Below are 122,659 nucleotides of genomic sequence, written 5' to 3'. Positions count from 1 at the left end.
AAAATGTTCTAACTTTTTATATCTAAAGGATTAGAAAAATTTTAAAAACAAGATTCCACGTAAATATTTAATTCTGTTACTAAAAATTCTAAGAAATACATAAGCATAGTTTATTTTTATAGTAATTTTAAGTTCAAATTTGGACGAAATTACATATTAAAAAACCTGGAATAACTATTTTAGTTATTTTGTTGTGATTGTATAATATTATTATTTGTGGGTACTTGAAACTTCTAATGTATTCTATTATATATCTATGATAGTACCACGGTTTGTTGTTGATGTATAACGCGTTACCTAATGGATATTGTGATATGATTAATTTGAACATTATTAATAATACTATAGATAAGTATACCTATAATATGTATGTCTAATATCTAGACTGACAAACCGTCTCCGTTCAGAATCGTTTTTCTTTACAGCGTGTTTGTTTTCTTAAAGCGTTTCTGCTATGTTGGTACTTGAGTTGCAGGTCTGTGCGTATTGGTCTCGAGATATATTATTGTGCATATAACATAGGTCATAGGTTAGGTTAGTATTCCTCTACTATGTGTTATAATATACCTAATAGTTATAATTTTATGTACTTATTTAGAGCCACAGAATAAATGCAATTTCATCTACTCTGTGATAGTGCTTTGTGACATACTGACATGTGTCACAATGTCACATGATGTTGGTTGAGGCTTTTTTACTAATTATAAGTATTAACGTATGAGTGTGTGAGGACAGTAAGGTGGGTTGTAGTGTGTCCAATTCTGATACCTACTAATGATTGCACGTTTTCGATTGAAAGGAGTATTAAAAAAATATATTTTTGAGTTTATTAGAAGTTACCGTTGGGTTCGAGGGGTTTTGACAAATTGAGTTGATTTGTTTTATGAATGTCGTTCGTGGGAATGTTATTTATTATTGGATTTGGAATAGTTTTTGTTGTATGAATAAATTTCATGATAATTAATTGGTATATTATTTGTCATATATATGATTATTTAGCAGTCTTATCGCTTTATTATTGTTAAGTATTATTTTGGTATTTTTTGCAAATAAGCAGTATTATGTAACGAGGGACGGTTGGGGTGACTGGATGAGTGACTATTCTCTGTGTTGAATAGTTAGGTATAATAAAAAAATAAGTCCGTACCTACGTAATGGATTTATAAAAAAAACAAATATACTTTATTTATAAATTGTTAAACACAAAATATGTTAATAATATTATGATTGTATAATTAAATACACTCATAGTATACATTTATATTTTATACTCGGTATTATCATTTATCAAAGAATAAAATGATTCAATGATTATTAGAATATTATAATGAATGTATTATTGTCATAACTCAGAAGCCATAAAGGTTATTCATAATTTATATAGACCGGACACTATTTAACTGGCGAGTAGGCGACAGAGTTACCAGTTACGACTTACGACTGACAACTCACGGCTATTATAATTTATAGCATAAGCCATAATTATAGCTATAATAGTATAGAACAATTTTATTATATATATATAGCAATAGATAATATCTATAGCCGTGGACAAAGTACAGACACGTTCCTAGATCCTACATTCCTACATTACGGCATTATGCATTGATGCATTATGCATTTATGATGCGCTCAGCGCTGAGCGCAGTACAAACACTGAACAATACTACAATAGTTTACACTTTACAATACCAATTTTAAAATATCGTACAATCAAACAAGTTTAATGGTTTTCTCGTCGCCTCGACAAGTCAGTACCATTGGTAGCAATGTAGAGACATCGTGTTACGGAAACAACCACAGAATAAATAATAATACAGTCATACAGATAAAGTAAAAACGGAATGCTCATATTTCACTGTTCGCCGTTTAGTAAAAGTGTTTAGTGCAGGCATTCGAGCACATTTTGGTCTAATCTATTCCCTTACTATATAGTGACTGCAGTGTTGTTGAAGTACAACATAATATTATTATAAACAATAATGCAATATGATTGTAACCGGTTTTGGTTCGAGTCCGCGCAATACGTCACGCGCTTACCCACATTATCAATAATTCACGATACGTAATATCATTGTGTATATCTATATACTCAATGGTAATATTTACGTCACGCGCCTACGAAAGATCTGAATATCTGACCGTCAAAACTGTACGACCATGCCATATTGCTTATACCTACCGTGCGGCGTGATGAACTACTATTGCAGTTTTTAGCTGTATGTCGATGAGGTACTCGGCAGAGGGCTGAGTCAGCCGGTCTCACGAGTCACAGACCACAGTCAACGTTCGAACGACGAACATTGTCATTTGTCAACAGTTCAGAACCCTGCAGTATTATAATATTTATAGTGTGGTACTGTGGTGCACTACATAGTACCGCGTCCGTTGTGCGCATTATAAAGAAGGAGAACGCCAGTGCGTTTTTGTCGTTATTTTATTTTTACAAATTGTGTTATGTATGTTTGTTATTGGTGTTGTCGCTTCTTCTAAGGTAGGTATTGCCATTACATATTTAGATAATACATCGCTCACAGCCAGTGGCGTGACCACTAACCAGGGGGTTTTTGGGCGTTTAACCCCCTCCCCCCCATTTCAAAATCCTGGCTACGCCACTGATCACAGCAGTTTCTTAAAAACTGTTGTGGTTGAACACGTGTGGAACGGTATTGAAGACCGTTGTGCAGAACCGTCGTGGATGAATATTATAATATTTTATAGGTAGCGGTCAACTGAATAAACTATCAAATAATAAAGTATAGGTGACTCTGTGTTTGAACATCAGCTGCAGAAAAGGAAATTCGGATAAATTTGAAAATTATTTCCAACTTGCACATTTAAATAATAATATATTATTATAATATACGGTTAATGTCGGGAAATATCTCATTAATCATTATTAATAACAATCGGTTGTTTTTATTTGTTTTCTATATAGTATGGTGTTATATAACTTGTGTCTAATAGTTGCGGCGTTTGCCGCAGTCATACATTCTGAAGATTGTATTTTCAATCTGAAACACAACGGAAAAGATATTCAATTTGATTTGAATCGGTAAACATAATACATAATATTATTATTATTAACATAATGTACAAGGTGATTCTTTTATTACTTAGTTTACACTTTTTGTCCCTAAAAATTTTGAATGTTGAAAATAGTTTTTTACAGAATTTTGTCTCAGCAAAATATTTTTTGATATAAATATAAATTTTTGAATGTTATACCTAAGTTTATGACATAAATCTTAAATTATAATAGACACCAATATGGCAATATATAATATCTTATATTTGAGATTCTGAGCGAAGCTATGAATTTATTGATTTTACAATAATGTGTTTTTTTAACATTTTTGTGTTTGGCATCACCTTTTAGGACAGTGAAAATGCTTAGATTTTCTTCAACAATATCTTTTCTGATAGGAAAGTGAATCTAGTTGGTACTTTGGGGGGTGTAAAAAAGTAAAAATTTCCCAGTGGTTTTAGTCACAGTGGCGTAAACTGGGGGTTGCACTTGCGACCCATGAAAATATCATAGGGTCGCAAAAGTATTTTTTTGCGACTCCAAAAAATCACGATTTCAGTTTTCGAAAAATTGATATATCAATATAATAAATCAACTAATTTATATTTTGAGAACCAATGTTTAACTTTGTTTTGAAGCACTGTAATTATTTTAATATTATATAATCTCCACATTTATTTATAGTTTTGTTATTAACCATTTTCTATTATTATACCAATATGGATATTTATATTTTATTGTGATCAGCGGGCTCGAGTATCAACTCTCAATGGCAGCTGATAGTGAAAACGTGTTTCATAGTTTAAAATTATTATTTGTTTGTTTTATACATGCGTTTATTTTTGATACTTGTATTTATTTCTTATCCGCGAACGATTCAATTTTAAAAGTATATTGGTATTTGGTATATATTTTTTGTATTATTTTGGAATTAATTGTTGTAGGTACCTGCTTATAAGAAAAATACTAATACACATTCTGAGAAAAATGTTAGCTTATCTGAAGAAAACCTCCATTCCCCGGGAAAAAGATTAAAAATGGTACCTAAATATAGTGAATAATTAATTTCATAGCATATATTTGTTAGTCATATACAATTTATTGAAATTATATTTATATTAATTTAATATCATTAAATATTTTATAAATAAATTTTATATTTTATAAAAAGATTGAAAATTTAATAGAAAGCTCCTAGTATATTATAGTTTCAAAGGCAGATGAAAAAAATTAAAAATCCAGTCACAATTTTTTTTTATAAGCATTTAGGGCCAGTATTACAATCATCGGTATGCTTCGATTACGCTTAACCGACTGATAACAGATTTTATTACCGGCCGGTTAGGAGTCGGTTAAATTTAACGGGAGATGGTAATACTGGCCCTTAAAGTTCAAATATTTACAAAATACATAAAAATGACGAAAATTAGCAAATTATTTTTAGTAAAATTTATTAAAATTAGGACCTACCGGCTACCACGAATTAGTGGCGCCGAAGTTTTTAAAATGTGGTCGGGCAATTTTAAAACTTCCCGGCCTCAATATCTTAATTATTTAATATAGACGTACCCTGATATACATTTATTCATAATCACGGTTTAAATATACTCATGCTCATAATAAAGTTATGAACTAATTAAAATATAGCCGGCCGGCCACATTTTTCAAAAAAGTGGTAGGGCCACGGCCCGACGTCAGCACTTCGGCGCCACTGCCACGAATATTATAACGTGTGGTACCTATACCAGTGCTTTTCAGACTAGCGGCCGTGAAATATTTGGATGTACAAAATACCTATTTATTTTATTTTAACGACTTTACGTGATACTGGCATGACGTGTTGTCTCCGTCTTACAAGTGCATAACATACTAAATTTTATACTCTGCAGAACTCGTGCAGCTCCTTTAATTTAAAAATTAGAGGGAATTAACCTCATATAAAACTTAAGGTAAGATTATTATCTATGCAACCTCGTGGGCCTTTTTTTATATTTTAATTTTAAATCGAGTATATGACTATTTTAATATGTACGAACAATTAACAATTTTAAAATACTCATAAATCGCTTTAAAAATTAAATATAACGAGGTTGAACAAATAATAATCTTACCTTTAGATTTTATGATAGGTCAATTCACTCTAATTTTGAGACTAACAGAGCTCCACATGTTCTGCTAAGCGTACAATTCGCAATGTTATGCACTTATAATACAGAAACAACACATGCGGGCAGAGCTGCATTTAGGGGGGGGGGGGCCTGGGTACAACTGCCCCGGGCGCCAGTATTTTAGGGGCGCCAAAATGTTGTAGCCAGAAATATGTTTACTTGTGAATTATTAAAATTGTATAATTTTAATTATTTTAATAACAGTATTATGTATAAAGTTTATTAGTATTATGCTGTTTGGCATTTTTTTAATTAATATTAATTTGCATAGTTTTATATAATTTTATTCATGAAATACCTACAACCTACTTAAATATGTTGAAAAAAAACAATTTATATGATGAATTATAAGCAAGGTTTAGGTGACATAAATTCATATGTATCTTTGCGGAGAGAGAATCAAGCAATTACTAAAAAATATTTTTTAAAAAAGCACACATTGTAAAACAAATATTCTTTTCTGTGCTCAAAATCTAAGAGGTTAATGAGGATCTAGCTCCCATATTTTCCGTGGGTAGGCCCCTTAGGGGGAAGCAAATTTTTTTTACCGGAGCTTAGGGGTGCCAATTTTTTTTTGCACCGGGGCGCAAATTGTCTAAATGCGGCACTGCATGCGGGTATCACGTCCTCTTAAAGGCTTACGAAAAAAAACCACAATTATTTTCGATTATAAAAATTAATTAAATGTTGGGATTTTTTAATAATAATTATCATTACATCGAAGAAGTTAATCTCAATTTAGATTTTATGGACTATATAAAGATTATATCATAAGAAATAAATGTATGATGTAAAATCAAATTAAATGTAGGTATGCCATTGTATATTTGTAACTATTATTTTAACGATTTTGATAGTATAAAAAATTCTACACTATCATAGATCCACCGTATGCTTAGTTAGTTAAGGGTAAATCATTTGGGTAAACATATCATTGAGTATTGAATATTATTATATACCTACTATACTCAATGATAATATTAATAAGACTATAATCTTTATTACCTACACTATTTACACCTGCACCAATAAGAGTATATATGACTAAGGGCCTGTTTTACAATCATAGTTTAAACCTCGGTTAAGCCTAACCCACTGATTTTACCAGCCGAATTCGGTGGTTTAACCTTAGTTCAACAATTGTAATACGGGCACTAAACAGTAATCAGTTAACAGATTCTTTATTCATTCGATCACTTAGTACCCATCTCAGTTTGATTAGTTTTTCCAAACTGAATATTACTGAAATTTTTGAAGCCCGTTGTGGTAAAAAGTGCGTTATAAATTATAATTGATAATATTTTAAATGTAGTGAATTTAGAATAAATAAAGGCAAAATGTTTTGTTGTAACTACTAAACATCAGTAACATAATACAGTTATGTTACATAAGATAACATAATGTTGAATACAATTAATAGAAATTTAATAAATTTAACGAGGAATTTAATCTTGACAATGATATTGGGAAATATTTATACGATACCGGTCCACATTATGTCGGAAATTTTTTTTTATTTAATGATAAATATAAGATAGCAGTAAATAAATTAAAAAATATGGTACTGGCTATGATTTTTGATTTTAGTATTTTAGTAATGATTTAATATAATATGATGTACCTATCTAATATTGAAAATATTTTTTCATAAGTTGCAAAAAAAAATAATTGGGAAACAAGTACCTCCTCGCGGTGTAATGCTAATGGACTCTAAAAAGTAAAATATAAAAAATTTGTACTTAAACATATTGATACACAAACGTGGTATTATTTACAAATATGATGTATCCAAACATTGTATTCATTTTTGGTGTCTGAAAACATTTCTACCTAAACTTATGTACCCAATCGTTCTCCCGATTGCCATGTACAAATATTTTTTTGTACCCAAACGTGTTAAGGCCATTAGTTTTATGAATTATCAGTATGAAACTGTTGAAAAATTGCCATAGAGGTGCTATATTTAATTGATTTGACATTGACATTATATTTTATGTTTTAATTTTTATTCTTACTTTTCTATTTGTTTTCAAAGCTTACATACCTAGACTGGTATTGAAATCTTTTGAATATGATGTGGTGTTGGATACACATCATTTTTATTATAGTGTTATTTTTTCACAGTGTTTTTTTCTGGGCCCTGGGGTTATTTATTTGGGGATTCATATATTTTTATGTTGTTTTGTAACAACTTCTATCTGGGTAGCTAAAAATTGAAAAAATTTTTTTTTGAGATAAAGAGTGTTAACAGTAGTTAAAAGAATATTACTCTGTTGCCTGTATTCATATTTCATATATTTTAATACTTCATTCAATGATATCTGAATATTTGATTTTTTTTTTCTAAGTTTGGAAGAACTTAAAAAAGTGAATTTCAACAAGTCGAATGATATTTACTTAAATATAAAGTTATGTAAAAGCAATGAACATATATCAACTTGCGATGGAATTAAGTCCAAAGTATGCTTAGTTAAATCCAAAAACACTAAAGCAGATATTGGATCCAAAATTAGAGGTACCTATTCAAATAAGTTTTTAGTCATTGAAGGAAATTGTTGTCTGTTGATGGAATATAATTTATTATAATATAATCAAAATCTGAGTATCAAAATATGTTTATAAGCGTGAATTTTTATTTTCAGAAGTGAAATTAGACGTTAAAGATCAACTGGTTTTGTCTTTGGAAGGAAATACTATTTGTGAAAAAAATCAAAAATACTCGACAGATCTAACGTTTACTTGCAATAAACATGTAAGCTCTAGGATTTAAATAAATATATTATTTTATATTACTATATCCTAAAGTTATATCACATAAATAACATAATACATGGACTATGAAAATGTGTAATATGTTGGGTTTTATATATTTATATTATTATATATTCTTGAAATTTAAATCTCAGTTAACACATTGACGGACAGTGAGGATTATAAATATTTATAAAAAGCATGCCTAAATTAATCAATTTTATAAAAGAAATAATTAAGAATTTTTTTAAATTAAAATATTGCTTTATTTTATCAGCGATCAATGTCACTTTATGATGTATATGGACAGTAGACTTGGTATCTCATATGATACCATTGAAAAAATCACTGCTGTAGCAGTAGCGTCTATTTCTGGTTGGTTTTCGAGCACTGCTATAGCAGTGCTATTACATATGAATTCAAAAGTGTCCCCTGGCATCACCAAATAAAAATACTGCTACTCTTCATGATTGTCCGTCAATGTGTTAACTAATGTAGGTCCCGGTTACCTATCCATCTAACTCATACGTAGGGTTACATTTCATATATCTGACTTTGAGTACCTAATTAAAAAGTTCAACAATATCCATTAAGTTAAGTATCAAACTATTTTACATCACCCTTAACTTAAAATATAGTATTTACACAACTTTTTGTTCAAAATAAAAATAAATTCTGAATTATGTGTACCTAATTGTTTACAAAACATATTTTTATTAATAATATTTCATTTTTAGTAGTTTAAAGTTTGGGATTTCATAAAGTGATTTCTATACTGGTTTCCGGTTTAGGACTTTGGAAAAGTCCCACTATCTAAATACTCCAGCCGATGAAAAAAAATTGACAGACAAAACTGGTGGAATTTGGTTTAACAGATTTTAATTTTGACAACGGATTATGATTGAGATTTCCATCGAGGCAATTATTAATTTCTCAATTAGATTTTGAGCGGAGAAGGAAGCTATTGGTTTTACAATGGTGTTTATTTTTTCTTTTTCTTTTTCTTTTTTTATATTCTGTATACAACATTTCTACCAGAAGGAGTGCTTCGATTTCAATATATAGTAGCTTATCTTTTAGCAAATTGGATCAAGATAGTACTTTAGAGAGGTCATTTTTCGATTTACTCAATAGTTGTTTAATGCCACGGAAAAAACCACAGAAAAATTACGAAAAAACGCTAAAAATGAGATTTTAATTTCCAACGCTTTGTTTATCACCATAGAAACGAATAAAAAATTATAATATTATAATATTAATTCAACTTAAATGATAAAATAAATAATAACAACATAAAATATCCAGACTGACAAACCGTCTCGCTCAGAATTGTTTTTCTTATACAATGATATTGTATCATTGAATTCAAGTCTAATACAATCCATTATACAATGACCCACTTGTAATCTACTGTACGGCAGAGCGACATCCACTTACCTGCTTTTTTAATATTGTTATTGTCATAATATACATTAATGTGTTAATATTTTTTTATTTTTTTTTTTGAAAACTGCCTGATGGCTTTTTTATTATAACGATCAATGATCTTTAACAATACATTTCAGAGGTATACATAAATATAAGATACTAATGAATAATATTTTGTAGATATATATAAACAAAAACATGTTTGGGTTATCACTCCCAATGGAGAGGCCCGGTCTTAGTCTAACATTTTATACTAAGTCATATGGTCTTCGGCGTTTGAGACGCCTTATGTCTTGAGAGTTGTAAAGTAGTTGAATTGCTGCTGGATTGGTGTGTTGATCTAGCCTTATCTCGTGTTTTCGGGCAAACTTTGTAATCTCGTCCTGGACGGAGGGCATCATCAAGTCTCGGTGCATAGTGTCATTTCTATCGTACCGGTATGCTGCGACAATAGTACGGAGAGCAATGTTTTGACAGCGTTGAATAATCTCAATATTGGACCTACTGGCACAACCCCACAGTTGTATTCCATAGGTCCATATTGGTTTAATTATCGCTACGTACAAGAGACTAGTTTGCTTGTAAGGTCTAGTTCAGAATGTGTTAATATAAATACAAAAATCTCATATTTTTATTCATGGATATCACAGCTGAAAAAAATAGATATTCAAAATCGCCTCGATGGAATCCTAGTATAATTGGCAATCAATGAGAAAATCAGCTTTAAAAATTGAAATCTGTCAAACCAAATTCCTTTAGTTTTGTCTGGCTTTCTTGTCTAAAAACCACTTTTTTTCATCGACTGCAGCCCCCTCAAGATTTAATTTATGATATGGAATTTAAATATACTTATTCATAAATCCCCTCTAACAACTGTCCAACTATAACTGTATAACTGTGTATTTATCGTATCATATTATATAGTTGAATCTTGAATCATTAAAAACGGTATTCCATAATCCCAGGTTAACTTGGTGAATTATGAGAATTTTATGTTCACATACTCGTAACTCACTTAAAAATTAAAATATTGTAAAAAACCAATGAGAGATCATAGATAATGTTGTTACTTAAAAGTTAGATAATAGGTCAATTCAATTTAATATCAAAACTGACAGCAACCTATTGAAACTAGCGAACAAAAATTTGCTATGTTGTATGTGTGTAAGACGGAGACAACACAAGCGGTGCGATGTCCTCTTAATTTATCCATTTAGCTGAAGCCATAATAAATCATATTATATTGTAATTATTAAATGTTTGACATTTGATATTCAAATTTAATTTCAGATGAATGAAAATAAAATGGATTTTAAGCTAAATGTAAATCGTTGCAAGTATGTTATAGAATTGACGTCTGAAGTTGGTTGCCCAGTAGATGATTTGGATATAAGAAATGTTTGTAAAGTTGCAATACCTCATATCAATTTTAAGTAAATATTTTATTTCAAACATAAGAAACCATTTATAACTTTCAAATAAATAATTTAATAATATTTTTTTAAATATTTGCATGACTGTTCAGTTTCTACTGTAATAAGTAAAACAATAATATTATTAATATAATAAAAATGTATGAAACAAATATAATAAAATATACTATTTACCTACCTAACAAATATTTTTACTAGATATTGCACAAACCAAAATATTAAAGTTATCTATTAAATGTTATATAAAACAAATGTGAAAATTGTTTTAGTAGAAAAGTGAAACATTTCTACATATCAAAATATTATTATTAAGTTAAGAGTTGAATTTTAAAACCTCATAAGAAAATCTATAAAATAATATTAAATAGATCTTAAACATTATATTTTTCATTGTTTTAAATGGGTAGGTAAATATTTATTTTTTTAGTATACATTTAAATTAAAAAAATTAATTTACATTATATTTAACATTTTCACAGCTACACTATTTATGGTCTACAGCCTGTGAATGCTACATATATTTTTTTTTTAAATTTAAATGTTGAGATTTATATGATCTAAATATTGAAGTTTAAAATTATGTGAACCGATTACCGGTAAATGACAATATTATAATAGTAAAGGAATGTAATAGTATGTACTGAAAGGGTTGATCAACTTACACTTGATTTCTTTGATTTCATAATTTTTGTAATATGTAAAAATTGAGTTAATTGCTTTTTTTGAATTTTGATTTATTGAAATTATTAATTATAATGACAAATTTTTTTCACAATTAAAATTTCACATTTAAAATTCAAATTTTAGTTTTCATACTAATGACAGTTGAGATAATAGGTAGTTTAATGATAACATATTAATGTTATTTAAATTATTGGTGCAGATAATAAAACCAGGGCTTTGCACCGGAATCATTTTTTCGGGTGTTAAAAGAAATTTTGGGTTATTGAATTCGGGTGTTACGGGTTAATATACTTTTCTGGTTACGGTTAAATGAAAATTTATTCGGGTTAATTATGGTTAATTTGGGTGTTAAAAAAAAACCCATGTTGTATATCAATTAACATGAGATTTTCAATGCAAATTTGATATAGTAATCTGATTTTATATTTAAAGTAAACATAATGAAAAAATTAAAAAATTAAAATTAAATATTAATACTTATTAGTTATTAGTTTATTACTTATTACTTAGTACTTACTCAGACCTTTTTCTACAGAAGAAAGTTCTGGCTTATTAAATATTATTTTAATTTTTAACTAAACATATTTTCGTTATATTTATTTTTGATTAAGAATGTTTGACAACACAATTACTGTTGTCTATTATTGAATATTGTGAAATAAAATAAAACAATTATCTAGCATCAAGGTCTTTTTAATTTTTAATTAATTATTGTTAGTTACAAAAAAAAAATTGAGTTATGCGTTACACACTTACACTACTATCTTCTTAAATTCTTAGTCGCGTTAGTTGCAAAAAATACATACAAATTGATATGCCACTTAATTTTCAATAATTCGGGTTTCCGGTAAGCCCAAATGGAAATTCGGGTTTCGGGTTATTTCGGGTGTTTTTTTGGGTGTTAATTTTTTCAATGGGTTTTGTATATACGGGTTTTTGGTTATGCTATTTATTTGGGTTAATTCGGGTTTCGGATTACGTTCGGGTGCAAAGCCCTGAATAAAACAGTAGTTGAAAATGAATATACAAATGTACAAATTGTTATTCTCTATTTGATCATTGATTTCATGTACATACAGGTGCGGACTGGTTGAGATGCTGGGATGCTACAGCATCCCTAGCCCTAAAATATATTTGCCTAATACAGTAATATATATTATATATTTAAAGTCTCTAAGCACCTAATGAACATCGGATTGTTAGTAAATGTGATCTAATATTGTACAATTTTGAATGAAAGTTTGTTGTAATTTGGTACTTATTTACTTCTAATAACGTATATTCAATATTTAATATTTTTTTAGACATTAGTATTGCTATTGTTGATTCCTATTATATGACAGTTTTCACCATTTATAAACAAAATAAAAATTGTTTTTATGTAAGATAATATATATATATATTAGCCGACCCGTCACAGCTTCGCTCGTGATTGGTTGTTTATTTGGCCTTCGGACAATGATATGTATAATTTTAATTCAAATGTTATCGTTTAATGTTATCAGCAAGTAAATATACAAAATGGTTAATGAATACATATTGAAATGTTTCTAGCGGTATTAACGATAAATATATTTTTATTAAAAATAGCCAGTCCCGTGCACTTTGTTGCCCGTCAAATGTACCAACTCTATATGACTCAAATATATATATATATATTATATATATAAAATTTGTTTTTTAAGATTTAATTTGAATCCTCTACGACGTTTAACCATTAACTATTTGGTTGAAAATCAAAATCGTCAATTTGAGCTCAATATCTGTGGCCGTCTCACCGACAACAACAAATGTGGTGGTAATATCACAACAATATGTGATATAACTGATATCAGAAATCCTAAAGTGTATGCCGTTGGAAGATATGCAAACGATCAACTTCTGTATGATACAGATAGTAAAAGCTTAAAATTGATCCAACACGAAAAAGCTACTAAAAAAAAAAGTTTGTATAACAAAATAAATTGTTATGAAATTTAATATTTTTAATCAAAAATATTTGATATAATAGAAGGTAGGAGAATTGAATTCATTTTTAAGTGTGATGAAAATATAGCACCTGAAAAAACAAAACCAACATTTTTAAACGAAGAAAATTACCAAGATAAAACAATTTCCCCAAATATTGCATATTTTGAAGTAGCTACATCAACTGTTTGTATACCAAGAATGATATCATGCGAAGTAAGAATATTTTTAATTTTTAATTACTTCTGAGTTCTTTTATTGTTTACTGTGTACCGATTTGATTTTACTAGCCTTATATTTTTTGAATTTTTATATAATATATTATAATCGCATATTTCTAATAAAGTAGAATACAATTATAAATATAGTCAACATTTACATGCACATTTTAAATCAAAATTATAAACAATATTGAACATTATATAATTAGTTAAAATGAATAAGTCTGTTTTACACAAGTTGAGTGTTGTAAAAACAGAAAATCACTAATTTAAATAATTAATTACTAAGTTGGTTGTATATTGGCATATTCATTTGATTGTATTGAGTATTAATTAAAATATTACCCCAATATTTTCAAAAGTATAAATTATTACATTATTGCTATGCATTTTATAGGTAATTACAAAATATACGGCTCGTTTCAATTTAAAACCTTTACACAAACGAGTAGACAATTGGAAAATTATTAATAAAAACAATCGTGGAATTTTTTACTTAAATATTTGTGGTTATTTAAACGAATATGATGGACAAATTTCAACTTCATGTACAGGTTATTAAATGTGTAATAAATGCAAACTACCTATCTATGATGTATTAAAATATTTTTAAGAAATAAATGTATTTAAAAATATAAAATTTTTTTTATAGTGGATGGTAAAACTTCAGCTTGTTATGTGGATGGTTCAGGTAAAGGAATTTCTATTGGGTCAACCCAAATTGGTCCTTACTATGATGGAAATTCAATAATATTGAATTATAGAGGTAAAATAGTTAATTATTTTATAAAAATCTGAGCTTATAAAAATAAAATTATAGGTTGTTAAAAATATCATTACAATAAAAAAATTCTAAATAGAGGTGTTAATTTAAACTATAAAAATCACAAAATTTGACACAATTAGTGTGGTTAGGTATAAAATCGTTATCCTATGTTATATCGACGCCCCAGATCAAAACTGCAACAACCCAAATAATTGGTTTGTTGGGTATAATGTGTTTTCTATATTGTTTCTCTATGTAACGTAATGTAAATTATAATTTTGAAAATGCTCTCTCGTGGTCAATAATTTAACTATATTTTATTGTGTTCTTGAACTGAAATCGTTACAAGATCGTCTATAAGATGGTGTACATAACTTGAATTTGTTATAACTCGAGTTGTTGCAGTTTTGAACTGGGGCGTCGATATTATGTATAATATTTAAAATGTTGACAGACGGAGATAAGTGTAGCAATTCTTTGAAGTGGTCAACGGTTATTAATTTAACTTGTTCTGGTGAGACAAAACTCATACATGAAACAACAAATTTCACTTTATGTACCCATGTATTTAATTGGAAAACACCTAAAGCATGTGAAATATTGGTAATTATACATTTAAAAAATGTATACTTATGATTTAAATATTTTATTATTTTATTTTAAAGTTTGAGAGAAAAGATCAGTGTATGGTTACACACCCATGGTATTCTCAAACCGTGTACAATATTAGCAATTTAAAAGATCAAACGTTTGAAAAGAACATTGAAGATAATGCATCATTTCGGTTTAGTATTTGTGGCCCATTGCAAAAACCATGTAATGGTATTTTAGATTCAGCAGCATGCTGGTCAGCTGGTGGAACTGAAATGAACATTGGGCTATTTACTGAACAGATAGTGTTTGATAATGGTTCCATCTATATGTCCATGCATGGAGAAAAATGTGTTAATAACGGACAGGGACCTAATAGTTACACTATTATTCGATTCGTGTGTGATTACTCAGATTCAAAATGGATTGAATACAAAAAGGTTAGTATTGCTCACAATTAAGATTTATTTATTTGTAAACTTGTGCAATTTATTCATTAATTTGCTATAAATACAATATTGAATATATTTATATATACAATATACCCTAAGTCTAACGAGGTTAGTAGGTACATTTCATTTTAAATAGCATAGGAAATACAGTAAAGCCCTGTTATGACGTTATCTCGTCCAAAACAATAATCTAAACACTATCAAAAAATCAAAAAATGTTAAATAATGTCTAATGTTGTTGGTATATTTTATTTTAATGATACGCATGATTAAATTTAGAAACAGTGGATGGGTGGATGGACCTTCCAGAATTCCAAACCTTGGGAAAGAAAACAATATCCTACACATCCTCCTCACAGCTGTGGATTCAATCTCTACCCTACCTAATCATTGTCTCTCATACTATAGAATAAATTTAAATTAACTTTTTTCTTCTCTTGATCTCATCTTTTTCTATATTAATGTTTTTTTCTCCAATAATGTCATAATAAAATCTATCCTTAATTTTTCACTTCAGACCCACCTAAACATTTATTTTATAAGCTTAACTTCTTTTCTTTCATGTAATTATTATAATTGTTTTTGTTTTTGTTTTATATTGTTGATAGTATAGATACAATAATTCCTATGTAAAATTTCATAAATAATTTAAAGTTAAAAAAAAAAATAAACGGGTAAGTGGATGTCTCTACTGTACAAAAGGTTACAAGTGGGTCAGTGTATAATAGATTGTATTAAATTTGAATTCAATGATATCATATCATAGTATACGAAAAACAGTTCTGAACGGAGACAATGTTAGTCAGGATATTTTATTATAGCTTGTAAGTTGAATTAATATTATAAACTACAACAAAATAACTAAAATCGTTATTTTTAATTTTATTTTTATTTGTTGATGAAATCCTTCTGGTAGAAATTTTGTATACAGGATACAAAAAAAATTAAACACCATTGTAATTAAAAACTAATTTAAAAATAGATTACATTTTTACATAATATAGTTAAATCTAGGTAACTCAAATTTTTTTTCTTGCTCCTTGAAGTGTGTCTTATGTTGTGTTTGAGGTCTATAACTATAAAAATACACAAGTAAATTTTATTTTATTGCTCTTGAGATTCAAGTTATCTAGACTCGAATGTATGTAAAACTACTTTAAATTTAAAAGGGAGTGTCTTCAGAAAATAAAAGTTTTACTTTTACAATCAAGCTGACAATTTATAAGAAGTATACCTAGGTGATATACCTACAGAAACTGTTTTTAATATTTACTATGTAAAAGTGGTATATAGTTTAATATTGATTGTATTAAATAGAGCCAAATAGAAATTGTATTTTGTTATAAAATAATACTTTACTTATTATTTATTAGGACTTTGAAGAATGTACTTTTCAGTTCACCATATATACAAAATATGCATGTACACAGCCGTTAAAAATTAATTGTACCGTTGATGATCAATTGGGAAATATTTTTGATTTAAGTAAATTAACTAAATCAAACAGTAATTATGAAATTATTACTAACCAAAAGAAAACAATTATTTTAAATGTTTGTCATTCTGTTATTAATAATGATATTAATGGTGTAAACTGTCAATTCAATAGTGGAGTCTGTTTAGTCGACCATAATAATTTATTATATTCTAACCGGTAAGAGTGATTTAATACTATAATATGTATGTATATGTACTTAATAAACTAATAGAATTATTCAGTATGTTAAATGTTAATTAATTGAAAAGTTGGTAGTTCTAATTCTAAATACAATGCAGGTATTGTAGTACAGATTTCTTTATGTAATGTGATATAATATGAATAATAAAGCCTCCTATTTACCATAGTCATAAAAAAAAAAGACACTAAAATATTGATTTTGATTTTCTAAAAAAACCTTTTTTTAAATTACTTATTTATGATATAGATGAAAAAACAATTTTGTTATCAGGGGAATTTTGGTTGAATGAATGCAAATTATTTTTTCAAAATACAGAATAATTTTGTAAAATTCTATGGTTTTCACACTTTGATAACCAAGCTAATCCAGTGAGTAATACAATTCTTTGAAATTGTACTTAGATCATATATGATCCAAGAAATAGTATGTAATATTTATATTATTTTTTAATATTGTTCAATATATCCATGATAAACTGTTATGCACATGTCTATTTTCTATGACTCATGATCTTTGTAACAAAATTTATGTGTCACCGAAATATCTCATTTTTTAATTATAGCTTTTTCATCACAAACTCTTGGGCCTATAGAATTAACTTGTGCTTCGCAGTTCATGGTGGATGTATTGAACAATATAAAAAAAACCTATTAAGAAATATTACATACAATTTGAAAGAGTAGTGTGTTTTTTATTACTTAGTGGATTAGCATTAGTTATCAGTGTGAAACCATACAATTATATAATGTCATACTATACTTTTAAAAGTATAATTTGCATTCATTTCAATCAAAACCCCACAGATTTCAAAATTTGTTTTTTTTTTATCTATATTATAAATAAATAACTACAAAATAAATATTTTCAAATTTTAAAAATTCAATAAAAAAAATTAGAGATTTATAATTTTTTTTTTAGACAGTTAGTCTATTAGTCAAATATTACGTTAAAAAACTGCACTACAATAGATATCTGAATTACACTTTGAACTAGAGTTACTGACTTTCAAATTAATTAACATACTGTAAATGTATTTATATTATGTTTTGTAAATACTATTTTAGATATAAAAATCTTGGGGATGTAAAGGAAAGCCTTCAAAAAAAGGGAAATAAAATAATATTAGAAATGGTCAATGGCTTTTATAATAATCACAAAGTTTCTTCAGTCATTGAATTTATATGTTCAAATAAAAGTAATGTAAGTATTGTTAATATGAATGTATATTACATTCTAAGCAAAATATAATATGATCCATTCATGCATGATATTTATATGATATTGAAAAAATGAAATTAATCATTTAATAATTATTCATTTAATTTAGGAATTATTTATAAATTATTATTCTGACATAAATTTCAATTATTTTTTTATGTAGGGTCCAGTAATAACTGCCGAAGAAAATCATACATTTATATTCCAATGGTTCACACCATTGGTGTGTCCTATTCATCAACATATTAAAAAAAGAGAAATAATCAACAATTATATTACATTAAAGCCAATTGACATACAAATTTATGGATTAAACTATACCATATATATTTGTCCCAAAAACAATAATGATGTTAATTATAATTCAGGTAAATCGTGGAACATGATTAGCAATTTATAGCATATTTTTGAATGATTATGAATTATGATTATATTTTACAGAAATTTGTTTAAATAAATCTTCACATGGACGAACAATAATTTTGTCTGTCAATAAACAGAACAATATATATCCTCTGCAGAACAAATTGTATTTTGATCATAAAACTAATACAGTTTGTGGTGAAAATACGAATACAACAGTTCAAATAAGGTTTATGTTTTATTGTGGATATAAGTTACAAATACCTAAAGTTACAAAAAATAATTGTACAACTAATGTTCTCAGTATCAATCCAGAGATGTGTGATGAAAAAGTTTGTATTTTTATTTATTTATAACGAGTAAAAAATTAATTTAAAAAATATATAAATTACAATATTATTATAATTTTAAAGTAATAACTAATAAGTATCTAATTCATATTTACAAGATAATAAAAAATGTATAACAAATGTTCTATTAATGTATTATAGTTGGAATGCAATGCGGGTTCGTATGATTTAACACCGATTAAAGGAACTCATATAGTTAATATTAATGAAAGAAAGTATTATATTAACATATGTATACCCGGAGCAAAAGGTATTGGAGGAATAATGGAACTCAATAATATAACTTATGTAAGTAAGAAAAAAATCCAAGTTAAGTAAATATTACCTAAATATATTTGTAAAATTTATATTTATATGTTATATGTTTATATTATATATTTTACTTTTTAGTATGGCAAATTGAATTATATGTAATTATGTTATTTTAAATTCTGAATAAGCTAGTCCAAAATCAACATACATTTTAACAGTTTTGGTTGTGTAAATTGTTTTTTAAATTGTTTGGTTTTGGTTGGAATGACTTTTAAGTTGTGTTTCAATTTTATTAAGACGTCTCAGTATCTTATTTTGATGTGTTGTCTCGTACTCTCGTGCTCCATTTTACAAACTTGCAACATACCTTGCACATTTGCATTTATTTAAAACTAATTTTATGTTGTTAGCCTTATTAGAATGAATTAACCTTTTATCAAACTTTAAGGAACATTATTATTATTATTATATATAATTTTTTAAACTAAACATTAACTTTATAATAAATTAAAGCGAGGATACTTAGTCTGACTTAGGATCACTGTGATTACACTCAGGATAGTCTATTTTTTGTATTATTATTATGATTATTATGATTTAATTGTAACTGTTAATTGTAGTGTTGGAAAGCCTGACAAATTATCATGTTAGACCCTAGACGCTGGTTAGGATATATACTATCAATGTATAACTGTCTTGACAAGCATTGTTTTTACCATCCTCATGGCAAGACAACAAGACAAGAATAATGAAATAACGTTAATGTCGAAAGTTGAAATTGATGTTTAATTAATTATTCTAGCCGAATTTGAGTGTTTAACAAAAATATGTGTATATTAGATTTTTAAATTTTTAAAAGTTTTTATGAGCACCTGTAAAATATTACAATTTAAGAGTATTCATAACACAGTTAAAAATTAAATAGGCATTGTAGAAAACCAACATACATACACAGGTCACCTTACCTTATATTTAAGTTTTAAAATAGATACATTTTTTCTAATATTAAAGCTAACAACAGTTGTTCAATAAATTATTTGCTTCCGTATTGCATATTGTTTATATTTTTTAGAATATTGGTTATCAATTAACACCATTTAAAACAAATGAGGAGGAAACTGTTGAAATGTCTTTTACGTATGGAGATAGTTGTTTTGATTCAAGATTAAAATTACCAAACACAAAGTATTCTACTACAATGAAATTTATATGCGATATTACTGAAAATGAAGTATAAAAACAAATTCATAATACCTGACTCATTAATGACATATTTAACATTATCATTGACTAATATAAACTATTTTTACTTACAATTATACAGGGAAAACCAATATTTAAGGATTCTAAAAGCAATTGCACATTACATTTTGAATGGAAAACTAGTCTTGTATGCAGCAGAAAATTGGTTGAATTCGATAGGGATAAGTGTGCTGCAACTGTTAAAATATCTAGTCAAAATGTTATAAACAATGTAACTAAAGATTTAAAAAATATTTTGAGTGTTAATAATGTAAGTTTAAATCTCATTTATATAAGAAGGGGTCAGATTTTAATGAACTAATAAAATTAAAAAATGCTGATAAAAAATTAATTTGTAATCTAAAATCTCAAAAAATTTACTTTTATTAAATTTTTACCCCTAAGATATTTAGGGGTAAAATCTATCTAATTGCATCCTCTGAAACAAAAGAAATTAAAAAAAATACAAATCTGGACTCTGGTTTTAGGAATCGTCAATTATTTTAAGCGAATTTATGTATTAAGAGAATGTCATTGCACTATTTGTTTATCTCTCACACTTACCCAAATGTGACAAATCAAATTTTTATTTGGCCAAACCATCCTTCACTAGTTTAGGGATTAGAGTGCGTTGACCTATTATCAAACTGAACATTAAGAACATAATCTGTGGGTAATTATTTTGTATGTATTAGTTACACATTTTTTATGTACGTTGGATTTTTTTACGATATTTCAATTTTTTATTACATTTTTATAGATGCTCAATCACGCTTAAAAATTTTAATTTAAAAAAAGTAAATGTACGAACACGGATAATGTTCTGCTAAAGTTTGATGATAGTTCAATAAATTCACCATTCTTATTTGCTTCTATTGAATGCAAATTTGGTATGGTGCTCATCGGCCTTAAAGAGAAAATAAATAGGTGCTGCAATGTTTATGTTTAATTGAATGAATGTTGTATTTTTAGTTAATTGATGATTCAACAAAAACAAACTACCAAATAGACTTCTGCAATGGATCTGTCAGTTTAAATGGATCGACATTTTTTGGAAATATGAAACTTGGATATGATATATTTAAGAAACAATTAATTGCTAATTTTCAAAATACAAATGATAAATGTAAATAGAATTATGTTAAGAACTACCTTTTCAATGAAAATGGAAATATATATTTAATATATTAAAATGTTTGTTTTAGATTTCACAAATGTAGAAATTATTGTTGCATGCACCAAATCAACAGAAAAATTATTAACATTTCAAATTATTCCAACAAATGTTAGTTTACCATGTCCAATATTTTCTAATACTGTCGTCTCAGATGGTTGTATAAACTTACTAAAAGCATGCATAAAGTATCCAGAGTATACCCCTAATATCCCATTGAATAGTTTTTCTCTTAAAGATGCCGATATTTATAAAATGTATAGGGATTTTAATTACCTCAAATTTAAGTTTGGATACTTAGAATTTCTAAGACTTATTGTTTAATTGGTAATTTTATTTCTAATAAATTAAAATAAAAGTGGACCTTTTTTTTTTAGAATGGAGTAAGAATCTCTACATATTCTAAAGTTGTGTGTTGTATGGTGGATTTCAATGATCACACATATGGAGAAATGTGTAAGACATATCAATTAATTTCTATATCAACTACAAAAGCAGTTGAAAATCAGCTGTCTATGGGTTCTGAGAATAACAAATCAATTGAAACTAATATAGAATTTACTAAAATAGAAGAAACGTACTTATTGGTAACAGAACAAATTGAAGAATCTGTGACACTTGTTGAAAACTATAATACAACTTTACAACAGTTCTATGGTAATATCAACATTGACACATTTTTCATGGTAAATAACTGTTAAATAAATTGTTTAGGTAAAGATGTGATTTCTGATAATTTTACCGATGTATCAATAGTTAAGAAAAAAGAAGTTTCTGGTACTTCATTTTATACAGGTAATACCTATTGGCTCTTTTATAGATAAAGTTTATTATTATTATTTTTCAATACCTAATAAATTATCCAAATTCTAATAAAAAAAAACAAAACAAAACAATTATGGTATGTATATACTTATTTTAGGTCCATAATCTTCTTGGACATCAATTTCCGACAGGTAACCCTGAATATTTTAGCTGAATAAATATAAACTTATTAAAATAAACCACCTAACGTTTTTCATATTAATTTAAATATTATGTTAAATGTCCTTAGTACCGACTTAATTGGTGGGTATTAAAATTCAATATTTTGTGGAGGTAATATTTCCATTTTTTATGAACTGTGTGTGAATATTAAAAAATAGAGTTTACCTCAATCAAACTTACTATCTATCACTATTTACTTTAGAATTTGAATACTAAAAGTATATTCATTATTTATTCAAAACACAAATTATGCAAATATAATCAATTATCAGTAATAATAACATGTATAACATAGTATTCTATATACTTTTTTTTTTTAGTTTTAGTACTAATGGTCTTAGTATTATTACCATTAATATGGATTTACCGATGGAAGTTACTGAAGGAAATAAGGACAATTTCTTACACTCTGCCATTTGTAAGTCATTAAGCCATCTAGCATTGAATATAATTGCAAGTTTTGACGAATCAATTTAATTTATTTGATGTTTATATTCTATAATTAATATTTTACACAGTTAATTTTTATTTTTTAGGCCAGGCGGAGACGAAGAAGTTATAATCGTAATTTAATGTAAGTTTTAATTCTAAATTTATTTTATTCTTTATAAGTGATTTATTGTTAAAAAATTGTTCCTTAATATTTATGAAAAGTTTCTCTTGTAAATTTTGTCTGTTTTAAAATTTAGTATAAAATTAAAAATTTCTTTTGTACTTAGTTTATAGTATTTCTTATTGTACCTATTTATTCAATGACAATTTGATTGTAAACTCATGCTTTTAAATTATAGTAGTGAAATTATTAGTTTAGCTAAGCACCCCGCCTCATCATTTCCGCCTATGCCAATATATGACATTATTGAATATTCTATAAAACATTCATAATTTATAAAAATAAAACAGATACTTAGATCTAACAGAAGTAAAATCCATCACTAAAGGTATTATACAAAACAATTTTTTTTCAGCTCACGAAAAATGAATATTTTTTTATTATTTAAATAATATCTATACATATAAAATCCAAATACCACTTATTACTTAGTCACTGATCGCTGTAACTCAAAAACTTCGCAATATACGAACTCGAAATTTTGAATAGAGGTTCTTCTCATATTTTCACCGTGCAATAAGAAAGGATTTCTGAAATTCTCATTTTAAAGAGGTGCCCAAACCAGGGATATTGAGGTTCACAATGGAAATTGGAAATTTTATTTTTATTTTTTAATAGTTGTTATTGGTTACAGTTTACAGTAGAAATTAGTATTTATTTATTATTGGTTATTCGGGCAGATCAGGTAAAAGCTTGCATCAAATCAAATTATTGAACATCACCTACCAGGGTGGCTGAGTTGCACTTACAGCAGCAAGTTACACCCAAAAAAAGTTGAACAATCATAATTTTTTTAAGAGTTGTTATTTTTTATAGCCAACGAAGTGCATGGGTTCAGCTAGTATTAAAATATAATGCTGCCATGTAGTGTACAATTATATGAAGGTGCCATTACCTCTCATACATTTAAAAAAAATTGTAGGATAGGCCCATAGGTGTGACTAGACTTCATCCTTAGCAGCAGCAGCCTAGCCAATGACTAGTGCTAACCGAGAAAAGCCCCATACATATTGCAAATGTTGTGCGTAGTACGTATATAAGGAATATATTATTATACTATAAATCCTATGATAATTGAATAACAACGAATACGGTCGGTATATTATATATTATTGTTAAATTATTTTATTCTATAAAGATATTATATAATAATTACAAAATTATTAGGTCTTTCAATTAAAAATACTGTTATATAATATAATAAATAATAATAGTTTTTTAAGTTTCTTCCTTAAAAGTTACAAATACTGTCTTATTTATTCATTCATAAATGTTATATAAAAAAATAAAAGTTTTATTACAAACAATTGGTTTATACTAGACAACAACAAGGCGCGCCAACAGTTAAAAACAAACTGGAATTTCATCACTAAACAGCTTAAATTATAGTAAATATAAAAAAATTGGTCCATAATGAAATGTAGGTGGTTTTTGTTATTCGAATATAATATAAGAATGGAAAAAATATATATATATATTTATATAATAATAATAATTAATAGTGATCACAATTTGTTACGCCTAGTAATACTATAAAATATATAATAGGAATGAGGGATGATGATTCAATATATAAGTAAATATATCATTAAAGATTAGCTGCTACCGCTTTATAAATTATTATTTATTTTTTTTTTATGATTATTACTACGACGTTTGTTTATCTGTAGACTTAGTACGCTTTCGACGTCTTTTCTTTCCAGACGGATTGGACTGTTTTTTCTCTATTGATATATCTTCTTCTTCAGCAGCCTCTTCAATTGGTATTTCTGGTACTTCAGACTCAGGAGTACTCAACTCGAGAGATACAATTTTTTCTTTAGTCGTCTCCACCTTAATGTATACAAAAATAGTCGACACACATTAACAAACCACTATTATTGCCACTATTATGTCTAAGAAACAACAACATTATCTATTAGCTATATAATATTATTGCACAATACACTATCAATATTCGTGATTTTCTTTTTGGATGATTACACTACTTACATGCAAAAATACTGTGTGGAATAAAAAAATATTGACTTTATAAAAAGAGGTGTTATTATTTTGACTAGTTTGACTCTTGTCTATAATGTCAACCATGCAGCATGCGATATAAGGTATGTACTATGTAATATACAAATGTATAAGACAGTAAATAAGAATTCAATTGTGTAGGTACAGAGACAGAAAATTGGTGCGAAATTCAGAAACGAGGTGGGTACAAGGTACTTGATTGTGTACGGTATTTAGGTACCTCTTTCTCAATGACTTTTTCAATAATTTCGACAGTCCTGACTTTCAGCTGACCGGAAATGTGGTCAACATACTGCTCTGTCCGTAGAGAAACACTCTCGCCGACGACTGTCTCGCGTTCCGACACCTTGGTCTGGACAGGGGACTCGCGCAGGCGCAGGCGAGGAAAGTCCTCGCTGGTCGGCCGCAAGCACTAATTATAGCCGCCACCAAAGGCCAATTAGTTTTGATATTAATATTATGTATGTTTATTAGAGTTTATTATTATGTATACATATTAAAATACATGCTAAATAGTAAATAGTAACAGTTGTTTATTTGAATAAAAATAAATAAAAAACATTATGAATTAATACAAATTATTGAAAAAAAAAATAACAAGCTATTTAATTTTTTAAGTTAAAAAATAAAAAAACAGCAGTTAATAATTATGCCATAAACAAATGGGTTATAAATTGTCATCATTGTGCCAAAAATGATCAAGTATAAATATATGTATATATTTTTAATTTAAATTTTATATAACATCTTAATTTTGTTATTTTTTTCACTTGGTCACTTTTTGGTCACATTGTCAACTATGTTGTGATTTAAACATGCAAAAATTGACTAAGTGAAATAATATAATAAATTTCAAATTTCCAAAAAGAAAAACATAATAATTTTTACTTGATTACTTTTGCATGATTTAGACATTATATTATATTATAATATAAATTAAAAATAATAACATAATGAATCTCCTTTTGATCGGGTATCATGAAGCTCAATGTTAGACAAAATTAAAAAGCAACGAGATGAGTTATAATGTCTTATCATTATATTATGTTCTATTTTTTTTTAAATTTAATTACCTCCAGTGCTTTGTTTTCTATACATTCTTTTGATTGAGTGTCTGGCATTTCGTCACTATCAGCATCACCGCCATTTGTTGATTTATTTTCGCTTATCTCACTCAGTTCTTTTATTACTATTTGTGCTTGTAAAGCGTCCTTATATAATACAAATAATATTTAAAAATAGTAAATATTTAGTGATTTAAGCATATAATATAATATATTACTTGTTCCAAAGACTTTAATCGGGCTTGTCGCCATGCAGCTTTTTTTTCAGCATTAAGAGAACGTTGTTCAGAAGGAGAAAGCTCTTTATTGTTTTCATTAGATACAATCCCCTTTAAAAATACAAATAGGTATATTATAATTGTATTTAAATCTATAAGACTCATTTATAAAAAATCTTTATTAACTGTACCTCTTGATTTAGTCTTTCTTTCATACGCTTCTCAGCTTTAGCTGTTCGTACACACTTGTTAGTATTGACATTTATTGGCATCTCAATACTTCTAAAATATAAATCATAGTAAATTTCCTTCAATAATAAATAATATTTAATTAGCATACTGTGTGTTTTCAAAAATCAAAGCACCACCATCGTTATCATCTTCATCATCGTCATCATCACCTTCTTCAATAAATTGTTCATGTTGATTTAACCTTTGCTTCATTAATGTACCCATTTTTTGCTCTATAAATTATTTATAAAATGTTTAGATCAACAAATTAAAAACAATCGTATGATAATAATTAGAAGTAGGTCGAATTCAAACCGAAAAATATGTTCAACATCAAACCGAACCAATACCATACTGAATTAAATTATGAATTAAACTTTTTATGCTCTTCCCAAAAGAACAATCACTTTTTGCGTATTATGAATGAACCAATTTTTTTTTTTTTTGGCGTTTAAAAATGTCTTTGGAGTTTCAAACATTTGTTGGAGTTCAGTTAGGTTAGATTTTTCTAACATCAATTATTTCGACCCGCCTCTATTAATAAATGTATTCTTAGACGTAATTAAATACCTTCTTCTTGTTTCATTTTTTCTACTTCGTCCTGGCTTAAGAAACTAAATACTCTTTCTATAACACAATATCATAAAGCAATAAGGCATAAATTACATTGTTATTCATTTGATCAAAGTTGAATTTACTAACCAGGTTTTGGACTAGGATTGTGGTGTTCTTCCATAGCTTTTTCAAAAAACTTTTTTTTATCACTAACTGAAGCTTTGAGACCAGCATTTTGCTAAAAATATCACATGTTATAAACATTATATTGTAATATAAATTAGTCTCATACTAACTAAATTTATTATTTATGTATATTAAACTATGTTAAAAATACAGAGCTTTCATAAAATAATTCTAAAAGCTATAATTACTATTAAAAAGTATAAGATACAGATAAATAATTTCTACACAGTATAAAGAAGATCGTACCTCACAGGGATTAACTGCATTGTAATATGTCAAAAGTGATGGGGTATCATTATATATTTCCAACCAGTGAGGAGTGGACGGATGTGTGGAATAATTTACGGGAGGTGGTTCTAGGGACTGTGTAGTGTCCAAGGATGAGCTACTTTCAACATCTGTGAAGTCTGGAACATAAAACTGGTCGGCTGGCAACGTATTCACTTTGGTAACATAAGGCATCATTTCTACTTGAATAGGTTTTGGTCGTTCCACAACGACTGTTCGCAAAGGAGGATGAGGGTTATCATAAGGAACATCCTGGAAATGTATATGTTTTGGTGGACGGAAAGAGGATTTTGAAGGGGGTGGTTTTTTGGGAAGAGAAGGTTTTGAAGGGGATATGTTAGGCCGTTTCTGAATAACTACCTGTTAATGTTCATGCAAAAAATAATAGCAATGTTAATGTATTTTGGCTGCATTATTTTTTAAATCAGTAGTGTAAATAATTTATTTTAATAATTCGCTTTACAATTTAACACCTATTTATACCACTTGACTTTTTATTTTCAAATTACATACATGCAGAGTAGTAATTAGTAGTAATTATTAATATAAATAGGTCCAGTAGTATGTGCTTATTTTATTGCTGGTATAAAACTATATTATAATAAATATAATATATACCATAAAATTAAACAAGAAGAAATCAATTTTATTTAAAATACAATGTTAAAATAAGTATGGACAATATAAGAAATTTAATTTTAGGGTAGAGGGTAAGTTTATAACATTAAGCAATGATAACAAATATATAAAAAAAAAACAATTGAGGATATAACATTAATAATATATTATGTAAATCTATGTGTTAAGAAAATAATTAAATTAATATGATCTAAATTATAATTATAATTTAATGGTCCGCTCAATATCATAAAATTAATTATTAAGTAAATGAATGGAATTACTCACTCCGTATTGGTTCATTAAGTATACTATTTATACTTAAACACTATTATATATTTTAATCTTATTATATGATGAGAAAAATTCTTATATCAGTAATAACTTGATGTTGTTGAACTTGATGAAATGTGATCACAAAATGCTTAAAAATTAAGAATAAGAGAAAAAAATTACAGAGTAAATATTAGTTTAATTTGTACAAATATAACTATCTTCGAAATATAATGAGATTAATTGAGAAAAAAATTCCCTTGTACTGTGTTTGAGATGTTATAATCCGGTCACAGATTTAATGACACACTGAAAATAACAAATTAAAAGTAATATTTAGAAACCTTAGAAATTATTCCCTAGGTACCAATAAAGCAATTTAATGTTATCTCATTCTAAAATTGTATAAATTGAATAAAATTGTTTGTTAAAATATTATGCAATATATAAAAACAATATACAAATGACAGAACAAAAATATTTGTATAAATCGTTGATATTAACGAAAAAGAAAAATTTCTATTTTATATACACATACAATTACATAGGTAATCTAGATGCTAAATTTTTAATCAGAAGATTTAATTTTAAACATTTACATTCTTTTAAAGCAAATAAAACAACTTTTAGCTCATTAATCATACATCAACACAATTATAACAATTAAATTAAAATCAAAATAGTTGAAAATAATGATTTGATTTAGATGTGACTGTTTTGTTCAACATTTTAATTTTAATCAGAAACAATGATAGATGTTATAATTATAAGCTACGAAATATGAAAATAATTGAGTCTTAAATATTTTTATGGAAAATTGAAGAAATTTAGGTGAATCATAATCATGTACAGATAATGTTGATTATTTAAAAAAATCTATTTTTACAATGTTTATTTAATAAAATGTAAGATTTAAATACCTAATCAATATTAGGTACATAAGATTAATTGTTTTAAATATTTTAATTAATTTTAAATTGCATAGTGTGATAAACAGGGTGTATGAAAGCAATACCTAATATTTGTTCAATGAGTAGCATCTTATTAAGCATTTCAGATTTGTAATATCAAAGGATTTATTATAATATATTCTTATAAGTCCTCTAAGAGATCTAAAATACATTTGTCATTAAATGTACTTCATAACATTTTTTTTTTACATACATTTATAATTATTTAGGATAAATGCATATTCTTCTTAAATAGAATTCAAATAAAAAAATTATCTGTAACTTAAATAGTTTCATAAGATTGGGCAAAACTTGAAAAATATTAATAAATAAATATATATATAATATGCAAAATCATGCAAAATAATTTTAATCAATCTGATAATAAATAAGCATTTTCTGAAATACAATCAAATTTTTATTTGAAAATATATGATATTTTTAGTATAAAACATAATATCTTGACAAATCATATAAATAAATAAGAGCATACGTATTTTATTACTCAGGATACATGGAACTATATAGGGAATATTTAAAATTGTACAACCAATTAAATAAGTACTCTTAATAAAACACTTAACATTAAATAATGATCTATAATAATTAAACATTAACAGACATAAAATATGTCATGGATTGGATTAGTTTATAATTGTAAATAAATTTAATTTTTTTTGTACATTATAATTACAGTCGAGTCCAGAATAATTCATATCTCAAGCAGCATAAAATACATTTGATTAATGTATTTTAACTTAAATATCACAAAATAATATAACTTATAAACACTTCAAGAGGTAAGAAAAAAAATATTCTATAGTCTAAAAGTTATATTATAAAATTATAAGATGTATAGTTATTGGGATTTAACTGTAAACTTTAACTGAAGCTAAAATGTAGTATACTTTGTTTCATAATTTATGAAATGTCATTCATTGTAATAATATATTTCAGTTTTTTTAAATTAACAATGAATGTACATAATATACATACATACTATTATCTATTTTATATATAAATATTACTTAAGCATCTTATTTACAGTTTTAGTTAATAATTATTTAATGAATTCATAAATATATTTAGAACTGTTATGAGTGGAATTTTTATTGCAAAATGTAATCAGGTAACTTAATTTGTTTATTTAAAAATTATATTTTACATACGTTTATCAATTAAATTTTACAGATTTGATGAATATTATCACAATTTATGAATCCATAAAGAGTAGAATATCAAACATGTAATTAATGTTTATTTTAATATTTAAATTTAATTATTAAGTAGTATTTATTTTTTAAATAAGATCTAATATTATAACAACCAAAGGAACATTACTTTTGAAGTTCAACAACCATAGACCAGATACATATATTATATATATATTTTTTTTAATTAAGAGCTTTGGCAGCTGAGCTTTGCTTACAGTTTTTACTTATTAAATTATCAAAGCAAAAATATTTTAATTAAATAGAAAAATAAATAAAATGGTCAAAACAACACTTATAAATTGTTTTTTCAGCAGCAGTGCTTCTAAGAGTAAACAATAAAATAATACAATTAACATAATATATTCATAGAGTAATAATAAACAATATTATTTTAACGCTTCTTGCAAATCAGAATATATTTTAATGAATTTTCATCTCATGTCTTTTTATATTAAAAAATAAATACATATTTATACAAACTTAAATATTTTCTGTATCAATTAAAAAATATTTAGCAGCCAAAATAAGCACATGCTACGCAAGTAAAATAAAGTAAAATGTATAAGCGGTATCTTCACACCACAGACAGTATCAAGGAAATCTACTAAAGCACATGAGCATCAAATATATTTTTTATATCTGAGCATTTGTACACTTACTTGATCAGCTTGAGGGGCTAAAGTATGTTTACTCATAACTATAGTTGTAGTTTTTTGAATATCACCTGATTTTGGCCCACCAGGAGATTTAGGTTTTATAGAATTTGAATCAGTTGAGTTGAGCGTCAACATTTCAGCAGCTCGCACTACATCCAAAACCTAAAAATCAATTTGATAAAAAAATCCATAATCTTAAGACTCTAGTTATTAATAATTACTTTTTCTTGGGTAGACTTTTCTTTGACCTCGTCTAATTCCATATTTTCTAGTTCTTCCTTAAGTAATTTTTCTTGGTTTTCCCATTCAGCTAATTCTTTTTTAATTTCCATTTCTTGTTTAATTACTTCAGAATCATCATCATCTCTATCTAAACTAGAGACACTCTGAGAAATCGATCTACTCTCTCGCCTAAGTTTACCCTCATTGACCAGTCGTTCGACTTCTGCTTTATCATAACCTTTACATACAATCATTTGTATTTGTTGACCAGCAGTCCGCAAACAGTTAACAGCTTCTTGGTGTGTAACACCCAATAGGGATACATCATTCACTTCTAAAAGACGCATACCGACCTGAACAAATAATAATATACTATATACTAGAAATTAAGATATTTAAACACAAGTATAAGAAAACAGCATGATAAAGTAATTTATAATATTTATAGTATACAAGATGATTATTTTTTCATTAACCACTCTTTATTTCAAAAAGTTATAGCCCAGCAGATCATATTTAACTCAGTCAGTTTGAAAATTAGAGCGAATCGACCAATTATGAAACTTGATGGTAAAAACATTATTTGTGTTTATATGTGTTTTATGATTATTTAGTTTTTAAGTGAGTTATGAGCATTTTTATTTTACGCTATATTATATACGCATAACTCACTAAAAAATTGAATTACTCTAAAAAAAAACTCATATACAAACACAGATAATGTACTTAACATCAAGTTTCATAATAGGTCAATTCACTCTAATTTTTAAACTAACAGAGTTACACGCATTTTCCTGGGTGTAAATTTGTTATGTTGACAACAAATGGCTGTGTAGTGTCTACTTAAAAACTATGTAAAAAAAATATTAATACTTTTTGAAATAATGAGTAGTTCTTGATAAAAAATCACACTTTATAATTTAAATTAAGTTTACTTTTAATCGTCCATCTCTTTTGGCTGCACCACCAGAGTTTATCTTTGAGATGAAAACACCTTCATCAGTTTTATCAAGTGGATTACCTCGATGGCCTCGAAGACCACCCTTGATATGCATGCCAAGTTTTTCATTTGCTTCCCGGACAATTGTCAATTCCTGTTAAATTTATGACATTGGTTATTATTATGAATAATGTTTAATATATACCACAGTCCACAATACATTTAAATACCAATGCATTGTATACCCCCCAGAAAACAGTTCAGCCCCCCACTGAAAAATATGTATGATATAATTAAGTCATAAAATATTATTTTTAAAAGAGCTACATCAAAGAATTTATAAAGAAATTAAAATTTTTGTACATCATTATTCATTATGAATATAGTTGTTGAAGGTCTGTGATTAAACATTATCTTTCATAAGGTACATAAAACATATTTAATATTATTCTTAAAACATTTTTAATTATTCAAAAGTTTGTGCATATTATCTGTTTAGACTTTTAGAGCATACAATATAAAAACTTGTGTACTATATAACTAATAGCTATATTATATTATATGATACGAAAATATTTATATTTTATTTAAATAACCTCAGTATCTGTTGAAAAAACGTTAGCTCATATAAAAAAAGTATTTGCCCCACCTCTTGGAAAAAATTCTAGTGTCGTGCCTGATTATTACCAACTCATTTATATAAATAATAAAGCACCTTAATTTGTTATCTAAAACACTATTTAATTGTAATTTTAGGAATGAAACCCTTTAAAAAAACAATATTTATTATAAATGAATATATTTACTTATAGCAATGATATAGATTTTATGATCAAAATATTTGCTAAAAAAATTATGATCTATATGCGATTATGTTACAGCCTCATCACGTTTTATTACAAATATTGACTTTGTAGGGACAACACATTTTTGATGCAAGTATCTTGGGATTGATTTTAATGTTTTTTTTTAGTCAAATCAGAGATGAGAGGGCATATTAACAGTACTATTTGGTTGTTTTGGGTCTAGTTATTTAAGTTGGTCGTACTATTAGTATTAGACAAGGGAAAATAATAATTTTAATTACTTGGAAGTTGTCTGGAAGAGGGTCGTGTTGTACTGTAAGAGTAATTTCTTCAGTTGGTTTTAAAAGAGTTAGTACTGCGTCTTGATGTGTCATTTTTGTGACATCCTCTTCATTTACTTTTAATAAACGGTCACCCATACGTAACTTTCCTGAACTTTCAGCTATGCCACTACGAACAATCTATAACCATAAAATAGTAATAATAATAAAATAGTTTTGTTAATATACAAGAATAAAATATAACACACTACACTACATTTACTAATTAATATTTGAATACTAGTATATATTTACATGAGAAATAAAAATTCCATGTTCTTGTAATCCAAATGGTATGCACGGATGATCTGTTCCTCCAATTATACTGAAGCCCCAAGAACCTCCTTCTTTTACTAACGTGACGTTCTAATAAATAAATAAATAAAAATAGTTTATGCAATTTATCATTTACAATAAGTTAATATTTTTTTAAGTTATAAATATTTATAAAATTTTGATAACTGACACACAAACATTTGTTTATAATATAAATTTAGTGACACATCATTTTGCAATCTACGTGAATTTATATACCTACCTGAGTTCTTCCTTATAACCTTCACCGTGCTTGCATGTTTAAAATCAAAATTGATTGTAAATATTTAAGTCTTATAAATGTATATAGCTAAGCAGAATTTTAATGACAGTATTAATAAAACAACCATGCAATATAAAAGTTCAAATTATAAGCATCACCAACATTTCTAATGTACATTATTAGAAAGTTAAATTATAAAATAATAAATTGGATAATATTATACATGAAATTATAAAATAATTTAAACAATAAATGTTTCAATATATTTTAAATAAAAGTTTTTATATACGTTTATAGTATTCAATAAAACTAAATAAAAGCTATTATAATATGGAAACATTTGAATAAATTATTAAATAATATCAATTTAATAAATTATCAAAACGTTAGTTTTATATTTTGAACATAACAATATTATGATAAATAATAATAATGGCAATACATTGAGTTGATAACTAATATTAATAGAAAGAGAATCAAGAAATGTATTAGTTTTAATGATATTTTTCTTATAACATTAGATTCTAAATAAAGTCTGAAAAGTACTTTGAAGTGGTTCATAAGTATGATGATTGAGGAAGTAGAAATATGATTTCTTTTTCCTAGATAGTATGCGCGAAGAAAAACAACTACCAATAATCAAAATTTTACTAAGAAGCATTAGACTAGGTAAATATAAACAGAGTTACGTACAGTGACTAACATCCAAACATCTTTAGATACTGTTTAGAAATTCATATTTGAAAATAATACAATGGGATTTAGTAATATGCATAAAAAATTATGTAGACAGTTATGTTTAAAATGCAATAGTAATAATTATTATGACAACACACCAGCCAGCTTATGTTGTATTGTTAAAAGATAAATTTCAAAGGGATCATGCAGTTTTAGTAATATAATTTATAAACAAAGTTGTATAAACTCATGTTTGTGTGTCAAAAAAATTAAAATATAAATATAAATAACATATTGAAATTATACAGTTATATAGCAAGACATAATTGAACAAGTCATGCAAAGTATTAATTTGATATTGTTTGTGAAATAGTTTTTTTTATAAATATTATTTATCTTTAAACCACATACACACACACACACACTTTTCATGCACATTTATTATATCAGTCACTTTTCATGCCTTAATAAACTATACAGTCATGAAAAGAAAATTATACACCATCACCGAATTTAATAATGATGAATAATTTGTTATTGATTTACTTACCTCAATAATGACAGATTTAGCTAAATCGTTATCTGTCACCCTAGTCACCACAGTTTCAGTAAATGTACTTTTGGTTATAGTTTCAGTGACACGACCTAAAGTAGTTGGGCTCTCCCTGAATTCTATTCCATTCAAAGTGCTGGGCTTTTTGATAGTTAGTGTAGTAACTACAGCTACTGGCTGCTCAACTTGATTTCCACCGTTCTTTTGAAAACGTTGTGGAATCATAGCTTCAAAATCTTCGTTGGTCAACGGCTTAGGCTATTATATAGCGAAACAAGGTACCCCAATAAATTGATTTATTAATAGTTTATAGTTATAAATAAAAATGAAGAACGTGTGCATAAAACCATAACAAAGTTTGTGTGTCAATTTTAAAGTTAACTAATACCAATCGAAATAATAAATATAAAAATTTACTTGTACGCTTTCAGAATCGGAACTGATAGACGATGACTGAGAAACTAATTTCCTTGGTGCAGGTTTTGGTGGAGTTTGTGGTGGTGCTGGAGGAGGAGTCTTTGGTGACATGTATGAACGAGATTTAGTGGACGCAATACTTGGAGAAATAGAATTATGAGATTCAGAATCTGAGTATCGAGCATCAACTATTCGCTCACATACAAGACGAACAAATCGTTCCAATCCAGTTAACATTGATACAGCTTGATCATGACGGGCACCAGCCACATCAATACCATTTATCTTTATTTATCATAATAATTATAAAATATAATACATTTATTATAAAAAGTAATATCAAAAGAATTTTTTTTACATACCGATATTACTTGATCTCCAACTTGTAATTTTCCATCTTTTTCAGCAGCACCACCTTCTGTAATTCTTGATATAACAATTGGCTAAAAATGAATACAATATATAAATTATATTTTTTTAAAAGTTATTAATTAATAATAATTATTACCTCATTATTTTCTTTGCAATGACTAGAACTTTTTCCGCCAGCTATGCTAAATCCAAGACCATTCTGGTCTCTGATTAAAGTCGTATACACAATTTGTTTTTTTGTTGAATCTAATTCTTTTAAAGGATCTGGAGTTTTTCGATTCTTTACATAAATAATAAAATATATGTTTATAAGATTAATCTGCATGTAGATTGTAATAAAATTTTGGAAAATTACCCTATCTAAAGTATAGCCATTCGTATGTTCATAATTGTTGTGATGTGAGATAACACTCGGGGCTCGACTATTACTCAAACTGGATGAAGCCGATTCACCTGGAATGTGGATAGCCCAATCTTTTGGTTGTGGGTTGGTTTCTCTTAACACTTGAAGTACTAAAACTGACCCACAAGAGCGCAAAACTTCAACAGACGTGTAATGATCAACATCAACTAATGACTGACCATTGGCTGTAAGAACTTTGTCTCCAACCTAAACAGAAAAAAAATTAAATTTTAAGACTTCATTTTAGAATTAGTATAAAAATTTACTCTAAGCCCAGCTAATTCAGCAGGTCCATCAGGCGTAAGTCTGGACACAAAAATGCCTTCATCATTTCCTTTGAAAGGTGTTGAATTTCTACCACCAGCAATTGATAATCCCAGACCAGCAGATGTTCTTTCAATTCTAACTTCAAATAATTCTTCTTTTCCTACCATTTCACCATCTACAACAAGAATACAAGTAATGTTTATATTACATATTATACAACAATAATATGCAATATAAATTGAATCATAAAAACAGACCAAATTTTTTGTAAGTTAATATTCTAACACGTTTAGGATAAGTTTTTTTTTTTCCATTTGGCATGTGTTTAACAGTTGACATAAAAATTGATTTCATTATGTACCTTTTTAAAGAACAAAAACACAATAAATGTATATTTACCTAGAGCAGTTTGATCTACTAATGACTCTGGTGGAGTGGGAAATAGTACCGAACTTTTATCTTCAGATAAGGAGTTTGACGTGTTTTCGTTTTCAAGACTAACCAATTGTGCCTCCTATCAAAATAAACAAAAGAATAAACAAATACACTTGAGAATAATTAAATTTGTTCAGTATGAAATGATAAATAATAGTATAAATATCAGGTTTACTTTAAATGTTTAGTTTTACTTAATAATTATACCTGTTGTTCAATTAAATTAGCATCTATAGTAATTCTTTTATTTTTCAAATGATGAGGCGTGTCTCTTCGATGTAGTTTCATAGGCCTATTTTGGATATCAGCATCAAAATTTGAAGATGGGTGGAAAACTACACTCTTTTCCTTTAAAATGATCAAAAATATTAGTGACACTATTCATAGTTTATTTAATTTACTTAAAATAAATAAATACAATGCTATTTATGAAGAAATAAGGTAAATAAATAAATAATAATAATAAACCTCGTAGTTGGTATCTTCTTCTAAAATACTATTTGTTTCTACAATGGATTCTACTTCTTCTGAATGTTTTTCATTTATCACTTCATTTCCATTACTTTTTTCCTATGAATAAAAATTATAATAATATTTAACTAAAATATAAAATATATTTTCTTACTGTAGAATCATCTCCTTTTTGACTGTCAGTTAAACTGCTTTCATTACTTCTGGTTTTACCAAACAGCTTTGTTGCTTTAGCTTTCAGCTCTCTGGGATGGGGAGTGTTGTGTCGTACAAATGATGTCTGAAAATAACAACCACATAAAATATTTAGGATATATAATTATTAGAGATGAATATATATTTGTTTTTAGTGGGAGTAGGACAAGGTCAACTATCAATGAATGGAAGTTAATTGACCAATCCATACAATGTGCAACTTATTTAATATTTAGTTTCTATGCATCTTAAAATATATTAAATAATGTAATTTATATTTAAATAAATTGAAAAGATACATTGTCATAACTTGTGCTTGGATTTGTATGTAAATAGAAAAAAATATATTTTAGTGCAAGCTAACAACTTTCATATGCAATAAATGTTTAGATGATCAATAAAATTAACTAATTTTTGCTTTCAAACATAGTAATATGCATTATTTTAGTGATCGATATTTTCAACTAAAATTTTAAAATGTATAACACGCAGTGTATAATTTAATTTAATTTGTTATGAATATTAAAAATTAAAAATGTTTATAACAATGCAATAATCATTATTTATTTGGTTGTCTTTATCATCTACGTTATAATGTGTGGGAATGTGAGATACTGGGATACTATCAGTTATCTGTTTTCAAACTTTATTGAAATCAAGACAATGAAAAAATATATTATGCTGTTAAGTTAACAGTAAATTAAGTAATTATAACAAAAATGTAAATAAATATTTTTAAATATTAAAAATGTCTATGTACTTTAGCTGTAATTACCCTTCTAGAGTGTTAAATTTAGTAAATTTACTATTTGAAGATCAATTCTTAGGAATTTATACAAAATGTTTTAATCAAGTGTTTCCTAAAAATAAATACCTATTTATATTCCTAAAAAAGGTAGCATGGAATGAGAACCAATTAGTTGGATGGGTATCAGTGAGTTGTTACCAAAATTAGCTTTGGCCCATGAAAAATCGAAAGGCATTGCTTGGGCACACCCTACATACGTATGCGCATAAAGAAATTTAACGATATGAAGAATCTATAATTACTCTCAGTTTGTTTCATATTAATGCGTTCAACGCCGCCCATGATTTCAGAAATGTCCGAAAAAACAAAAACAAAAACCACCCATACTTTTAAATTTAGAGTTCATTGTCAATGGCCTATCTAAATTTCAGTTTATTAAAAAAAATTTGATTTAATTATAGCTTATATGAACGTATAAGTTTTTGATGTGTTAACATGTCACCGGCCTGTTGGAATAAACTCTGTTGACGCGTATACGCGCCAGCGGGGTTGTTAGTGTTAAAGTACATTAACATAGGTACGATCAAATTTATAGGTAAGAATACTTTCTAGAGCATCCCGAAAATAATATTTTTTGATATTTAAATTTTGAAGCACCTTATAAACATTTTAAAATGTATACAATTTTCCATAACATCCTCATAAGGTAGAATTATTATTCTTAAATTATTCTGGTATCAACAACATTTATTAATTGGTTTTCACTATACTCATATGTTAGGTTAAATATTCTTATCTGATTTATTATACTACATGAATAACTATTAATAACATACATTTGTATTGGGTTCAGTCTTGATGTCACCAGTGAACTGAACGGATGTTGTCCTGGAATTTGCCTTGTTTTCCCATTCGTTTTCATCTGCTTCACTGGTCGGCTCTTCATCTGGTGGCGAGCACAATGTTTGGTCATAGTCACCAGTGATCAAGCCTACAAAGAATGTGCATGCCATGCGCGCAGATATAGTAAGCATAGAATGTGCTTAGATTATAATATAGATTTAAGTATGTGTAGATAGTAGCATAAGATAGATATTATGAAATTATTATCCTAATTGCACTTTTTGATCAATTTTGTGGCTAAAGAGAATACAACAAACAGAGCTACGTGAGAAATAGATAAAAAAAAAAAAAGTAAATACAATTGCTATGATTGTTTTGATTGAAAATATTATACCTATTTTAAGACTTTTAATAGCTATACTTTTTTTTACTGATTTGTACATTATTACATTATTACAAAATTAAAATAGAAATATTATGGTGATAAAATATTAATACAGATTTGCAATATTTTATAATATTAATATAATTAAAAATACGTGCAAAATGTCATGCTACTTTTTATTGTATTTAAATACAAATTTAAAAAACCATACCATTTGCTTCTCCTCTAATTTCAAGCTGAGGCAACAGAAAACAAGTAAGTACTTGTTCGCCAGTTTTTTCATCTTCATCTGTTTGGAAGTTGAGCATAGGTTGAGCTTGGTTTTTTGATAGCCAAACTGCCTTTAAATTGAGGCTGGCCAAAGAAAATGGCAAATATTGTAAACTAAAAATAAAACAATTATAATTTTTTGTGAATAATTTATTAAAAAAATATTATTCTCTATATTACTTGTTCCCAGAAACATCTAGTACATGCAATTCAACACAATTCCCAACTTCATTTGGAAGATATTGTAATTTATTATCCCTCAATGATAGAATACCCAATTGACATAAATTACCTAAAACAATGTTAACAATATTAACAACATTTGTGTTTTTTAAGACAGTGCTTTTAAAATAGTAATAATAACAAAAAACTGAATTGTATCTTACTAACATTATTATACTTAGAACATTGAAATACATTTTTTTTTTTTTTAATATTAAAAATATACGTTTTGTCAGATACATTAAATTTAATATAATTCATCTTTTAAAATACTAATTACATTATTTGATCTGCTCAACATAATTAAATTTGGTTATTTTAAAACAAACAAAAAACCATAAAATACTCAAGCTAAAAGTTTTTGGAAATTATAGTCTTATCTAATTATGATTTCTAAGTATACTATTTTAGGTAACTGAAATGATAGTGTATTAAAAAAAAAAAATAATAATAATAATTAATTAATTTACCAATATCAGTCGGTAGACAATGCAGACTGTTTCGATCTACATTAAGATTTGTCAGGTTTACAAGTCTCCCAATCGTTGTTGGTAACTCAACCAGAAAGTTTTCTGTAAGTATAAGTTCTTGAAGATTTTCACAACTGTAATTAAATATAAATAAGAATGTTGATAAAAACCCTCAATAATATCAAGTCAGGTTAAAAGATCATAGTCATATTAAGATTTTTAAAATCACATTTATGAATTAATACACAACATTAGTATATTATTTCAAATAGTTGAGAATTTAATCTTAAAACAGTTTATTTATAGTTTAGTGTCAAACTTATATAAATATAATAAAAAATTAAAAAAAAAAAATGTATTTATTGGGCTACTTACCATCCAATGCGATCATTTAACATAGTTAATCTATTTAGGTCGACTTTTAATATCATTAGACGAGTGAGTTCACCAATACCATTTGGAAGGGTTTCTATTACATTTTGAGACAAATGCAGATCGGTTAAGTTTTCTAGACCACCAATTTCTTCTGGAATGTCTTCTAAACGATTTTCAGAAACATCTAGACAAGCTAATTGCTTAAGATTTCCTATTTCCTATTTAAAGACAATAAATATTATATTATACACTAAAATTTAAAAATAATATTGTGTAATATTAAACTACTACATAATAAAAAACTATAATTACTGCAGGCAAATGCTGCAAATGATTATGATCCAGCCAAAGTTCTTGGAGAACTGGAAGATTACCAATGTGATGTGGCTAAAATATTTATAAAACGATTAGCATAGACTTAAAATATTGGTTTAAGTCAACAATATTGTTATATAATTAATATATTTACTCACCAGATGATCTATTTCATTATCCCCCAAATCTAATCGTTCTAAACGTGTTAATTGTGATAGTGATAATGGTAAAGATGTCAAAAGATTTTCTCGCAGCTCTAGTGATTTTAAATTTGTTAACCTTTAAAATAAAAAAAAAATCACTTTGATGTGCAGACAAAACAATGGGAACAATATTTAAATATTAAACAAAAATATCAATTTGAGTGCATACATATGCAAAATAATATAAGGAATTAGTACTTATAAACTTGGAAATTATATTTAGTAATATCGTTAAATTGCTAATAACTATACAACTAGAATTTATTTAGATTTTTAAACATTTTAATTAAGAACATTTATTTTCAATTATTATAGTATTTGAGAATTTGAAAAAGTAACAAATACTTTAATTTAAGTATACAAAAAGTTTTGAAATTTTTCAATATGAAAAGTAAATTAATTTACTAAATTGAATAAATAAAAAAAATGTATTTTGTACTTGTGATAGATAAAAAAAGAGTTGTATAAATATTAATAATAAATTATATAGTATACAACATTATAATATCAGCTTTCAGTTATGAAAATTATACTTAATGTTTATATTTTATAATTAGTTGATTAATATAATAAAATAAAAGACTATTAATAATTTGTCGGTAGTATGTGTAGATAATTATTTAGGAGGCCTTGCAGTATAAAAGTATTATAAATGTACAACATAATAATGTATAACTTAATTTAATATTTTAATTTTTTTATATAATTTATATCATGTTTTGTAAATTAGTTATTGACTATATAGATTAAAATGTTTTATTAAAAATGCATTAATGATTTAATCAACAATTAAAAATGAATACATGAAATGAATCTAAAATACATGATATTAATTAAATTAATAACAAAATGGTGTTTTAAGATCTAATAATTAATTCCATCATAATAATTGTGTATATAATGTATCATAAATAAAATCAACTTACAGCCCAAAATCTGCAGGTAGATTACTTAATGACATATCATTAAGTCCTAATGTAGTGAGATTATGTAGTTGTGAGAATCCAGATGGTAATCTAAGACAATAAAAATAAGAACAATAAGATAAAATTAAAAGGATTATTATCTAAATTACTCATTACACTTACTTAGGAATAGGGTTACTACTGAAGTCTGCAACTTGCAGTAATCTCAGACTTCTAATTTCATCTGGTATATCAGGTATGTCTAAAAAAAAATATTGGAACATCAATAACTAATAAGTGCAAGTTGCTGTATATACTACATAATATACTTATTTTGTAGGACAATATAATATTATAGTTTTTTAAATTATTAATTAATTTTAAAATTTTAAATAAATTTATGTTATAATATTTATACTTGACTAATATTTTTTTTAACTCCAAGATATATATATATATTAATAAAATTCATTTTGGTTAATTATGATTTATGATATTATAATGATTAGAAAATATTATTATTTTTATGCACACATGTGATTATTACCTACTTTGTGCAGTATTAATTATCAAATGGTTTCCTACAATATTTGGCAGAAATGTAATTTGACAAAAGTACATATTTTTATTTATGTATGACAATATGACAATATTACTTATTTTTTAACAGCTTTTTTATTTGTTTTGTAATGCTTATAATATAATTATTATGTAATTGTTATTTAATGAATTATGCTAAAGTTGTTTTGAAATTGTTTGTCATGTACTTCCCCAGACAGCAATTTTTTGTTTAATAATATTATTATAACATTATAATAACGAATAATATTAGTATAACGTTATTATAATACTATTAAAATATTATCATTACAAAATGCTGTTTGGGTCCCACACAGCATTTGAGCAATGATAATATTTTGTGAATATTTTGGAGTGCTTGAATAATGAATATTTGACTAATAATATTGTATAAATATTTTATTCTCATAAAATAATAAAATATTGCACAAAAATATTGACACAATATTTTTAAAATGTTTCTATGAAAATATAGAATAAAATATGATTAAAATGTTTTGTTAATGTTTTTTACAAAATATTTTTCAAAAGTGAACTTCTTGGGCAAAAAATATAAATAAAATATTTCCTTATTATTAACGCAACTTTTTCAAATATTTTGACAACTATATTGTTTTCCTGAAAATATTTATACCATAGTTGGGAAATATTAAAATGCTGTGTGGGATTGTACTCAACCAGTCAGTAATAAATAAAGACAATAATATAAAATTGTAATTCTGACTATCCAATATCTATTATATTAGGTGCCCAGTCCCCCATAAAATATCCAAATTTTTGTACTACACACATAGTCCCAAATCGGTCAAATCTAAATTATTTCTAAATAAACACTTAAAAAACTAGTATACTATATACGATATACCACCGTTCACTACTAAGCTGATAATAATAAAAATAGCTACTCTCAATAACAATGAATAGTTTATAATAATAACTATAAGAGTATAAGATGTGTAACACAAAATATTGTTGACTTTGTGTATGAGTAGAATGTAGATAATTATTAAAATGGGGTTTGGCAAAAAACAATTAAAATATAAAAAAAATGTGAAGATATAAAATTATACTTAATATTATTATAAAGATTTAATTAGAATAACACACTTTTAAGCTTCATACTACACAAAGTGTGTCGTAGTACACACAATTTAAGGGACTGAATTTAGGGCCATATAATTTACTACCATATTATTTATTTTTAAATTAATCGATAGATAATAAATCGATTAATTCATGGAATATCCGATTGACCGGTAAAATCGATTAGAACCTATAATTGATAATCGGTTGTGTAAAAGAATAATCGCGCAGGCCTAATATTATATCCTTTTAAATTTTTGGTGAAAAAGCTATCTATGCATAAATGAGGAAACTGGTTTGGGAAAGGACATGCCCACTACAAGTATTGTTATTGTGCATGTAAACATATAATAAAAATATTATTTATTTAACCAACTTATATACTTAGTGGGTTTCAATGTGGAGTAATCAAACAGCCGATTTTTAAAGTTAAATGATCAAATACATAACTAACAAATTAATAGGTAAAAATCAATCTTTAATAAATTGAAATTAAGAAGTTAAAAAAAAAAAATACTTCCACAATTTCATCACTGTCTAATTCCTAACACTTTTTAATAGTTTTCCTCGTATATATGTTACGTATATTTATTACACATTTATACGGTGTACAGTTTCCAAGGGTATAATAAAAGTAATATCTAGACGAATATAGTTTTTTAAGTTTATTAATATTTCGAGTTTTATGGGCGTATATTATATAATTTATATTTTAAATACCCCTACTACAAAAATGCTATGTTTACTTAATAGTAAATGGCATATTGAGCACAAGCTGAATCACGGTAAAATTTCTGGTATTAGTATTCTAAATACTGTTCAAAAAGTAGATAATGCATATTTCAATACAAAAAAATCTGGGATCGGATACTCCAAAAATACAGCGTTTAAAGTTCAAATAAAGTGGTTATAATAGTTAGCTATATCATAACAAGTAGGGTCATTGGTAATTGGATGTAGCCCATTCCCGTGTTTTATCAACGGCTCCCGTTTTTCAAAAAGGGTCAATTCTCTAACGGCTCCCGCCAAGAAAGATTTTACAAACAGGTAACTTCTGACTTAGGACTGTCTTAACTCTCAAAAGAAATGTGGTTAAAAATGTATTGGTGTTTTTTTTTACAGTAATATTCTAAGTAAATTACAAAAAATATATAAAAAAAATCTAATATTGTGAATTAAATGTTATTAAAATGATATTAAATTTTAAAAAGAGAAAAAATCGTAAAAAAATGTATGTATAATACGTAAAAATAAAAATATAAACAAATCATACATTGGGTAAATTTATGAGGCACAATTTTTTTTATATAATCCAAACCTGTTATTTCATTTGATGAGAATTCGTCAATGATGTTTCCAATCAGCCCCTCGATTTAGGTGTATTTATATTTTATGTATATATTTTTCAATTTCAATTTAAATTATACAACGATAACCGGTATATTGGTATATCAACCCCAATCAGTTTACCAATATATACCATCAGCCGTTTTGGAATTTACGTGTTCATAATATTTTTTTCGACGGGAGCCATTTGGGAATTTACTTGTTCATAAAACCTTTTTAGATGGGAGCCGATCGGGAATAAGCGAACAATAGATGGGAGCCGTTTGGGATGTGTCGATATCATTGGTACCTACTACCTATAGGTTAGATTAGAGTTGTTTTGGGTTTTTTTCATTAGGTAAATCATTTAATTTAAATGTATATAAATACTAATTGATGCGTTAATATTGTGCAACATACATATTTCATAAATCAAATTAATTTCAGTTAAATTTTTCCTTATACTTAATTAAGTACTGCTTTTTTTCCTAGGAATTATTTAACGCGAACATTCTGGAAGTCTACAGTACAAACAGTACCACTACATATACAGTATATACTTTCACACTGTCACCTATAGTATTTTATTACTTTTACTAACTAATATCGAGAAAATCTGTTTTTAAATCACCCGCTTCTTTGCCACACCAAGTATTTAAAAATTAAAAGTAGATATTTAAAACAATTATATAGGTACTATTGCAATTTTCAACTGGTTTAATTATTATTATTTTGTTAATTAAGTATGTGCTTGTTAATGTTTTAAGTTTGTTCACAGAGGGTTTGATGACACAGAAATAAATACATTATTAGTAATAATAATAATAATAAATATTATACCTATACAAATAAGTAGTTATAAATAAATGTCTACCAATGTAGAATGGAACATTTAAGAATTTAGAATTCTTTTTAAAATACCCATCTACGGTTTTTACCTTTTTATATGTTTCTTTCTTTCAGGGAATTAAATTCTTTAGATCCTTTAGCAAACACAAGGTTGGCTTAAACATGCACGCATAATAATATACTATTTTTTTTTATGATTATACTTTTAAAACAAATTGATGGTAAAAAGATAAATCAAAGCTATTCATACATTATAGTTCTATAAATATATTTATAGATTAAATACCATATGCCTGCATACAGCTAGAGTCTAGTCAACATAAATAAATAATACAATTTCAAACACGGACGAACACGATGGCACAAAAATGTCATCTAATGCCAAACAATAATATGATTTTATTTGCCAACAACCTTATTATTATACAGGTAAAACAAGGTGATTGACCCTTATAGCTGGAGCCTACTGCAGAGTATATAATAACTAAAACCAGTTTTCAGTCACTGACAAGGATGAGTGAAGTATGCTGCTGGATAAATACAGCCAGTCTACTTGAATTACCAATCAAATGAATAACACTCTGGGCCCGAAGACATCGGAATAAATCGATTGTTATTATTCTTAAGATCCAGTTTTTGAATAGACCGTTAAAAATAAAAAGAACAATAATTATTATTTCATAGAATCATATTACAAGCGGAGATGACGAAAAATAAATGATGATATAATATCATGTACTCATTAAAAAAAAAAAGTATTCTTTCGAAAAACTTATTTATTTAATAGAAAACAATTATACTTGGGCACTTGACGTTAACATATAAATTATTACTTTTGAATATTATAGTTTTTATTGGTGTTGTAATAATAATAATAATATCATTCAGAACATAAATTACACGCTTAAAAAATATGTAAATATTTGTTGAAGCCTGGAATGTTTATTAATTACATATTTTTAATGGTAAGTACAAATTATTTGTAAAAAAAAGCACCTAAGTAGGCCAAATTAATTAATTAATAATTATTATTAATTTTCTAGCCGATGAAATAATGGTTGGTAACAAATATAATAACAATAATAGGCATTATTTGATGATATTATTATCTATTCATTTTTTTAAAGACAAAATAGATAGAAAATGTGTCATATTTTTATATTATAATATTAATGCAAATATTAATTATTCAACAATCGAATAAGATATTAATTATTGCAAATGATAAATTCGTTTTCACGTGATTTGCAATAAAATAAGACATATTTTATTTTACATATTTTTACATATTTCGTCATAAATACATATTTTTAAATACTTTGTAAAATGGTCGCTTTTTTTTACATATTTCGTAAATTTTGACAATTTTGGTGGCTCAGTAATATTTTACATTTTTATTTCAATAATGGTACTCGGCAAATTGTAAGTGTATAATGTACCTATATAGGAAATAAGTAGGTTAAAATAAATATTAATAACTTGATTTTAGTTTATCTTATCTGCTTCTGTTCGATAACCATAATGATCTTAGATTATACTTTATGTTCAACAATTATTTGACAAAATATTCTTACGAATTTACAACAGTACCCATCAGACTATCAGTTCTTGTGTTCATTCATTTGATTCAAAATGGTCCTATTTGGGTTTCTATTGATGACTAAGTCATTGTTAAGACCAAATCACCTTACATTTAATTTTGAAAATTTAAAACAATATATGGTTTGTCATTGTTTCACTTTAAATTGATTAAACATTAATTGTATTTCAATTTAACGACATATTTTTTTTTACTATTGTATATTTTTTAATTTTTACCACAAAATATTATATTTTTTAAATTAAATTAATTAGACATAAAAAACAATTAATTGTACCTGTTATTAAAAAATTATTTGGAATTGTATTTTAATTTAAAACTTTAACATAATTTTTTTATTTTTCTTAGTAGATATTTTTTATTTTATACTACATATTTTGGCAATTTTAATTACATATATATGTACATATTTTTGGTTTTTTATTACATATAAATCCCAGCCCTAGTCATAACCAAGACTACAAGAGTCTCAACAAAATAATTTTAAAAAAAATTGAATGGTCAATTGCAAATTTCAATTTGTTCTCAGAATCTCGCATCACTAGTTCGATAGGTTCATTGGAAAAATAAACCACGGAATGTGGATAATCCACAGTAAAATATTAACCGACTATGTATAATAAATAATAATACCAAGGTTTTAACATTTTTTTAAATATTTTTGATACACACATTATAATAATACTATGTGAATAAAATACACTATAAACAACGCCTATAACGGTCGCAGACGCTAACCGTCTATCCAAACGCAAACGGGCAACACGATGTGCGGCGTACCTTGACGGCGCCGCCCTCGGGTTTTTGTAATCCTCGGGAAACGCGTTTTGCCGGACCGGAAATGGCGGGCACTCGCCAATATAATACGTACGAGTTGTTCGGCTGGAATTTCGCCGCACTGCACACCACTAAAATTTTATTAGTATTTATCATTTTACGGACGACGATGCGAAAATCGAACAGCACGCTGCACACGATGTGGACGCGGAGAAAAAAGCCGGCGACAACCGAGTTTACCTCGGACCGACCAACTATCGTTTGTGAGTACGCCAGTGAGGACCGCGGTCAACGAATTTTTGAAGAACCGCCGTCCATATAAGATTTACATTACTCGTGGGCGGGTAATCGGGATATTTTCTGATGGTCTGTCGGAAAGGAAAAAAACAGGTGGTTGTCGGTTTCAGTAGGTATCAAACTTTTCCCGCGACGTCGCTGTGAAACGCTGTGCAGTGCGACGACATACCGACGAAACAAGACTTAGTGTTGCAAGTTGAAACGCAATCCTTTCAATTTAAACCTTACTAAAAGCTCCCCTTTGCATTTCTAATGGTAATAATAATAAAGTACCTATTGTAATAATATATTTATAATTAATATATATATATTACATTTGTTGTTGAGTTTTTGCTGTTACATACAAATATTATGTTTGGAAATCAATTGATTTGTTGCTTATTAATTATACCATACTAGGTTGCTCGTTAAAAATACCAACTCTATATTATAATATGATTCAAAATTTCTGTTAAATTTGTCATTTAATATCCGGCGTAGCGGATGTTCAAAACTTCCCGTGGATTTTCCACATCGAGGATTTTTAACACAATCATAGTTAGAAGTCACACACACACTCATTTTGATGGTTTTAACCAAATAGATGAACCTAACCTAATACATCATCATAATAACTATAATATATTTTGTGTAACCAATAGCAACACTATTATAGTGTCACTATAATAAGTAAATATATGTTATTACTTCTATTATTCCTATAAAAATTTTCAAATTTGCTATAAAAAAAATAAGGGCCACTTATCGATATAAAATACAGCCTATAGATTCTTGGGACAGTGCTTTCCGATGGTAATTCATTTTTTTAATTTGGTTTTGTAGTTTCAGAGATTACCCCGAACAAACAAACAATTTTTTATCTTTATATATTAGTATAGATTATACAATTTATATTTTAATAAAGAGCAATATCAGTGTATGTGTTTAGGCGATCCTTAGCCAAGTTTATCGCACTAATGGTTTTGAAATTTGGTATATAGGTAATTCTATACTTGAGAAAGGGCATATCCAAACCAATTTATAATTTTAAAAAGGTTCACACAGGGATTTGATGTCTCACACAAAATTAATACTTTTTTTTTGACGGGCTGAATCCACGGGAAACACTGTGCAGGATCGGCTAGTAGATACCTAATATTTATGATGATAGAAACACCACTATTGAATATTGATAGGGAGAGCCGGGAGTGAGTTGTGCAAAATTGATCGTTTATTCATCATTTCAAAAGATTGACTTAAGAGGATGTCGTACCCCGTCTCACGACTTACACACGCACACGAAATAGTAATTTTCGTTCATTAGTTTCAATAGTGTGCTATTAGTTTTGATATTGGAGTAAATTGACCTATAATCAAATTTTTAGGTAAAAACATTATCTGTGTTCTCTTGATCGATTTTTTACGATAATTTAATTTAAATGTGAGGTATGAGCGTTTCAAAACATTAATACTTTACATACTCATAAAGTTTTACATATCTCATTTAAAAATTAAAATAATGTAAAAAACCTACTGAGAGAAGCAGAGAACACAGATAATGTTCTTACCTATAATATTTGATAATAGGTCAATAATTCACTCTAATATCAAAACTAACTGCACACTGTTGAAACTAATGAACGAAAATTTGCTATGTCGCTATGTTATTTATTGCTTGCAAGACGGGGACAATACATACGGATACGGTACGACGTCCTCTTATGCAGATGGTCGATGGTATTTTTAACGACTGAAAAACATGATTTAGAAACCTATAAAAGTAGAGAAATTTAAACAATTAATGTTTGGTGGAAAGCAAATTGTATTAACTAAATTAATTATTTAATAATGGTATGTATTAAATTTGAATGTTTTAGAAAACTTGATTTTTTTTATAAATTTCCTCGAAAGTATTATGGATGATTTCATATTATGTTCCCGAATATTCCCTAACGGAACGAAGTCCTAAGTACATTCTTATTTTGAGAGGGGTTGAGGATTCAGTTTCCCGTATAAAAGAATCGTGGTCACCAGTGGAGATAGAAACGTAATATTAAATCTGGAGGAGAAGATAATTTACAACTTTTATTATTAATTTGTTAGCAATAATTAACAACGTTTTTATAACGAGTGTCCTTGATAATATTAAGTGGTATTCGTTAGATTCGTTGCGGTGAATCTTGTATACCTAGAAATGTCTCTTGTAATTAGAATAGAAGTTAATAAGATAATATTGATTGGGTGTTCCATGAAATCTAAGTGGGCCGTGTATAAAATGGGACAAACAAAATAACTAGTAAGTTATAATAAATACAACTAAAATCTAAGTTTATGGAGGCTAGAACTTTTTAATTTAAAAAAAAATGAAGAACGTCATTCCTATATTATGATTGATAGCGTTTTTGAGGAGGCTTATTAAAATTTTTAAAAGACCTTCCGAAAGAGGCGATTGCCGTGCGAATTTCTAAATAAATTACTGGACATCCAATGAGCTATCATTAATAGACGATGGCCGATGATCGCTTGATAATCGCGTCTGGAGTCGCGCAGATTGTACGGTATTGTTAACAACTAACCACCGTGTTAGCGGAGTAGGTACTTTTGGGCTAGGTTTTTGGGTTCAAAGTCTGATAAGTTTGCAATTGCCAACTGTATACCTACTTAAAAATGTTTATAATTATTTAATAACTAGTAGAAAATTAAATGTTTGATACATAAAAAACTGAATTTAACATATTTACGTATTTTTACAACAACAGTTTTCTTCAAACACGTTTCCAAAACATTAAAAAATAATTGAATAATAGGGTGTGGTACCAATCATTTAACGTAGGGTACCGCTTATATATGATATTATTTTAGTATAGGTAGTAGGTACATCAACATAACACTATTCACTAGGGAATAGCCCAGTATCGCGGGTGTGTATACGTATAGTTTTTAATTTTTTACCATGGTAATATAGTATAGATTGGCATGTATATGTATAATGTCGACATAATTTCGATAATATGTAAGATAACATTTTGTCGTTCTATTGTTTTTATACTCATTATTATTATTATAAAATATGTAGGTACTAGAGGTACTACTACTAACAGTATAATAGACCTGTGTCTTATTTCAACTAGCTGTAGTCATAATGTATTATTTTAAATACGCCGGAATAGTGTCGAATATAAATATAATATTATGTAGTAATTAAAATAAAAATGTTTTCTCTGAACAGCCATTTTGCAAAGTGTACACAAGGCAATTTATACAGTATTGTAGTTTGTATAATTGTATTGTAAACTGTAATTATTTTTTTTATCCCATATCCCCGCATGAGCCTAAAACTATTTAAACATTAATATTATCACGTAGGTATTACGTATTAGTGTATCACATTAACACATATTTTGATTATTGTATAAGAGTTTATGGTATATTTACTTAATTTTACCAGTTACTTGTGACAACAAATTATTATAAAACAGTTCACAGTCGACAATATGAAAATGTCGGAGAAAATGTTGTTATAATGAACACGTATAAAAAACGAAAAATTCAACAACTGATTATTATTTATTTTTATTGAATATCACAATATTACATAGATGCAAAAATATAATTAAGTTGAATTTACTGAGTTTAGCTTACAAAATATACAAGGGCAAATGACCTGAAGCACTACATGTTTTAACCAGGACCCATACGTACTATTTGATGACATGACTAGGATGTATGCATGGGTTCACATGAGAACGGTGGGAGGAAACATTCTAATAGTTTACACATACACATGAAAGAAGTGAAGTAAAAACATTCAATGTAAATTTCTGCATTGCATTTTGATATTATATTATAACTGCATTTACCATAGTGAAAAAAAATTGACCTAATTTAATTATTGACTTTGAATAGCCTCAGAATAACCCTCAAAATACACAATATTAAAAAATAATTTTATAAGTTAGTTGTTATGTCAGGGCTGATGCGGCAAAACATTTATTCTGCCGAACACTAATCTTGTCTACACTAAGTGTGGAAGTCTTCCAGAATTGTGAGAAGCTGTAAGATTTTATCTGATGTATTTGAATATTTAAAAAATTAAGATATTCAATAAGGTAAATTTTTGTTCCAAATTTACTTTGAACTTGATAAGTAACATTGTAGAAGTACAAATTCAATTCTGGTAATGTTACGCGAGACACAAAATACAAAATATATCATGACTAACCTACCCTATAGGCAGGTATTACAACTATCCAGGGGTTAAAGTGGGATAAGTATGTTTACACAATCAATGTTTATACGTCATTACAAACTATATGGAGACAGTAGCCCCCATGGAATTTATTCCCATTTTCAGTCCTGCTATAATTATTATAAAAATTACTTTTAATATAATAATAATTTCAATTTATACCAAAAATAATTAACATTTGGAATAGTGAGTTTCAAAATATAAACAAAACTGTTAATGTTGGAATATAAATAATTACTTCTAATTGCATATGAATGACAGTATTATGTTAATTCCATGAATATTAAAAAATATAGGTAGGTACCTACCTACCTACCTATTAATTTTGAACTTTTATTTACGATGAAATATATATATTTATAAAATTGAAGTCTTATAAGTTATTAAAACTAGTAGATGAATAAAAATAATAAAACACATAAATATTTTACTTCTTATCTTGGTATACTCTCTGGTGTACTTTTTTAGGGAGTAAAATATATTTAAATTACTATTATTGCTTGTATTAACACTTCATTGAAACATATAAAATCAGAACAGTGCATAAATAAATAAGAATTGCTTACCACTGCATATCTCATAAAAAGAGAATATAATTAGCTTGAATAATTTTAGCTTAAATTTCTTTAGAAACGATAAATGATAATTACATGATTATCCATAATCATCATTAAGTACCATTTAACGAAAAACAACAGTAATTACTAATATTACTAATTAGTATTTACAAATGAATAATATTACAAAATAATAAAATTGCTTATGAACTAAATAGTGTTAAAATCAAACAAATATGAATATTTTACAATTTTAAAAAGAAAATTAGTTTAATAAGTTTTTTTAATTTTTATTTAAGTTAAATGTTTAAGTTCAGTTTATAGTTAGTCAAAGTACCATAGTAATGGTAAAGTAATAACTAATAAGTACATCTATTACTTAAGTTTTGTTTTATTAATCTGTAAAATATATAATAATTTTTAATTGTGCTTAAATTAATTGAAAATGTATGGTCTACCCTCGGTTACCTATACCTAGTTACAAATTTTAAATGGTACCACATTTTAATTGTTTCTAAATACCATAGTTAATATAATTATATAAAATAAAAAACTATAATTACCATTTCTTGAAACATCTAATTCCACCAAATTTTCAAAATATTGTATTTCTGGTGGTAAACGGTGTATTTCATTGTCACTTAACCCAAGCTTCCGTAACCTTTGAAGTCTAAAGAAGTTCTGTAAAACAAAAATAATAATAAAATATATTTTATAAAAGGTAGGTAGGTATTATAATTAATTGTTATGAAAAAATAAGGTGAAACTAGGTTTAAAAAAAAACATTTATTGGCTGATAAACAAAACATATTAAATACCAACTGAATCCAAACAACAAATTGATCAACCAATATAATTTAGTTACATTATTGAAATTCATGCATTTATTCAATGAGCTGTACAGTAATTATTTACTGTTTTTTTTTTGACAAATACCTACAGAACCTAAATAAGTAATATGTATATGAATAAATAATAGGTAGGCAGATTTTTTATGGTGTCAAACTGTCAATAATGATTCGTGTATAATGTACCTACAAAAGTGATAATACATAATTATTAATACATATTCAAAAATTATGTAAAAATAAAATATATTAGTCAAAGTAAGGTCATTAAATGACACATAAGTTATCTATGGAGAATGATGTAATTTTGTATAAGACCTTGGCTTAATACTGGACAGGTTACATTATATCTACATCTTTAATATTATCAACGGCACATGATACCATATTTAAAGACCTTATTATTTTACTCATTACGCACATAGAAGAAAGAACTAATTTTTGCATAGTTTATAATTTAAAAATAAATTGGAGTATTGTTTGGGATATAGGAAACCTATTAAATTGTTTTATTACTGCTATTATTATTATAATTCTATTTTAGTTATTTTTAGTTTTTAGTACCAACCATAACTAACTATTTTATGGCAAACCTTTAATACATACAACATATTATTTTGAAGGGTTTGTAATAAAAGCTAGAATAATAAATGTTCAGCACATTATACAATATAAATCGCGTGAACAACCAAACTTTCATAAATACATATTTAAATACTATACAATTTTTAAAGTATAAATTATCAAATAGGTGACCTATATGACAAACAAAGTATCTGTTTAGTGTAATAAGAATTATAATGATTTTAAATAGGTAAATACTCCAATTAAAACAAATAGGTAAACTACCTAGTTTAAGTATTAAGGTTAAAATTGTTCATATGAATAATAATTATGTAGGCATAAACTACAAAGCATTTATTATTTTCCTACAATAACCTAATGAAATTATTTTATTTTGAGTACAATTAAAACAACATTTTAAGTTACATATCTATAGCCACCATGTATACCTATACTCCTTTTCAAAAGAGAATATACCGCTTTCGCGCATGTCGAATGATTCGATTGGTGCATCGAGAACTACGTGATCACGCTAACAATGGGAAATTGATGGGGAATGCGCACCACCAGACATAAATTGGTCGCCGACCGGTATATTCTGTTTTGAAAAAGAGTATACAATTACTACAGTAGTGACATTTCTTTTACAAAAATAGGTATTTATTGGAGAGGAAATTGCAAAAGATAGGTACCACTTTGATGTTGTAAAAGCTATTTTTGTAATAATATCTAGTCCATTTATTTCATTTTTAGTGGAATCTGGTACCCTGTTATTATGTGACATAGCTCAGAATAACCGTAAAAAGGTAGTCATTTGTAAATAATTACTTATGATATAAAACAAATATTTGATTAGAGCTGTCACTATAAATCATAGGGTAGGTACTGTATTTAATTATATCACAGAAGACTAAGAACAAACACAATGAAATATTTTTTTTTAATTCCGATTTTACTATGAAGTATAATTGTATAAAGTTATATTCTGAATTCATAATAAACATTTTTTATATACCCATAGGTACTTATTACTTATTAGGTAGTAAATATTAGTAGGTGAAGTTTATATATAATCAAGTTTTTATTTCAATTCAAACTTTACAAATTCTTGTAAAACTTGCTAGTTTCTGATTTTTCTCATTGTTTTTGTTTGTTAATAAGCAATAAGCATCAAGCATACTACTAATGAGTTTAAAATGAAATGCAACCGATAATATTTTTAAATTATGAAATTCAATGTGTTCAAATTTACATTCCTAGAATGGTAAACATATCAAAAGCCTAACAAATGACAAAACATTTCATAATTGACATAGGTGCCAACGATCTACAAATTAGTAATAGAATATTTAATTAATTTTATCCAAACAAAACAATATATACGAAGGTGGTACCTATACACAACGATTAGTGGGTATCACCACCGGTATAAGTTTAGGCCAAAATAATATAGGTATTTGAAAATTAGATAGGTATACTAATGTTGAGACTAATGTTTTGTCCACCACCGGTTGCCATGGTTGCCAATACTATTGTAACTATGGTATTTATTGTTGTTTGTATCATCAATTTGCCCTGGGTTATCATCTCATTTATTAAAAATTGTCGTTTTTTCAGTACCCAAAGATTGTAATTGGATTAAATTGTTACAAATTCTATTCCCTAGTTACTCATAGTTGTTAGAAACCATCAGTTTAAACAATTAAAAATAGTAGGTACCTATAACTGACCAAGCCTGTGACATTAAAATTCACGATAGACAGTTACTATGTTAAATATTAAATTTAATAAAAAAAAATATAATTTATGAGGTTTTATTTTCAAGAATGGTCTGTGGACATGTGATTTTAATAAAACGGAAATTCAAACATACAAATATAGTATAGTAGGTACTTTAATATTGAGTAGGCAATATTAGAATACTTACTTAAAAAAATGATCACAATGTACATATAGGATTTAGAAATAATAGTATAATTATTAAATTCCACTGTTGATAAGGTTTAAACGTTTACATAGACAATGAACATATTAACCAAATATATAGGTATATCCAGGGTACCGAACAAATAATCTTATATAGGTACCAACTTTTTTATGAACGTGCCAAAAAATATAAATCTAGAAAACTACAAAGGTAAATATACCTACGCATAATTTTAAAGCTAACCAGTTAATTTTATACCTAATTGACTAAAACCACAATTTATACATTATATAATGTGTTCTAAAAATGTAGGTACCTAAAACATTTTAGATTTTTTTCCTGATGCATTAAGTATTAGCATTAAAGTAATACTAATACATTTTAGTAGGTAGTGCATTGAAAGTATCGGTAGGAATATACCGGGGAAAAAAGACTTCATCATCATAATTCATGAGATACCTTACCAGTATTGGCAGTATTAATTGTGTCAATGTCAATGGCATGTATTTAATATTTTTTCCTGAGTGTGCATGATGAATTGAATATAAAACATAAATAACACCTTGTAATTTTGTTCCAAATTAAACATATTTACTATCAAGGTCAAGAGTGCAAAAAGTGCAACAAAACGATAACAATATTTTATTTACATTTAACAATGAATCAAACAGAAATGAAAGTATGTGCTTAGACCATTTTCTCTAAGTTTTCTAATATTTGATCAAACTATTAAGTAGGTATGCATTTTTATTGGCAACTTGATAAGTAACTCTTAGTTGAATATTAATGTTATTTACAATAACTACAACTAAAGAAAAATTAAAGTAGGAATGAATTTCTTTCAAATTTTAAAAGTAAATTCAGATTTTAGTAAAATATAATATCGAGTATAATATATTGAACAAGGAAGTGTTAAAAAAAATAAATAGGATAGGTACTTAATAAACAAAAATTATGTATTTTACAAAGACACATGGTAAAACACGGAGAAATATACAATCTAATAAATATATCCATCAATTTGTTTATTTTATAATATAATACCACGACGTAGGCATGAAAGTTATGAAGCCATGTGTTGTTTCAATTGTATATAATATATTGTGCCTAATACTTTTACTTTTTAGTATTATAAATGAATATGAAAAGGTAGGTTGGAATTTCTATTTACATAAATTGTAAAGATATAGGTATGGTCATCGTTACTGCTAGGTAGGTCCATCTATTAATTTTCATTGAAAAAACAATAGAAATAATCTTTAGAAAATGGTTTTACAAATAGGCAGATCTATTGAAAATAATTTGAAGCCTACCTTATTTTAAAATGTTAAATACTTTTTGATGAAGGTAAATGACAGCTAAAACAGTTTGTGTACCAACCTATAATGTTAAGTTACGCCTAAATGTTTATTAATTAGGTACATTAGATAATAGATACCCATGTTAAGTACCTATTGGTTTGTTTTTTTAAAACAATATTTGTGGAATTTCTACTAAAATGATAGAACACGTCAGACAGAAACTATTTATCAAATATTAAACAGCCGGGGGACAGGTATTGGCTTCAAAAATAACAGACATGATAATGAACATGTCTGCAGGATAGAAAACACCTGTCCGTCTAGGTTTTAGTAAAAAAAAACTTTGGCTGGCTGTTAATCGCATATATTTCAAAACCATAGTATTGAAAACACATTGGTTGCCGGTGTATACCTATTTACTATCTATTCTCGTCTTGAACCTGTGAGTTCCTAACTCGTGATTGTCAACTGTATTCGGATGACTGCGGGTGCTCTACAGCACAGGCTGTTCCTATATTCAACTCACTTTTGGCAGTTCGCGAAGGTGGTTGGCGTCCAGCAGCAGCTCCTCCAGACTCCTGGCATACCTGAGTATCTCTTCGGGTACCGAGTTCAACGAGCTGTGGCGCTTGTCCACGCACTCCACCTGCCTGTTGCAGCCCTTGAATATCGGTATGCAACGGAACATGACACCGGTCAGTCTGCGGGTGACATGATTACGAAGACACGATTAACACGGCACGTCGGGTCGCTTTAATCGACGGGAATCGGTCGTCGGTGGCCGGCTGGGCTGATGGACGATCAGCGGGAATCCATCGGACGAACAATAACAACGTACCTATATAGTTTGGATGCCACCCGGACGTATTGGTATGGGAATACGGTCGTTGTTATAACGTCATCGTGTCAGACGAACAACAGTAATAACTAATAACAACGGTGGTGTAAACAGACGCGAATTGGAATAAAAACCGTTTGCGTGGGCGACGACGCCTTCACGGAATCTTGTGATGGCGGGAGGGAGACGGACACGCGTGCAGTCGGTACAACAACAATCGTGAGTTGGATATTATTGTTGTTAGCGCACACCGTGCGGGAGGAATGAGGATAGAGCGTTGGGAAAACGCGCGGCCAACGGTACAGCACTAGTGCACTACTGACTGCTGAGCCGCCCCGTTGAGGACGTGTGCGGTGTGCGACGTGCTCAGTGCTGCGCCGCTGCTCTACCACCACCACCGACTACGGCCGTCTATAGACACTACCACTACCACTATCATCGGTCGTTGTGGTTGGCGTGCCGTCGATGACGACGACGTAATCTCCCGATCCGCATTCCACAACATTCCGGAACGTGTACACGAATGTCATATATTATTATTATTATTATTATTACTATTATTATTATTATTATTACTAATATTACTACAATGGGAATTTTACGGGGCGTATGGTGAGGCCAGCGCGCAACGGCGGATGATCAGGGCACCAGGCGCGCGCCGCGCCCGATGACCGCGCCCCCCCACCCGCCACCGGCGAACGGGAGCATCGCAGTTTGACCAACGCAACGGGCCCCTGCCACTATCCGTAGACGTTATCAAAATCAACCACGAGCACGACACCACGTAGATAGATTAGATAACGTTATTGTGTTTAATGTTATAGTTATTTTGAAATTGGACAATCAGTGGTTTGTCTTGATCTCAAAAGAATTTACTAATTATTTTCGTCGAGACTATGCCCGTCCTCTAGTCACCGTTTCCCGACATCGCTGTTCGTCCGTCCGTCTGTGCGTGTACGACGTCTCGCAGAAACGATGGCCGAGGACGGGCCGACTGGCCCTAGCTACGGCGAAATAGCCAAAAAACTGTTGGACGACCGTCTGCTGCTCACCGCCCTGGAACTTCATTACGAGCTCGTCGAAGCTGGAAAGGAGCTACCTGGACTCCGTGAGTTCTTCTCCAACCCCAGTAACTTCGAACACTCGTCTCCACAAAACGACAACATCAGTATAACGCTGAGTATGGGTACGTTACACCAGGGCAAGACCTTACTATTGTCTGTATATTTAATCTTACACAATATATTATTCATTAAGTACGGCTTTGATTAGTGTTTTTTAAAATATTTTTTTAGCTCGGTCGTCAAGTCAAGCGACTTTGGACTCACTGGAGATGACCAGGTACTCTGAAGATGGCGATAAGACGGTCAATGAACGAGTAGCCATCCTTGAGTTTGAACTGCGCAAAGCCAAAGACACAATTAATGCCCTCAGGACGAATTTGACAGTGGCAGCTGTAGGTAATATTGTTTTGTACTTTGAAACAAACATATTTTGGTTTTATCTTCATAATTCATACATTGACAAACATATTATTGTTATCTTATAGGCAGTACCTTTATTATATCTAGTACTTAATAGTTTAACAATAATAATTAGTTAAATTCAAATCAATTTTATTTATAATGATACCTGGATATTAACCACTTCAAACAATTTTTATAGAATCTGAAGAATTTGCTGGGGAAGATCCTAAAATTACCCAATATGATGATAGAATCAAACCACACGAACAGCGGGTTCTCAATTTTTTAGTAAATGAATATTTAATGCAACATAATTATAAGTTGACGTCAATAACATTTGCAGATGAAAATGAAAATCAAGTAAATTATTTTAATATTTATAATTATTAAACTTGTTTATCCTCTATTTTAATATTTTAATATTTGTTATGTTACATTATTGATCAATAAAAAATGTACAATGATTCGTTGTTAAAATAAATAAATTGATAATAAAATGGAATACTTGTAACATAGTTAGGTCATAATTTGCATTAACATTTACATACCTAATAGGGTGATCATTAATTACTCATTACTCATATTATGAAACATACAGTATACATAATATACTCTATTCAGAATAAGAAAGGTACAGGGCGGCGTTAGCTGCTTCTCCTTGCAAGTCAGCCACTTAGTTTGGAATGAGACCACACCCAAGCGCACAAGTCTGCCAAGCCGCGGTACCTTTCTTATTCTGAATAGAGTATATATTTTTTCATCATATATATTATTTATTTTAATTTTACCTTGATATATTAAATACAGAATAATTATTTTCTGTTTTTAGGATTTTGAAATCTGGGATGATGTTGGTCTGAATATTTCAAGACCCCCTCATCTATTATCCTTGTATAGAGATCGAGCTAAAAGTTACTTGAAATCAGATGTATCCTGTCAGAGTGAAATACTTGATTGTGCTAATATTGCTACCCAGGTATTTTTCTATTCATTTGAATAGAATTATTTACTTAACACATTACATTTTATAGATAGACGGAGACTACAGTGACCTTACAAAAATAATCTCTCAATTAGAAAACGATAATGAAAATCTTCTTTCTCAATTACAATTGTAAATATTGTTTGATTTTTATTTTGTATTTTTATGTAGTTAAATATAATATAAGTTATTCTTATTTCAACAGGCTCAAATCAACTAAAGAGTTATCTGATGTAACCCCTAAATTGTGTAAAGAAAAGTGGTTACGGCCTGGTAAAAGTAATAAACAAAAAGTTATAAGAAATTGTGAATCATCAGTTTTTCATGATATGTTAATCAATAAATGTTGGCCTGATCAACAATTGCCATTAATGTATTTAGATGTTGATTTGGATATATTATCTGATGATGGTGTTGAATTGAATTTATATCCAATACTACGAATTCTTGAAAATCAAAGGTTACGCAATCAAAATGATCAAAATATATTAGAATCCGAAAAACAAGAAGTAATATATATATATTTTTTTTAAATACATTTTTTAATAAAACTGTTTATTTTTTTAAATATTAGGATTTTATTATTTTAAGTGTTCTCTTAATGCACATTCACCCAGATATATTAGAAAGAGAAAAAATCTTATGTTCTTTATTCAATATGAGAAAAAAACCTAATAAAAAAGAAAGAAGTTCAATTATAGGTGGTATGTGTAAACCAAATTTTAATTAACTATTTGTACCTAGTTTTAATTTGTTACTTGTTTTAATTTAGGTTTATCTTGGTTCCTAAAACACTCCAATAATGAATTTTTCGAAAGAGAATTATTGCCTCAATTATGGCATTTATTAACAGATAAATATGTTGAGAAAAGATTATTGGTTGCAGAGGCTTGTTCATGGTTTAGCCCATTAATTAGTGTATGTAAAGAATGTATAACATAATCATAAATATTTTTATGCAAATTTATTATTTATTAAAAATATTTTTTTAGTGCGAGTCTAGGCAATCCTTACTCTCTGTATTGCAACAAATGTTGATTGAAGACACTGATGAATCTGTCCGTGCAGCTACTATTAAAAGTATTGCAATCAATACTGTTTATATTTATGATTCTGACAAATATGCTCAAGTAATTATTGTTTAATTATTGTGGTACCATTTCAATGTGTTCTGATTATAATAATTATACTAAGCAAAACCGCACTATACTCCATTCCAAATAAGTTTGGGAAATTCATGTGTTATCTCGTTGGCTGCCGACTACTGGTGAATCACTGTGGTCCTACCTTTCCGAGGCTGTGCAGTTTTTCTAAACTTATTTGGAATACAATATAGTGAACTGATGTATTATAAGAGACTGTTTACAATTTGGTAGATTGAAGAACTACTTTTTATTGGCCTAAAAGACAATTTAAAATACATAGTTGAAATTACTATTGGAGTCTTATTGCCAGTCTTAGCAAAATGGGCATTTGACAAAGGCCGTTTACAATCAAACTGCTACATGAGATTAATGAACTCTTTGACAACTCAAATTAAGGTTATTTATACAGGTTGTATAATGTTTACATTTTTTAAAATTATTTAAATTACTTATTATATTTAGAATCTTGATTCTCAAAAAAAATCACAAAAAACTGACCAGTTAGAATCTAACTGTTGTTATATGGTCAACGCTATTCGTTCCATACTTCCATACTTAGTATTATATGTAGCATCTGCTCCCGAATGTATATCATTGCGAGATGAAGACACACCAAGAGGAGAACTGAGTAAGTAAAATACAAATGTTTCTGATTAACCTTTTAATGAGCTATGTTTGTATAAGTTTTTTAAAATGTTGACATAAGGGACATTGACTTTATAATTTAACATACACGTTTTTACCACCATTGTTTTTACTTTATTTTATACGGTTTTATCTTATTAACCAATATATTTAATATTTATTATATACACTTATTTAAGACATACTTATGCATCATTGCTAAAAATATGGTGATAAAAATAAAATGTTAATATATGTCATTGCTCAGACATTTAAATTTCTCATTCTTTGTGAGCTCTATGAGTGTAATCTGTGTGTATTAATCAGTCCTCAAATGGTTAAGAATAACACGAAACTAACAATATATAATTTGTTGGATAATATTATCCTTTTTTTTTATGTTTCAGGGACAGGTTTTGCTGATATATGTGTTGGTTTGAGTAACCCACAAGTATTCTATAGCGATCCAAATAATACAATTGGTACAGTGATGTGTACATTTGATGCTGTTGTTGAAGACAATAAAATAACATGGCCTAGACTACAGTGGCTTTTTGAATGCATGTGCGATTTGTTTTTTCTATTGTGCTTAAAAGAAATTTATTTATGAATACTTTATTAATCTGTATTTAATATTTAGGCTGCCCAGCTTAATAGAATCTTCATCTTTGGTTTCAATTGAAAACCAAAAGCTTTTGCAGTCACTCATGGCATTATTCCAATCGTTTTGTTGTGGATTTGGATCCAAGTTCACACAAAATAGAGTATGACTTATTATAATTATTTTTTATAATACACAGTATTGGATAACTATAATAATTTTTTTAAATATTTTTTTACAGGTAAAACCATTATTTGTAAAAAAGATACAAGATCTTGAAAAATCTTTGGGTAAAATTGCTAACGCGTTACCATCAATGACTCTCCTATGTACATACATGTGTTCGGTATTAGCTCCAATTGAGGTGAGTTAGTGTTAAAAAAAAAAAAACTGTAAGCTTTTACCTTGTATAATAATTTGATATTACATTTTCTAGCGTGAAGATCGAGAGTTGGAAGCAACTTTAAAAAAATATGTGTGCATGTTACCCTTGTGCGGTGTTCCCATCAATATATTGCAATTTACTGTCAGTCAACTAGCACTTAACCATCAACGTTTACATGAACTAATATTATCATCTCTCTGGGAAGGTATAGTAACAAGACTAAATCACTTTGTAAAAGCAATATTAATTACTGATTTCATAGGTGTAATTAGTCAAAAAGAAGCCGTTCGTTTAGCTGTGACTGAACTATTATTATCTGTCATGCCATACTTGTCTGATATTAACATAACCAACAGAATTGTGCCAGCTCTCATTACACTTTCAAACGATTCTAATTGGTTTGTTATTAACTTAATAACTATTCAAAAAATGAATGGAATTTAAATTCTATACGTATGATTTCAGTGATGTGAAAATAGCCCTAGTTCCAGTTCTTGGTCAACTGATGATGACAACAAATAACAAGGATACTATTGAAAAATGTCGTTTTCAGATGAAAAGTCTAATGGACGATCGGACGTTAAGTGATAGCATAGTATTTGCGTCTGAACTCATAACAGCTTTTGGCAAACTGGCTCCCAAATCAGATCAAGCTTACAGAGAAGATGGTAATTGACAAAAAAATGTTATGTTTACTATGAAATTTAATTTAAATTAATTTCTTAGTGATGATGGTGCAGTTAAATATGTACTCTGGTGTAGCTGTAAGAACGTCTGACATAACAAGAAAAATAGAACTGACTCGTGTATTGTTAGATGCATTCAGTACAGTTCTTTATGAATGTACTTTATCTCCAAGTGCAATCACATCATCTCTTTTGCCTAGTTTAAGGTAATTTTAATGCTATCTTGTTAATATTTAGTAATAACAATTCGTTAATTTTAAATTATATTAAAAAATTGTGTAGGTGTTTAGAGGAACTTTGTAACATAAATAATTTATCTCAAAAAGAATTGTCAACAATGTTGATCAAAGAAGCCGAGTCGAGGTTACCACAGTCACAATCAGAAACGTAATTATATTTTTCATTTATCTTATTCATATTTACATAATTCATCAATTAAATGTTACTTAATAGTGGTACGAGCAGTGTAACTCAAGATTTGAAACCTAAAATGGTTAAAATGTTTCAATCATCGAATATTGCCAAACAAACAATGTTTTGGAAGAAAAATAACCATCCTCAATAAATATTATGTTATTACACGGCTTAAACTTAAAGGCTTCAAGTACTGTTTCAAAAATGAGTATTAATCTCAAGTATTAAAAATTTTAATTCAAGTGATTCATGTTAGATCTATAAATTATATATGTAATAATGAAATATGTTACAAAAAAAAAAAAAACAAATGCGATAATTGTGATATTTTAAGACATTTATTTTATTTTTAATAATTATACTATTATATTATTGTTAAATTATTGTTATAGGTATATATAATATATTTTTATAAATATTGATAGATTTTTAATAAATATTAAATGCAATTCAATATTATGCACATTTTCATTTTTTTTTTGAGTATAAATATTTTTAAAACTAATGGTAATTGACACAAAACATTTTAAAATATTGTATAACTATAAACTATTTACTACGGTGTGTTGAATATGTTTTCATATAAAAAAAAGTATCCAATAACTAGCAATGAATTCAATTATTATATTTATTGTATTAATTATTATAATTGAACCAAGAAGGTTATAAGGGTACATGTATATTTTCATATCTAGTTTAAAAAAAAAAAAACTCCGTACTAACCATTTTTAAAATACTAGATAACATAATTAATTTTATATTTTATACATATCACACAAACACAGAATAATATCATGTTGGTTTTTAACGATTATTACATTTTTAAAGTGGAAAAAAAATAGTTGCACACTTAAGTATAAGTTTTGGTCACTCATTTTTGATTTTAAAATAATTTATACATATATTTTCTAATTAAATTCAAAATTGGATCAGAGTATATTTAAAAAAAAATTGTCTTTATTGTTTTAAAATACTTTTTTTAAATTGAAATAATTATTATATATAATATAATAATACTGGTCTACAGAGACCAGGACTCCAAACTCTCTATCACGTAAACATAAAAACTAAATAATTAATTAATAATTATTGTATGGATATAAATTAATTAAAAATTTAGTCAGCCTTAAAGTAGTCTGTAAGAAGGATGTACTGAAGTTTTTATGAGACAAGAGTTTTATTTTTATTAATTACTTAATTTATTTTGAAGTAATATAATCAACTTGGGAAACATGTATTCTGCCAAGAGCTTGTCCCATTTGTATGGTTTGTCCAGCATCCACATCAAAAACAAACCCTTTGGGTGCTTCAAATAACAAAACTACTGTCGATCCCATTCTGAATTCTCCAACTTCTTGTCCTATTGACCACTGAGTTGAGAATGGACGATCGTGTTGATTGAAGTCTTTTCGACGGCATCGCTTATTGGTTTCCAATCCCTTTAAAAGCCATACACATAATGTAAATAATAGGATTCACTAAGTATGATTTTTTTTTTAAATTTACCTTATCAGAGTGTACTTTAATTGATCCAACATTTGTGGCACCTACAGCAGTCATTGAGAAGAATCCATGTTCCCATTCTCCAACATATACAGCCCTCTCATTTAACACAAATAAATCTGGTAGTAAACGGGCTATTTTTGGATTGACACTTAATAATTCACCTACAAAAAAGTTAATAAATATTGGTAATTCCAAATTAAAAATGTTTACAATATAATAATATGTACCTTGAAAATGTCTTCGAAATTTAACAGTCCATTGAGCTGGTGAGTGAAATCTATGATAATCTCCTGGAGCCAAATAAATCACCAGTTGATACAATTCATTGTCTGGATTATGCAACAACTTTGATTTATATTCGTTCCAATGAGGATCAAATGGCTGACATTCGCCATCATTTTTGTCTTGTCGTTCAACAGAAATCGTTTTTTCCTGTGTGTCATCTGACAATGCTACATCTTGTTTCTTAAACGATAGACTGAAAAAGCTTACACCTTGTGAGAGGAAGTTGAATATGAAATTGATGCAGTACATGTGCATAGTGAGAAGGCCGTAATGGTAAAATAGGAAAGTGGAATTAATAGACCAACCACTACAATTGGATGTAGAGGAGTCTTGCTTCATCATATCACTTTTTGTTGCAGTATTCATTGGTGAGGATTCTAAGTTTGATGTAGCTATATCTTCTTGCCAAGTTGGTGAACCTAAAAACGACTTGATAGTATACGTGACACCCTTAACTTGTTCAACTTGACAAGATGTAACACGTCCAACACTCACTATGGTGCCATCAGCTGGAGACACCTGTTAGCATTTATATAAATTTATTAATTGTAAAAACAACACAAATATCATTAAATATTTAAGATACATGTGAAATCTCTTACCATTGGACTATCAAAGCTTATTGGCCGAGCGCCATCTTTTAAACGTCTAGCAAAAAATTCTCCTAAACTTTTATAAGACTCCATGGGTAATTCAATTTCATTTATAATAACGCCAAACAATTTTGAGTAGGCCGTATATAACCAATATCTCAATTGCCGAGGAATGTAGCATCCTGAAATATATCCCCATAAGCGCGACATTGCTCTTAATGGTATTGCTTTGTAAAAGGATAGCTGAAAAAAAAAATAACAAAATTAAAATTAAATCAATTATTAGAAATAAAACCAATGAAAAATAAAAATTCCATTATAAATGTTTTAGTTTTTTTTAATTCTAGACTTTTACAGATCTTGTCATCCAGAAATGAATATTATAAAATGGGAGGGGCGGAGTGCTATAGTGAGTTTGCTTTTGATAAGAAAAAAAGGTAGGCAAGTGCATAGTGCTCTGTTGTATATTTATAAGTAGTGTGGGTCACTATAATGGATTTTTTAAATTTGAATTCAATGATATAAAATCATTGTTTGTAAAAAAACAATTCTGAGTGAAGACCTTCAGTCAGCCGTTATTACTACAAGTATGTGTATATTTTATGAAATTATTACTAGTCAAATAATATATTTTACTATTAGTATTACAGTAGGTTGAATTATTTTTTATAGAAAATTTCAAATGTCACTGTGTGTTTAAAATATAATACTTCAAAAGTTTCAAGTAGGTACCCACAAATACTTTTTATATTACAATTAAATAACTAAAATAGTCATTAAAATCTTCATTAAAATATCTACTTTTGTCCAAATGTGAAATTACAATGTCTATAAAAAAAAACTATGTTTATATTTTTTTAGATTATTTGTTTATAGTAACTACTTATGAGAAACCTAGTTTTAAATTTTCAACTGTTAACTATAAAAATTGAACATTTTATTTATTTTTAACCAAAAGAATTTGCTAATTGTCATGACTGATAAATTTTCAAAAAAACTCAAAATATTTTTAAAATGTTATCATGTGTAGAACATTTGGAGAAATTTGAAGAAAAAGTTATTTTACTGGTGAATTGGACAATGTCGTAAACATTTTAACTTTGATGGCCGTAAAAAATACGTGGAACCTTGTGTTATATTTTTAAGTTTTTTGACTGAGATATTTTATTTTCAATAATTTTAATAAAACTAATAATAATCAAACATTGTTTATGCCTTTTAAAAGCACAAAAAGTTTCTGTGAAGATTCCATTTATCTACGGGTTTTTTTTAGTCACACCAAAAAAACTATATTGATTTAGTCAAAAAAAAACTGGTTTTTCGTAATAATTCCCGTTTTTTCTTAATGCTTTTTTTGGTTTTCCCATCGTTTTTGAAAACTACTGGGAATTTTCAATATTGACCTCTCAAAAGTACCAACTAGATTCACTTTCCCACCAGAACAGACACTGAAGTTGAAAATCGAGGCAGATAAAAAAAAACACGGCATTGTAAAATTAATACATTCATCGCTCCGGTCAGAATCTAAAATAGATATACTAATCTAATTTCTCAATTTGTGATTATTTTCAAATTATTATTATTGTTATTATATTCAACGACCAATGTCAACAATCAATATATTATACTATAATTATTATTTAGAATGGACATATCTTGTCTAGTGTGTACGGTTTACTACGTTTAGATATACGAATAGGTACAAGGAGTTCTAGCCATTTAGGTTACGACTTTTAGGTATTACACTGTCACCGTATTCCGTGTAACCATGTGGTCCGTGTTCTGAATTAATTGTCTCGTTGTTATTCACCAACTTAAATAATATTGTACAGGTAAAATGATTTCACTATAGTAATTGATAACCACGGTGGAGTAGTTGAATATTTTCAAATATTTGGTAACAGGTAACACACCGGATTACGCTATTACACGGAATACAGTGAAATTGTAATAGTAGGTACCTTAATATAATATAATATCCCTTAAGATATAATAATATATTTTGTTTTTTTTTCTTTGGTGGAGCGGGGGTATTGTACCTAAATTTGTATTATTTCATAAATTGTACAATTTTTATAATTTATATTTTTAAAGGCAGAGATACAAATTTTATTTTTTATTCACAGTTCTGTTAAAATGTTCGTATAGTGTAGTGCTCACCTGACACCAACAAGTATTAGGAACCTAACTAGTGTAATACCTAAACGAATTCGGGACCCAACAAGTAGGTATAGTACATATCTACAATAATCCGGTTCCAACTAGTAATTATAGCAGTTTTAAATTCGGGAATTAACTCAGATTTTTAAAAAAAAGGTCCAAGGAGGATCGCGTGTGTAGGTTATTATATCTTAAGGGAAATTATATTAACAGAAGAGTGAATAAAAAAATTTTTAAAAATTTTTTTTTTGTATCTCTGCCTTTAAAAAAATATAAATTATAAAAATTGTAGAATTTAAGAAATAATACACATTTAGGTACAATACCCCCCCCCCACCAAAGAAAAAAATCAAAATACAGTAGAACTCCGATTATCCGAACGCCAATCAAACGGACGTCCAATTAACCGGACGAAAAAAAAAGGTCGTCTTTTAAGAGGACGCCACACACCCGCATGTGTTTTCTCCGTCTGACAAATTAAAGCGTAACATACCAAATTCACGCTCAGAAATTCAAGTTTTATGCCGTTAGCTTAAAAATTAAAGCAAATCGACCTATTATGAAATTTGACGCTAAGAACATTATCTGTGTTTTGTTGGAATTATCGTAAAAAAACTTCCAACAAAACACAGACAATTGCGCCAATGGTCAGTTGATGTCTAATCGTCGCACAGTTTAGTCTTTCAATTGTTATAACGAGTGAATTGTCATGTTACAATGTCACTATATATCTTTTAAAATGTCATATGTCAATCATCCGGATATTTGCTTATCCGGACCACCCTTGACATTAATTAGTCCGGATAATCGGAGTTTTACTGTACATAAAAAAAATATAGGTAGGTACATATTAAATAATATAAATAAAAATTTGGTTAAAAAAATCACTTTTGTATTGGTAAAAATGTATACGACATTAATTCTTGGTGTTGTACCTAACTATATTTAAATTATATCATAACTTACAAAATTCAATTCAATTAATTTATATTTTTAATGTCAAAAAAACTAAAAGAAACTGTAAAAAAACATTTTTAACTACACCTTTTGTGTGAGTAATAATAATATGATTATAAAATAATATATTATATTGATAAGAAAATTATTACATCACCTTTGATTTAAATTGACTTAAAATGGGAAGAAAAATGTTAGTATATTGTAGTACTCAACAAAAATTATCCAGGACCAACTTTAGTGTAGTACCTGCGATTAGCCCATTAGTGATCGGGACCCAACTCGGATGCGTCGGTTTTTGTTTATATTATAATATAATATTAGTGCGGGGGCACTACCCTGCGATTTATTTTAGAAATAATGAATATATATTTCTCCCAATGAAAATTCCTGTATACACCATTGTACATTTTCAATCAACAAAATAGTAAATTTTTAAAGGTTTTATTTTAGACAGAATCTGTATTCATAATAAATTAATTAGAGCTAGCAATATAATAAAATAATAAATAATATAAACTTGCTAAATCTGAGATGAAAAATCCTTTCACATTCACATTCACATACTCCATACAAAATATTGTATTGGATGCCTAATAATATTATATAAAACAGATAATTAATATCTAATATTCTATATTAATAAAATAATTAGATTGAAATTGACGAGGAAATTGATGTCTTCCCATTTAAAGCTGTTATACAATAGCGCCTTGTATTCCTTGGATTATAAATAACTACTTCATACTTAAAAATAACCAACAAAAGATTGTATAATATATTATAAATTTAAATATAACTTGACCAGATTATTTTAGGAATAACCGAGATGTGATATTTTAAATCGTTTGTCGTCAAATGCCTTGGTAATATTTTTAATTAAACACTATCACCGGAATATAATATGCAGTTACTAGGGTTAAAAAATTATACGTAATACGCATTGTAGTTCTATAATTCTATAAACTATAATAAAACAATCAATGCAATATAGTACTATTTTATACAAAAGTAAACTAATGAGAGAAGGGCGGCATTCACAACTTTGATTTGTATAAAAAAGAAAGGGAAGAAGGGCGTATGTCAATAAACTAATAGGCTTGCTGTTTACCTATGGGCGTATCTAAACCGAAAAATTGTATACATTATAAATTATACACCGTGAATATTCTAAACACAATCGTTTCAATTTCTAATTTTTAGTGTAGCTCACTATTATGTCAGCGCATTATTTATTTTCTCTATCAGATTCTGGTCATTCGCACCAAATTTGCATTCAGCCGATCTAATTTGTGTTATTAGGTTTTATGTTGGAGTGAATTAAGCTATTAACATAAAGGTAAGAATATTTAACACCTCTACGCTTTTATTGATATTATAATTTTAAAGTGAGTTATAACTATGTTAAATATTACAATGTTATAATGACCATAACTCGATTAAAATATCAATGCAAGCCAATAAGGTGCAACATAAAGTTTGATAATAGGTCAATTCACTCTAAAATTAAAGATAAAAACATTGAATTGAATCAGCTTAACGAAAATTTGAGAGAAAAAACAAATAGTACGCTGAAGTCCTCTTAAGCAAAAATGTTTGCTTCAGTCCCTTTTTAATCAATTAGGTACTCATAGTAATTTAAAGTATTATATTATATAGGTAGTATAAAAATTGCGATTAATGTAATCACCTTCATTATTCTATCTTTGATAATAGACTAATAATTATCCCATTACATAAACATGGAATATTATATCATTGTTATCTGACATATTTTATATAGAAACTGATTATTTTAACGAGCATATTGCACTTTAAAATAAATAGACTTATTAACTTAACACTATAATTTATTCATGTAATATTAATAAGTATAATATGAACCATAAGTTTACTCAAATAGCACGCTCATATTATTATAAATTATTCATGTTCATCTGATTTTTTTTCTGACGTAAATGCAATACATTTTTGTACATACTTGTGTATGCAACAGTTATTTACCAACAAGTGTTGTTTTGCATTGTTTAATCAGTAATGAGCAAAATTTACATAGCATAATATGTCACTACAATTTTAATAACAAAACAAAAAAGAATTTAATAAAAATTATAAATTGTTTGAACATTATTTAGAATATTTTGATGAAATTGTTTACCCTTAGATTCCGCGTATAGATGGGTTGTTGTTCGTTTTCTGGCTGTTGCTTGTTTAAACGACGCCATTGAAGTACAGCTAGTAAAGTCAACCCTACACCAGTGGGGATGGGATAAATCAGGTTTGTCCAGTTCCACCATCGTGAATTTTTTGCCACTACTTCTTGAACACCGGCATCATTTCCGGTACCTAGATAAATAGGTTGTTAATAATTTGAATATGGAAATTAACACGAATTTAAAAAACAATTACGGAAAAAAAAACAAACAAAATAGGCGAAGTTACACACAGGCGCAATATTGGGTACACATGTCAATTAATTCATAGTAGTATTGTATCCATAGTTCATCCATGACGCGTGTCCGCGTGTAAATGTTTAAATAATCAGGCGAATAAAATTGATGCGTGTGAGCGCGCGTGTGGTGGCGTGATGGAAGAGGTTTGGAGTAAATCAGTCGGCGTAATGACCTTAATACTCGTAATACCCGGCTATACTCTTAATTTTCCCAACCACATTTTTCTTATTATATTTTTAATAGATTCCTAACTGTCAATGTAACAATAAAATAGATCATCAACATTTTAAACACCTTAGATATGTTGAACTTGATATAAAAGGTTTAAAAATATCATCGACCTGTTAATGTTTTTATTAATACCTTAGAACATTTTTCCCTCGAAAATTTAGTAACAAGCTCAATTGCTTTTAATTGAATTGACCTTTGTTAAAAATATGAACGTATAGGTATATATAATATACACGTATAGTATGTATATTACATATTTGCAAAGATTATGTGTCGATGCATGGCATCTAATTTGTATTAATGTATACTAATTAGAGTAGTTTATACTTAAAATAGAATATGAATTTAAGCTAGTCACACTACTTTTATTTAAATGGTTTATTGACTGTACATACTACATAATACACATGGTAAAATTATTGTTACCCGATTATAAAAATTACAATGATTGACTACATTTTAAAATTGCTTTATGTATAATTGACTTCAACTTCTACGGTTTCTTACGATTTATCGCTGTAATAATGTCTGTTCTACTATTAAACACATAAAAATATATAATAGGTATAATATTAAAGATTTATATAAGTGTTAACAGCTTAAATTCAAATATTTTTACTTTATTAAATCGTTTTATTATACTATTAAGAAATAAGAATATAGGTTTTACTAAATAAATTGAAAAATGCGTTATTCTTAAGATATTTTTTCAAATTATATTTTTAACACGGATCTTATGTGAAACTCAAATCATACCTAATTGATTATAAATTAATATATTCATAAATCTTATTTATTATCAGTAGGTACACGACATTATATTTAACTTAGTTTTGGCATATTTTGCTTCGCAATATTATTACATAATATAAAATTAAAAATTAATGTGTTTTTACTTTTTAATATTCAGAAACCTCAAACCATCAACGGAACAAATAAGAGGTACACTGGTACTTAACCTAGTAATAATTTTTTTTTTTGTGTAACATTAATTTATTATACAATCTGTAAATTTATTTATTTTTACAATGAGTACAAGCGCTGTGGGAGTTGATGGCTTGAGAGAAGAATCCGTAATAGGTATAGGTATGTAATACCTTAACTTATTAACTTTATTATTTAAAGTTTTTAAGCTTCAGATTAACTTTTGATTATTGATTGGATTTATAAGTTTATAACAATAATAATATGTTTATATTGTTAATTCGAGATTCAACATAAAATATTATATTGTACTAACGCTTGATCGTTTGATGTACACTTAACAAAATAAAAAATTGATAAGACTATTATAATACTATTTGCGTGAAATAAACCTGAAAAAGTTAAAAGTCGTCCAACGGAATTACGGAATATAGTTAGTAAAGGTATAAGTTATAAATTAACAATAAATTAACACTTATTTACTAGTTTTACCTTGCACATGCAGTCTTGGGCTCAAAGCAAATTTGTTAAAAAACAATAATTAAAAATTATATAACATATATATTATATTTATTTTATCTATTATGTAGAGCTAAATTAATACATTATTCAAGTCTTGAATGCCTAATATAATTTTTTAAACTATCTATAACTAATAAAAATATATTCCCTATAATATAGGCATTAGACAGGGATATAATAATATTAATATATATATAAATATAAACTAACTACTTTATATAAATCTAACTACTAAAAATAAATACTATTTATATATTAAACATAATATATAAAACATATAAAAACTGAGTTCTATACTTCGTAGCCTGCGGTACACTTGGATAACAGTCTAGGTTGGGTATTTAGTATTTACATTATGATTTCATAACATCTCTATTTAATATTGTTGTATGTATTATACAAGAGGATGCCAACTTTCATGTGTTTATCTCCGTGTTATAAACAGCTCAGTCTTCAGGTTAATTTTATGAGGGGGGGGTATAAAAATCTTGTATTAATTGTATTTGATTACAAGACATAGTGCATACAAACTTTACTTGAAATTACACAAATATAGATCATGACACAGCGTACAGGAGGGGGAGGCTATCGATACCTCACAAAGGATTATGCCTAGGTATAAGCGTACGACATACCAAAATTTACGTTCAGCAGAACTAATTTTAAATGTTTAGTTAAGTTAGTTTTAATATTAGAGTGAATTGACCTATTATCCAACTTGAAGGTAAGAATATCATCAGGGAACTTCATAGGAATTTATTGATATTTTAATTTTAAAATTGTATAACTTTCCATAGTTATTTATTGTATAAAACATGTGATATAGCACAATACGCGGGTTTAGCATCCTTTAAAGTTACAAAAGTTCAAACTAATTTTAATTGAACATTACATAAGAAACTGCATGAAATCACATTCAGTAAAAGAATATGTAATATAATAATGATATAATGAAATGTGCATTAGATAAGAGTATAAGACGGAATTGATGACTTCCTGAAATATGCGAAAGTTGTTTTTTGTTGGAGACTCGAAGTATTTTAAATAGAAGGGGCACCCCCTTTAGAAGAACACGTTTTCCTAAAATACTTACTTACTAATTTAAAATATCCGATTATCCGAATAATGGAAACCTGGCTATATAATATAATCTTAAAATTAGTAAATCCTTGCGTTGTACTTAAATAGTACTAAGTAATTTATAAATAATAAGTTTTTTTTTTTTTTATACATAAATTGTAATAAATTATTATTATTTAATTACTTTTTAGCATAATAATACACCATGTTAAAATTATTCTACTTTCGTAAAGATTAATATCTACACTGTTAAATTATATTAATTATATGATAAATTGTTTTAATAAAAATGAAATATTACTAGGTATCGACCAAATAACATAAAAAAGTAAAAGGAAATAAAAATAATAACGTTAAGATATAAATATATAAAATCTAACTATAACAAATAAATTATAGTATAACAATTTTTAAAATGTATCAACTGTAAAATGATTTCTGATGTATTTAAGCGGGTGGATAATACTAACATTTACTGTAGTATTTAGTAGTAATAGTATTATGATTAGTTTATTTAATGGGAAACATTATTAAACTAATAATTATAATTTTAAGAAATTGTTCTTGTAGTTTGTGTTTGGTTACAGACGAAAAGTTGCAATCGAAAATTTTGAATGGACAAATATTGTATTTTTTTAAAAATTGTCAAGAAAATTGTTTAATAAAATAACACCCTAGAAGTGAAATTTAAGAAATTGTAAACGAAATTAGGTACCTATGGGATATAGGTTACATAAATACTAAATAGGTAGGTATGTACCTAAATTAAAATATCAATAGGTAATAATGAATATCAAAATAAATTAAATTTTTAGTTGTAATCGGTTGTAATTGTCTTTGATTTAAAATATGACGTAAGGTGTTTATATTTTCACTATATTGATGAACAACATTATTTATTACACGTGGAACTAATAGGAAGAAATATGTTTAAAGATATTCACACATAACAATGGCCATAACCATTTTACATAACCACTTATTTCAATGGCATATAGATAATCAAACATGTGACTTCTAAGTATTAATCAACATCCAATTAGAAACGACGAATACGTGGTCCCACCAAGATTATTTAATTACATTTTATGATAGGTGGGTATATTTAGCGTTTTATAAATTTATTCATATAATTAGGTAAACAATACCAATAAATACATTGTATATAAAATAAAGTATTCAGTATACAATAGCTTGATATCAATTTCTTTTTAAATTGTATTAACTTCCTTATTTTTTCAGAATATGAGCTTATAAAAAACTTATAAATTTATATAGGTAATATTTTTAAGAGAATCGTTCATAACCTTTATATTTTTAACAAATTAATATAAAAGTCCCGGAAAAAAATTTAAAATTTATTGAAAATTAAACACGCTTATTAAATCTTATTATTTTGTAATTGTATTCAAAGGCGCGCGGCGTCCACATGGAGCAGCTTTTGACATGAGTCACAAATTCTTTATCTGCGGTCTTCTCAGCCTAGTAGCCAGCCTATATGAAATTTAAGAAAGCTGCTCGACTTGGGCCACGTCTGTGTGAACCTAATTTTGACAAAGACGCGGGGCATTATACATTTTTAAAATCATTATATTATCCGAAAAACAAATACCGCATCGTCTGGAGACGTATTTGTCGCGAGGCCGCTAGGCTAGTTTAAAAAAATAAAATATGTGAACTACAATAATTGCTTGAATAATAAATATGTAGGTAGATAAACTATATGATAAGGATTATGCACATAATATGGTAGGTTTACAATATACACACATCATTACATGGTATTAAATAATTAATAATTATGACTTTCATTTTCCAATTATGAATAAAAGAAAAATATAAACATTTTTTTTTGTAGTTTGCATACAAATAACACTAATAATAAAACATGCCTATTTTAAAAATTGTTTTTGTGCTAATCTTTTACAGATTTTGATAAACTAATTGATTTTACATTGGTATTTTATTAGTCATTACGTCTTATTACGTACTAATATATAACGCATTAAAAAAAAAAAAATAATTATAAGATCGTAACTCTTATGATGAAATTAACCGGTTTGGTAAATTGCAATTTAATATTGTTATTCTGTTAATATCTTCATAAAATATAAAAATTATACTTTATTTCAGTATAATATATTATGCTAATTTCTTGTTACGCATATGAATGAATGATGGTTAAATTCTATTTTATGACGTATTTCATTCCAAAGTATATTTGTTCTTCATTATTAATATTTTTTATAACCTAATTCTTGGATGCAAAATAATTAATTTAAGTTAATATAAATTATAACTTTGATTTAATTTTTTAATAACTGTATTTTATTGGGTAATGGTGTAATATTTGTAATATAAAGCGGCAACTCAGATTTTGGTCGAAATCAAGTTGTTGGCATTTAGTTGTTATCTGTTTTTAAAGAACTCATGTAGGTAATATAAATGTGTTATATAATATGTCTTCTAATTCGGTACCTAAAAGCCTAATTATTAATCACCTTTTATTTTAATTAAAATGTAATATACATATTAAATCTATAAAACAGAATATATTATGAACTAGATTCATAAATTTAGATATTTACCACTCTTCTTGAAATTGTAATAATGTATAATAAACTAAATTAAATACATATTAACTACCTTCATTATACAACATAAGCACACATTTATTAGTATTTAATTCAGTTATATAACAAATTAAAAATGGGTTTGCATAAATAAAATAAAGAATTGGTTTAAATTCTTTCTATAAGATCTAATAAAATAATTAATATTTCATATTCTAATCCTGATATTTAATTCCTAATAAACAAATTTATATAATTAATACACAGTATAAAAAAAAAATATTTCATAATAGCTATTGAAGGTATAATGTTAATTTTAATTTTGATTTTGCTCAATTTCAAATATTATATAATTTTATATTAAGTAAGCTATACCTGCCTGGCCAAGATGAGTCAAAGGTAGTAAACTGCACTAAGACACCAAAGTTCCCAACATTTTAAGGGCACCGAACTTAAGTTTATATTTTTTAGTTGTTAATTTTTAAGTTGATTTTTTGCATTCTTAAAGTTTTTATCTGTTGATTCCAATGAAAGGAAATAGGAATGGTATTAAAGTACTGATTAAACAAAATATAAAATATATTACCAATTAAATAAAATAATTTGTCGTTCTACTAATAATATTTTGGGCACTTATCTAAGAATGTTTAATAAAACCTCAAAAAGTCTTCGACTAGGTCAGCGTTTCTTAAACTGTGTTCCACAGAACCCCAGGGTTCCGCAGAGATCACTTCAAGATTCCGCAAAACTTAAGTTTTTTTTTTCAAAATTTTAAATTGATCTCTGTGTTAAATGTTGGTGCATTTCAAAAGATGAATATCCTCAATTGTCACAAAAGGCCGTGTTTGCACATTTACCATTTGTAACCAAGGTTGGTTAGTGCGCACTTATATGTGTGAAACAGGGTTCACCACTTATGTACCAACAAAAACAAAATACCACAACAGACTTGATGCCCAACCTAATATGAGAATACAACTTTCATAAATAAAGCCCAATATTAAGAATATTTGTTATAGTAAAAAGTAATTTCATTCATCTCATGAAAATTAAAATTTAGAATTCCTATTATTGTCTGTTATTTAAAATATTTTTTGACTTAAATACAGAATAGTGTGTATACATAATTATTAAATGAATTATTATAATTTTTATTGTAAATAATCCTTACATCCACATTAAAACTATTGAAACAAAGTATGGGTTCTAATTGTCGAGTTATAATAACTTACTGTTGAATACTAAATAAAAAAATCTAAAAAAAAAGTAGGGGTTCTACGATAAAAGTGGATATAAAAAAGGGTTCCACGGATAAAAAAGTTTAAGAAATGCTGGACTAGGTAATTATATTGGTTTGTCATGACGTGTGGTGTCCCAATAAATTATGTCATAATTATATTATAATCAAAATCATATTTCTAAAACATTTATTCTTATAATTATATCTATTAATTATTCAACCAAATAAAATAAAAGTAACATAAACTGATTAGGGGACAAATTAAAAATATGATAATACTTAAATAATGCATCCTTAAGCACAACCTTTCTTTGTTGAACTTTAAATTACCTTTAAAATATTAATTTGTATGCCATATGGTATATTCTAATAATGCAAGCAGAAAATACTTATTTACCTACATTTTTTATTTATTTTTATTTATTCTCTAATTGAGAAAAAATATTAAGTTAATAAATGTATTAATGTTTGCTTTTCTTTAAAAATGTGTAAAAATGTATTGTGTCTTCTTAGTTATTTATCTAAGCTTGGCTGTCATATAGTATGCGATCAACCGGCAAACGCGTTCTCCCGGCTGTTGTTATCTCCTATAGCAGGGGTGGCCAAACCGCAGCTCGCGTCATAGACTTTTGAGGCTCGCATCTTAACGTAACATTAGACGTAAATTAACGCAAGAGCCAAGATGTTAGAAAAAAAAGGTCATATTATTTTATAATATATAATATGACTTTTTTTTTTATACATCTTGGCTCTTCCATATTTATTAATATATTTGGTGGTTTGCGAGTCTCTTCTCGCTGGCCACCCCTGTCCTATAGGATGTGGTCTACCCGCAAAATGGCCAGTTTATACACGGGCTTATGATCATCGATAGATACGGTCTAATCTTGTTTTCTAAGTTAACACTTTATCTTTAGGACCTTATACTTTAAAACTTTCGATAACAATGCTTTGACAATTTGTAAAAGTATGGACTCAGACGCTCAGTACATCACCTACCTATTGTATGACACAACAATTTATTCTAGGTACATATTATTATGGAACTCACACAGTCACGCATTCAAAATGGATAAATATGTTTACTTAATCATAAGTACCTGATGAATCAACCACCAACTTTATATTAATATTCATTTTTTATTAATAAAAAATGTTTTGACAAGCAATGAAAATGCTCAATGTGATAAGTGTGGAAGTGAGATGAATTTGTACATATGTTAGGAAATGGGCAAAGAAAGGCGAGATTTACATTGCAAACAAAAGCGATGTCAAACAACTTTTTTTTTTTTGCCAATAGATCACATACTATATGACAGCCCAAAGCTTTTAATGAAAAATGTATATTTTTACAAAACTAACTCTATTAAATACTAACTTGTATTAGGAAGGCACTACTAATTTTTATGTCAATGAGTAACAACATAACAATTTCAATTGTATTATTGTATTATTAATATTATTTTATGTGAAACTTAGTACTTATAGTATTTGATTAAATAGTTAAACTAAAAAGAAAAATGTTAACATAGCCAGTGTAGAGTGTACCCTGTCATTGTGTAGATCACTGTAATAGATGTGTTAATCTGAATTCAGTGATGAATCATTCTATACGAAGAAAACCAATCCAAAACGAAGACAGTTTAACTTTTTGGGTATTATTTAATAATAATAGGTACTTCAATTTTAACTTATGTTTATATAACTCCGTATCACTATTTTTATTTTTCAAGATCGTTTTGGAAAATATTGAGAAATTTCCAATTTTTTTAACTACCTAAGAAAAAACTAAATCAAATTTGTTACTATATAGAAACCTCTCTCGAAGTTGATGATCGGAACATTTTTTCTACAAGAAAAAGTGTCATCTGACACAAAAATTAAAAACAATAACATACATCATAGTAATATCAATACGTCCATCCCAGAATCTAAAATAGGACCTTATGCAAAAAGCAATGTAAACTGCTAATGTAACTACAAATATATTGAAATATATTGAGTATTAAAATTCAAAATTAATAGTTCAACAAACTCACAATAATAAATAAGTATTAAACTAATTTCTTTGAATGTGAAAAATACTGTACTCACTTAACTCAATCAAAGGATGAACAATATTATCCATTAAATGCTTTCATCAAAGTTCCTCTAGTGGGAGAGGTTACTGTGAATCATGTATTTATTTTATCACCAAACGTCACATTTAATTATCGTTCTACATTTATTTGAACAGATTGTACAGTGAAAAATAAATAAAAAAAATTCTTTCGATCTTATTATCACTCACTAATGACTATGCCTTGACTACTACATGAAGTATTGTAAAATATTTGTGTTAAATGAATGAGATTGAGAAGTAGAATTTATTGTCACTTTTCATTGCTAAACTAACACAAATTAATTTAATTTAAACACGCGTCGCATGCGTGTTCAATAATATATCGCAAAACACAATAAAACATTTAACACTAACCATAATTTTTCCTCAGCGACCTTTGGTACTCTACGGTGCGCAGTGAAGTGGGGTGATGTAGCAGCCTCTTCGTTGTCTTCAGGCTCCTTCCAAACATTTTTTGCAACGGGCAAAATAATTTGATGTACTAATGTACAATTAAGAACAAGAATTATAGAAAAGGCCACCACGCTCCATCGAGACTCATATCAGAATCAAATAATCCAAAAAGTATAAGGATTATGATTTATGATAATATACAATTTCTTGGAAACCGTAAAGGCCAAAATAGTAAATGGTTATAGGTGGTTATAGTAATCAATAATATAGATAAGAAAGAATAAAAAAAAATTACATTTATTATCAGTCAGATGTTTTATTGTAACACAATAGTGGAAGTCAAAGAAGTTCTAAATGTTTTACGCGGTATTTTTTATTTTGAATACACAACGCGTCATTCGTACAATATTGTATTACTTACATCTTATAATTATTTATACCATTGATTTTGTAATCTATATACATAAATGAGAGTTAAAAAAAATATTATACCATATATAGGTCAAGAACGGCTGGACCTATTTCAAAAATTCTTTTATTGTAAAGGTCTCCACATACTGCAGCGGTGGCGGTGAATTGCCGCAGGACACATTTCACCGCTCACCGCGGTGGTAAAGCTAAGACAATAGAATTTAACGCCACCGCCACCGCTGCAGTGTGTGGGGAACTATAGAATGCTACATTATCCCTGGGTGCTGTATGCTTATTTAAAAGCAAGAAATTAAAACCCGGAGAGGTGCTCAAACAGGGTTTTGAGATTTACGATGGACATTTTTGTTTATAAATGGATACTATTTTATAATAATTATTGGTTGCCATTGGTTAATGGTTAATTAAATTAATATTATTATATATTATTATATATTATTATATATTATTTTACAATATATATTCCAGAAATAGGCAGACCAAGAACGAGGTGGAAAGATGCGGTAGAGAAAGATATCAAAATGTTGGGAAGAAATGTGATAGTTTACCTGGCATTGGACAGGGAAAGATGGAGAGAATTGCTTGTGGCAGCTCAGGTCCTACAGGAACCGTTAAGCTAAGGAAGAGGAAGATGAATATTCCAGATAGTCGATGAAAATGTTTAAGTTTTTTTTTTTATCGAAAATGGAAGCACCTTTTGTATTTACGCGCATATCTCAAAAAGTACTCAACGGATTTTCATACGTATTTCACTAATAGATCGGTCGAGTCACAGGGAAGGATTTAATGTAAAATTTGTCTTGGAAAAATTAAAATGTGGCTGAAAATAACAACAATGATAAATTAATGTTTGTCTGTATGCCTTTTATTCATTTCTAAACGATTGGACCGATTTTAATTAATTTTTTTGTTTTGTGTGTGAATGGTTAGCGGGATGATTTAAATTCCCAATTGTATCCGGTAATTTTACCCCGGAGAGGTGCTCAAACAAGGATTTTGATATTTATGATGGAAATACACGATGACAAAAACAAAATATAAATAAAAACATACACATGATTGTATAATCAATAAATTCATCCCTACGCTCAGAATATAAAATTGTTTATGCATGGACACATATCACATTTACACATTATTCATACTCATTGCTTCAGAAATAATTAACGTATTTTAGAATAATTATTTTACATAATTTTAAGTCATTAAAAACAAAGTTGTTCTCAAAATTAATATATTTTACTTTTTATGGTTATTTTCTTTTAATCTTTTTACCTTTTTTTAATGATAATAGGTATGCATTTTTAATTAATTATTCCAAAACAGAATATTTTTTGGAGTACTTCGATATATTGTAATTTTGAACGATAGTACCTATTTTATGAGTTATAACTTATATGTAGGGATTTAAAGTTTTGATGAGTGGAGTGAAGTGGTAGAGGGGTATATATAGTTACCTCAACAAATATTTATCCTCCAACATCTAAACTTTAAATATAATTATAACTTTTTAGTTATAACAATTTTCTAATACTATACTTGTTAGGAATTATTTTCATCATATCAATAGGTATAATATTAATATATTAAAATGTATTTAAAAGTCATATTCCATTGTGATTGTACTTATAGTAACCGAATGTTGTTTTTTAAAGGATAAAGGAACATAGTACAGGATATAGTTGTTTTTGAATTTTATACTACATTGAACATTATTATTAGATTTGTTTTTCATTTAAACGCCAATATATGCCATTTAAAATTAGTATTGAATAAAGCTTTAAGTATATAAAAAAAAAAAATTACGATACCTATAATATTATATTATATGCAACATGCTATACTGTATGCGTCTGTATTCTGTATTATGAAGTTTGACATTAGTTTCTTTGCAATATTAAAACATTATACATTTCATTGTTGTTGCAAAAACATAATATGTGTTTTGTCTCAAGTAAGTCACTTACAATTTTTATTATATAGGTAGATCAATATTAAATGTCAATAATTTTATTTAGTTTTTAAAGATTAAAAAGTCAGAAATTGATTTTCTTTTGTAAATTGTTTATTGGTTCTTTTGTATTTCATTTTAATAGGAGGTACCGAAATGGCATGTTAAAATTATCAAAAGTAAATATGTTCATAGTTCGCATTTATCATTTCTAGTTAAAACGAAGTGATGAATAACACTCAAATACCAATGAGACCTTGGATAATAGTGGATTCTAGCCTTACCTACACAGGCATCTCATTAAACGAAAAAACAATATTTTAATAAACGCCTAAGACTTTTAGACCGCAAGTAAATAAATATTTAAAAAAAAAAATTGTTTTTTTTTAAAAACCATAAGTTAACAACTAAGATAACTCAACAATTGCAATGAAAAATAATATTTTTATTTTTTTTTTTATACCTATATACTAAAATTACACTGTACATAATGTTATTTATACCTAACTCTCCCTATCACATTGAACAATGATCCAATACTGTCCCTTCGTACTATCATCTCGGCCCACAACTATTACTACTATAACCACAACACCTGAACGAATCACGAATCTTTGTACCGCAAACGTAGTAACCAAGCTGCACAAACTATTATAAAATATTAAAATATATAGAAATCATTTCCATAGACGTCCTAATTCTCTAAATTCGAATCTGATTTTCAATAATTTCCCTAAATATCCACTCGGTTGTCTGACACAGAAATAATGAAAAGTAATAACTTTAACTAGTCACCAAGATTCCATCAATGAATACGTGAATCATAACCGATATGGCGATATGGCAATATATTACCACTATTTCCGTCACTATTTCCGTTAGTTAGCTAGGTACCTATCATGGTTAGATAGCTAGGTCTAGTTATAATGTGTATTGTACGTAATTTTCTGTACGGATTGTATATTTTTTCTTTTTTAAAAGTATCATTAAGTATACTAAATTTTAAAATTAGATTTTATCTATAACAACTTATAATATGTCTATTTATACAAAATTAAACTTTTAAATATTGACTATTGTATATATAGATGTTATATACATAACTATACAAATTGTTGGTGCTCTTTGTTTAAGGATACAGTCTTGTAAATTATTCGAATATAATATGTATTCAAATACTATTTTTGAACTCAATAGTTTATATTTGTGACAAAACACATTTTTCTATTAAAAATCGGGCACATTATAAGTTTTAAACAATAGTTTTTCTCTTTTTATATGATTATACCACTCACGTTCATTTCCAACCATTTTAAAACTGACAAATATTAACGGAGAAAAAATATATTCTTATAGTAGGTATTTGAATATTTTTTCAAGTATTCAAATATGTATTCATAATATATTTTTTTTAATGTATTCCGAATACTAATTAAAAATATTATTTACAAGTTTACAAGACTATGGTCCTATGCATAATGTATATAAATTATTATAATATTTGTTATTTTGTTACAATTGAGAACTGATGTTATAGTTACGTACTTGTTAGTTAGGTATTACTTATTAGTAAATAGGTATTATATATCACGTTTAACATAATATTATATTATTGAATAACAAGAAATTAACTATACCTACCTATATCTATATATTTTTAATTTAAACATTTGAATATATATTTATTTATTTCATTTGATAATATTATATTGATTTAAATTAAAAATATATAGATATAGGTAGGTAGCCAGGTAGGTATAGTTAATTTCTTTGGAAAGGATTGAAAAGGAAGATTAAGGAACAAGTTAGTTTATAATAATTTACGAGAAAGATAAAATATTAAAACATTATTATTCAATTTTAAAAATATATTTTTATATAATAATCCTTTAATATTAATTTTTTCACAAGTAATAATATTTCTTCAAAATCTAGAGGCATAGAATTATAATAAGTCGAGTCGATTCGATCGTCAGACTTCTTATTGTGGATCGATGTACGGTTGGCGGAGTACCTAATTTTACGTAAACACAATGCGATGTACTGGTGTTCTTAGAACAAAAACGAAAACAATAGTTTTTATTATTATTATTTTAGATTCTGAGCCGGGCCATGAATTTATTGATTTTACAGTGTTGTGTGCAATGTGCATGGTACATGACAATATTGTGCACTTATACTTTCACAAGGCAAAAACGTTCAATATATTTTATTGAGGTTTGGTACCTACGTAGGATCAAAAAAGTTCTCCATTATTCTGTTGTAATAAATAAAATCGTACTCTTTAATTCAAAAAATAAAAAACAAAATTTTGCTGTGTAAAAAAAATAATTTTATTAATGGTCTTTGTAGCCAAATTCTATGGCTATGTTGTCCTGGAGCACCGGCTGGACGGTCGTCTCGAATTGGCTTTCGCTGGAATCCAACACCATTGCCGTGATAAGGTCTTCCAGCACCTCCTCGATGGCGGTGTCGATGTTTTCGGAAAAGTTTGACATAATTGTGAGTACGTGTGTACGTGTGACGTCGAATAATAAATTGTGAATGTGCTATGTGCAAATATTCAGATTTCGTTTTACACCGTTGTCGAGCAAATCAATTATCTCCCAGTCCCCAGACGACGGGTATAACTCGCGCTTCAGCGAGTACCAGGCACGGATCCAGAGCAAAGATCTGAGGGGGGGGGCTAACAATTTTTTGCAACACAAATATAATAATTATAATAAAATATTATACTTTATTCTTAATTTAAAATGTTGTCATAATAGTAGGTAGGTATATATTATAATTAATGTGATAAATAAATTATTGATTATTTAATATATAAAGCGACAATGTGAAAAGAAGTTTAGATTTTGTTTATTTGTTATTTAATATATAATATTTATATTTATAAAAAAATATGTCTGAGGGACCTGGGATCTGTCCCTGGTGAGTGCCTATACTAATCAAGCCAGCACGATTATATGATTTTGGGCCTGTATATTTTACTAAAGACCAACAACCGATTTTTTTTCTTAAAACCTGATTTAAAAATTGACTTTTTTTAATTAAAAAAAAAAAATTATATCAGATTTAAAATTTTTAATTTCAGTACCTATTAAAAAATACAAATAAAAATATGTTTAACCTACTATACAATATGTAATGCAAGCATCTGTAAATTATATAAAAAACAAAGTTTTAAAATATTGATTAGAACAAAAGTTATTTTATTTGTCTGGTCTTCCTGTTAGATATTATATCATAATATATTATTATAAATTAATGAGGACTCAGATTTTGATTTGTATATTATACTGCTGCAAAGGTGGGGGCATTAACTAGTAAAAAATGTTAATTTATTTTAACTATGTAACTCAACTAATTAGTTAATTTTTTAATCAACTTATATGAACTGGTTCAATCGACAGTTAAATAACTTAGTTTTTCTATAGTTGATTTAAACATAATTCATAACGTTAAAATTGTTTTATAATGTTGAGCATTTTGTTAATTTTTATTGCATATTTATACATTATATATACATTTTTAGTTTAAATTTTGTCGGCAGGGACCTAATTTAAAATATTAGCTCAAGAAATTGTGTTTCTTGCTATTTATCATTTGTTGCTAACCTAACCTAACCTAACCTACTATTTATTATTTCGATACGTCGAAAGTATATTATGATTTATGAGACTCATAACTGCAATAACGACTAATTGGTAATTTGGTAATCATGTGTATTTTGTCAAGTTCGTATTTTTGTTTGCTGAAACATTTTTAACAAATTTATAGGTTTTTTTCAAGGATAACTTTGTGGTTAAAATACATTATTTACAATTTTTTCGAGCATTTTTTGATAATTTATTTAACTTACGGGTACCTATGTTAGTTTTTTACGATGATTTAATTTTTATGCCAGTAATGAGAACTTTTAAATTGTCATGTTTTACATAGGTACTATATTTATAAATTATAACTCTCTTAAAAGTATAAATACCACGAATAACCAACAGATTTTTTTACAAGTTATCGCTTTGACTGTGATATAACTGATATTAATTAATATTAAATTTAAAATTTAACATCATACCACATTCTCTTTAAATAGACATGCGTTTAAACTTTATGACAAATACGAAATACCTATAGTATATGCACTTTTCACTTTGCAGTACCTACTCTAAATGTGTATGTACTGACATTTGTACAAGTATGTCAATGATGATAATTATTAATTGAGTTTGAATAAACTATTTATTTACTTCAACCAAATCAATTATATTAATAATAGTTGATACGTATATATCAACTGAGCTATAAGCTCGTTTCTTGTATGCCGTATGCGGAAACAATGTATACTAATTAAAGTAAAGTAAACAATATTGTATAATATCGATTATGTTTTTTTTTTTAAATATAAGTTATTAATACGTGAGTATTATAAATTCAGAATTATAAATATTAATATATAAATACACATGGTGTAAAAAAAATGTGTAATTGTATTATTTTTGACTTTTAATTATTATTTTTTATAATTTAAACTTTGACCAAGGCTTTTCCTAAGTTTTCTCCATTCAGCATACCAATAAAAGCTTGTGGTAAACTTTCAAAACCTTGAACAATGTACTCTGGGTAAATAAGTTTGCCCTTAAAAAAAAAACCAATAGTAGTTATAATATTCAGAATAATTAAAGAAAAGCTTACCTCTTTTATGAAATTTAAATTACGTTCAATACCACTTTGCCATTTATCTGCCCATCTACTAACAATAAAACCTTCAATTTTTAGTTGCTTAAACACTATGGCTGGCTGCAACATTGACACTAAAAAAAATAATTTTTATCTTGAAGTTTGTAGACAATATCAATTGAAACGTAATATACCTTTTGGTAAATTTTTTGGATTAGTATTATACGATGAAATTGAACCACAAACCGACACACGTCCAAAATTTTTCATTCTATAGATAACTGCACTACTAAAATCGCCTCCAACCTATAATTTAATTATTAATCGATAAGTAGGTACAAGTTTAAACATGTTTAATGTTTGAATACATATATTTTTCCCGGAGCTTTTGATATTTTTAATGCTTATTTTTTGAAAAATTCACCGGGTCAGATGCAATTTAAAATAATACGTATAAAACGAAGTGAAGTTAAATAAAAAAAAAAAATAAACAATTATCTACGGGGAAAATTAATTTACCTACAGTATATAATGGTATAAATAATTATAAATACAGGCAATACAGCAACATCTAATCAATATATTAAAGTATAGGTAATAGATAAATCAGACAAGGAATGATAGGTGAGCCTACTTAATCATTGGAATGTTTTTTCAAAACAATATTAGGATACATTGGAATTAGTAAGCCAGTAAGCCGTAAGGAATGGAAGATATTGTGATTATTCCGCGGAGGAACAAAACAATTGACAATGTTTTATAAATTATTTAATTGGAATGCAGAAGCATCACTCAATCACTGCATCAGTATAGGTATCGGAATTAATTAATTTAGACAAGACTACAAGCTATACCTATTTGTACATATAACCATAAACAGCAATGATAAGATCTAACTACATTAAAGGTACAAGAGATAAGATATATTTATAGTACCTATTCAATGAAAATATAATTAGGTGACTGCATACTGCATAACTATATATTATTATAATTTATAATAAATATTAACACATACCTAGATAATTATAGCTTAATATATAGTTGTACATTATGATTAATATAGGGAACGTATCTTATGTATTATATTATATTTAATAATGTTTTAATCGATAGTTATATTTGTGATAAATGCTTTATTTAAAGTTAGTTAGGTATATAAAACGAAATATCCCAGTTATTTTGCTTACTCACGTTATCGAAGTAACAGTCTACACCATGTGGAGCAGCTTCGAGAAGTGCTGCATTGACATCTTTCGTTTTATAATTGAACGCTGCATCAAATTTAAGAACTTCCTTCAACCATTTAACCTTATGATCAGAGCCAGCAAAACCAATTACATAGCATCCCAAATTTCTTGCAATCTGTCCCACGTGAATACCCACAGCTCCAGCTGCAGCACTAATAACAACAGTTTCCCCTGGTTTTGGGTCGCAAATGTTTAAAAATCCAAATAAGGCTGTATTGCTAAAATAAAAATTTCAAACATTTTTATAGCAAGATTTTATTTGAATTGCTATGATTTATCATAGAACATAAATACATTGAAGTGAGCTAAACCACATAAGTGCTTAACCATATAGGGTGTCTGCAGAATTTTTAAGTTATACTATTAGGTAGGTACAATACTGTAACTAACACAGCCAGCATTTTTTTTGAGAGGGGCAACTGCTATAACAATTACATTACCTGGTACTAATTGAGTAGGCAGGTACCAACTTATAGTATTAAATATTAATAGGTACTTGATTGAGTAAAAATAGTAAAGGCCAACCCGGCAACCCACTCCCAAAAAAAAATATATGTCAGATGACCGTTTATTTTTCTCAGTGAATTAACTCAGTAATATAACATATATATTATAATGAATTCAGAAACAAGTGATCATTTTAAATTGTGTTTAATTATATACGTTAAAACGTATAGGTCCTATATGGATACTATATAATAATATACTACTTCAGACTCAAACTCAATTGTAAAAACTTTAAGTTTCCCATTAAAAAACATTGATTAACTTATACATATACGCATTATATATTCTTGTTTATAATACAGGGAGGTATAAATGTATAATAATATTAGGTAATTATATAATTTATAATATAATCATATAGGCAGTGGCGTATATACAAATTATTTTCACTATTGGCCAATTTATCAATTGTCAGCATAGCGCAACTAACATAGCCATAACTTATACATTTATTATGGAGCTAAGTGGTTATAAATACAAATAAAAATTGCGAAATATAATTTTATAATTATTAAGTAAAATTCATTTTTAATTCTTTTTTAAAAAAAATTTGACAATTTCATATATATATATATATATATATTTTAATGTGTTCTTATTGTGAATTTAACACATAAAAGTCATCAAAGCAAGTCCTGACAATCTAACATTTCCTTGTTGATTCCTCAAAACAATTTTAATCATGGTGAAAAACTGTAAACAGTGTATATATACATGAAATGGTTTAATTAAACCTGCAATTTCACTATGGGCTCTGGCCTAGAGGGCCTCCCCCCTATATACGCCACTGCATATAGGTACAAGTATAATACAACTATTGCATTGGTGTAATATTTAAACAAAACAGAAATTATAATTACCCTGGCATTCCAAGTACTCCAAGACCAAGTGAAGGAGATAAATTTCCAAAATCAGGGAGTAGATAAAATGTCGGCATACCGTCCTTCTCCAATGTAGTGGGATTAATGATACTAAATGTCCTCCAGCCAGTAGAACAGAATACTAATTGACCAAATTTGTAATCTTGATTATTTGATTTGATAATTCTATAAAAAAAAAAGTGAAAAATAAACATTTGCGCAAATATATGGACATGGCTCAGGGGATTTCACATAACCCCTCATATGTAAGTCAAGTCCCCCCAATTTTTTCAAAATAAATTGGGTTATTATAGTAGGTACTAACTATTAAGCGTATTTAACTTTTAGAAAATATCATGGGTGGGAGAGGGACTTAAGTCCACCAAAAAATTAGGGTTATTTGCGTTTATGAAAATAACTACCTATATGCTAAAATGTAAAAACTATTATATTTTAGAATACATATTATTACATCTATTGCCTTTTTTGCAAAATGAGCATCGCACGCATTCTATATTTGTATTGCGTAACTAATACTATGTAAGAAATGTCAATATTTATTATTTATATATTATAAGGGATTAGGGAAATTCATTTAAAATCTATTGTAACTCTATAATTAGAGCTCTAAAAAAATTCCGTTTACAGATAAGTTATACAACTAGGTATATCTACAAGTTTATTTTACATTTATACCTACATAGGTACATTATATAAGAAGAGTAATATAATAGATACTTTTCTTAAATTGTATTTTTATAATAAATCAATTATTTACGAGTATATAGCTTAAATCAAGCTTGATGCATTTGTAATTATTATTATGTTTTAATTTTAAGATTTCATTCACTCATTTACGTCATATACGAAGTTTGACTACAATAATTATAACTCATTTGTTATAAGTTATAACTATTAACTATTATATAATAAAATGTTGATAACTAATTTTATCTAAGTGTCTCACACACTAGGTGTTGTAACGTGTTTATTGTTGATAAAATAAATTGTCAATTTTCAGAATTATAATTATTAGACGAAAAAAATGTTAACGTAATGATTAATGATAAAATATAATATGATAAATTAGGTTAAAACGTTAGGTTAAATAAATAGATCATATTATTCTACATTACTACATTAATTTTACTTGTAAAAATGAACAAAATAATAAAAATATAAAATTTGTTTATAATTTATTATTAGATCAATTAATTATAAAATATAAATTGTATATACTATGTACCTACTGATACTGGTAGGCTTTTTATCTACATAATGATTTGATAATGTATTAAATCAACACAACTATTGTCTATTAATATAGTTAAGTAGTACTTATTCTAAGTAATATATGAATAAATGAATAATATATTATACTAAAAAAAATGTTTACTGTTTACTGTTTAGGTATTAATAGGGGATTGGAAGCCGTGATTTTTTCAGTCTTTGTCGTGGAATATCCGAACCTAGGAATTTAAACGAGTTTTCATTCTAACGTACCGAGTGATCTGGTCAAGCGATAAGAATTGTAAAAACAGATTTGAAATTATTATCGTCATGTCTACTTGAGATCGATTTTTACCACATTTATGATTTTTTGATTTTAACTTCACCAAAAATTTAAATATATACCTTTTCCTTTTTTAGTACAAATTTTTTTAAGATTTAGAGGGATAAAAATATAAAATAAAAAATGTGTGAAAGTCGATCTCAAGTAGTCATGACTATAAATTAAATTTTGATATTCTTATCGCTTCACTAGATCAATCAGTACGTTGGAATGAAAAGACGTCAAAATCCCCTTGAAAAAATGGAAAATTAGGAAGCCGGTCTACTGTACAGTAGGTGTCGTACAGTGTATAGAGGAGTTCTCAGGAATTTTCAATGAGGGGGAGGTTAGACAGTTTCTAGGAACATATATAGGGGGGCTATCGGTGCACTTAAAAACAGGCACGTAATAAAACGGTTTATGATCCCCCCCGTGAGCACGCCCAAGATAGTGTACCACGTCATTGCGAGGAGGTCATTTTAATGTACCTATGTATTAAATTTGATTTTAATAATAAATCATTGCATACAAAATTGATTCCGAGACGAGTCGTTGTGTCAGCTTTTTATCATATAAATATATCGCTATTAAGTATTTTAGTAATTCATTTTACTATTAGTAATACGGTAGGTAGGTATAAACTATATATAAATATACTTAGGCAATAGCATAAAATTAATCTGAATGTTTTGAATATGTCATTGTGAAATAATATAATATACCTACCTACACTAAAGATTCAAATCCCCTAAAAAAATTTTTGAATTAAAACAAAACAACTCAAATCTTTAAGCCTAATTAATATTATTAAATTAACCTGTCCTGTTCTTCGTTTTAATTTCGAATTTCGGCCAAAATAGAATTTCAATTCTCTGTAAAAAAAATTGTGTAAAATATATACTTTTTAGGTTTTTTAACTACAGTATAAACAGTTAAGTTTTCAAGACTTAGTTATAAAAATTGAACATTGAATAAATATTTATAAATATTATAACTACTAAATAATTTGAAAATTGACTGAGTGAAACATTTTTTATCCACACAAAGAAAAAGATTAAAAAACAACCAAAATTTCAAAATATTTTAAACATTTTATTAATATAGGTATAGAAAATTCAAATATAAACATTTGGAAAATGTCAAGTATCTACAGTTATCTATTATTGTTTTTGAGTTACACCAATAAGAAAAACATTGATTTTGTCAAAAACAGGTTTTGTGTGAAAATTACAGCTTTTTCTTAATTTTGGAATTATTTTTAAAAATACTGAGAAATGTCTACTTTTAAACTACCAAAATACAAACTACAACCAATTTGGTACCGGAAACCAAGTTTTTTCTGCAAGAAAAATTGTGCAATAAAAAAAATCCACAAGTTGTGTGACACAACATCGTAAAATAAATATTCATCGCTTCGCACATAATTTAAAATTTAAATTAGACAATAATGATTGTAATATATTATATATAATGTTTTCAAAACATAATATATTGTGATATTTTGTGGTTTGAAATTTTACTTGTTCCAAAAATAATACATTAGAAATTTACAATGATGATGTACATTAATAGGTACATTATTAATACACTATTGAAAAAAAGAAATACATAATTATATAGGCACGTGTATTTAAAAATATTAGAAGTGACTAGTGAGTACGATTTAGTTGCTTTATTTAATTAACGATTTTATAACTATGAAATCTGAGAAGTTTCATCCGATTACTAGTAGATAACTACGTAGACATGAATTAATATAATTGTACATTTTTACTTTTACTCGTTTGTCATATTATAACAATGAATTACAGTTTATACGTTCTGCCATCGCCTATCAATAAAAATGTAGTTAGTAATTAATAGAAGAATTAACGATAATAACGTAATTTTTATAGTCAACCTTTTTCATAATATTATAATAGGTACTATAAAAATAAAAATGTAATTATAATGGGAATATGGTTCTTTAATGTTTATGATAAAATAGATACCTACGTTTGTATTTTCTTACACTCGTTCATGCCTAAATATTTAATATGAAAATAAATGTTAGTTTGAAAAAATAAAAAATATAAGTGTTTTGTTATCATAACAGTAGTGTAAGTACCTGAAAATATAGGTATACTAAATAAATAAATGTTGTTTCGTAGAATAATTGTGTAAATATTAAATCATCATAGAAATGGTTTAAAATATAATAATTTTTACGTATGTAATTTAATTTTAAGACTTACTTGGCTATTTGAGTACCCATAACAGTTGTTCCAGGAGATACATGGTTTGAATAAGGTCTACAAACACATTAAACATTATCTTCTACATATTTGAATAAAAATAGATACTATAAGAATATAATATTTGGATTTTTGGTACCTGATGTATGGATCAACACTAAGCCAAATTGCTTCAACTAAAATTTCTAAAAAAAATAAAATAATAATAGGTCATCGATCGTTTTATTTTTTTTAATGTTAACGTTTTAGACAATAAATGCAACTGTAGTTTGTTATAAATTAAAAAATAAATATTATTACGTACCTCCTTTGTTTAATTCGTCCAGCTCTTCTTCTAATAATTTAAAATTATCTTCTGTTGGTGCACCATTAAATGGTTTTTCTAAAATAAATTTTTTTGCAATCACCATTTTTATAAGCTATTTCAAATAACAAAACATAAAATTCAGTAGTAGTATAATTTTTAACCGTTGTGTCCTTTCATTAACTCGTATTCAAACTGAATTACAAATTAGCTGTTTATCAACAACATTACGGACGATTTCCTATTAGTTCATATTATAACTGACCTTCATGAATGTCAATGATAATTGATAACACCTAAATTAAATATTAATCTAATATCATCGTTATTAGTTCCAGTTTAATTATGTACATAACCACTTGTATTGTAGCCTACCTATCTTGACGTTTTAAACCATGTTTAATAACCTAGAATATAAACATCAATACTGAATTGTCGGTACTGACTTCTGATATATAGTGTGGTTACTGATGTATGTAGGTAAATGGTAATATTTATAAAGGTAAGTACATTCATTACAATTTACAATATAACTATTGTCAGTTGTATTGTAAATTGTAATGTAAATATATTTAAGGGAATTCAGTATAATAGGCTATATTAACTTTGATATTAACATATAATATTATACAAGTGGAAAACAATTTAAATTTATTCGATATGACCAGAGGGGAGTTTACCAATTGCACTTAAAATTACCTTTTCATATACCAATTGCGCTCTAAACATTTTAGGGTCAATAGCAGTCCTGTAAAGAATACTTTTAAAAAGTACTTGAGTAAATACTCAAATACATTTATTTTTAAGAATTTAAGATACTACTCAAATACTTTTCAAATACTTTTGGTTTTTAAAGTGGGTTTCTAATTTATTATCGTAATACAAAACATAGGTAGTAGGTAATCTAATAGTTATCTAATAGTTTTAAAGGGAATATTGTTATTCAAAATTCAATAACTTTTTTTAGAAATCTGGTTTTCACAAACCTTTGGGCTTCGGCCAACACAGAAATACAGAATATGAAATAAAACTATTATTCTATTATTGTAGTTGACAAAAATATTTTTCAAACCAATTATTTCGAATAAAAATAAAATGTTCGAAATAAAAAACCTAAGTATTCAATACCAAAAAGTATTTAATACAAAAAAAAGTATTTAAAATACCATTCAAAATACTTCATGCTAAAAGTATTTAAAAAGTTATTCAATTCTTAAAAAAGTATTTGAATACTTTTACTCAAATACTTTTACTTAAATACTTTACAGGACTGGTCAATAGATAAATTGCGCTCAAAACATTTTACAATACCTAAGGAAAAGTTATAAGTTAGTTATACATTTTTTATGCGAGTATTAATACATAATATAATATAAATAAATAAACATTTTTTTCTTCACATTTATCAAGTTACTTTTTGATCATAAATTATGTATGATAATGATAACTTGCATATTTCCATGATTAAATGTCCGTAATAATAATAACATTTCATAAAATTCCCGATACCGTTATAAAATGTATTATAACCAGTCACTCTAACCAGTAATCAATTGATCAATAAATATTTTTTTAATTTTCAAGCATTTTAGTGTGTTTGTGTTGATGTTGATGGAATTAGATCAAAAAACAATATTTCTAAATCGGAAGAGAGCCGCCAGGCGGCAAATTTGAATACAAGCGCAATTGGTATATTTACCGTAAAATATAAGAGGCGCAATTGGTACACTGACCCTAAAATACAAATTTTATTTGGCGCAATTGGTCCATGTCCGACCAGAGATTATTATTAAGTAAAAACGTGTATATGATTTCAAATGATAGAAGACTGACTCTTGAAAATTGAAACAAGTATGTTATTTATAATTTAAATGTATTGTATTTTTTCAGTTTTGAATACATTCAAAGAGGGTTTAGTCAACCGTTTAAAAAACCGATAAACATATATGTATATAAACATAACTAAAAAAAAAATTATTTCACTTCAAGAGGACATTTTTTAAATCGTTCAATAAATTTCACTTCTCATGAACTTAACTAATATAATGTATTAAATCGAACTAATAAATATTTTAAATGAAGGTTAAGAGATATGAGCATTTTAAATTTTTGATACTTCACATACCCATATCTTGCTTGAAAATAAACATTTTGAAAAATCGGCAACGCTTAAGCACAGATAATGTTCTTACCTAAAAGTTTTAAAATAGGTCAATTCACTCTAGTATCAAAACTAACAGCACACTATTGAAACTTGTGAACGACAATTTGCCATGTCGTGCGTGTGTAAGACGGAGACAACAAATGTATGGGTAGCGTCCTCTTAAAAGTGTTCCATAAAATCTATACAATTGTATATAATAATAGAAAATTTAAACTAATTTTAATGTTTTCGAAACTAGAAGTATAATAAGTTTCTGTAAAATATATACATATAAACTTATATTGTAAGGCACCCGGTGCCAATGTAATTTTATCCACAAAAATACGGTCTACGGGAATAATGATCCTGTTATGTAGAATCAACCAATTTTGATAATGATTTTTTAAGTGGGTAATATCTACAGTCCCTATTGAACTCCGTTTTTTAATATTTTAATCTCAACTCTTATAATATGTCTTAAAAAATTTTAAACTCATTTTAAAATTGTTTTTACAAATTATATTATACCATTATTTGAAATAAAATAAATAATCATAGTTCAATTCTTCTTGTAGAAAGTCTTCTTCCAGATAAAAAAATAGTGGATAATAAGTGGATGTCGCTCTGCTGTACAGTAGGTTACAAGTGGGTCACTGTAATGTATGGTGTTAAATTTGAATTCAATGATATAATATTATTGTATAAGAAAAACCGAGAAAAACGATTCTGAGCGAAAACGGTCAGTCAGCATATGATATTACTAAGTATATTTGATAATATTATTGTGAATAAAGTAATTTACATATTTACCTATTTACGTGGAACCTTGTTTTAAATTTTCAATCCTTAGCTATAAAAGTTGAACATTTTATAAATTTTCAACTACAAAATAATTATTACATTTTAAATTTGATAAAATTTGTCAAAATTCGAACTTTAAATGCCTACAAAAAAAATTGAGCATATGTATTTTTAATGTTTTTCAACTGCTTTTGTAAAAAACTATCTGGAGCTTTGCATTAAATTTTAACGCTTTTTTACCCAACAAATACAATTTTATAGATATTAATAGAAAAAAAAAACTAAAAAAAATTAAAACTGACAACTTCCATAAGCAGCTCAAAAAGAGTCTAAATGTTTTCAAAATTTTATCGTGTATAGAAAATGAAAATATAAGCATTGAGTAAAAATTGTATGTATCTTTTGCTATTCGTTTTTTAATTACAATAAAAAAAGAAAATCGTCACATGAGAAATCGAGTGAATATCAAATGTTGTAAAAATGTTATTTCAAACGCTCATAACAATTTAAATTGATTTTCTTGTCGACATTTTTTTTTTCGATAAACTTATGACGAATCTTGTATTACATTTTCAAATCTTAGATTTAAAAAGAAAATTTTTTATGAATTTCCAACTCAAAATAATTTGCAAATGTCCGTCATTTTTACGTATTTTGTCAATATTTAAACTTTAAATGCTCATAAAAAAAATTGTGGCTGTGGATTTTTGATTTTTTCATCTGCCTTTGAAACAATATACTAGGAGCCTTCAATTAAATTTTCAAGCTTTTTTAACCAACAAATACAATTTTATTGATATTTATAGAAAAAACGAAAAAAAGAATAGAAACAAAAAATTTCCGTAAACAGCTCAAAACAAGTCAAAATATTTGGAAAATGTTATGGTGTATAGAAAATGCTAATATAAACATTCAGTCAAAATGTCATGTACGTATACGGTCATTTGTTTAAGAGTTGCACCAAAAAACCAAAATCGATTTTTTCGAAAACACATTTTGCGTAAAAATTTCCGTTTTTCCTTAATTTTTCTTTTGTTTAAATTTGAAGAAAATCCAAGCACTTTTACTGTCCTAAACGGTGATGACAGACACAAAAATTTTTTTTTTAAAAAACACACACATCACTGTAAGATTAATACATTCATCGTTCCACTCAGAATCTAAAATAGTTATCAAAATCCTACAATTCTACAAGGCCTGAGAATTATTCCTGTGAAATAAATTTTTTCAACATAATACACCGTATCGACCTCTACTAAATTGGTATCGGTAGAATTGTGGAAAAATATTATAATTAAGGTATCAGTATCATTTTCAAATTTTATAGAATTGTTAAAAATTTGATAAACCGGCTCCAGGAGTTATTTAATTATATACATGTTCCTGTGCGTATACGAGAGTGGCATTTATTGGTACCTGCAATGAACCTAACTCATACTATAATACAAATCAATTACTATAATAATAATTTCAGACTCACGCAGTGACCTACTTGAATTCGGCAAGTTTGGCGAAAAACAAAACAGTTTGTATTTTGCCGCATCGGACTACGGCGGAACAGCTTGATCAGAATAGAATTCGCACGCAATCATCGCATTCGACAATCGATGTACGTAGGACTTGGCGTAATTCAATACGCATAGATGAAGTGATTATAAGTGGCTATTGTTACCCCTTACATTAAAGCCATTCCTAGGAATCGAGGACCCTTAATATAATTTTGTTATAATAATAACAATGATAATAATTCTGTATAATTTGTACCAGGGACTGGAACTGTACAGAAAAGAACCGGTTTTGGAACCGGAACCCTTTGAATATCGGGAACCGGAACCCTTAAATACATTTTTTTAGGAACCGAAACTAAAACGTAAACCTATATTTTGATGTAGAGGTTTTTACGGTTTTTTTCGGTTCCAAAATCCAATAGATATTTTATCTATGGTGTAAGTTGGTAATAACTAATTATTAGTAATAATAAACAATTATAGAATTGTAGACCTATAAAAGTTTATCAATGCTAAGAAATAAGAATATTATTACGTGTACAAGTACAACAGAATTGTCATAAAAGAAATACCAAAAATCAAAATTCTAATTTCCATGTAATCGATATCAATATTATTATTGAATCGCAATTACCAATAGCCGATGTAGAATTTCTGAAAATAATAGCAATTTGGACATTTATAAGTGATTCAGAATTCAGAGTAAGTTGTTATATAAATTATAAATTATAATTGTTACATTACTAATATGCCTGCATTGATAATATTAAAGACCTAAACCTAATGCGAGTATCGTTAACTCTTTTCTCTATACTATATGCCCTGTACGACAATTCTACTAAACTGTTCTTCCGTCTTCATTAGCGCGGTATATTATATTGTTTAAATTTATATTTTTATATATAAGTTATAAATTATTATATCAAACTGAAACATGGGTCACCCAAGTGTGTTGAAAATTCATTCTTATTTGTTTTTTTAATAATAATTTTTTATTTATTTTAATTTATTATTTTATAATAATTCATTTTTTATAATATTACCTAAATTCTGAAATAGTTACACTTAATTACAAATACCTGTCACTAAAAAGAGGCTATTAATATTATGTTCATTTTTTTATATAGTACCTACTTTATTGATAAAAAAAAAAGTCAAATAATAAGGGTTAAAACCGGTATTAACCGAAACCGAAACCGAAACCAGAACCGACATCGAAATTTTCGGTTTTTGAGAACCGACACCTAAACCCAAACCGATAAAATCATAAAGGTTCCAGTCCCTGATTTGTACATAAAGCCATCAACAGGTATGTTGCCAACACCTAAGTTTGAAAAAAGTAGTATTTTCCAAATTTTTTACCTATCAACGTATAGAACGCCATTTAAATAAATAGTATAGAGCAATTTGTCGTAAAAGTAAGCTCCTTCCTTTTAAAAATCTAAGTAACATAAACATCGTTTTAAAAACTGTTTTAATCCATTTCCTGGTTAGAACAACATATTTGAAAATTTTTTTGGCAACAATGTTACTCGACGGTACCATACACGACCTAGCTTGGTTTTGAAGTTCGATCGAAAATCCTTCCATCACAAAATGCACTAATAGTGAATGTTGTACTATAAAAGCCATCAACAGGTGTGTCGCCATATACCTAAGTTTGAAAAAAGTAGTATTTTCCAAATTTTTTACCTATCAACGTATAGAACGCCATTTAAATAAATAGTATAGAGCAGTTTGAGTCGTAAAAGTAAGCTCCTTCCTTTTAAAAATCTAAGTAACATAAACATCGTTTTAAAAACTGATTTAATCCCTTTCCTGGTTAGAACAAACATAAATCAACATTTTTTTGGCAACAATGTTACTCGACGGTACCATACACGACCTAACTTGGTTTTGAAGTTCGATCGAAAATCCTTCCATCACAAAATGCACTAATAGTGAATGTTGTACTATAAAAGCCATCAACAGGTGTGTCGCCATATACCTAAGTTTGAAAAAAGTAGTATTTTCCAAATTTTTTACCTATCAACGTATAGAACGCCATTTAAATAAATAGTATAGAGCAGTTTGAGTCGTAAAAGTAAGCTCCTTCCTTTTAAAAATCTAAGTAACATAAACATCGTTTTAAAAACTGTTTTAATCCCTTTCCTGGTTAGAACAAACATAAATCAACATTTTTTTGGCAACAATGTTACTCGACGGTACCATACACGACCTAACTTGGTTTTGAAGTTCGATCGAAAATCCTTCCATCACAAAATGCACTAATAGTGAATGTTGTACTATAAAAGCCATCAACAGGTGTGTCACCATAATATCTCAGTTTGAAAAAAGTAATATTTTCCAAATTTTTTACCTATCAACGTATAGAATGCCATTTAAATAAATAGTATAGAGCAGTTTGAGTCGTAAAAGTAAGCTCCTTCCTTTTAAAAATCTAAGTAAAATAAACATCGTTTTAAAAACTGTTTTAATCCCTTTCCTGGTTAGAACAAACATAAATCAACATTTTTTTGGCAAAAATATTACTCGACGGTGCCACAAACTATCTAGCTTGGTTTTGATGTTCACCCGGAAATACTTCCCCTCTTAAAATTCCCTAAAAGTAAAATTTGTATTAAAAGGCGATCAACAGGTGTGCCCCCAACACCTAAGTTCAAAAAAAGTAATATTTTCCAAATTTTTCCTTATCTATGTATAGAACACCATTTAAATAAATAGTATCCTTCCTTTTAAAAATCTAAGTAACCGTAAACTATCTATAGCTTGGTCTTGAAGTTCGCTCGGAAATCCTTCCACTACAAAATGCACTAAAAGTAAAATTTATTCTAAAAAGCCATCAACAGGTGCCTATGTCGCCAACACCTAAGTTTGAAATTAACTAACATTTTCCAAATTTTTACCTATATTTTTATCAATATAATTATTAAATAATTAAACAATATATATAATAAATGTATTCGTTTTGATACACGTACACGATAATATTTTATGAAAAAATCAAACTTAAGTTTTATGCATAGAAAATTTATAATAACTGTATAGGAAAATAGGAAAGGCTTAAATCATTAATGACAATAATAATATGATGATTATACATATTTTTAGACTCTAAGTTACATACACATTTAAAATGGCACCATAACGCAGACAATATTATATTAAATAACTTAAAACGGCAGTCCAGAGTCATATTCCCGAGACAGGTGAAGGTGCACCTGGGTGTTTTGTCGGTGTAAGAGGGGACAAGGATATAGGGGTTTCTGACAATTTTCCACTTATTGAAACATTTATTATTCGCAGAGCATTGACATTAATATAAACAATTATGTAGCTTTAACTGAATTAAAATTACAATATTATTTACTCATTTAATGATTTATTCGTTAAATGATTGTTTTTGATCGTTTTCAATTTTAAACCTTATATTTTTGGGAATTGAAAAAAAGGGGTCCAAGCACCCATACTATAAAAGTATAAATTTTTTGTTCGATAAAGTTCGGCTATCAGTAATATTTGCACGAGTTTTAGAGCCCAATTAACGTTTTCTGAATAAAACAAAATAACGCACGGTCGCGCGTGTATATAATAATTTCCACCGCGGAGAACCAAAAAATCGCGAAACATAACATTATTTATTATTATGGTCGAGGGCGCGTATTTTGTTCCAATTCGTCGTTTGTTGTGTCGATATAGTCGGCAGCCCCGCCCCCGTGCTGCGTCCCCACAGCATGTATAGTGACATGTCGGCGTCGTGATGCATCCAGCACGCGCCCGTCGGGACTACGCCGTTCATCAGAACTGATTGGTCGCTTGGAAGTTGACCGAAATCGATATCGGGTGCACGATGACCGACGAACGGGTCTCAGTCAGCGCGTGGTCCAGGGCGGGCGGTATGATGTCCCTGTTGACGGTCAGCGGTATGTAGTACGACCCGTTGGCGTGCAACGCGAATATCGGTACATCCTGTCTGCCGTCTTCGGTGCAGTCGGACGATTCTTTCCGGCGCCGTTTCTTGCCCGGCGCGTAGTAATCGGCCAGGTCCTCGCCGCTGTTCTCGGCGCTGAACCGCTGTTTGATGTCCGTCTTGAACTTGTACATGGACCCGTTGGACGAATACGAGTCCTGCGTGAACGACATGCTGCACCTGTCCGCAAGGGTCTGGACGGTCATGAAACAAAACGACGCGATTGTAGAAGCATTATAATATTATGTTATAATCAGCGTTCGGACTTATCTAGATAAATGCATATAGATGGATATCTAGATAATTATTTGTTCATCTTTTACCTTATCTAGATAAATTATTGTTAAAAGGTATCTAAACGTTGATCTTAGATAATTTTTTTACTGATCTAAATCGATTCATCTGGATACATTTTTTATTGAAAAAAATCGCGAAATTGTACAAACGCATTTTTAAATATTTATACAGATTCCCGAACAAAGTTTATGGCTTATAAAATATAATGCAATTATTTTTATTTATATCATTATTATTATTATGTTCCTAGCACCCAACTAAAATATACCCAACTTTAAAACCATTCAAAAAATAATTGTATCTTTTTCTTTATCTAGATGAATATGAGTTAATAGTTATATTTTATATCTATTTAGATACATTTGAGTTGCATTATCTTTATCCTAATCCGAACACTGGTTATAATAATATTATTATATATTAGGTATTTATAGGTAATATTATATTATTGGGCGCTAATTCGGTATGCGCTCTACCGGTTTCGGCGTTCTACACTTGGTCTACGTTCGGTACGCGGATATTGTACTGAAATTACTGTATATGCGTTATCTGCCTCGGTTTTATATAATATGTTGGGTATTTCTTTCAACCGTTAATAATCTTGATAATCTCTAATTATCTTTACGTTAAAATTGTATTTTACTTTTATTACAGTCGTCACATAACGCTCACGAAGGTTGTTCGTTACGAGTATAATATGTATATTTTTTTAAAAATATTTTTGGTATTTCGTGTATTATTTATAAATTGTAATGGATGTGATGATGTTTCGCGAGTTTTATACTGCAGCAGTGCCAAATGGGACTGAGTGTCATCGGCTTTTAGTAGAAAAAGGACGGCTGAAGACAACGACCCTTGTCATAAATGTGCCACAGAAATGCAGGTAAAACGACGGAAATGCCGTAATGGGGAGTGGATGTAACATTGTCGAATGTAACGCGTTACACTTACGCACCTGGTCATATGACGCGTTGGCCGACGAGTCAGATTTCGAGTTTCTCAAAGAATGTTTTTGTTGACCGGTCTCGTCGTAAGCCCCGTCCCCGTCCATGTATGTTAGCATATTCGCGTTGAATTTGTTCACTTCCAATATAATCTCTTGTTTCATCACGCCTCGGATCACTTGTTTCCCTGCGACGCGACACGAATATCGATTATTTAATTAATAATTATTAATATTAGGTATACATATTATATTTTAGGTATACAGGGCGTACATCGGTGACACATACCTTTGGTGATCTGAGCACAATGTTGTTGCAAGTGGTTGATAAGCGACAAGCACAACCCGTGGTTGGGTGGATATCCGTGTGCCTCGACGAGGTACTGCATAGTCTCGGTCAGACATTCCAAAAACCCCATTTTGTACTGTTCTGCCATCAAAATGGAGTTTTCTGGTTGCTCGGGGGTAGAATTTTCGGATTTTTCGGCTTTCACTGGTTCCGAGGGTTCACGTGGCGGTGTTTCATTCCCGACTATATTATAATATTATTATTATGACGTGCATGAGTAACATAAACGTGTTTGTTTTATATCCAATGTATACCTATCACGGACATCTATATCATCTATTTATAACCGTCGTACCTATAAGTGGATTGATCCAAAAAATAAAAATCCTTACCCGACGAGGAAACGTTGGATTGAAGATACTTCATGTGTTTGATGGCCATTTCGATTATTTCGGTTTTTTCAACTCGGCCTCGACCTTTTTTCATATATTCGGCCGGTATAAGCCGTGACAGATCGGCCAGGCAATTATTCATTCGATCGCGTCGCCTTTTTTCTATTATACGATGTGACATCGGGTCCTACAGGATAACAAGAAACATTATCATCAATGCACTGTTTGTTTATATTTTTCGTTAGTGCATAATTATATCATTACGAAACGCTTCGTGTTCGGAGAAATCGGAATTTTTTTCATACGAAAATTATATTGTCTTAAGCGATTTATATACGGCGGCAATTTGAATCGATTATGATCACGTTTTCGACATTACGAGAAACGTATTAATAACGTCATCGTGTTTAAGAACACCACGTGATGAGCAAACGTCTTGATCACGTTGTCACGCTGCTGTTCATTTGCAAGTAGAATAGGATCGTATTATATGCCGACAATCGGGTTTTTCGGTACAACGTGATCGGGACGGGTTGTTAAAAAAAAAAAAAAAAACAGCAGACGGGTCATGGAGGTTGAATTAATATGTATGATAAATGTTCAATACCTATGGTATGGCAAACGAGTTGGTGGTAAACGTCGATTAAAAATTTGGATAACATATGAATATATTATTCAATTATTGTATAGCCGTCGTAGGTATATAGGTATATATATTCTATATAAGATATTTTTTGTTCAAAGGGACGTAAAATATAGCACATATAGGTAGGTGATCTTAATTATTATTATGCCTCTTTATAAAATTACTTATGACTTATGAGTTATGGATATTATAAAAACAAAATACGAATTTTCCTAACATATATGTTATGGATGCCTATTAAACAATTTTTAGATGAACGAATTTTACTTATAATATTGAAAATTCAACAGAATAGATGTAATCATTTATAAATTAAATTTTATGTCGACCTTCGCTTTATTATTCCGCCTATTATTCTCGATGAATTATTCGAAATGTTTTTATTATATGACAACAACTCATTAACATAATGTCGATAGATCATATACTATACTATGTTATTTTACGGTCGGTACCAACAAATATATTATTTTGTACTAAATAAATTAAGGTTTAATCATTGGTAGTCGGGATTCCATGTTATATTAGTATTATCTAGATCATAATACCTATCCTGAACTATATTTAACTATAATGTAGTAATTTACAAGTGGTTTTATTTAGTATCTACCTATTTAATTACATTAAGATCTTTATCAAGCTGGCATATCTAACAAAATCAAAATTATGTTTTAAGAAACAATTTCATTAAATAATAATTATTATGATTTATGAGAACCTATAGATTTTGACAATTTAATAAACGGCTTGTCAACACATTGATTGTATTAATTAATTAAAATGATTAACAAACTTTTGTTTTACATTATCTGTATACATTAAGTTAGGTCTTAGGTTACAAACACATACTACATTTATTCAGAAACTATAATGTTGACATGTTTTTTAACATTTGTTTTGTTTTTCAATAAATTCCTTCTTACAAGTAGATGTATTTGATTGTGAGCTTAACATAAATAAATATTTATACGGAACTTATGGCATTAAGGAAGTTAACGGCATTCAGTTTAAGTAAAGTTATTCTGTATTATTGGTGATAGAGTAGCATTATAATGACGCTACGAAAAACACTTGTTGATAAGTGATACTTGGATTGAAAGTAATATAATTTATACATAATATACCTAAATTAATATTGTTTGATTACATTAAGCTCACTGAAACGATAATTTTACCTGTGGCAACTCGTCTATAGTATATCCTACTACTAACCTAACTACTTAAACCATTTTTTTTTTAAATTTGAATTTGCATGTTTGATTCTACTGCAGTTTACAAGTAGGCATCAAAGAAAATAATCCTTGAAGTTAAGTATAAATGTATGCAATGGGTTTATTCCTCTTAATTCTTATAGAGTTATTTCCATTGTTAAAGCTTTATATTTTAAGTTTATAAATAGAGCTGTTGACTTTATAGGATTAACTGTTACCTGTAAGTATACCTATAATCGCATACCTAAATTTTATTTTTACGTATAAATTTCACATGTAAATCGTAATCCACTTATAAGTTATTTGTAATCATAATAATAAAATATCCTGGCTGTATTTTCTTATATTTTATTATATACCACTAGCTGATACCAAATTATGTTATGCATTCTGAACACTACTATAATTATATGGGTATTGTAATATGATTATCACGCAGAAAACTTTAAATGCAAAGTATCGAAAATGTAAATAAAATAAAATATATTTGTTAGTACTTGCAGTCGAGCGTTTTCATCGTGCTTACATTTCAGCTAATATATACAAATAATACATAATTATATCGTATAATATAATATGGTAGATACCAATTTTATATAGGTATATACCATGTGCATTGTGCATACTGCATATAAATAACACTAATAATCAGATACCTATATAATACGAAGAACGTTTACAACAGATAACCGCATTCGAGTGTTGTCACAGACAAACGATGGTAAATAACCGTATCTGCTCAGGTGCCTGGTATGCATATAGGATACAATATTACTTTGATGTCGATTCTAATATTGTTCTTACTACCCACAGAAAATCATTGATGTCATAAATTTAAATTTTAAGTTAATGACTAATTGACCTACCTCTACCGTTATTATGCCGTTAAATTGCGTTACATACACTCTTTTTGACGTTTAACCTGCGAATATTTTTTACTATAACCATTATATTTACACACAATCGCAATTACAAATGTTTATGTATATATTGTATTTTCATATTTGGACACTAAAACGATTTTCATATGGGAGGACTCCCCATATAAGACTATATTATGGTTTTACAGGTGTTAAGAACATAATATCAATAGATAAACAGCTAATAAATATACAAATGTCTCAGACGGTTTTAAATTTTTAATGTCATCACGTGTGCATTATAAAACAAATATTATACCAATCCCATTATATTATATTGGGCTCAATGATAAAAAAATAAAAGGCAAATTCTTAAGTCTTATTTATTATATAGTTTTTTTTCGTATATTAAACGGTTGCACGCATCAATTGAGTCAGTATAGTCGTGTATTCATTTTAAATGTATCCAAGTACAGAACCTATACCTACTTATTTTGAAAAGTGTTTAAAATACATATTTGAATACTTTAACAGTATTTGAGTACAGAAATAGAGATACTTCCAAATCTGAAATTTGTTTAGCCTTTTTTGTGTTTTACATTAATTTCATAAAACGTTTTATACAATTTAATTTGGTGTATGTGCGGAACTACACATTACTCATCTGGTTTTTTTTGTCTAGGTTTTTGATGGCGGGTATAGTAGTCACATACTCACACATACAGATGACTATTATACTGTATTTAACTATTTTATTACGATTTAAGTATATAGGAACACTTCTCGTTCAATTTTTGATTTGGATAAATTTAAATTTAAAAAAAAATCATCTGTTTAAGTTAAACAGTTTAACAATTTACAGTAAAAATTATGTATCTCATCACCTGAACAAAAAAAGAAATTGGTATCGCCTCGGGACGCCCCCATACAATGGAACACAGATCTAAGTAATTGAAAATATGGTTGTCAATTAGTGTAGGTAACTATAAATTTCAAAAATTAGAATTTCAAAGAATTTATTATTAAAGGAAAAAATGGGTAGAGCGTACTCGGTGAATCACAACTGGCGGTTAGAATACCGGCGTATCGTGAATTGGTAATTACCGTTGATACCGAAAATCCCATGCCACGGCGATTACCGAAAATACCATATATAGGTACCTACATATTATATTGTTTGTTATTTTTACATAACCAATATGAGTATATATGACATAATAATATAATATAATAGCACTATCCTAGGTTGGAAATTGGAACCACTAATAAATTCGCCGAGATCTGGAATTTGCCGAGGTATGGTATTTTCGGTAAATACCGTATAACGCCGGTAATACCGTGGATACCGGTAGTAAACAAATACCGGATACCGGTATAACAATTCGAAATACCGCACCAGCCCTAGGATCACCCATCTCCTATTCTCCTAAAACAGCTACACAGATACGCGCACATACCTCTTTGCTGACGTTCTTAGTCTGATTTCGGTGCGGTCCAGTTCTCTCGGCATGTTGCTGAGTTTCCCCTTCGAGATTTTCACATTGCTCCACGTTCTTTTGTTGCGGCAACTGTACCGTAACAGCATGAGATTTACCGGACAGTCTGTCCTTCATGGCACTTTCGTGGTGCGTTATTATCATGTCCGACACCATCGACACCTGTGGAAACACTGACTGTTAACTACCTATGCGCAAAACTATGAAAATATGTCTATAATGTCCTATAATATAATATATGGATGCGGAAATGATTTAAATAGGTATCACTCGTTATTTAAGATATTCTCGGCGATTTCCGTTGAAATCTGTCAAATTTCATCGAGTCATACTGCACGAGGACAGTTATATTTTTAACCCATCGCTATGACTCCGAAAATTCCCACCCGACAAAAAGTCATATGGCTAGTCACTTGAGGTAATAACTTGTTGAGTGATCACCGCAGTACCATCCCCAACCATCCCATCAGCCCACGTTACAGTATTCAGTGACGTATATACAAATTTAAACTTGGTGGGTATTGTGAAAATCGATTTCGATATTTTTGTAAAATTAATAATTTTAACTATGCACAGTAGTACAGAACACAATAATTACACTTATGTACCGGGGACTATATTTTTAGGAACCGGTTGTTTCTTATATCCCGATCGAGATTTAAAATATTTAAGGATCGACGCATTCCGAAAACCAGTAGTGTCCCCCTATGATATTATGTTTGAGAATCTTTTAAAAACGTTTTGAACGTGGAAAATACAGCTGACACGGAAATAAAATACGGTAAGTTCAAAAACGGGTCCGCGGCACTCACCAAAAAATGACGGTTCAAGTTTCGTGGAATCCACGCGCGGTGTGAACACCTTTCGCCGCTGGCCAGCCGTGCGTGGCAGAGAAGACGATAATAATATAATATAAATAATAATATATTTTATTATATTATCGTGCGTTGGTAACTGCGACGATCGGCGGGTAAAATATTATAATTTACAATAATGTTATGTTATCGTCACGCGAAACGACACGAAAATAATTCACCGAAAACGAGAATATTATAATGTTATTGTACGTTTGGCGGGCAGTATCGAAGACGACCCGCGCAAAATTTCCGGTACCGCGCACGATGCAGTGGCGCGCAACGATGACGGTAGGAAAAAAAATTATACACTGTATGCGCAAATAACGATACAATCGTTTATTAGTGTTATGACTGCCGGACAATATTACGGTATACGGTATTGTTATTGTTTGCCGTTGTAGGCTCTGAGCGAAACGGTTCTGTGGCACAGGAACATCGCCTGAAAACAACAACAACAGTGATTGGCAATAATATCACAGCAGAGAATAAACGCGGCAAAACGGTTCGAAACGAACGACTGTACGGGACGCGGTGTTAACGCGCAATAGTGCAATACGAAACTATTATAGTCGCGGTACACAGATTAACGGTGGTCGTTCGTCAAGCGGCGGCGGCGGCGTCGTCGGGACCGGTACGGTAGCGCGCCGCCTGCGTGCCGCGTCCGTCTCGCGCTCAAAGCTGCTTCGGGACCGGCGGCGGCGGGCCCAGTGTTGCCACCGAGCTGGCGCGTGCCCCGGTCGCCCGCCCGCGACGGGCGCACACGTGCAGCTGTCCCGACGCCGCGTTTATCGTCCAAAAAAAAAATGAATAATTATTTATCAACTCGTGTCGTTCGGTGTAAACGCTCACCCGCACCACCCGGACGGCACTACAACAATAATCAAAAATATTATAACACAATATAATATTATTATGTTATTTAAAAGTCACAACCGATAAATTATTGTTATTAAAATCATACGCTACACCGCGCACGAAGGCGGCGGTGGTAGGCAGAGTCCTGTACCCACGTAAATATTATGAGCACCGGGCGCCGCCGGCTAGCACATTGCGCCGAACGTGACAGCGCCACCGTGTGCGCGGCTAACGCGTGTCGCGTGATCGTGTTACGTTGTACGGCGGCAACGTGCTTTATTATTATAAGTATTGTAACTACGGATATTTATTATATTATTATTATTATTATTATTGTATTATACGTACGAAGCGGCCGCCACGCTGTCGTCGAGGCCCGACGATAAAATATGTGTAAAACCCACGTGACGATGTTTGTTTGATTCGCAATTTCAAATAATAACCTACATCGAATTTCCGACATTTTTGTCGCTTTACTATTGTGACTAAAGTAAGGCCGCGATGGCAGCGTCACACTTGTGGGGCTGTACGGGGGCTGAGGGTTGTTCAAAGGGGGTTATTATTCCTTATTTAGGACGTGGGCGAACGACGTGGGTGCAATGACTGAAATGCGTAGGTACTTTTGTCTTACAGCGTATGTCTGAGTTATAGGTAGCAGTATAGGGCCATTGATTAAGACGTATACCTATTTCATTGATGGTGGAGCACCTTCAATGAACAAAAACAGTATTAACAGTCGTCGAAACATCGTATAGGTAGTTTAAACTTTTAAACACACCACACCATATTAACATGATATTATTATATTAAATGCATTTTAATTTTTTATATTTTTACCTCAATAGGTAATATACTTTATATAATATCGATATACGTAATCGATATAAAAAAAAAATACCTACCTTATATCAGACGTAACTCGAGCTACAGCTATAAAGTGCATTTTTGAAATGCCTGTATCTACCTACGGTATGTAATAATAATCACACCCATAATATATCAATGAAATTAATCAAACGTAGGGAAACAAATAAAACCTGGTCAAAGTACAAAAGTGTCATCTGGTGCTCAACGTCTAGTGGTTAAACTGAAGACGGCCATTCCAGCATACAGTATCTACAACTTAAAGTAAAATAAGGACTTATTATACTATCGATTCGTTATTATATCAATTGTATGCTATACAGTGGAATATTGTAATCACGCGTACACCGGAATCATTACTGTCTTAAGGATTAAGGTTCAAGGGTTCTCAAAAAATAACCTTAATAATCTATTTATTTTGTTTGGTCATGGTAATAACGGAGTGACGGACGAGGGTCTAGGGTCATTTTGGCGGATAACGGAAACCCCCTTCTGGATCCACTACATGCTGTAGGCCTAGTGTTTCGATGGTAGTTTATTTCAGACCTAGGTTAAACCAAACTACCAAAGACTATGATTAAGCCACAGAGTTGGTGTATTTTTTCATTAAAAAAAAAAATCACAGTATTTTTTGTTTTAAACTGTTTTTCTGTTTTTTAAAAATAAATTGTTTCAGTTTTAAGTAGTTAAAAACAATGTTTTAAACAGTATATTTAAAATAACTTAATTTTAATTTAATATGTAATTTACTTATATGTCGATATGCCGTGTACTAGTACCTATATGTTTCACTGTTTATTTATTACTTGTTTTAAATATTTTCTGAATGGATGTTTTATGTGTAGGTACATTATATTATGTATTTATGTATATAATATTAACTATTAAGTGGCTCGGCGCGACGCAGTGGCTGAAATCAATCACGCGACGTGATTGAGAGTATATAAGCAACGGCCGCTGCCACTAGTCCTCGGATGGGTGACCACTCGGGTTCGTAGTGCGCAAAAACCTTGCCACACATACACGTGTTCCTAACCGATAGTAGTAACCATCCCAACCCAACTGTACCAACCCTACCAACCCTACAGGCGTATGACCTCAGTCGTCGAAGCCTTAAAACCTAAAAAAAAGAATTAACTATTAAGTAAAAACATTTTAAATTTAGTAATTTATTCAATAAAATTAAAATAATTTTTTAAAATGATATAGCCGTATAGGCAATAGCTACTAGGTAGGTTATACATATTAAATCCGTTATGGCATTACTCAGTGGTGTAGTTACAGGGGACGATCTGCGTGATATATCATCCCCCAACCCGACCACCGATATTTTTCTTTTTAATTCAATATTTTAGTGCCTTATAATTCTATGCTTACTATTCAATTTTATATTCGTAAACAACATGTACATTACACTCCTTATCTCTCGTTCGAACACGATGCTAGTCCCACTATAATTTATATTGTCATTAGTTATTACTAGGTTTTTTGAGTAACCCATAGGCCACGTAGATAAATAAACATATATTTAAAGTATTTATTAAGTTTTTATTTTGTTCAATTCAGAATAGGCTAAATAGCTGGCAACGTTGAACATCCATCGAAATATCTATATGTAGACTAGAGCTCTGCATGGTCCGTTTTTTTATAGACCGGACCGGACCGATACATTTTAACAAAGACCAGGACTGGACCGGACCGATAAAATAAAAATGAAGCTAGACCGGACCGGACTGATACATTTTAACAAAGACCAGGACCGGACCGGACCGGACTGATACATTTAAACAAAGACCAAAACCGGACCGGACCAGACCGATAAAATAAAAATTAAGCCAGAAGGAACGGACCGTTTTATTTACAACGAATTAGAAAAGTAAAGTGCAAAATATAGTGCATGATGTTATTTATTTTACTACGTAATATAAATTATATGAAAATTATATTATCGACGTTCAAAATGCAGATCTTTAGACCGGACCATATGACCTAATATGAATTTGAAGACGGACCGGACCGGACCATTTTTTTTTGTAGACAAAGGGACCGAACCGGACCGAACCACATTAAATTACAATACACAAAGACCGAAAAAGACCGGACCGTGGTCCGGTCCGGTCCAGTCCGGACCGGTCTAGACCAGACCGTGCAGAGCTCTAATGTAGACACAGAAGTGTTGGAAAAATTGGCTAATAAACCGCGAAAAATAAATATTATTTTGTCAAGAAAAATAATATAAAATAAGGAATTTGAAAACAATTAAAAATTATCGGTATTTGGTACACGCAGAACTATCACTGCAAGATAGAATATCGGCTGAAGTGATGATAAGATTTAATAAACCTCAAATGGTTTGAAATTCAGTTTCAGTACTAGAGAGTAGTAAAAAATACGGTAGTATGGTACTCGTAATACTTACTTGTATCAGTTGTATCATAAGATAAGGTAAGCATAACATAAGCCTCTCAGTGGGAAACTGTCCTCCCTTCTGCCCAGTTTACCTCATGCTTGTAAATCTACGTCGAATTCGAACGCATAACACAGTGGAGGAATAGCACTTAGCACTATTGGCATTTAATTTTCGAAAAGGATTCAATAAATAAAAACCTAAATAGTTAATAGTTCAGTTGAAGGTCATATTATATTGTGATTTATAATAAAATATAATATTTTCTTAATAATATTATCTGCACTTTGTCTCACACCAACACTCCTAGATTATAGATTTGATTATTTGTGTTGAGTACTGTTGTTTTTTTCACATTCATAAACAGCTACCATTATTTACGAATTCTCTCGTGAGTTTAGAGCACAGCAATGTACAAATACCTATTCGTGTTTATGTTAGTATAGTACGTTTGTGCACGGTTGTGTATGTCTTAAAAGAAATCGTATTTTGAACGTTCAGACGATATATTATTTGTTCAATAATATCTGCTTGGTAATAATCTTTGAGGTATAAATATAAAACGGTGTACGTTGTTTTTAATGCAATCATTCGCAAAATATGTCAAAAATCGAAATAGGAATTTAATTATGACTAATAACGAAAAAGATTTGGTATGATTATGTGTGTTGGATGGTGCAGGGCGGTGACATATACTTAGATTATAATCGAATTAAAGAATAAATATATAAACTATAAGGAAATCCGAAATATTATACTATATTATACTATAAACTATTTATTTATGTTAGTTTATATTAGGTATTAGTTTATAATTGTATTGTGTGAGAAAATAAAAATCGTTAAAATCAATCAAATTTTACATATTACACGCTCGATAATTATGGTAGGTACCTGTGTAACAAATAATATTATGTCGTAATTGCTGTGTTAGGTTAGGTTCACTTGTCTACCGAAGGACTCACTAAGTAAACAAAAAGCCATAAATATTATAGTAAATAGGTCGTTGTGCTGTTCTCTCGTTATACTTTGATTATACCTATTCAACATGTGCAGTGTATACAATATTATGCCGAGTGCTCGCTTAATAAAACGCGACTATGATGATGTCAACAATTATTAGCATTCATCATAAAATATTCCGTTCATTTCCGTTCAAAATATTACACTACTTATACAATAATAATATATTATATAGTAATATTATGGTAGGTATAAATACCTGGTACCTACCTACTATAACAATAATTGGGTACACGTAAAAAAAATAAGACAGTTTTCTAAAGATCCATAAATGTTACACGTTTTATTTGTTAATACGATATATTTTTGTAGTAAAAAATGAATACCCATATTAAATATTGCGGGAAATATCAAATTACTCATTAGAATTAATTTAGTAAGCTAATAACGTTTGTATGTAGGCACATTAAATTGCACATAATTTAAAGTGCGTGGATATTATAGCAACAAGCTTACAAGTCGACAACATACTAAGATGATAGATTAGGGTTAGGGTATTTATGAGTTTATGACCTTAGAACTCCAAAAAAATGCATGCACATAATACAATGAAAAATATTGTATTATCCTGGGGCCTGGTGCCTACTTTTGTTATTTCACGTTTGATTTAATTCTGATTAAAATCAAATTTAACTGTAGATTAAATCAATTTGAACATTATTTTTGGTTAAATTTTACATATTCTCTAAACTGAGATTTGAATGATGAAAGTTTTTTTGACGTTTTCGAACAAGATCTTTCGTTGGATGTCACTATGTCAGATAACAAACTTTTGTAGGGTGAGAAACTTCGTTCTTACACTACAGAAGTAATCGGTGCATATTAAAATTTATCAACTTATTTGTTTTTTTTTTTTATTGAAAATAGATTTTTAATTTTTCTTTATCGACATTTTCTGTTTTTTCATAATAATATGCATTTATTCCTATTAACATATAAATATGCAAAAATATGCTAAATAAAATTTAACGTATCTGATTCTATATCGTAGAAAATAAATTTGTAATTTGGTCTCCAATGTGTATGTCTAAATGAAAAAATATGAAAAATACGACAAAAAAGTCATAAACAACCTAATTCCTAACCCTAATGATAATAAATTAAAATAAATTATAGGAATTATTAACCCTTTTTTCCATAAATATATCACATACTTGACTAATCTACACATATACAGAGTGTAACAGGAAGACCTGACAGATGAAATAACTTTTGTTCTAATCAATATTATATAATTTTTGTATGTATAAATGTATAGTCACTAGTTAGTAGTTACTAGTCACATATAATATATAAAAAATTGTTTTATTTTCAGTATAAAAAATAAAAAAGCAGGTAAGTGGATGTCGCTCTGCTGTACAGTAGATTACAGGTGGGTCATTGTATAATGGTTGTATTAGACTTGAATTCAATGATATAATATCATTGTATAAGAAAAACGATTCTGGGCGGAGACGGTTTGTCAGTCTGGATATTTTATATTTTGTTATTATTTATTTTTTCATGTAAGTTGAATTAATATTAAAATATTATAATTTTTATTCGTTTCTACGGTGGTAAACAAAGCGTTATAAATAAAAATCCCATTTTTTGTCGGTGCTTTTTCCCGTGGCATTTAATAACTATTGAGAAAATCTAAAAATGACCCCTTTAAAGTACCATCTTGATCCAATTTGCTAAAAGATAAGGTACTATATGTTGAAATCGAAGCACTCCTTGTAGAAATTTTGTATACAGGATATTAAAAAAAAAAAAAAATAAACACCATTGTAAAAACAATAGCTTCCTCGCTCCACTCAGAATCTAAAATGTAATTAAAATATTTTTGGATTAATTCAAAATAGCCAATTTGTGAATCTGATTTATAAGAACAATTTTGATGGCAAAAACATTTATCTAAGTGAAATAGTTAAATTTTGAAAATATCAATATTTTTTTTGATTAAATTAATTTGGAACGTAATAACTTTTTTCAAAATATTATTTTTGGGAATTTTCTGACATGAGTTTATTTCTTAAATTATTTACTAATCATACAATTTTAACTGTGTTGGCCATGATTTAAATTAATAAAAATAATAACAAAAAAAGTAATAACAAAATGGTAATAACTAATAATAGTGTAAGATGATTTCACCACTCATGAGCTATTGTATTATCGCCATGAAACAGTAACGTATACAACATATAAAAATTGCATTCAGCACAGAATCAATTGAAGTTAATAACAACACAGAGTGGATTGACCGATAATCAAAGGTAAGACAATTATCCGTGAATTGGTATTTTACAATATTTTATTTTTGTATGTAGGTATTATGATTTATGAGAATTTTTAGATTGTAATATTTTACATTCGGTATGTACTATAACATAGGCTTCTTCCAAAAAAACATTCATATGAATGTATTTTCTTTTTACATATTATTATTATTGTACCTATCCATACAGATTGTAAATATCATTATAGAAATAATAAAATATTTTTTTTCAATAAATGTTTAATAATATAATCTCATTCATACAATCACGCATGACGCATCGCAATATCTTTCCATTGCGTAATAACTATCAGTATAATATTATATGTACGTTTAAACATTAAAAAATAAAAATAGAAATTCATTTTTGTGAACCTTTTATTCCGGTAAAGCACGATTGAACATAAAACGATTGAGCATAATATACCTTTTTAGCAACACGATTGAGCATAGAATATTTTATGCGATATTTCCACATTCACGTGGCCGAAATGTTGTAATTTATTGTTTTCACGTATTTTTACACCAATTATTATGATACTACCATACTAGACGCGAGCCGTGAGCTGAGCCCAGCTTCATCGATAATGTTGTCGAATAATAAATAGTAATAATACAATAATAAATTAGTTCCGGAGCAATAAAATTCCAACGTTTGAAACATTTCAAATTGGGGGAAAATATGAGATAATAAATTAAGATACAATTCCAAAATTATTATAGAAATAATATCAGTGTTCGTTCACATATTATACTCAATAATATTCTTGACTTATAAACTATGCAGTTTTTAATTCGTACCATATTTTTATTTTATTATTTTCATAACTATTATTATTACTATTATTATCACTATCATTATATTATTATTATTATCAAACAGATTTATGAAATGTGACTATTTTTTGATATTATGTTATATATTTTGAATTATTATAATTATTTAAATAAATAGTTTTGTATAATATAGCTTAAAATGAAAATGGCAACGTTTCAGAGTTTTTTATGCTCAATCGTGTCGCAAAAAAGGTGTTTTATGCTCAATCGTATGTCTCAGCCTTTTATTCTGTGGATTTAAATTCCAGTTTACCGATCATACTGTAAAATATTGTAATAACCTCTTTACTCCTATATCATAGGTATTTACTATTTATTATTTTGTTGCCCCGGTTCACGCGTTGCATGTGCCACGTTCACGTGATGGGTTAGCTTACGAATCCGCCGGCGGTGGAAAATAAATTAATATTATGAAATTGCATTCAATGATATATCATCATATTATGTATCACATTATTAATATACATGGTGTATATAGAAGGAAATGTAACGTATTATTATAATTTAAATTCATATATATATACAGTGTGCATCACGGAGAATCGACGTGTATTTAAATATAATCTTCACAATACACTATAATAATAAGTAATAAAATATTGTGCCGTACTATATATATATGACGCGGTGATATAATAATAATAATAATAATGATAATGGGTAAAACAATAACGCCTCACGGTTTATTTAATGCCCACGCAGTCACGTGTGTAAATAACACACCATTATTAAACCGTACAAGTATATTATATAATAATATTATACTGCAATGATATAGACAGCATAGTATTATAGTGTATTACATTACGCGAATGATATTATTTTAATATGTACGCGTAAAAATGCATAATGTCCGTCCGGTATAATATATATATTATATACATAATATAGTAATAATAATATATAATTTATACGCGATCACGAGATTGCTGCAGTCTCGACCATGGTCTGCATATATAGGGACGTCTGTGACTTTTTTATATTTTCGAAATCTGATTTTCGATTGACACAATATTTTACTATAATAATTATTATTATTGTTACTCGCGTAGTTGGACGTGTCGTGTAGGTACCTATTTTTATTATTGTATTTAATAGATTATTAAATCATGTAATGAATACGACCGTTCGAGTATAGAATGTAGCGGCGGCTTATAGCCTGGAAGCTTAATAATAATATAAGTACAGACGACTTTTATTCTCTGCAGCAATAATAATAATAATAATATGATATCGTAATCGACTCACCGCCTAGGTCAATAACAAAATTATATGCGTGTAGGTATATTATATTTTATTGGAAACGTGGCCACAGCCAATGTTATACAACCCATCATTTATCACAATCAATATTCGATATCAATATACATATTTTATAAGCGATTTATTTTAAAACCTAGTCGGCTTATTCGAAACCAGTGTGATTCGTGTGTGTGGTTACTGGTTAACGCAACAGCGCTCGTGTAAAGGTCGTGTTCTGCCGTGTTTATGTGATGAGTCCGAATGTAATGTTTTCAACTATTAATGATGGTATAACACCCACTACTCGTATACACAACTGTAGTTCAGTCTGTATTATAATTAGCAATTAGTTTATTATCCATCGGTAATCACGTGTATACATATACGTGTGGCTAGGCACATAAACCATAAATATGTAGGTTCTCACAGGTATATATTATATGAGACAGAGATGTTTGCGTCCGGGCGAGTTTGTATAAATTGCGATGCGTTTGGGAAATTTAGCATAATGTGTCCGACCGAATACATGATTTTAAAATAGTGAATAATGTGTTTAGGAGATCTTTGTTTCAGCTGTAATGCGTGTTTGGTATTGGGTATCGTTAAATGGTCAGCGCCCCGTCCCCTCCGCTCGAAAACTTAAACCAGCCAGTGGCCCGATGTGCTGCATCAAATCGCTGAAAAAATCGGATTGATGTTTCAAAAGGTTGATTTTTGACAGTTTTTTTTTTCAATTCGTCAAACTATCGCACACTCGATCGGATTTTTTATTAATCCATGTGGATAATAATGTATATATACGATGGATTAGTGTCCGCCGTCGTTTGTATATGCGTCCTATACTTGCAACGCATATTTCCGCCATTAGTCGTTTCAAAA

At 28.2% G+C, this 122,659-nt stretch overlaps 6 protein-coding genes across 16 annotated transcripts; 2 read left to right on the top strand and 4 right to left on the bottom strand.

The window, feature by feature from the left end:
• Positions 1-2,007: 2,007 nt before the first annotated feature.
• LOC100161559 (cation-independent mannose-6-phosphate receptor) lies at positions 2,008-23,663 on the top strand. Of its 2 annotated transcripts, XM_001943826.5 has the most exons (24): positions 2,091-2,494; positions 2,939-3,055; positions 7,545-7,711; positions 7,839-7,948; positions 10,666-10,808; positions 13,178-13,437; positions 13,504-13,676; positions 14,079-14,235; positions 14,334-14,447; positions 14,902-15,050; positions 15,113-15,478; positions 16,864-17,144; positions 18,234-18,369; positions 18,551-18,755; positions 18,829-19,082; positions 19,242-19,388; positions 20,425-20,583; positions 20,677-20,865; positions 21,567-21,720; positions 21,800-21,879; positions 22,146-22,425; positions 22,483-22,563; positions 23,076-23,173; positions 23,292-23,663. In XM_001943826.5, exons 2-24 carry the CDS (start codon positions 2,940-2,942, stop codon positions 23,331-23,333), a joined length of 3,861 nt encoding a protein of 1,286 aa, XP_001943861.2. In that variant the 5' UTR covers positions 2,091-2,494; position 2,939; the 3' UTR covers positions 23,334-23,663. The 2 variants fall into 2 exon arrangements, with proteins under 2 accessions (XP_016660957.1, XP_001943861.2); XM_016805468.2 differs by lacking the exons at positions 21,800-21,879; positions 22,483-22,563; positions 23,076-23,173; positions 23,292-23,663 and having other exon boundaries at positions 2,008-2,494; positions 22,146-22,228.
• A 794-nt stretch (positions 23,664-24,457) lies between these two features.
• On the bottom strand, positions 24,458-60,289 carry LOC100163623 (protein lap4). 6 transcript variants are annotated; one of them, XM_008186121.3, is made up of 35 exons: positions 59,459-60,289; positions 54,856-54,973; positions 43,180-43,258; positions 43,018-43,107; positions 42,047-42,167; positions 41,886-41,960; positions 41,574-41,791; positions 41,199-41,332; positions 40,687-40,798; positions 40,448-40,620; positions 39,845-39,999; positions 38,220-38,345; positions 38,063-38,164; positions 37,802-37,942; positions 37,559-37,673; positions 37,159-37,334; positions 36,845-37,099; positions 36,626-36,769; positions 36,480-36,560; positions 36,118-36,402; positions 35,698-35,958; positions 34,187-34,297; positions 33,893-34,072; positions 32,801-32,959; positions 31,865-32,218; positions 31,647-31,805; positions 27,891-28,292; positions 27,606-27,696; positions 27,474-27,530; positions 27,013-27,136; positions 26,864-26,954; positions 26,673-26,783; positions 26,464-26,601; positions 25,611-25,802; positions 24,458-25,201 (listed from the first exon to the last, which is right to left on the bottom strand). In XM_008186121.3, exons 1-35 carry the CDS (start codon positions 59,618-59,620, stop codon positions 25,016-25,018), a joined length of 5,478 nt encoding a protein of 1,825 aa, XP_008184343.1. In that variant the 5' UTR covers positions 59,621-60,289; the 3' UTR covers positions 24,458-25,015. The 6 variants fall into 6 exon arrangements, with proteins under 6 accessions (XP_008184343.1, XP_008184344.1, XP_008184345.1 ...); XM_008186122.3 differs by having other exon boundaries at positions 26,864-26,951; XM_008186123.3 differs by having other exon boundaries at positions 39,845-39,954.
• Positions 60,290-60,546: 257 nt separating this feature from the next.
• On the top strand, positions 60,547-66,784 carry LOC100165670 (RAB11-binding protein RELCH). 2 transcript variants are annotated; one of them, XM_001943726.5, is made up of 20 exons: positions 60,547-60,956; positions 61,066-61,230; positions 61,436-61,596; positions 62,066-62,212; positions 62,268-62,350; positions 62,424-62,727; positions 62,793-62,922; positions 62,991-63,136; positions 63,211-63,348; positions 63,595-63,759; positions 63,826-63,991; positions 64,395-64,551; positions 64,628-64,751; positions 64,830-64,952; positions 65,025-65,178; positions 65,236-65,371; positions 65,439-65,641; positions 65,700-65,865; positions 65,942-66,046; positions 66,113-66,784. In XM_001943726.5, the coding sequence occupies exons 1-20, from the start codon at positions 60,746-60,748 to the stop codon at positions 66,222-66,224; spliced, it is 3,096 nt and encodes a 1,031-aa protein (XP_001943761.2). In that variant the 5' UTR covers positions 60,547-60,745; the 3' UTR covers positions 66,225-66,784. The 2 variants fall into 2 exon arrangements, with proteins under 2 accessions (XP_001943761.2, XP_029345192.1); XM_029489332.1 differs by lacking the exon at positions 60,547-60,956 and having other exon boundaries at positions 61,091-61,226.
• On the bottom strand, positions 66,393-83,343 carry LOC100167700 (phosphatidylserine decarboxylase proenzyme, mitochondrial). 4 transcript variants are annotated; one of them, XM_001943674.5, is made up of 6 exons: positions 83,074-83,343; positions 73,733-73,920; positions 68,467-68,700; positions 67,807-68,383; positions 67,580-67,740; positions 66,393-67,512 (listed from the first exon to the last, which is right to left on the bottom strand). In XM_001943674.5, the coding sequence occupies exons 1-6, from the start codon at positions 83,168-83,170 to the stop codon at positions 67,273-67,275; spliced, it is 1,497 nt and encodes a 498-aa protein (XP_001943709.2). In that variant the 5' UTR covers positions 83,171-83,343; the 3' UTR covers positions 66,393-67,272. The 4 variants fall into 4 exon arrangements, with proteins under 4 accessions (XP_001943709.2, XP_003245396.1, XP_003245397.1 ...); XM_003245348.3 differs by lacking the exon at positions 83,074-83,343 and adding an exon at positions 82,692-83,048; XM_003245349.4 differs by lacking the exon at positions 83,074-83,343 and adding an exon at positions 74,021-74,242.
• Positions 83,344-89,715: 6,372 nt separating this feature from the next.
• LOC100162222 (prostaglandin reductase 1) lies at positions 89,716-97,109 on the bottom strand. Its single transcript, XM_001944913.5, has 8 exons — positions 96,880-97,109; positions 96,715-96,760; positions 96,576-96,632; positions 92,790-92,975; positions 91,367-91,640; positions 90,367-90,478; positions 90,188-90,306; positions 89,716-90,130 (listed from the first exon to the last, which is right to left on the bottom strand). The coding sequence occupies exons 1-8, from the start codon at positions 96,983-96,985 to the stop codon at positions 90,020-90,022; spliced, it is 1,011 nt and encodes a 336-aa protein (XP_001944948.1). The 5' UTR covers positions 96,986-97,109; the 3' UTR covers positions 89,716-90,019.
• Positions 97,110-104,420: 7,311 nt separating this feature from the next.
• LOC100570459 (class E basic helix-loop-helix protein 40) lies at positions 104,421-113,157 on the bottom strand. Its single transcript, XM_003245350.3, has 6 exons — positions 112,248-113,157; positions 111,397-111,597; positions 107,223-107,409; positions 106,831-107,073; positions 106,554-106,729; positions 104,421-105,495 (listed from the first exon to the last, which is right to left on the bottom strand). The coding sequence occupies exons 2-6, from the start codon at positions 111,589-111,591 to the stop codon at positions 105,130-105,132; spliced, it is 1,167 nt and encodes a 388-aa protein (XP_003245398.1). The 5' UTR covers positions 111,592-111,597; positions 112,248-113,157; the 3' UTR covers positions 104,421-105,129.
• Positions 113,158-122,659: the final 9,502 nt, after the last annotated feature.

This window comes from Acyrthosiphon pisum, chromosome A2 (assembly GCF_005508785.2).
Source record: "Acyrthosiphon pisum isolate AL4f chromosome A2, pea_aphid_22Mar2018_4r6ur, whole genome shotgun sequence".
NCBI classification, from domain to species: Eukaryota; Metazoa; Arthropoda; class Insecta; order Hemiptera; family Aphididae; genus Acyrthosiphon; species Acyrthosiphon pisum.
The sequence above is the reverse complement of the archived record's forward strand: the minus strand, read 5'-3'. Positions and strand labels throughout refer to the sequence as shown.

Excerpts from the sequence above, each read along its gene's own strand:
- LOC100161559 (XM_001943826.5), top strand. The coding sequence starts at position 2,940 with ATGGTGTTATATAACTTGTGTCTAATAGTTGCGGCGTTTGCCGCAGTC. Across the intron at positions 15,051-15,112 it reads CTAAAGCATGTGAAATATTG|TTTGAGAGAAAAGATCAGTG; the intron begins GTAATTATACAT and ends TTTATTTTAAAG. Across the intron at positions 18,370-18,550 it reads TATGTTCAAATAAAAGTAAT|GGTCCAGTAATAACTGCCGA; the intron begins GTAAGTATTGTT and ends TTTTTTATGTAG.
- LOC100163623 (XM_008186121.3), bottom strand. The coding sequence starts at position 59,620 with ATGTTCCGTTGCATACCGATATTCAAGGGCTGCAACAGGCAGGTGGAG. Across the intron at positions 40,621-40,686 it reads CTAGATGTTTCTGGGAACAA|TTTACAATATTTGCCATTTT; the intron begins GTAATATAGAGA and ends TTTTATTTTTAG. Across the intron at positions 32,960-33,892 it reads CTCTTCCAGACAACTTCCAA|GAATTGACAATTGTCCGGGA; the intron begins GTAATTAAAATT and ends TAAATTTAACAG.
- LOC100165670 (XM_001943726.5), top strand. The coding sequence starts at position 60,746 with ATGGCCGAGGACGGGCCGACTGGCCCTAGCTACGGCGAAATAGCCAAA. Across the intron at positions 64,552-64,627 it reads CAGTGGCTTTTTGAATGCAT|GCTGCCCAGCTTAATAGAAT; the intron begins GTGCGATTTGTT and ends TTTAATATTTAG. Across the intron at positions 65,179-65,235 it reads ATTATCATCTCTCTGGGAAG|GTGTAATTAGTCAAAAAGAA; the intron begins GTATAGTAACAA and ends CTGATTTCATAG.
- LOC100167700 (XM_001943674.5), bottom strand. The coding sequence starts at position 83,170 with ATGTTTGGAAGGAGCCTGAAGACAACGAAGAGGCTGCTACATCACCCC. Across the intron at positions 73,921-83,073 it reads GTCGCTGAGGAAAAATTATG|GTACCGGAAATGATGCCGGT; the intron begins GTTAGTGTTAAA and ends CTATTTATCTAG. Across the intron at positions 68,384-68,466 it reads TAAGCTTTGATAGTCCAATG|GTGTCTCCAGCTGATGGCAC; the intron begins GTAAGAGATTTC and ends AAATGCTAACAG.
- LOC100162222 (XM_001944913.5), bottom strand. The coding sequence starts at position 96,985 with ATGGTGATTGCAAAAAAATTTATTTTAGAAAAACCATTTAATGGTGCA. Across the intron at positions 96,761-96,879 it reads GGACGAATTAAACAAAGGAG|AAATTTTAGTTGAAGCAATT; the intron begins GTACGTAATAAT and ends TATTTTTTTTAG. Across the intron at positions 90,479-91,366 it reads TAGACTGTTACTTCGATAAC|GTTGGAGGCGATTTTAGTAG; the intron begins GTGAGTAAGCAA and ends ATTAAATTATAG.
- LOC100570459 (XM_003245350.3), bottom strand. The coding sequence starts at position 111,591 with ATGGTGTCGGACATGATAATAACGCACCACGAAAGTGCCATGAAGGAC. Across the intron at positions 106,730-106,830 it reads TTGTGCTCAGATCACCAAAG|GGAAACAAGTGATCCGAGGC; the intron begins GTATGTGTCACC and ends GTCGCGTCGCAG. Across the intron at positions 105,496-106,553 it reads CCAACGCGTCATATGACCAG|ACCCTTGCGGACAGGTGCAG; the intron begins GTGCGTAAGTGT and ends ATGACCGTCCAG.